Source organism: Rhinoraja longicauda, chromosome 13 (assembly GCF_053455715.1).
Source record: "Rhinoraja longicauda isolate Sanriku21f chromosome 13, sRhiLon1.1, whole genome shotgun sequence".
In the NCBI taxonomy this organism is placed as follows: domain Eukaryota; kingdom Metazoa; phylum Chordata; class Chondrichthyes; order Rajiformes; family Arhynchobatidae; genus Rhinoraja; species Rhinoraja longicauda.
In genome coordinates, this window is record NC_135965.1 from 18,671,019 (window position 1) to 18,776,662 (window position 105,644).

The following is a 105,644-nucleotide window of genomic DNA, read 5'->3' on the forward strand; positions in this document are numbered from 1 at the left end:
TGCCCCTCGCCTGACCTTCCACCTGTGGTGCAGCGCAGTGGCAGAGGGTCAGATAAAGTGGCCTTGGCTGCCGAGCTGCCGCTGCAGGAGAGGTCTCCACCCAACGGTCGCCCGGGGCCGAGGTGAGTGGCTCCCTCTCCCCTTTCCTGTCCCCCTTGTTTATGAAAAGTTTGTGTTCATGTATGTTTTTGTTAGTTTATGAAAAGTTTTTGTGTGTTGTTTTCTCCCTCTCTCTTTCTTTCTCTCTCTCTTTCTTTCTCTCTCTCTCTCTCTCCTCCAAGGTTAGTTCTTCTGTTTGCCTTTATTTGCTTCAGTTTTATTTGTTTAAGTGTTAGTTATCAAGTCAATAAAGATATATAATAATTTTTATGTAGGGATTCCCTGAGACATGAAAAGTATTTCAAGGGTTCCCCAAGAGTAAAAATGGTGAGAAACGCTGCTTTATATACCCCTGACCGTGCGACCAGACACAGCTCGAAAACCATCTTTGTATTCACCGACAATACCACCATTGTTGGGCAGATGGTGGATCTCCATGAGTTGGAGAACGGGAAGGAGGTCAATAATCAGATTGAGAGGCGCTAGGGCAACAATCTTGCTCTCAACATTAAAATCCAGGGGAAAGTTTATTTTATTTTAGTTTATTTTGGTTTAACTTAGTTTAGTTTAATTTAGTTTAGAGATACAGCGTGACCCATATAATAGACACTAGGGGCAATTTTTACAGAGGCCAATTAACCTAGAAGCTTGCACGTCTTTGGAATGTGGGAGGAAACCGGAACACCTGGAGAAAACCCCCGCAGTCACAGGGAGAACTGTGCAAGCTCCATATAGACAACACCCATGGTCAGGATCGAAGCCGGTTCACTGGCACTGTAAGGCAGCAACTCTAATGCTGCACCACCTTGCCACCCTATGACAATAAAACACTCTTGACTCTTGACTTTTTCGCCCATATATACAAAATAGTCGGTTAAGCAAGCTAAATGATATAAATTACTTGTACATAATTAACATAATTACTTGTTGTGTTTCTTGCTCTTCAATGAAACTTTGCTGGGAGACTTTATAAAGAATTGAATGGAGACACAAGAGACTGCAGATACTGGAAAGATGAGCAAAATACAAACTGCTGGAGGGACTCAGGAGGTCAGGCAGTATCCATCGTTGTGCCCATTAAGTGTTATTTCACATTTCAACTGTTTGACAAATATAAAATATTGATCCTTTGAGCAGTGCAATTACCGAACAAGCTCCGAAGAATAAATAAAGAAAAATGGATAACCAGGTCTGATGACTATGTTGCAATCTTTATAGTGGATAAATTGCACCAGAAACTTAGAGATTACACTGATTACAGTTTTAAATCATTCCAATGTAACTGTTACTCCAGTAGTATGTATTTTGGAGTTCGTGGGAGCAAATTTAATCTTTTTATAACCGGTAATAACGCTTTAAGTGCAGTTGATGGATAGCACCGTGTATATTGCAGGAACCACTGAAAATGATGCAATCATTATGATTGCAATGTTAAAGAGGGAGTAGGATGGGCGATAGGTTTAGGTTGATTAATGTCATGTGTATCTAGGTTTTGCATTCTATCAATGTTGACCGTAATGTTGTATCCTTATTGTTTTGACGTGTTTATGCTTTATTCTTAACTGTTAACTGTATGTTTGTGTTGTCATTTGTGAGCGGAGCACCAAAGGCACATTTCTTGCATATGCATATTTTGCCAATAAACATATTCATTCATTCATTCATTCAAATCAAACCAGATAATACAGGTACACCACCGATTTTCCGGCACCTGATAGACAATAGACAATAGACAATAGACAATAGGTGCAGGAGTAGGCCATTCAGCCCTTCGAGCCAGCACCGCCATTCAATGCGATCATGGCTGATCACTCTCAATCAGTACCCCGTTCCTGCCTTCTCCCCATACCCCCTCACTCCGCTATCCTTAAGAGCTCTATCCAGCTCTCTCTTGAAAGCATCCAACGAACTGGCCTCCACTGCCTTCTGAGGCAGAGAATTCCACACCTTCACCACTCTCTGACTGAAAAAGTTCTTCCTCATCTCCGTTCTAAATGGCCTACCCCTTATCCTTAAACTGTGGCCCCTTGTTCTGGACTCCCCCAACATTGGGAACATGTTTCCTGCCTCTAATGTGTCCAATCCCCTAATTATCTTATATGTTTCAATAAGATCCCCCCTCATCCTTCTAAATTCCAGTGTATACAAGCCCAATCGCTCCAGCCTTTCAACATACGACAGTCCCGCCATTCCGGGAATTAACCTAGTGAACCTACACTGCACGCCCTCAATAGCATGAATATCCTTCCTCATGATGGACCGGCAGCTTCTTTAATCCGACAAAATTACGATCCGGTAACGATTCTTCACAGCTGCAGTGTACGTGAGCATACCTGTCACCCACAAGTCTTTGGAATGTCCGTGGAAACATTTTTCTCCTGTTTTACGAAATGTCTGATTGGGAGCATGTCTGAGCCTCAGGGCTGCAAGCAGGGCTGTAGACAGTCCAGGTCTCACTGGCATAGAGAAGAGTGGTGAGTACCACTGCACGGTAGACCTTCAGCTTGGTGGTAAGGCTGAGTCCTCTCCGCTCCCAAACATTCTCACGTAGTCGCCCAAAGGCAGCGCTGGCCTTGGCAATCCTGTTGTTGACCTCAACATCAATGTTCACCACTCGCGAGAGTGTACCATCCAGATAGGTAAAGCTGTCGACTGCCTATAGATTCTGCCCCTTCACCGTGATGTGTGGTTCCTGGTAGGGCTTTCCAGGCGCGGGCTGGTACATAACTTCAGACTTTTTGGTGCTAATGGAGAGACCAAAGTTGTCACAGGCCTGTGAGATGCAGTCCATTTCATGCTGCATCTTCTGCTCTGTGCTGGCGTTGAGGGCGCAGTCATCAGCAAACAAGAAATCTCTGATGTCACCTTTGTAACAGCTTGCAGGCGCCTGAGGTTGAACATCCTGCTGTCAGTCCTGTACCTGATGTGTATTCCATCCTGGCAGTCACGGTAGGCATCAGTCAGCATGGCAGAGAAGACCATGCTGAAGAGTGTAGGGGCAAGAACACAACCTTGCTTCACGCCGTTTGTCACTAGAAAGGCTTCCGACTCGTCTCCATCATCTAGCACTTTCACCATCATGCCGTCATGGAACTGCCGGACAATCGTGATGAACTTGCTGGGACAGCCAAACTTCCGCATTATCTTCCACAAGCCATCTCTGCTGACAGTGTCGAAGGCCTTTGTCAGATCGACGAAGGTCACGAACAGGTCGCTGTGCTGCTGTTGGCATTTTTCCTGGAGTTGGCGTGCAGCAAATATCATGTCGACAGTTCCACGACCAGCACGGAAACTGCACTGGCTTTCTGGAAGGATACCAGAAAGCTATACATAAATACAATCTAGACAAACTCAAGTACAATAGGTAGAGTGAAGGAGAGGATACAGAGTGCAGAATATAGTTCTCAGCATCGTCGCTTATCTGTTCCATAGACAAAGTCCAATGTCTGCGATGGGGTAGAGGTGAATCGAACAATGCCCTGGCTTCTGGAAGGACAGGTCAAAAGCCTGACAGCAGAGGGGAAGAAGCTGTTCCTGTCTCTGGCGGTGTGCACTTTCAAGCTTCTGTATCTTCTGCCCGATGGGAGCAGGGAGAAGAAAGAATGACCAGGGTGGGGCAAGTTTTTGATTATGTTGGCTGATTTTCCGAGGCAGCATGAAGTGTAATGAGCAACCTCGCAATGTTCAAATATGTTTTCTGCAGAAAGATCAAAATATTCTTACCTTTGGACTACTTTGGACTACAGTTTTTAAATTATACTTTTCATCTGTGCATCCTTTGGAGGGCAACGTTTCCACATCAACCAAAGATCAAAACTGGTGGCCAAGAATATAAGATAGCCAAGAGTAAGTTGGAAAGAATTCAATAGAAACCAAGGGTAGTTTGAATGGGACACTCACTCCCAAATTCCAAGAGAACCACCCAATCTCTATTCCCAAAATCACATCCTCTCACCCCCCTTCACTCTTAAACAAATCCAACAACCCCCCCCCCCCATCCACCCCACATCAACCCCCTCCCCCGCCCTCCCCCGCCAACCCCACATCTCCTCCCCCCACCCACCCACTCCATCCCCTCCGCCCCGTTTCTCTGTTTAAAAAAACTTGCCCTGCACATCTTCTTTAAACTCCCCCCATCTTACCTTAAAGTTATGCCCTCCAGTTTTGGACATTTCCACCCTGGGTAAAAGTTATCCATAGGGTAAGAGAGGCAAGGTTTAAAGGAGATGTGCCAGACAAGTATTTTACACAGAGGGTGGTAGGTGTCTGGAACGCACCCTGCCAGGGCCGGTGATGGAAGCAGATATGATAGCAGCATTTAAGAGGCTTTTCAACAAGCACATGGATATGCTGGCAATGGAGGGTCATGCATTATGTGAGGCAAATAAGAGCTGTACTGTTCTATGTTCTATGCAGTTATCATTCTCCATCGATGTCTGTGACACAGATTTAAAGGATCCCAATGTCAATACTGAATCAGGTACGGATACAAAATAAAATTAAGATAAACTTGCATTTTCTTTCATAACCTCTGAACCTCCCAAACTCCTGTGAAGCCAATTAAGCAGCCATGAAGTGCAGTCCCTCTTGTAAGCAGATGAGTTCAAGGCCTAATGTACAATTCTTCCTGAAGCGTTAGCCACCTCAAGTAGAAATCAGTGCTGAAATAACTCAGCAGGTCAGACAATTTTCAACAGAGTTAACATTTCAAGTCAATAACTTTGCCAACATCTGCAGTTTTGTTTTAGATTTATATTCATCTATTCGCCTTTCGAATAACTGCCTATTTCCAGAATGGTAATTTCCCCATTTCAGTTTTTTAACATTTCCGTACTTTTGTCTTTTTCTTCCGAATTAATCATGTGATTGATGAATTCACCGTTCACCTCCTTCATTATTTTTCCCGTCCATCGCTGCAGTGCGTCACATTTTCCAAATGCTTTGCAGCTACTCCAGAAAGCTACTGCAAGATACAAGAATGTGGTAAGAAACCGGAGCACCTGGAGAAAACCCAAGCTGTCACAGGGAGAACGTACTAACTCCGTGCAGACAGCACCCGTAGTCAGGGTTGAAGCCAGGTCACTGGGGCTGTAAGGCAGCACCTATACTGCTGCGCCATCGCGCCGCCCCATTTCTTTCACGAGATGTCACCTATCCATGTGAAGAAGGGTCCCGACCTGAAACGTCACCTATCCATGTTCTCTAGGGATGCTGCCTGACCCCCGCTGAGTTACTCCAGTGCTTTGTGTCTTTACTGATTGTACAGTATCTAATTCCACTTACTCCTCTGGCAGCAGGTATCCAGAAGCCTGCTCATTGCCTCAGATTCTAGGGAAATCAGGAATGGGCAATAAATGTTTATACTTAAGAGACTACAATTGCCTCCCATCCCTGATATCTGTTCACACTTCGAAATTCTTCACACCCTGTACGAAATACCTTAAGCCGAAGATGGAAAGTTAATCTTTTCGGTTAGTCGATGTTCGCAATCTGTTCCCTTTATTTGGTAAATATTGCCAGATGCTCTTTGTTGGCTAGTAACATAATAACCAGCCTAAACCCCTATTATGTATGAAACCAATTTTCTAGCATTTGGCCACTTACATCTCTCACTAAGGACTTGGCCTTGCTGTACAAGCTATCAATGATACCTAAGAACACCCAAATTAGTCTGATCAACTCCTGAATACTCTCCTTTATCACGTTTTGCAAACCAAAGCCAAAATGAGACCTTTGGCAACATGACAGACAGAAAATAAACTTCACGGTCTCGGAGAGAAACACTTTAGTTCTCAGACTTAGTATGGTTGACTGGAAACAGTTGTGCTATGATTGAGAAATTATCGCTAATAACACCGATTAGCTCCAATATAATTAAAGAGTCAAGAGTGTTTTAATGTCATATGTAACGACAACAGAACAATGAAATTCTTAGTGCAGTGCAGATGCTGGTTTAAACCGAAGATAGACACAAAATGCTGGAGTAACTCAGCGGGACAGGCAGCATCTCTGGAGAGAAGGAATGGGTGATGTTTCGGGTGGAGACCCTTCTTCAGAGTCTGAAGAAACATCACCCATTCCTTCTCTCCAGAGATGCTGCCCGTCAGCTGAGTTACTCCAGCATTTTGTGTCTATCTTCAATGAAATTCTTACTTGCAGCAGCATAATAGCCACATAAAAACAACACGCATGGATTATAGAAAATAAACTAAAATTCAATAAATGAATCATCACAATACTAGTGCAAGACAAAACCCCAAACTACTTAGTGCAACCAAAGACAGTCGAAAGAAGCTCTTGGTTGAAGTTAGTGTTGTGTGGTTTTCAAGAGCTTGGTGGTTGCTAGAAGAATCTATTCTGGAACCTGATAGTCATGGTTTTCGGACTCCTGCACCTTCTTCCCGATGGTAAGGAGTGAAATGAGAGCGAGGTCAGGGGAAATGTGGGTCTTTGATGATATTAGCATGCATTAAAACACATGAATTAGGAGGAGACGTAGACCATTTGGCCTTGCAGGCTTGGTTCACAAATCAAGCGAGGTTTTTATTGTCATATGTACCAAAACAGAACAATGAAATTCTTACTTACAGCAGCACAACAGGTTTCCAAACATAGTATTCAATAGACAATATAATAAACAAACATAAAAAGAAGTTCAATAAATAAAAAACTCAATACAAGTTGATAAGTCATAGAAGCAGAGTTAGGCATTTTGGCCCAACAAATCTACTCCGCCATTCAATCATGGCTGTGTAGGAAAGAATTGCAGATGCTGGTTTAAATCGAAGGTAGACATAAAATGTTGGAATATCTCAGCGGGACAGGCAGCATCTCTGGAGAGAAGGAATCATGGCTGATCTATCTTTCCCTCTCAACCCCATTCTCCTGCCTTCTCCCCATAACCTTTGACACTCCCGTACTATTCAAGGATCGGTCAATCTCTGCTTTAAAAATACCCAATGACAGCCTTCACAGCCATCTGCGGCAATGAATTTCACAGATTCACCACCCTCTGATGAAAGAAATTCCTGCTCATCTCCTTTCTAAATGTATGTCCTTTTATTCTAATCTAGCGCAAAAAAACAAAAAAAGAGCCCAGCTTGGCCTTGGGAGTTTATAGTTCAGAGTTTAGTTGGAGTTTGTAGTGTTCAATAGCCTGATCGTCATTGGGAAGAAGTTGACCCTGAAGCTGGACTTATAACCTCAACTTCAACTATACATTCTTCTTTACAGAAAATAAGCTTTCCCCTTTGCTTATCATTCTATTTACCTCTGCCTTAAAAATATTCAAAGACTCCATGTCCACCCATGAACAAGAGAACTTCAAAGACTCAAAACATTCTAAATGTAAAAATAATTACCTCATCTCTCTTTTAAATTAGCAATGCCTTTCAAACAATGACACCGAGCTCTACGTTCTCCCAGAAGATGAAGTATCTCCATAACTACCCTCTCAAGAAGTCTTAAGTACTTTAGTTTAGAGATACAACACGGAAACAGGCCCTTTGGCTCAGTGAGTCTGTACCGATCAGCGATCACCCCGCACACTAACACCATCCTACACACTCAGGACAATTTACAATTTTTACCAAAGCCAATTAATCTACAAACCTGCACATCTTTAGAGTGTTGTCGGAAACAGAGCACCCGGAAAAAACCCACGTGGTCTCCGGGTGCTCTGGTTTCCTCCTAAGAAGTGCAGGCTTGTAGGTTAATTGGCTTTGGTAAAATTGTAAATTGTCCCTAGTGTGTAGGATAGCGTTAGCGTGCGGGGTGATCACTGGTCAGTGCAGACTTAGTGGGCCAAAGGGCCTGTTTCCTCGCTCTGAAGTAAAGTCTAATCAAGAACCTGTCAATCTCTGCTTTAAAATTATCCAATGGCTTGGCCTCCACTGCTATCTGTGGCAATGAATTCCACAGATTCACCACCTTCTGGCTACAGAAATTCCTCCTCATCTCCATTCTAAAGGTACAGTACGTCCTTTTATTCTGAGGCTGTGCCCTGTGGACCTAAACTCTCCCACTACTGGAAACATCCTCTCCACATTCACTCTCTCCAGGTCTTTCTTTATTCAATGTAGCTATTTGCTTGACTGAAATTAATCTTTCTCATAATCTTAAGGAAGATGCTAACATAAAAATATCAATTCCCAGGACAGGTAAAATACATGTTAAAGTGATGGGGTGGAGGGGGGTGGGCTCACAAAAGGTGCTAAATTCACTTTTCTTTTCAGATATTGACTGGCATTGCAGAATTTTTGCCTTGAATTCACATTAACCTTTTTTGTGGCTGTTTTCATCCGTGCAAATTTATTACCAACTTAATTGTCGAGACCATATTGATCCCATAAATCAATTAGCTGACCTGTGTGGCTCTTTTTTAAAGCCTGAAAGCAGTTGAATTTTTAGTCCAAATCCATCAGTACAATTTATTTTGAGTAAATTTGTCATTTAACTGTTAGTGCATGCCTTATCAAACCATAAACCTGGATGTGGTACATAATATATTATATATTTAACTGTGGGGTTTATGTGTTATTACAAGAATACCAGTGTGAATCTGTTGTTCATTTTATTTGCTTTTAATATCATATTACATTTTAAGTTATTGTAACCATTAATGAAGACCCAAAATTGAATAGAGCTCGGAGAGTTATATAAATTGAAAGGGTACAGTATTATGAATCTACCATTATATCACCACAGAAAAATGAACAAGAGAGTAGAAAATATTATTATTCTTTTGAGACTAGCCAAATACTATAATTGGATGGTAAGGTAGAATAGCAGTGAAGTAGATCTCACTGTATGTACTTTATGCTGACCACACTTGCATTTAAAGCCGTCTCAGTCTTTTCCAATCCAATTTCCAATTCCAGTCACAGATCAAGAAAGCTAAACATTAAACATGAAAAAGAAAATATATCCAAGGTAAAATAAATTTAGCTTGCATTCATGACCAGCATATGACTAGGAATACTGGATACAGTACTCATTTTTAAGGAAGGAACTTAATGCATTGGATGTCGTTCAGAGGAAGTTTACTCGACTAACAGCTGGCTGCCACGAATAAAGTTTGGATGTTCTAGGCTTGTATCTGCTGGCTTGAGGATAGTGAAAGGGGACAAATGAAACATATAATTTAACACTTGGGGTGGCATAGTGGCTCAGCGGTCGAATTGCTGCCTTACAGCGCCAGAGACCCGGGTTCGATCTTGACTACGGGTGCTGTCCGTATGGAGTTTGTACGTTCTCCCTTTGACCGCCTGGGTTATCTTCGGGTGCTCTGATTTCCTCCCATATCCCAAAGACATACAAGCTTGTAGGTTAAGTAGCTACTGTAAATTGTAAATTGCTCCTAGTGTGTAGGGTAGTGCTTGTGTATTGGATGATCGATGGTCAACGCGGACTTGGTGTGCTGATGGGCCTGTTTGCACATTGTATCTCTAAAGTCTAAAAGTCTGAAAAAGATATCAAACATTTGATTACCTAATAATAATTGTAATAATATTGGTAAGAACTAATCTAATTAAATAGCCATTGAAAGCCGAGATTCTGCCGTATCTGGCTAAGTCTCAGAAAAAAATCACATCTGGTGCATATAAAAACCAGACCTTAAAAAAAATTACACTAATGCTTGCAAACATAGATCACCTAATGGATTTGTCTGAAATTCCTGTCTTTGTTATTTAAAGGGGAACTTTAACCCTTTTAAAATAAATAACACGGTGCAGTTTGAAGCCTTGAAGAATATCTCACGTACGATTCTAAAGGGCCTTGACAAGGGGGATGCTGAGAGCTTGTTTCTTTTGGCCTGAGAGACGAGACTCGAGGTATTGTCTCAGGATAAGGGATCAGATATTTAGAATGGAGGTCAGGAGGAATTTCATCACTCAGACTGTTGTGAATCTCTGGAATTCTAAGGCCCAGATTGTGGACACTCGGTCACTGGGTATATTCAAGGCTAAGATTGATGGCAGGGGGAGTAGGTGGCAGACTGGAGTTTAGTTTAGTTTAGAGATACAGTGCGGAAACACCATGCCCGTTCCGAGCAGCGATCCCCGTCCACTAGCACTATCCTAGACACGGGACAATTTACAGGAGTTAATTAGCCTACGTCTTTGGAGCATGGGAGGAAACCAGAATACCCGGAGAAAACCCACAAGGTTATAGGGAGAACGTACAAACTATGTACAAACAGCACCCGTAGTCAGGATCGAATCTGGTTCTTCTGGCGCTGTAAGACAGCACCTCTTCCGCTACCCTACCATGCCACCCCAAAAGGTTGGAAAGTGGAGTTTAGTTTAGTTTTGAGATACAGTATGGACGCCCTTTAGCCTACTGAGTCCATTCTGACCTTCGATCACCCGTTCACACTAGTTCTATTTTATCCCACTTTCTCATCCACTCCCTGCACACTCAGGGCAATTTACAGGGGCCAATTAACCTACAAACCCACATGTCTTTAGGATGTGTGAGGAAACCTGTGACCAAGCCGTCACAGTGAGAACGTGCAAACTCCACACAGACAGCAAATCAGTAATGGAATCACACAGATCAGAAGGGTGCAGATTGAATGTGGTTGAGATGCTCTTGGTCAGTCGTTCAGCTTGGGACACTATAAATGGTCTCTGTACTTCAGCCCTAGACTTTAGACTTTAGAGATACAATGTAGAAACAGGCCCTTCACACTAACACTATCCTATGCACGAGAGACAATTTACAATTTTACCAAAGCCAATGAACCTACCAACCTGTAGTGTGTGGGTGGGAATGTGGGAAGAATCCGGAGAACATGGACAAAGTCCACGCAGTCACAGGGAGAACATACAAACACTATACAGACATTTGAGGTCAGCTGAGGTCAGCTTTAGATAGTTCCTCTGTCTCTCTCTTTCCCCCCCTCCCCCTTCCCAGTTCTCCCACTGTCTTCCTGTCTCCACCTAAATCCTTTCTTTGTCCCGCCCCCCTGACATCAGTCTGATGAAGGGTCTCGACCCGAAACGTTACCCATTCCCTCTCTCCTAGATGCTGCCTGACCTGCTGAGTTACTCCAGCATTTTGTGATACCTTCGATTTGTACCAGCATCTGCAGTTATTTTCCTGCACCTGAGGTCAGGATCGAACCTGGGTCTCTGGCACTGTGAGGCAGCAACTCTACCGCTGCGCCGCTATGATCTCTGCCAAGCCATCAAGGATGCCAAGAGACAACACCGGGACAAACTTGAGTCCCAGTATAATCACTTGGCCCTACTCTATGTGGCAAGGTCTGAGTACAATAACTGGCTGAATAACGAGGTCAGTCAACATTAGTGGTGATAGTGCGGCTCTACCAGATGAATTGAATGCTTTCTATACTCTCTTTGAGCAGAAGGCCAACAGGGTGATGATACCCGTGCCTTCAGACTAAAGTGTGCCTCTTCCCAGGGTCACTGTTGCAGAGCTTAGATTGGCCTTCTTGAGAGTGAACCCAGGGAAATTAATGCCCATCCGGAGTTCCTGGCTGTGTCCTTTGTAGCTGCGCTGACCAGCTAGCGGGAGTATTCACAGAATCTTTCATCTCTCCCTACTCTGTTATGAGGTACACACCTGCTTCAAAAAGACGACCATCATGCCGGTGCCGAAGAAAAGCAAGATCTCATGCCTAAACGACTACCGGCCTTGACATCCACCATCATGAAATGTTTTGAGAAGCTAGTTATAGAAAGTCCAGTCTACCAAGCAACCTTGACACATTATAGTTTGCCTACCGCCACACCAGGTCCACGGACGATGCCATCGCCCTGGCCCTACACTCATCCCGGGAACACCTGGATAAGAGAGACACATACGTCAGACTCCTATTCAGAAACTACAACTCTGCCTCTAACACCAAGCTCATCACCAAACCTGCGGGACTTGGAGTCAGCACTCATCTCTGCAACTGGATCCTTGAACCCCTGACCAATAGACCCCAATCAGTGAGAATAGGGGACAAATCTTCCTCAACGGTAATCCTCAACACTGGTGCTCCGCAAAGATGCATTTTCATCCCTCTTCTTTTCTCCTTCTACACTCATGACTGTGCAGCTATGTACAAATGTAATTCAATTTATAAATTTGCAGACGACACCAACATTGTGGGCTGGGTATCATATAATGATGAGACGGAGCACAGGAAGGTGATTGAGAACCTCGTGACCTGGAGTCGAGACAACAACCTTTCTCTCAATTTTAGCAAGACAAAGGAGATAGTGTTTGACTTCAGGAAGCGAAGCGGTACACATAACCTGGTTTGCAGTGATGGTGCCGAAGTAGAGATGGTTGAAAGATTCAAATTCCTCAGAGTAAATATCACCAACAACTTCTCCTGGGCCACCCATATTGAAGCAATAGCCGAGAAAGCACACCAACACCGCTTCTTCCTTAGAAGGCTCAGGAAGTTCGGCATGTCCCCAACCACTCTCACCAACTACTACTGATCCGCTGTAGAAAGCATTTTATCGTGATGCATCATAGCATGATTTGGGAATAGCTCCATCCAAGTTTTGCAGAGAATTGTGCACACATCCCAAACCATCAAACAAACCAATTTCTTTTCCATTGACTCTATTTAGACCTCATGTTGCCTCGGCTAGGCCACCAGCATAATCAAGGACGAGTTGAACCCTGGCCACTCCCTCTTTCCCCCTCTCCCATTGGGCAAAAGTTATAGAAGTGTCAGTTATAGAAGATTCAGGGACAGTTTCTTCCCAGCAGTTATCAAGCAACTGAACCGTCCTAGCACAACTAGAGAGCAGTCCTGAACTACTATTTATCTTATTGGAGACCCTCAGACTATCTTTGATTAGATTTTACTAAACCTTATTCATGTTATTCCCTTGATCATGTATCTGTTCATTTTGAATGACTCGATTTCAATCATGTATTGTCTTTCCACTGACTGGTTAGCATCCAACAAAAGTTTTTCACTGTACCTTGGTGCGTGACAATAAACTAAATTCAAGTAGATGTCTCAAACTCGACGCATTGGACCTAGTGGGCTGTTCTGTACATTTTGTACCAATGAGGGGGATTGACAAGGGGGATACTGAGAGCTTGTTTTTTTTGGCCTGAGAAACGAGACTCGAGGTATTGTCTCAGGATAAAGGATCAGATATTTTGAATTGAGGTCAGGTGGAATTTCATCATCAGACTGTTGCGAATCTAAGGCCCAGAAGGTTGTGGGTATATTCCAGGCTAAGATTGATGGCAGAGGGAGTAGGTGGGAGAGTGAAGTTTAGTTTAGTTTGCAGAAGCCCATAAATTGCGGAAGCCCATAAGCCTGCCTCTTTGGAGAGGTCAAAGCCTCAGAATTAAAGGGCGCTCTTTTAGTAAGGAGGTGAGGAGGAACTTCTTTAGTCAGAGGGTTCTTAATCTGTGGAACCCATTGCCACAGATAGCTGTGGAGGCCAAGTCAGTGAATATTTTTAAGAGCGGGTGTCAAGGGTTATGGGGAGAAGGCAGGAACATAGGATTAGGAGGCAGAGACAGCAATGATTGAATGGCGGAGTGGACTCGATGGGCCGAATGGCCTAATTCTACTCTTATAACTTGTGAGACCAATTTCACCATTGAAACCTGGTACACGTGGAGCAGGGATTGACACAGTGATTGACGTGCGGGGGGGGCGAGGCGGGCAGGGGAGCATGCGCGATGACGTCAAGGGACGGCGTGTGGCGAGGTGGGACCAAGGAGCGTTCGCGGTGACGTCAGAGACGGGGCGGGACCAGGGAGCGTTCGCGGTGACGTCAGGGGGCGGCGCGAAGGCGGGGTTAGCGCCATACGCGGTGACGTCAGGGCGGCGTCGGGGACGCTCCCAGGGTGCCGCGCGGGAGGCTGCGAGCCATCTTGCAGTGAGGGGGGACAGAGGGCGGGAGGAGAGGCGAATTGAGTCGGTGGCCGCTTTTTCCCCCCCCACCCCCCCTTCTTTTGCTGAGCCGAGGAGACCGACAGGGACGGAGAGAGCGAGAGAACGGGGAGGGTGCCCACGTTCATAAATAACTAAGCGATCTACGTCCCTTCCTTCCCCCACCTCCCTCGCATCCCCGGTTTGTGCAGCAGAGGCGGCCGGGAGAGGAGAGGAGAGGAGAGGGGAGGGAGGGGGTCCGTAGTCCGAGTGTGGCCCAGGTCCCCTCTGAAGGCCCCGGCCCCGAGTAGGGAGCTTCTCTCCCTGTCCCCGATCCCCGGCGCTTTCGCACGGCGGACCATGGCATCGCTCGGCTGCTCCGGCTAGTCAAGGGAAAAGCCAGGCCCGGACCTCTCTCCCCAGGCAGCGGGGACCCGAGCTCCCCTGCCCGGGGTAGGAGGAGGAAGCAGAGCAGAGGAGGAGGAGGGAGGTGGTGGCTGGGGGAGCAAGGCAAGGCGGGCGACTCAGCTGCAGGCAAGAAGAGGTAGATCGAGTGAGGGTAGAGGCGACTTAATTCCCCCCTCCTTCCCTTGGGCAGGACTGTGCTCCCTCCCTCGGAGGGCAGAGTAGGACCAGGGGAGGGGATAGAGTTTCCAGCGGGGGGAGCCCTGGCCCCCGCAACACTGACTGCGATGGTGAGTCGCCGTGACTGACGAACGGACGGCCTTAAGTCCTCTTCACTGCAAGCAAAGTAGAGCCTGCAACCTCTCGCCCAGGTCGGAGCTGAAGCCAACAAGCAGCAGACATGGACTGTGGCGGCGTGTGAGAACAAGAAGGGGTATTTAAGCGCACACATACCCGCAGGACAACTGACAAACTATTGAAAGGTCTATTTGGCCGTTATTATTTTTGCCTCGCTTCACTTGGGATATTTCCACCGCGACGTGAACATGGTCTTTCTAACTGCCTTATAAAGGTCTTTTTTAAAACATCAGTTAAAGAAAAGACGACGAACTTTGAGGGGAGAACGAGGAGGTGAAGAGAGCGACCTTGCGGCACCTCTACGGATATTTAGTTCGCTCCAAGATGCCGGTTAAAAAGAAAAGCGGTTTCCAGATCACCAGCGTGACCACGGCTCAAGTGGCGGCCAACAGCATCACCGAGGACACTGAGAGCCTGGAAGACCCGGACGAGTCCCGCACCGAGGACATCTCCTCCGAGATCTTCGACGTGTCGTCCCGGACCACAGACTACGAGCACGCCGAAGTGTGCGACCGCAGCTCGTCCGACGAGACCCTCAACAACGTGGGCGAAGCGGACACCCCCGGGGCGCTCTCCCCTAACATTCCTCACGACCGTGAAGGCTTCGGAGGCCGGCTCCCCGGGACGGGGACGGGAGGTGGAGGTACAGTTACCCAGGTCCCCGGGAATGCACCGGGAGCCACGCTGCCCGCATCCGCATCGGTCAGCTGTACCTCCACCGGAGGGGTGGCCATGCAACCGGCGGTGGCCTGTACATCTCGTTTCAGGGTCATCAAGTTGGACCATGGCTCCGGCGAGCCTTTTCGCAGGGGCCGGTGGACTTGCACCGAGTTTTACGACCGAGATTCGGACGGCACGATGCTGGCGAGGTCGGCCGACACTATCAGGCACAACAGCAGCAGCAGCACAGCTTCGGAGCAACAGTGTGCCGACAGGGACAGTGGGTTAGGAGCCACGGCCAGCTCTGTTCAGTCCGTGCATGGCACTGACTCCCTGGCTGATACTTCCATCAACGCCACGGTAACGCAGTTAGCTCAGACGGATGTGATCAACCAAAGTTTCGTGAAGGGCCAGCAGTCCATCTGCGGGCTTACAGTGACTCAAGCTGCTTCCGGCACTCAAATCTATACTTCTGTGGGTGCTCAGCAACAGAAATCGCAGAGCAATTTGGGGCAGCACAATGTTCTGCAAACGGGGATTAATGGCATGGCCATTCATACAGCCAGTACATCCACCTCGCAGACTAATGTAGCTGCTAATGTTCATGCTTCGCAGAGTCAGCAGTTTCAGTTTTCTCCAATTCCACATTTACTGCCATCTCAGTCCGCTGTTCCAAACAGCCACATGGAATATATGCACCATTTGCCGGCCATGCAGGGTCTGGGAACCATACAGCAATCTTCACCAGGTACAGTAATTCAGAACACTGCAGCTATGAGCCTTCCTACTGGTCAAGTGACGAGTCAGGGTCCTTCGCCAGTGATACAGTCACCTGCCAGTGGAGTGCAGGTTATGGGTATGCCAGCCCAGAGCAATGACTTGGACGGTCAGAGTGGGCAAGGGAAGCAAAATACTCGGCCGGGTCCTACGAAAGGTCTGATCTTACAACAACAAACTTTGGGGTCATCGGGTGTGCAACAACATTTAACCCAACAGCATCAAGCTCTGGGTCCACTGTCTGGAATGGTCAGTCAGGTACCTGGCTTGTCCAGTGTGGCTGTTGGCATTCAAAATGTGCCTAGTACTGGTGTTTCAAGTGTGCCTGCTGTGGTGCCTAATGTATCTGCTACGTCTGTTACTATGCCAAGTGTTCCAACAACAGTGGTTCAATCCCAGCAAAGAACTCAGACACCAATGACTGGGAGTACTGGCCTAATACAATCTGGGCTTCCTCCTCTCATGCAAGGTTCAATCAACTTATCTTCGATCGTGTCACAGACCAACTTGTTTCACACACAGCAAGGTACAGGCCACCTGGAAGAGAGACGGAATTCCGAGCAGCTTGTGTCTCAGACTTCTCAGTCTGCTGAAAGCAAGTCCTCCATGAAGCCTCTTATTCCTGAAATTCTTGGTAACCCTTTGAATTTGCAAGTGGCCAGCCCAATGAACAGCCTCACAAATGCTGTGTTCTCAATACCAATACAAATCGATGGAGATGAAGACAGGTATGGTTGTATATTATTCACTGAATGTACACTTGTTCTTATTGGATCAATGTACTGTATTCTAATATTGAAATGGGGCGCCATTTATAAACATTTTTTTTTTAACCTGGTGTCAGTGCTGGGTTGTGGGTTTAAGAATAGACTGCTGGAGTAACTCAGCAGGTCAGACGGCATCTCTGGAGAAAAAGGATGGGTAACATTTCGGGTCGGGACCCTTCTTCAAACCTCCTGCATCCTTTTTCTCCAGAGATGCTGCCTGACCTGCTGAGTTACTCCATTACCTTTTGTGTCTATCTTTGGCATAAACCAGCATCTGCAGTTCCTTACTTCTGCTGTGGTTTTAAGAAAACCGGTTCTTCAATAGGTTATTCGGCAATACTTGATGTTACCCTGGACAGTATGCGTGGACGGATTATTTGACTCTAGTAGCCCTCAGCTGAGCTGAATTTTCCAGCACGGAATATTGAATAGCCCACAGAAGTGTGAATGCTTTGATTTTCCTTTGGGAAAGCTGAGGCAAATTTAGTAACATATTTACTGCCACCTGATTGACAGCAAACTCAAGCGTTCAAAGATAACTGTTCTGAAATGAACTAACAGCTTTTGTGCATGTGTTGATTGACGAGATGTCCAGGAAATTGATGATGACAATGAGTCTTGCCTAATGGCCCACCTTTTGGGACTGATATCAGATGGTCTACATGAGCAGGTGCTAGACTCTTCCAGAGCCAAGTCCAACTCCATGTATGGTTTGAAATTGCATGGCTCGTTCAGTAGACTTTAAAAAAAAAACCTTTCTTCATTTGTGGAGGGAATAAATCACCTCAAATGTTACTGTAATTTTGTAGATTGAAATATTTAAACTTTGATCCATTATAGAAGTATATATACTGTATTATAACCATGTTTATGGTTAGCGGTCCACTTGCATCAATCAGCCTTTGTTTCACAAAATGCTGGAGTAACTCGGCAGATCAGGCAGCATCTCAGGAGAGAGGGAATGGGTGATGTTTCGGGTCGATACCCTTCAGTCTGAAGAAGGGTCTCGACCCGAAACGTTACCCATTCCTTCTCTCCGGAGATGCTGCCTGACCTGCTGAGTTACTCCAGCATGTTGTGAAATAAATACCCTCGATTTGTACCAGCATCTGCAGTTATTTTCTTACTCAAAAAAGCCTTTGCATCTACGAGGCATACTTAAACAACTCAGCATGCAGCGATTTTTTTAACAATAACAATTTCAAATTAATTAGGCTGATTTCAAATATAGACTGAGCTGTAGCTTACTAATTGAGCAACTCACAATATGGCAATAATCTGATCTTATGTTCTATATATTATTCTTCATCGAAGTGTCACTATTGATTTTGGTTTAGTTTCTTGATTACCAATTAGAAATCAGGGCCTGTTAATTGTCATGGTTATGTTTTGCTGGAAAGCAAGATAATTTAATCCATGTTGTGCACTATTTTAATCCATGGTGTGTAATTATAAGTTTCATCTTGAGCATTTTTCTCCTTTGTATGGCAGGGGCAGGGACAAATGGCTTTAAAAATTGTTCATTATGGTATGGGAAACAATGTAGGCAGGAAACTTTTGATCTGATGCGGCAATCATTTATAAAGCTTGCAGTAATCAAGCACTCAAATCTGCAGTAAAAGGATGATATTCTTTGCAAGTTGTTTTATTCTTTGCCCATTGCTTAAATTCATTTTTATGATGTTAGAATATTTGTAACACCATTTCTTATGGGTTGGGTTTGAATAAAGACACATTTTCCTTCCTTAACCAGACACTGAGCTTCAGGCTTGGATATCCTTAAGATAATACAGTGCCCTCCATAATGTTTGGGACAAAGACCCATCATTTTTTAATTTGCCTCTGTACTCCACAATTTGAGATTTGTAATAGAAAAAATCTGATTTTAATAAAGGCCATTTTCATACATTTTGGTTTCACCATTTTCATACATTTTGGTTTCACCACCTATTTCAGGGCACCAGAATGTTTGGGATACAGCAATGCATATAAATGAAAGTAGTCATGTTTAGTATTTTGTTGCATATCCTTTGCATGCAATGACTGCTTGAAGTCTGCGATTCATGGACAAAACTAGTTGCTGGGTGTCTTCTCTGGTGATGCTCTGCCAGGCCTGTATTGTAGCCATCTTTAGCTTATGCTTGTTTTGGGGGCTAGTCCCCTTCAGTTTTCTCTTCAGCATGTGAAAGGCATGCCGGCCAATGAGTTTTGAGGCATTTGTTTGAACTTGAGCAGATAGGATGAGTCTGTACACATCAGTCTGAAGAAGGCTCTCGACCCGAAATGTCGCCCATTCCTTCTCTCCTGAGATGCTGCCTGACCTGCTGAGTTACTCCAGCATTTTGTGAATAAATACCTCAGAATTCATTATGCTACTACCATCAGCAGTTGTATCATCAATGAAGATAAGTGAGCCAGAACCTTTAACAGCCATACATGCCCAGGCCATAACACCCCCACCACCGTGTTTTACAGATCAGGTGGTGTGCTTTAGATCTTGGGAAGTTCCTTCTCTCCTCCGTACTTTGCTCTTGCCATCACTCTGATACAAGTTAATCTTCGTCTCATCTCTCCACAAGATGTTTTTCCAGGGCTATGGTTGCTCTTTTAAGTACTTCTTGGCAAACTGGAATCTAGCCATCCTATTTTTTTGCGGCTAACCAGTGGTTTGTATCCTGCTCTGCATTTCTGTTCGTGAAGTCTTCTGTGGACAGTGGTCATTGACAAATCCACACCTGACTCCCGAAGAGTGTTTCTGATCTGTTGGACAGGTGTTTTTTTTCTTCTCTTTATTATAGAGAGAATTCTTCTGTCATCAGCTGTGGAGGTCTTCCTTGGCCTGCCAGTCCCTTTGCGATTATAAGCTCACCAGTGCTACTTCTTAATGATGTTCCAAACAGTTGATATTGGTAAGCCTAATGTTTGGCTGGTGCCTCTAACAGTTTTATTCTTTCTTAGTCTCATGGCTTCATTGACTTTCATTGGCACAACTTTGGTTGATAAACAGAAATAAAAGTTTCCAAAGGTGATGAAAAGACTGGAGGAAAGTCTGGGTGCTGAGAGCTCTCTTATACCTGCCTTAAGGAGGCAATTAAATACACCTGAGCAATTACATCGGTGAAGCCTTGTGTCCCAAACATTATGGTGCCCTGAAATGGGGAGACTATGTAAAAACACAGCTGTAATTTCTGCATGGTGAAACCAAAATATATAAAAATGGCCTTTGTTAAAATCCGTCACTGTGCACTTTAACCACATGTGATTTTTTCTATTACAAATCCCATTGTGGAGTACAGAGGCAAATAAATAAATGATGGGTCTTTGTCCCAAACAATATGGAGGGCACTGTTTATGTACCAATACACCAAGTAGCCTCTAGATGCTCAAATTAAATTTCATACTGTTGGCATTTGGTAAAATAGAAAATGTAGTACTGCCCAGAAATACTATGTATGCTTTAAAAAATCAAAAGTGGCCATTTCCACAGCCAAACATGAGAAAAGCAAATGGAGTAAAATATTCCACATTGACATCCTTTAGCTTCACATTTAAAGCTAATCTTTAGTTTGGAATTTCCTTTTGACTCATTCATTTTGTAATGAGTATGTTCTCAATGCACAGCCAGCATGCTGTTGGGTTACCAGCTGTGGTTACCTACTTTTAGTGCCTCCAAATGAGGTGTTGGCTTTCAGCGCCACTGCTGTTTCTGCATGCAGAGAAATCTGACATAGTTTTAACAGACCTCCATAATTAACTAACTGGCTTAGGAGCAGTATTATTTCCAGAGAGAAATTGTACTTTGACCACCGAAGCTGATTCAAATCAGGATGAGCCAGTGAAGGGCAAACTTCAGTTGCATCAGATATGTCTGATGTGAGATAGTACTGGATATCAAATACCTATGAAAGTGAAAAGAATTGATAATCATTGGTCTGTGATCTTGTGACCTAGTTAAGCTACATATTGATATGGCTGTCTGCAAGCATTAAAAAAAAAAAATTGTGTAGATCTGGCACCTTAGCTTTTTTACCTGTACATATTGGAAGGAAATAATTAATGGTATTGTGCTTCATTGAGTGTATCTTGTGCCTTTTTAAATTTAGTAATTACTTTGTATTGTCTTCAAAGCTCTTCAGTGTTGGTTTAAAGCTGAAACAATGACTGATAATTGAAGAATTAACTAATTAATTAATTGTCTAGTAAGGTATTGTGTGCGATGGTTTGAAATGTCCCAGGTCTCAAGTCCTTTTCGTTTACTCAATTTTTGGAATGTGGGTGTTTCTGGCAAGTTATGCATTTATTGCCCATCCCTTTGAAACTGCTGCCGAGCCACTGCAGACCTCATAAAAGTGCTCCACAGTGTGCTACTTGAACATTTCCTGCGCTTAAACTGTGACGATGAAGAAATTATAAAGTTTCCATTGTCATTTTTTTGTGGAACTAAAAGACAAACGGTGGTAATGGTGGGCCCATGCACTTGCTGCCCATGTTTTCACTGTGGTGGAGGTTGAGATTTGGGTAACGTAGGCAGGTAAATGGAGTGTAAGAAAATAACTGCAGATGCTGGTACAAATCAAAGGTATTTATTCACAAAATGCTGGAGTAACTCAGCAGGTCAGGCAGCATCTCAGGAGAGAAGGAAAGGAACAAATTTGTAGTGCTGAATAGAATGGGAGCCGAATAAGCTTGTTGCTTATTTTTTTGAAGACTGGTTGTTAGTTATTCCTCTGGAATTCTTGGGTGTTCTTTGATAACACCAGTAATGGAGTACTTTCACAAGTCCATGTGACTTTTTGTCTCTGCTGTTAAATATCCAAACATGTTTGAGACTAATGGAAGTTTTGACCATTTAATATCTCACAGCACAGCCTAGTGTGAACTTTACAATATCATCAAAAGACGGTAAATAAGCAGGCAACCAAGTTGCATCAAAACTATCAACGCAGTCAGTTTACTGAACAGGCCACATTTTGTTTTTATTGATAGATTCCTTTCACATAAATTTGTTAAATGTATATGGTAAAGGTATGTTAATTTACTGAGAATGGGAAGGGGAAATTGAAGAACCTGATTTTTGTTTGATTAAGTTCATGTGTTGAGATTGCACGGACACTTCCTGTTTTCGGACAGGAATTTTTGGATAAAATACTGTGTTTCTGTTTTGTGAATACTGAAGGTCATGTGCTAAGTATCTCTAATGCAAGAGCCATTCATTGATGAATCCTGGCTAATATTTCCCTTGCTGTTACTTTTTCTGAAATGGAAACAACTTCATATCTTGGATGTGGTGCAAAGAAGTGTTTGTATTTTGTGGCTTGAGATGATATAATATACAAAAGAGGCTTTAAAATGTTTTAAATGTAATATTTTAATTCACTTGAACTAATTTACAGATGCTCTGAATGTATGCATTCTTTATTGGGTTTCTCTGAATCATTTTTTTCCAATTATGAAATGTATGGACCAATGGATGGATGCTATCAGCTGGCACATAACAGCAAATTGGAATAAGCACATGGTGCAGATTTTAGAGTTAATTAACCTTCGTCAACTCTGGGCTGCATTCCAGGATCACATTGCATGGTTGCAATTGTGAACTCTCACTGCAACAAATGTAGAGGGTTCTCGGAAATTGGCGACCTATTTATATCTTGCAGTTAGAAGTTACTAGGTGGTGCAGTTCCTATAAATTGCCACCAATAACGTACAAAATACACTAAAGCAAAAGCTTACAGTTTTTAAAGGTAGGGTGGCTTTCTTCCGTGATGAGTTGATTAAAGGCTTCCAGGCAGTATTTGAAAGAAAGAATGTAAACATTAATGTGTACTCGTAAAGAATCTGCATCTAATCTTGGATAGCAATCTTGTGAATAGCAGCATAGAATTGTGGTGATAAATTCATCGGGAAATCTTAGTACTGGTTCCAGCTTTCTCTTCCCACAGCTCAATTCCACTGTTGAGTTTTCTTCCCCCAGTTGCTGACTCATGCTTTGCTGCTTTTTTCCCCCCCAAGGTGCTCCCAGCTCTGATTCAGCTGTTCTATGTCACAAAAATGGTGAATGTCATCTGACTATTTTACAGGGGTCAGCATTGTTGCGCTTGAGCCTCTTTACAACATTCACCTAAATAGTGAAAGGCCTGAATAGAGTGGATGCGAAGAGTATGTTTCCATTAGTGGGAGAGTTTAGGACCAGAGGGCATAGCCTCAGAATAAAAGGGCGTACCTTTAGAAAGAAGACGAGGATGAATTAATTTAGAGGGTGGTGAATCTGTGGAATTCATTCCCACAGAATGTGGAGGCCAAGTCAACGGGTATTTTTACGTTGGAGATTGACAGATTCTTGATTAGTAAGGGTGACAACGGTAAAAGGAAGAAGGCAAGAGAATGGGGTTGAGAGGGAATGATAGATCAGCCATGTTTGAATGGCGGAATAGACTCAATGGGCCGAATAACCTACTTCTCCTATGACATGAGCTAATTGTTTTGACAAATGATTTCCAGACAACAGTTGTAGAATTGATTTGGCTCATATTAACTTGGGCACTGGAATGAGGTTGCCTTATGTAAATCTGAGCTTTTTTTTGCACTAGATAAGTTCTGGGTAGTATTTTAATGCATAACAAATATAGTGTAGAAATTAATGACATGCAGTCTTCTGTGATGGTGTGAATTTCCTTAAAATGTGTGTGGCTGTTTCAGTTACAAGGTCTTCAAAATCTATAATATACAAGTGAGCCTTTTTCAACAAATGATCCTGCAAATAATTATGGCGATCCTTTGGAAATGTGCAGTTGCAGTAAAATGTGTGTCTGCTCTCTATATTGTATAAGGTCTATATTTTGCTCTCTAGCTGTCTGAAATATTTTTACTTGCACTATTTCCAGTTGTTGCTAGAAAATCGTTTGTAATAGCCTTTTCCCTGTACACGAAGCTTTGGTATTCCACGAGGATCTTTCTATGACATCCTCCAATTTGCATGCAGCTCCTCAGCAACATTACTTCCATCTTGTCACCATCTTCTGCCTTGACCTTCACTTGCTATCTCCAAAATGTCTCTTTGCTTGTCTAAAATCTAATACCAAGTGAACAGAAATTACTACCAATGAAAACTGGAAAGACCAAAGCCATCTTGTTTTGGTCAATTTCCCAGCTGACATCATGGAAAATATTCACACTTCACTGAACAATACTTTAAACAATCTCTGTGATGGCTCACATTTCCATATCATCGTTAAGACTGACTTCATAGCATCAATTAACATCTGTTTCAATGCATCCGCTGTTGAAACCTTGAACTGTCCCTTTGTAACTGCCAGGGTTATTCAAAAGAGTTCTTATTTCGGGTCCCATTTTCATGGGACCTAAGTTTACAAAGGCATGAGACTGCAGACGTTGGAAACTATAGCAGAAAACAAACTGCTGGAGGAACTCAGCAGGCCAGACCTGAAGCATCGAGCAAAAAAACTAACTGCTTGGGGAAATGGTCCAGATAAAGGGTTTCAATCTAAATTGTAGAATGCCCATTTCCCTCCACGTATGCTTCCTGACCCACTACGTTTCTCCCAAATGGTTTTTTTTGCTTCCATTTTCAAGCGTTCTGCTTGAGACCAAAGCAAGAGGTGCCCATCTATCAGCCTGTGCTAGCTGATCTGCTTCTGCCTTCATTTGACAAATGCCTAATTTCTGAAGTTCTCATTTTTGTTTTCAAATCCCTTCTCTATAATCTCCATGAACTCTGTCACTCAAGGTACCCATGCTGCTGCATTTCTGGCTGCTTAAGTATTTTTTTTCTTTAAATTGTATCTCAGTAGCTGAAATTCCTTACCCAAGTACCTTTGCTGTTCTGCCTCTCCACTGTTTCAAGGTTCGCTTTGAAACCAACATTTTCAATTTGGCTTTTTTTCACCCTGATACCTCAAGTTTGATTGTATTTCTACAGATATATAGTAGGATTATTTGCTATGTAGAAGGGACTTTACAACTACAGATATAAATAAAATGATGTTTCTTCTTTGATTTCATCAGTTATTGACTTAAAAATGAAATTCTAAGTTCCAAAGCGATGTTCCATCTTTGCTTTCATCATAATTATTGACTTAAAAACATATTTTTCCTCAAAAGTTACACGGAATTCTAAGTTCCAATTCTGAGGGCCTTTGTTGGAAACCTTGGTATGAGACGACACGTTTTGCAAGGTTGCCCGTTTTCCCTCAAATTTAGTTTTAAGTGGGTACCAGGGTGTCACCTGTTTTTGTTACTTTTGTAACTAACTAATGCTAGTTTTGTCAGTACATTAGTGCTGCTGCCTCAAAGGCTGTTCTTCAGAACTGAGGACATGGCCACTTGGTGGTGAATTTGGAATATCAGCAGAAGGTAAAAACAATTTTGATCTGCACATTCGGCAGCTGTTCTTGAGACATTTGGTGCACAAGGTTGAAGATAAAAGACGACTTAAGCAGGGCAGCATGTGGAAGGGGAGACGATACAAAGGAATTGTACGGTTGGGGTTCAAGAGGTAGTGATTTTGAGAGCGTTGTAGAGCGCTTCACTGTTATTGATGACACCAATACATTTAATGGACTTGAGATCTTGTGGTGGACATCACTAGAGACAGCGGAAGTTGGCAAGTAAGAATAATTACAGAAAGGGTTGGAATGTATTTGAGAATTTTCATTGGATTAACCTATTGTACAATTTGATTTGTTGTAATTGATGCAAAGAACAACATGCACAACACCAAAAAGGATGATAAAAGCTTGGTTTTGTCTCTGATATTACCCTGCTTTGAACAGCAAATGCCTTGCAATGATTATTTTATCTTCTGGGCATTGCCAGGGAATTTGATATTTAAAATTTGACAATGAAGATTAAAGACTGCTTTCATGAACTGATTTGTAGCAAAAACTTATTTGCTCTGACTGCATCAAAGAATTGTGGAGCAATCTGAATTATTAATCTAAGCAAGTCTGTTCTGGAATAGGACATATTAATCTCAATTGTTTGTTAATGTTTGTACAATTGCTCGTCCATCTGAATGTAGTCGGCGTGTATTAGCTGCACTGTTGTATCTGGGAAAAAGTTGAAAAGCATTTGTGCAGATGCTTCCAAAGTGGAAATGGCACCCAGAAATTTCAATTATTGTGTTCTGCATATTTTGATGAACTACTCAAAGCTCAAGATGAGGGATGAAAAAGGGCAGGTAGACGTTTGCTAATTGATCAGTTTGATTGAAAACAATTCCTTGCATATAGCTGCTTCAAACTATATCCAAAATGGCATTGGAATATGTTTTTAAAAGTTGTTAAATAAATCCTCGGTTAATGTTATTTCATGCAGACATGAGGAATATGCTTCATTTTGCTGCAGAAGATATAGAACATAAAACACAATAGTATAGCATAAGAAAAGCCTATCAGCCCACAATATCTGTGCTAATGCAAAGACCATTTCTCGTCTCCCCTCACATAATCCATCTCTATGTTGTGAGTCAGTGTTACAAAATGTAGTAAGTTCAAACAATTGTATTACTCTTAAACTTAGTTGAATTTGAATTTGAAGTTAATATGAAGCCATATTTGATTTTGCTATGTATGTCATTTGTCAGGTTCATTTGTAATTATTTTTATTGCTCTGTTACCTGAAGCAATTCGGATATAGAACTTATTCCTCAGGCTAGAATTTCTAAGATCTTTTTTTCTTTGTACTTCACCAGATATATCAGTACTTAAACATTGTATTTTTTTGCTTGATGCCATTTTGCATTAGTTGCTTGCCTGTTCAATAGTCTGGATTCATAAACCAATCCACATTTGAAGTAGGATTTCCCAGTGATAGAATTTAGAATATTGGACTGTCACTGTTAGGGTAATTTAAATTTAAAATAATTGTCATACAGTCATTAGATATGTGAAACATACAATCTCAGTGTCTGAACAGTTGTCCAGGTAACCAGTTTGGTGCCTGGGTATGGTCTGGATTTCGTTGATCATTCATTTTAAAATCAGTACCACGTGTTGAACTATACCTGGTACTGCTGTGAGGTATTTGGCGTCAAGCTGTAAAAGGTGTTAAAATTCAAGTTGCCGGCACTGTAGTGATTTCGTCCCTTTCTGGGCCTGTTCTGTTCCTGCTCATTTATTGCATTTCTGCTCAGATATTGTGCAGTACCTAGAATGACAATTGGGTGAAAGATTAATTTGCTACTATAGTTAGTTTCTTAAAAGTATTTTCAGAATTACACAAGGTCACAGCAGCTTTTCAGTGTTAGGAGGCGATTTAAATGAGCTTTTACATTTTGGCTTGTTGAATTCAAAATTGGGGATCGTTAACTCAGAGCAAGTATGTAGTTTATTTTATTGAATGTTTAAATCATGGAGGTGTTTACTGAGCAGCCAACTTCATGTTTTATTTGCTCAGAGTCAAATAAGAAAGCTCTTCATGTGCAGAACAATAATTTAGTTAATTCTTTTGGAATTGTTATAAACACATTTTACTGGTTGGTTATCATTGCAAATAAGGTGTTAAACGTTTGTTGCAAAGTCTGATTTTGCTATTGAAGTTGATTTTTTTTTTTTTGCCTTCAGTTGAATATGGGCAGATTGTCTTTTGAAGTTGGATTTTAACACTCGTTTTTTTGGTAATTGATGGAACTATCTGGAGCGTAGAAGTTAAATAACTCTGCAAAGTTTCTCTAGGCTAGTGTATTTGCAAATCTTAAAGTAGAATTAAAGTTGAAGATAAATTATTACATCTGTGTTTTTATCCCTCACTGGTTGAATTTGGAAAAGATAAAAGTAGCAACTTGAATGGGAAAGAGGAAGAAATGACACAGCCCATCTGGCGCCAGGCTCAGAGTAAAAGTGAGTGCTTGGCAAGCAGTATAATTGCAATGCAATTTAAAGAATTCAGGGGTGTTGTGCTGTTATCTTGCATGTCACACTTGAGTGTAGTGTCTGACATGATTATCAGGATTCAAGGAGTGCATTTAAAGTCTAGATGTAGTGCTCTGGTGACAACTTGTATATTTTCTGGTGCCTTTGATGTAGCAACATCCCAAAATGCACCACATTAACATTATCAAAACATTTACACAGCCACTTAGAGGAATTGGGGAAAGGGCAAAAAGCATGGTGAAAAGAATAAGTTTTAAGCAGGATTTTAAGAAAGCAAAAGTCATATTAAAGTAGGTAATTGGCAGCTGAATACATGAATATGTCCAGTTGACCAATTACATTTAGTGATAGTCAAATGCCATTCGAAATGAGCATTCGAAACAGGAGCCAGTATAGAGTAACCCAAGTAGACTAATGAAATCTGAAGGGGATTTGGTACAAGTTAGGATACGGGCAGGTGAGTTTTGGATGTCCTCTGGTTTATGAAGGAAAACCCTTAAGCTCTTTAAAAAAATTGGATAATTTCATTCTTTGGTGGCCAATTGGTACCTTTAAAAAAAAATTTTAAAAACCCATTATATCTTTGATCAAATTGTGTAGGATAGCTAAATTTTATGACTCATAATTTCAAATAGTTTATGGAAAGAATTAATGCTTGAAATTCCAGTTTAAGGTGGTGAAGTCTATTTGGATGGAAGAATTTTTGTGGATGATTTAAGCCTTTCTTATCCACTGTTAGTTATCCAGTAAAAATTGTGAGATAATGCCTTACTTGGTTCAAGGTTTTCCCATGCTCTGCAGTACTCTCTGTGCCCTTCCTCCCTGTTGCTTCTGCAATGCAGCTTGAACTTGTATACTTTTTTTTTGCCTGTATTTTTGATGCTGCTTAAAACTGAAGCTTTGTTTTAATGAGGACTTTGTAGGTTGTCCAATCCAATGTAGTGTGAGGTAATTTCAATCTAAGATGTAATCCAATAAAGGAAAATTGTGAAGTATTTTCCCCGTCAATTATTACAAAATCTTAGGACATTTCAACATGCCCTTTTTGTTTTCAGTACGAATTTATGATTCTCCTATATGAAATCCACTGGAAATAAGTCTTACCAGTGTGGCAAAACCGGAAACGGTGGACATGAAACGTAATCCTGTCAATTAAATTGCCTCCGGATATTAATTAATCCTTGTTTTACACTCAGCCACTGTACATCTTTATACCACCCTTCTCCATTCTCAAATTAAGTAATCAGTAACCAAAATTGATAAATTATTCAGTGACTGTGCATTCCATTTTTAAAGACATTCAGCAAAAACATTTGAAATATGTAAGAACAACCATGCCAAGTAATATTCTTTCTTTCCACTGCACTACCAGATGGTACTTCCCAAGATGAGAAAATGGTGGCACAAATTTTTGAGTGACGTCCTGATTTGAGATGCAGAATGTTAGCTTGAAAGTCGCTGGTTTACTGGTCAGTTTTCCTGTCTTTTGGAAGAACCTTATTCAGTAGTTAAGATGAAAAATACTAAACATGGGTTAGAATTCTTCAGATGGCAATGTACATATACTGGATTACACTTTACTAATCATTATAGATTGATGCACCTATGGACGGAAAGGGAAGACTATAACATCTAAGATACATAAATGTTCTGGGTTTTTTTTCCTTGGTCCTGCTGAAGCTCCCTTTTGCATCTTTTAAAAATATCCCATTCTGCAGTATGGTTAAACCAAAGACCAATTTGTTTCTATGAAATGAGTGGTTATTTAAAATATCTAGGTATTTATATCTAGGTATTTAAACTTCAGCTGTCACCGGACCAATTGGTGGTTGAATCTCTCCACATAATGTCTTATTATACCTCTAAGTATTTTTCATGCATTGAATCAATACACAATAGGTGCAGGAGTAGGCCGTTTGGCCTTTTGAGCCAGCACCGCCATTCACTGTGATCATGACTGATCATCCATAATCTGTGCCTCGTTCCTGCCTTCTCCCCATATCCCTTGACTCTGCTATCTTTAAGAGCTCTATCTAACTCTCCTGAAAGCATCCAGAGATTCACATTGAGGTCCCAGAAAAACTTAAAAGTTTGCTTAGTTTTCATTTAGGGACCAATGTTGACCATTAGCACAGTTCATGCTCTATTGAAGAAATGGCAAAGGATCTCAGAGTCCAGTGAATAGGTGGCTGTTTTTTCCCAAACACCAGGATTTCCCTGGCCTACTAAAGTTGCAATGCAAAGAACCTCCTTGATTTCATTGCAGCATTTGATTAGGGTATTTCCTACATTTGTCACTATTCCATTGTGCGGCTTGAACAGGGGCATGGGCCCCAGTTCCTTTTCGTTTCTCCAATGTCCCACGGCATTGAAGTAAGCTTTCCCCCTCCACCTCTTCTATTTGGTGAAACAATCTAGTGGCAAAGATTAGACTTTCTACTGTTAAAGGCCACCCACTGTGTCTTTCGTATTTACTCCAGCACTTTGTGTCCTTTCATGTACATGTTTCCAGAGATGCTGTCTGATCCGTTGTAACTCCAACATGGTGTCCTTTTGTGTAGAGTCTGAAGAAGAGTCCCAGCCCAAAATGTCACTTATCAATGTTCTCCAGAGATGCTGCCTGACCCACTGAGTTACTCCAGCACTGTGTCCTTTTGTGCAGTCTGAAGAAGGATCCCCACCCGAAATGTCACTTATCAATGTTCTCCAGAGATGTTGCCTGACCGGCTGAGTTACATCAGCACTTTGCAGCCTCTGTGCCTTTCCACCTTTTTAAGAGCCAGTGTACTTTCATTCTGCCTATCTGACATTTAAGTCAAGCTAGAACTTCAACTAAACATTAGGCATCCAATATTATATCAATGTTTGTGTACAATATTCTGCATGAATCATTTCCTTTTAAAGTAACTTTTGCCTAATCGTGTTATAAATCAGATTTTAATGGTTCGACATCTTTCGTTTTTGCTCTGTGGGAAATTATGGTAGCTGACTAGCTTTACTACCAAATATGAACATGAATGTAACAAATACTGTTCTGCTAAAGCCAAGTTAAAACATGGGGCTTTTTAGATATTTTTATTTCCATCAGGATGATTATGGATGTGAATGCTTTAATGACCTTGGTGTCAAGCACAATTTTAGGATGGGGTGTAGAAGAGAAATGATACTTCATTGGTGTCATGAGATCAGTACTAAATTCCATGACAAAGGAGTGATAGAATGTTCTGTTTCATTTTCTCTTACAATTCCAAACAAAAGCTTTAGAGCTTGGAAGAATATGTGAGGCAGGACTAATGTAAATAAAGGCACAAGTCTTGGTGATTTAAAACTTGAGAATGCTCTGAGAATGTAGGCTTGAAAGTGAGGACATAAATACTGAAGCTTAAAGGAATATGAGAATTGAAGAAATTAAGGTTAATAAAATGGAATTAGAAAGGATAAACTTTTTTACCCCAGCGTGGAAATATCAAATATTAGTGGACATGGTTTAAAGCGAGAGGGTTCAAGTTTAAAGAAGATTTGCAAAGCAAGTTTCTTTTACACGCAATGTGCTACCAGGGAGGTGATAGAAGCATTCACGACTGTAACGTTTCAAAGGCTTTTAGATAGGGAGCATGAAGAGGCAGGGAATGGAGAGGTTTGGACCATGTGTAGGCAGATGAAATTAATTAGATTGGCTTCATGGTACAGAGATGGTAGGCTGAAGAACCTAATCCTGTGTCAATCTACGACTGTTAATTAGTTTTATCTGTCGTGCATAATCTGTTAATTTGTTAATCTGTCGTTTTCACACGTTACCCATCCACATATCTCTGGTCTTCCTCTCCCCTGACTCTGTCTGAAACAGGATCCCGATCCAAAACATCACACGTTCCTTCTCTCCAGAGATGTTGCCTGTCCTGTTGAGTTACTCCAGCATTTTGTGTCTATCTTCGGTGTAAACCAGCATCTGCACTTCCTTCCTACACTGTTAATTTGTTAATGTGTTTAACCAAATTGATATTGCTTTTAAATACATTGTAGTTTAGCATTAATTACAGCCGTAAAAGATGGTGTTGAAGATTTACAAAACTTTCTGGCCCCAGAAGTCAATAATTTCTTGCACCTCCCAGCAATCTTAGCGCAGTATTTACTTTTTAAATCCATGGGAAGGATGTGCATTTGTCATTCGGTTTAACCACCACTGTAGAAATTTCCCTGGGCACTTCCTCTTCTGAGCTCTTTGGTTAAAGGTTTTCAATTAAAATGTTGTTATGTTTATGTTGAAGGAGAGACTGAGAAGAAATGTGAAAAGATAAATGGCGTTTATCTTGGTTCTCTTGTAAGGAAGGGTTTCCAGATGAGGGTTATGCTTTGGATAAAAATGCCCAGTCTAGTCACCCTTACAAGGCTGGACTTGTATACACTTTATTATAAAGTGCAAGATTCTTGATTGAAGTGCAATATCCTCCAGGGTCTTAAAAGTTGTTTGAGGAGTCATCCTCTGTCCTTTTCAATCTTCCACTGAAATGTTGACCCTAATTTCAGTTCCTATTTCTTCCAAGTCACCACGCTAACAATATGATTAACAATATGTTTCTTATAAAAACATACACAAAATTCTTAAAGGATTGGACAGGCTAGATGCACGATAAATGTTCCCGTTGGTGGGTGTCCAGAACCAGGGGTCATAGTTTCAGAATAAGGGGTAGGCTATTTTGGACTGAGATGAGGAAAAAGTTCTTCACCCATAGAGTTGTGAATCTGTGGAATTCTCTGCCACAGAAGGCAGGTGGAGGCCAATTCACTGGATGTTTTCAAGAGAGTTAGATTTAGGTCTTGGGGCTAAAGGAATCAAGGGATGTGGGGAATAAGCAGGATTTTAGATGGTGGTGTTGGTTGAAGGGCTGAATGACCTACTCCTGCACCTATTTTTCTATGTTTCTATATTCATCTTTCTAATCAGATGTAGAAATTGCAATTAGCTTCAACTGTGACCCAATCTATTCACATAGCCTGTTGAAAATCCACAGGCAGATGAGCCATTTCAGTCAATTAGCCCTTTTTTTTTTTTTTGCTTCAACCCAAATCCTGTTGAGAATTTGGTGAGCTGTTTTCTTGAATCATTACAATCTTTATCGTGAAGGTATTCCTACAGCGACTTTGATTCAGTTTCAATCCTGAAACTCCCCAATCAATGAAGAAGCAATGCTATCTCCAAATCAGGGTGGTGTATGACTTCAAGGGGAGTCTGCAGGTGCTGGTTCCTTGTTCAGCTGCCCCAGCCATCATGGTGGAGACTGCATGTTTGAGAGGTGCTGTCAGAGTATTCTGAGTGAGAAACTGCAATTAATGTTGTAAATGGCACGTGCTGTATCCACTGCCCTGAATGATGGGTTAAGATGGTTGGTGGGGTCCCAGCCAAGAAGGTTGCTTTATCCTGGATGGTTTTGAGCTTGGGGGGAGTTGGTGCTGCATACATGTGTGCCAGTGGAAGAGTGTTCCATTGCACTCCAGATTTGTCTTTTTTAGATAATGGAAAAGCCTTGGAAGGGCTGCTTCATTTACTGAAGATTTGCAAATGTAATTGATGAAGGTGAAGTTGGCAGCAAGTCTCCATGGCTGTTCTTATAATGGAAGGTCATTGATCAAGCAGCTGAAGATAGTTGTGTCTGAGTTGTTGTCTGAGGAACACCTACAGTGATATCCTGGGGTTGTGTTATTTGACTTTCAACAACCATAACTATTTGGCTTTGTGCAAAGTTTGACTCCAGCCACCCAGTGTTTCCTTTTTGATCTTCATTGACTCCAGTTGTACTGGAGTGCTTTAATCCTACTCTTAGTCAAATGCTGCCTGGTGTCAAGGGCAGTCGCCCCTATTTTTCTTTAGAATTTTGCTTTTTGGTCCATGGTTGACCAAGACTGATGCAGCCTGGAGTTGTATGGTTCTGGTGGAACGCAACCTTGGCTTTAGTGAATAAATGCTGCTTGATAGGACTACATAGAGTGGCGTCACCCATCACTTTGGTGATGAGTGAGAGTACACTGGTTGGTAATTAGCCACTACCTCTCGCAACTCATTATATGTGTGTATGAATATATATATATATATATATATATATATCTGTATATCTGTAACAGAAATGTCACATGGTTTTGATGCCTATAGATCAAAGTTGAAATATCAATTTGGACGCCAAGTTCTGGAGTAATTCAACAAGTCAGGCAGCATGTCTGGAGAACATGGATTGATGATGTTTTGGGTAGAAACTCTTCAGCTATATCAGTTATTCTGCACAGCTACTGAGGACTGGTTGAATGTATCACTGCCTCCAGATAGGCTATGGATGTTTGTGCTTTAATTGTGTAAGTCACCAGATGAGTATGGCAACAAAGGACATTATAAACAGCAAAAGACATTATAATGATTAGTCTGTTTATAATAAATAGATTTATAATTAGTATTTATAACGACATTCGTCTGAAGAAGAGTCTTGACCCGAAACATCACCCATTCCTTCTCTCCAGAGATGCTGCCTGTCCCGCCCGCTAAGTTACTCCAGCATTTTGTGTCTACCAAAAGACATTATAAACTTTTCAGACAGTTTGATAATTGCTCGTTTCTGAGCTTCCCCCCAGTCTAGTTTCAGTAAAAACACTGAGTCAAGCACTTGCAAAGATTAAAGTTTATTCTAGCGAAATTATAAGCGTGTCGCAGATCATACACTGTACCTACTATCACCACCGCGGGTTCGATCCCTGCTTCTGTCTAGTCAAGCCCTCTAGGCCTCGCGTAGACAGAGACACTCCAGCAGTTCTCCTGAGGATCGACCACGAACCTTGTGATCACCGTCTTTTATATGCCCCGCGAACCTGAGGGCCAAACCACACGGGGTTGTCTTACACTTACCCAATAACAGATATCGATTAACCCCATACATAACAGACATCTCCCTAACCCAATAATACAACAGCTCAATACATTGTATTACATGGAAAGCTCTCGAAGGAAGCTAACAAGGACAAACATTGAAACATGTGCCCTGGAACCCACAACTTCCCCAAGGCTCAACAATTCGACCAATCATCAATTAACAGGATGACCGTCTTGAAACATTATATATATTGTTTCACAATACATTTGCAGCTACCAGGTGGCGCAGCGGTAGAGTTGCTGCCTTACAGCGAATGCAGCGCCGGAGACTCAGGTTCGATCCTGACTACGGGCGCCGTCTGTACGGAGTTTGTACGTTCTCCCCGTGGCCTGCGTGGGTTTTCATCATCATCATCATATATCTACAGCCGGAAACAGGCCTTTTCGGCCCTCCAAGTCCGTGCCGCCCAGTGATCCCCGTACATTAACACTATCCTACACCCACTAGGGACAATTTTTACATTTACCCAGCCAATTAACCTACATACCTGTACGTCTTTGGAGTGTGGGAGGAAACCGAAGATCTCGGAGAAAACCCACGCAGGTCACGGGGAGAACGTACAAACTCCTTACAGTGCAGCACCCGTAGTCAGGATCGAACCTGCGTCTCCGGCGCTGCATTCGCTGTAAAGCAGCAACTCTACCGCTGCGCTACCGTGCCGATTTCTCCGAGATCTTCGGTTTCCTCCCACGTCCAAAAACGTACAGGTATGTAGGTTAATTGGCTAGGCAAATGTAAAAATTGTCCCTAGTGTGTGTAGGATAGTATTAATGTGCGGGGATCGCTGGGCGGCGCGGACCCGGTGGGCCGAAAGGCCTGTTTCCGCGCTGCAACTCTAAATCTAAATCTAATAGGAATTATGCATTTAGGGTCAGTTTGCAAAATCATTATATAAGTTATCAATTTAAGGGAAACATGGAGAACACCTGGACCATTTACCATTCTGCATATCAGCCTGAGCCTAGACTAGCTGATGCCAATCGAAGCCTATAAAGTTCCGCTGACAAGGGCTAAGCAATACTGACAAATGCAGGGATTCTCCATTTTATAATGTCTTTAATTTAGCCAATATTAACAAGTTAACATTAGGAAAAAAATGTTTGACTTGTTAACTGGCAGTAAGAGAAATTTGTTGTCATCAGGCAGCCAATAACCCCTATTTTACTCGCATCGTGCTGCTATTGAGATTAATTTTGTACCTTCTTGGGTCTGTTAAAGGTCCCTAATCTGAAGCATCAATTTTTACTTTCTGCAGATAGTGCCTGACCTGTGTGCACAGCTTTTTCTATTTTCTGTTTTTGTGTCATTTTGGCTCCAGTTTTTGCTTCTACTCGTGTCCTGTTATTACTTTACCTGTTGCAAGTCATTATGTTAACCAAAAACAAAAAAACAAGCTCCTGGAGGATCTCGGTGGGTAAGCAGCATCTGTGAAGAGAAATCGAGACAATGTGTTTGATTGGTACACTTCCAAGTTCTGGTATTGACTGCCACTAAACAATTCTGATTTCTTTTTTGCAGTCATTCCCTTTGTTATACACATCTGACACCTTCCTCGATCTTCTCTCCTACTGAAAAATAGCTCCTCTCGTTCCCAGTTCTGATAAAAGATTACAGACGAAATATTGACTGTTTCACTCTCCATTGGCACTGCCTATCCTGGTTTTTGATTCAGATTTCCAGAATCTACTGATATCTATTTTCATTCTGATTTCCAACACAGATTAAATGCTTGTCACTGGATTTCATTAAATATCACTGCAGGTTTCAAGTATTAAAGTGTTAATGCAGCAGAATTTATAGGCGTGTTTAAAATGCCCCATTCTGCAAATTAATTTTAAAGCTTGCTGTGTTCACCCGTGATACATGTTCTCACAATCCTGCATTTGACACTGCACGTAGTAATGTACTTAGTGGGAAAAGCTTCAATCATGGCTTGTGCCTTGCTTTATGAGAGGATGCTGGCGAATTCATTCTCGAGATTAAAGCCTTTAGTCTTCATTTTAAAAATCTTTACAGAAGTTAATGTAAACACAACCCCACCTTAGTGTTGTGATTGAAATTTCTCTAATTTGCACAAAAATTTGAGACCGCATTATATTGTCAAGTCCCAGTATAAATTTCCGAAATGGGGACCTTGAATAAATTTGGTATTTATCAATGTTAGTTAGTTTATTCTGCTGAAGGTTGCTGGCTAAAGGTGTGAAATTTAGCACATCACATCAAATTCCAGAATATGTAACTTTTTGCTTTTCATCCATATATAAAATGGACATAAAAGCCTGGTCTCTTCTAAATTGGTTAGGGTCTCGACCCGAAAGGTCACCTATTCCTCCTCTCCAGAGATGCTGCCTGTCCCGCGGAATTACTCCAGCATTTTGTCTACCTTCGTTTTAAACCAGAATCTGCGGTTCTTTCTACTTGTGTACATTAAATAGTGGTTGAAGACACACTTATGCTGCTCTAGAGTGGAAGGAAAAAGATTTTTGTCTTCAGAAAAAAAGACCATTGAGCTCAGATTCAGTTTATAGAAATTGCAGTCTTGTCATTTCAAAAATTATTTTTATCCTGTAATTGTACTACTTTCCAAAACCTTAATCCACGTATGTTCCTTTGTGTGAGGGGCAGCTTGCTTTGTAACCTCATTCCTGGTGTCATGGATGAAACATATTCTGTGTGGTGTTGGTATAGTTAAGTGCATTTATGTGCAGAACTGATCCACCTTTTTAAAACATTCTTTTTGTGAATCAAACAGCAGCTTAGTGCTTACATTTGAAGCCGTTTATTATGCTTTTCAAAATCCCCCTCCTCACCCTCCAATAAATTTCTGGAATAGAAAAAGAGTGATTCATGCCCTGTTGAAAGATCTGGTTGTAGGCAAAGATGTACATTGCAAGTTTTGAAGAGTGAAAGCTCTTTGAAGATAGCAACAAATGGTTCTAATTACATGGGAACAGAAGGTTCATCCCCTCACGTCTGTTGTGCCATTCAAGTTCTGAGTTGCTAATCTTTGCCCAGCAAAAATACTGTTATGTTTCAAAGTCTGGAGCCATCAGAAAGTCAGATTGCTAATTTCTATTATTCCTTGGGAAAATAATATTGTTGCCTAGCTAAGACTCTGTGCCCCCTGTCCTGGGTTTCCTCTTAGTGACCTCTCTGAAGAAGGGTCTCGACCTGAAATGTCACCCATTCCTTCTCTCCAGAAATGCTGCCTGTCCCGCTGAGTTACTCCAGCTTTTTGTGTCCGTCCCAGGATATCTTCGGTTTAAACCAGCATCAGCGGTTCCTTCTTACACATTTCTGTGCAACCACTGGTGGATCAATTTTACATCTAAATACAACTTTATGAAGTATGATATGAAAGCCTAAACCTTTTTTGATCTGTTATCATTCTTCTGAAAAACGGGAAGTCATGACATGCAGTTAGGATTTAAAGTTTCATTTCAATTTTATTTGAAGCAAGGTGCCAATTCAGAGCCAAGCTTGGGTGGTTACTTAATCATAGAGCAGTATGAGTTTATGCAGTGTAGAATTGTGCCCCTAAAGATTCGTTGCATCATGACTGTAAAACTGTTCTTGCAGCTTGAGCGCACAGACAATCTGAAATTTCATTTGTGTTATAACTAGAGCCAGGATTTTGCCATAAATGCCATAAGTGCCTTTTCATGCCTTTTTTTGATGATTTCAGCAAGATAATGCTTTTTTTCATGATCGAGTGCCTAAATCAGCCTTTTTTTTGCCGTGTTAACATAACTTACAAGAAGATTTCCACCACCGGGGCGAAACCGGGGGCGCCACCTTCAGTCGTTCATTCGTGGGTAGTGGACGAGGCCCCAGTCTTTTGCAGTCATGCTGTAAGTGGGTGGAGAGGGGTGGATGGGGAAGAATCCAGTCTTTTCAAACTGAAGTTAGGCTGTGAGTAGGTGTGAAGTGTTGAGGGGGGAGGGGTACCAGGGTTAAGTTTCTGTTTATCAATCCTGCAGTAGAACGCGTTCGGTCGTTGGTCAGCTGATGATTGTCCAAAGAGTGGGGGTTTTTCCTCTTGTAGCTGGTGATTTCTTGCAAGCCCTTCTAAACTGAAGAAGGGTCATTAGCTGAAAATTTGCTCCTCAACTTCTCGGAGTACCTTTTCTTGGCAGCTCTGATTCCTCTTCTCAGCGTGTACTTGGTCTGCCTGTAGAAGTCTGCATCCCCACTCCTGTAGGATCTACCGCAGCAAGCGTCAAAATGCCTAAAGTCAAGTCAATGCCTTGTAAAAAAACTGAACAATTTGGTGAGAGTGTACAGGAGTTATATATTCTCTACAGACACTGTGCTGTTTTGTAAAGCATGTGAGAAAGCAGTGAATCATTCCACTGTGGAAATTGGAAAACAAATCTCTCGGAGGTTTTTTAGAGAAACACACAGATGAACATATACCGAGCGAGTCATCATTACGGAAAAATTATGTTGACAATAAGTTCGACATTGTTTTGCAGAAAATTAGAGATGAAGTTGCATGCAACAAAATATGGATTTCAATAGATGAGACAACCCATGCTGTGGGGAGATATGTTGCCAATGTGGTCATCGGTACATTGGAGGCAGGTCAACAATCAAAGGAGTATTTGTTGACATCGGAAGTATTGGAGAAGTCAAACAGCTCAACTATTGCTCAGTTGTTTACATCTTCACTTGCTGTACTTTGGCCAGAAGGTACAAGATTGTTCTTCTGTTTGTGACTGATGCAGCTCCGTACATGAAAAAAGTTGCCTGTGCTCTTAAAGTTTTATTCCCCAAAATGTTGCATTTGACATGTTTAGCTCACGGACTCCATAGAATTGCCAAGCACATACGTAGCTTGTTTCCAAATGTTGATCACCTAGTTTCCAATGTCAAGAAAATCTTCCTCAAAGCACTGTCACGTGTGCAGTTGTTCAAGGAAATTGCACCTGAGATTCTGCTACCTTCTCAGCACGTTTTGACTAGGTGGGGTACATGGCTCTCTGCTGTACTCTGCTATGCTGCAAATTTTGAAAAGATAAAAGAAATCGTCAACTGTTTTGAAGAAGAATCTGCTGCAGTCAGATCGTCAGTGGAATCATGCAGAAAAAGTCCCTCCAGTGTGATCTTGTGTTTATTGCTTCCAATTTTGCAAACTTCCCACAAGCTATCACTTCCTTTGAGAAACGTGATGAAACATTAGTGAATAATTTGCAGGTTTTCAACAAAGTAACTGACGATATTTGTAAAGTTCCTGGCGATGTAGGTAAAGACATACAAGGAAAATGTGAGAGAGTGATTTTAGGTAAGAAAGACCTTGGAGAAATACAGAACATAGCTAAAGTTCTCAAAGGTAGTTGTTATGCACAAGATATCGACATGAATATAGAGTCTGTAGCTTGTTTCAGGTATGCACCAGTGACCTCAGCTGGGGTAGAAAGAAGTTTTTCACAACTGAAGCATATTCTGTTTAACACCAGATAATTTGGGAAAAAATGCTAGTAATTATGTGCAACCAGGCAACTTTGGTCATTTAACGTAATATACCTTTATATTATCATTTTTAACCGAATTTTGGTGATGGAAATACATGCCTTTTCTGCCTTTATTGTCGATAAATGCCTTTTTCATGCCTTTTTGGTAATTATATTATGCCTATTTGCCTGCCTATTTCAGAGATTTTTAGTGCTTAAACATCCTGGCTCTAGTTATAACCCACAACTCTAATGTACTTGTGAATTTTGGCAGGCAGTGGGGTTATTGCATTTGCTGTGTGCCAAACTTTCTATTCCTGATGTGCAAATTGCATTTTTAAAGCTTGCTGTTTATAACAACTGATCTAATAAACAGAGTTTTGACTCAATGCAAAGAATACTATAAGAATTTGTTAAAATGAATAGTCTCCAAGGTCCCCTCCAGCTTGCCTTTCACTAGAGATATGGTTGGTCCTGGCCCTCTGTTCACTTACTCAAGCCACTGCCTTGAGAGATTTGGATTTGATTGATAGATACATCTCTTGATGCTCCTGAACACATCATCAGTGATGTAAGCTGGGGTCATTGGGTGTTTCGGGTCCTTCAACATCAGACACCCTCGCCCGGGCGACCCAGCCGTAGTTGATCAGACCACGACTTGTGTTCAGGTGATATTCGCTCCTCCCCATGAACCTCCTCTCCTGATCCAGAGCCATCTCGAGGCTTTCTCTGCTGCCTCTCTGGTGTTCTTGATGGCTCTTCTGCGCTCCGGTGATGCCCAGTGCACTCAAGGCCTTGTAGAGTGATTGCCCTGCAAAACCTCTACAGCCAACCTCGATAGGCATACACCTTGCCTTCCAGCCCTGTTCACGGCAGTCTATGACCAGCTCTTCGTATTTGGTCTTATTTCTCTTGTGGACCTCCTCCCACGGCACTATCAGTTCCAACAAGACTACGTTTTTGGTCGCCTCTGAGACCAGGAGGATGTCCGGCCTCAGGGTGGCTGTGGCGATGTGTCGTGGGAACTTCAGCTGTTTGACCAGGTCTACAGAAAGCTGCCAGTCCTGCGCAGTCGCCAGGATTCCCGACGGATTCTTGGCTGCTGTGGATTTCTGATTGAATCAATCATAGTTTTGAATATGCTTTGAATATCCACTGGTATACAGACCTGAACATTTAAAAGATTTGCAAGCTTCCTTCCTAACCCATAAATAGTTAACCACATAATCTCAGACTATCTCCCTAAAGTTTTTGAACCTAAGCCTGTGGAAATCATCTCTCAACAGCTAACCATTAATCACTTTTTTAATTTGGTGGTTGTGAAGACAAGGTTTTCTTTCTCAATCTCTCCACATGGAACACTCCCCTCATTGTATATTTTCCATAACATTTCATTTCTTTGCACAAAATTACCTCAAGAAATTAGGCACTGTACTCTATAAAACAAATTGGCACATGAGGGGAATTGTATCCATAAATAGTCCTTTAAATTATTGGTTGCTATACCCATCTATTGAACCTAAAATGATTTATTATTCCTTTCTACGTATTGTACTTGAGCATGGCTTCATTTGTATTGATGAAGAGTATTATCTGATCTGATAGCATGCAGACTTTTCACTGACTTGGTGTACATGACAATAGCCCTAAATCTGATTGTGGCACTATTCAAATTCATACACTATTTTGATGGCAGATGTTATCATTTGTATGTTTAACTAATAAGTAAACTTCCAAATGAGAGGAACAACATGGATTTTGCCTGGGTAGTCTACAACTTGAACACTGAATTTTCCAATTTTAGGTTTTCCCCTCCTCGTCCCTTCCAATCCTCCAGTCCTACCATTCCTGTCCCCTTTTCCATACCTCCTCCTGCCTCCAATCACCCTGATTCATTCTCTCTTCCCCCACCTGTTTCCATCTGCCTATGATGCCAACATTTCACCCACTGGATGTTTCCTTCCCTCATTAAGTTCTGATTCCATCTGCAGTTCACCTTTCTTAATGGTTCCTATTATCACCATCCTTGCATGCCAGATTCCAAGCACTGGTACCCATTGTGTTCCTGCCTATTGCCCACCTAGTTGCCTCCACCTCTGCCACTTCTCCCCTTATCTGGCTCCATCCATCATCTACCTGTATCTTGTCTCCCAACTGTACTCGGGTTCCTCGCGTTCCTATTACATCTTTCCCCTATCACAAACTGATGTCCTCTGGCTCTTGATTCCCCTATGTCCATTCAGCTTTAACTGCAATTATCATACTGCAGCTTTTGGTTCTTGATGTGGTGTCTATTAATAAACATTTTATGTACTGATCTTGCAAAAAGTAGATAAGTTGTTGAGGAAATGAGTCTACTTGTGTTGAATGGTTTCCTGGGGAAGTGGATTCATTAGTTTTACCTTTATGCCGAGAACTGAGAGGCACATTTTTCAAATCTCGATAACGAAGTGACAGATAAAATAGTTTCCTGTCTGCTGTTCAATCCGTGTACTTTTTTGGTGTGTGTATGAAGTATATCAACCAAAATGACCATATAAAGCCCTTATCCTGTTCAATTTTGACAGCTACTTGCTCTAGACCTGAACATGCTGAGTAGAATGTTTCCTGGCAAAGTCATGGAAGAAAAATGGCTCTGTCCATAATGAAAGTTGTAATGAGGAAAGGTTTTAAGAGTATTGCTTTTTCTAAAAAAAAACTTATTCTGTTGATGACGTGGTTTATGGTCAGTTCTAATTGTTCTTTGTTGCTTATTGAAATTAGTTAAATGATCTAGTTTCCCCTGTTTCTCTGAATATTGTAACATATAATTATGCTTTATGAATCAATTTGGTTCTTGTAGCAATTTGAATCTTGGTATTCACATGTTCCATGCTTGTTTTTGCAATCATTCTGGGTGTCGGCAGAAATGCTTGACGTGAGACACTGTCTATTTTGAAGTCACCTTATTTCACCACCAGGAAGAAAGCAGAAAAATGCTCAATTTAAATTTTGCCCCTTTCATCAAAAATATGCAAAAATAAAATGATCTACTTCGTCACCGTGTGGAATTGCTGCATTGTCCAGGTCTTGAGCAGTTATTTCATTAACTCTTGTTTAATAATTGACTGTGTCTATGCTCCTTTGTCCCCGTGTTTCTACATTTCTAGCAATGAGAAGGATGAATGCCAGCTTCCCTTTTGGATAGATATTCACTAACTATTTTGTCATTAGAATGGTCTTTATGCAAAAAAACAAAGTGCCGGAGCAACTCAGCAGGTCAGGCAACATTCCTGGAGAGCATGGACAAGTGACATTTCGGTTGGTTGTGGTGGGGGGTGAGGGCATGTGAGAAAGCTGGAAAAAGCTTGGCGAGTGATAGGTGGATACAGGTGAGGGGGTAGTTGATAGACAGTTCATTAGATGGAGATGAAAAGACACTGAGATGAGGATAGAACAGGTGTGAATTGTGAAGTCAGAGAAGGGAATGTAGGTGGAATGGGAGAAATGGGTGCATGTTTTGGTGGGGCACAGGGAAGATGGGGATATGGGAACCATTTTTCCCCAAATTAAATGCATTCCATAAATTGCTTCGCGTATGCCTCCAGGTTTTTTAAATGTTGAAATTCGCTATGTGAAAGCACTTAAGCACCACCGAATCCCAAAGTAATTTCTGTCAAGAAAAAAAATATCCAGAAATATTATGCTATACTATTTGAAATGTTTAAAATAAAACTTGTTTATTTGAAGATGGTGGGATGAATTATCGAGCTAATGATGGAAATTTATAATTAAGATTTTGGGAGCTTTCAACTGATTTTGTTCATGAGCTGATTTGTAAATCTTGTGCCTGCTGCAGATAGAATTGAGTTTAAAGAATGTTTGGATTTTCATTACAAAAATAGAAAATTGTGGCGTGTTGGTTGTTTGTGGCATTATTGTGGTCAAGAATAACAAGTATTTGCGTTAACAATGCAATGATGTGGCCTCACTAAGGACACCCATAGAGAAAGTGGAAAGATTGCAAAGTCAGATCAGTGGCTATGTTGGATGGTGATGAAGGTTGATATCATGGATTAATTGCTAGGTTGAAAGAAAGCAAGAGGGAGATGTGTGGCATGGTGATGTAGCAGTAGAACTACTGCCTTACAGTGCCAAAGACCCTGGTTCGATCCTGACTACGGGTGCTTCTTTGTACGTTCTTCCTGTGACCTGTGTGGGTTTCTCCGATTTCCTCCCACACTCCAAAGACGGTTTGTAGGTTAATTGCCATGGTATATATGTAAATTGTCACTAGTGTGTGTAGGATAGCATCAGTGTGTGGGAATCGGTGGTTGGTGTGGACTCGGTGAGCCGAAGGTCCTGTTTCCCCGCTGTATGTCTAAACTAAAATCAGAGAAATTTTGCTCATGCTCCAGGATCTTTAGCCTCGTGTTTCCAAGCAGCATTCCGTCTGTCCGCATCAAAATAGTTAACCCCCCTTCTGATACATTATACTTGCAATTGCCAAATTTTTGCCCACTTGACTACCTTGAATATATCCCTTTACAGACTCTTGTGTCCTGCTTTCCCATCTATCTGTTCAACAGTAAAATTTGCTGCAATATACTCAGCCTCTTATGTGACTAATAGACTAAATTTAGTCGCAGAAGTGAGACTTGTCCCACTAATAACAGCTTTCCAGTATGAAAATGACTCCTTTTTTGTGTTTGCTGTTATTAGCCCATCCTCTATCCATCTTCATATGCAAATGTCTGCCTTGTGACATCACCTAATAGGTGGCTACGTTTTAAAATTCCTCTTGATATGTCTAATGGTTCCCCTTTATTCACTTACCACCTCAAAGAATATGTTTATAAATGTTTCTTTCACAAAATGTTCCCCTCATGATGGGTGTTGATCATTGAGCTTAGATGGCTTTTTTGACTATGGAAACTGAGGAATGTGAGGACCGAACTAAATGAACTTGGGTGTAAGATCTGCTAGGATCTTAAAAATAGAACAAATTAGAAAGGATCTCTAGTCCACTTCAATCTTATGGTCTTAAATTTAGCACATTTACCAATCTCTAATGCTTCTAACTGTCCCTTTTAATTTGTATCAAATACCGGAAGACCACTTTGTAAATTGCTACATGATATTGGCACGATCAGATCAAATCTACCACCCATATTCAGGCCACTGTTGCCGATGCATGTTTGCAAAGTCGTATAGTTCCGTTTTTACTTTGGCACCTGGCACCATGATATCCTTCCACTGGAATCCAGCCTCAACATTGTAAAACAGCTTTGGATGTTGTTTCATACTTGAAAGAACTGTTGGAATAATTTGACCGAGCGAGGATAATCAGATATTTGGATGTTTCAAGGAAAAACAATTGGTGGCATGCCAAAGCCACCATCTTATTTAATCATGGTTTTTGAGGCTCTGGCCTAATTATAATGCATAACAATTCCTTTGAGTATTCTGTTCCTCATAATATTGGTGTGTTTCTATGCCAAAAAAATGAATTATCCAATAATTTGAATCAAGCAATGGGGATAACTTCATTGGATGTGCTCTAAAAGTAATTTACAAAATATCTAAATCAGTGAAAATGTGAAGCATAAGAACAAACAAACAAAGATGGAGTTTGGTTTGGTGTCATGGCTACTAGGGATAGTATGGATTCTTTTTGAGAGGGGGGGGGAGATCATACCTATCACAACAAAAATTCAGAGTAGCCATTTCTTTACCTCTCTCCGTTCCACTCTTCACAAAGAATGGAACCCATAGTGATGTTATTTCATACTGCTGCCACAAATCTTGAATATACAATAATCTTTCTCGTTTTTGTTCCAAAACGTTATGCCCAGCAAGGAATTGATTTGAATGATTATGTGCAGCATCTGGTTTGAGTAATTGTTATTTTGGTGTAATGCCATTGGTATTTTAAAATTCAGTGAAAATGTATTTAAGATACTGGCCTGAGATGTTTTCAGAAGATCAGCTATTTTAATCAATGTAGATCTTTCTGCCCCATTACTGTCAAAACAGAAACATAGAAAATAAGTGCAGGAGGAGGTCATTCGGCCCTTCGAGCCTGTCAAGGGGTCATGTTTTAAATTAAATTTGTTTTGCAAACCCTTTCCATGATCCAACATTTTCTTGTGAAGTTTCCCAACCAAATCTGCTAAGGATCATTAAGTTTTGGGTGTCTTTTTAATCAAAGGGAGATATAACTCAAGTTTTATTAAGCATGCTCTTTTTAATAAATAATAATAATAATAAGCATTTATTTTATATAGCGCCTTATCAGGTGCTCAAAGCGCTTTACATAAACAATCATAACATAAAAACAAACAGACAAACTATCCTAACGGAAAAGCGTCGAATAAACAACGCCAGCGTCCTCTCACGTCAGGGTCCGGCAGTAGACAACAAAAAGCACAGGACACACAGATACAATTTTTACACAAACAGCCATCACAGTGATTGCTCTAGGCACACCCTCACTGTGATGGAAGGCAAAGAAAAGTCTTATCTCCTCCTCATTCTTCTCCCGTGGTGCCACGAGGTGATCGAGGCTCCCAACTTTTTGAAGCCCCCACCGGGCGATGGAAAGTCCCAGGGCCGAGCCGAGCAGGCCAATGAAAGTCCTGAGCCCCCACTGGGCGATGGAAAGTCCCAGGGCCGAGCCGAGCAGGCCGATGAAAGTCCTGAGCTTCCACCGGGCGATGGAAAGTGCTGCGGCCAGGCCACGCAGGGCGATGAAGGGCCTGCGAGCGGGTCGATTTCTCACAAGTACTGAATTTCAGTTTATTCCAGAGCTAACTGAATGCTTTCCCATTGATGCTGTTCTCCACCATGATCCCATTGAGTGATATTATTGTTGGTACAAAGTAGGGACTGCCAGATTTAGGCAAGAATTGATTACCTCTATTGATATGACATTGAAATTGTTCCATTGAGAAATCTTTTAACTTGAGTTTGTCTTGAAGTAATGGGTACAGCATAGAATGGCTGCCTGACAGCACCAGAGACCAGGGTTCGATCCTGACTACGGGTGCTGTCTATATGGAGTTTGTACGTTCTTAGTTTGGTTTATTGTCACGTGTACCGAGGTACAGTGAAAAGCTTTTGCGTGCTATCCGTCAGGAGGAAGACAAAGCATGATTATAATAGAGCCATTTACAATGTATAGGTACATGATAAGGGAATAACGTTTAGTGCAAGGTAAAGCCAGCAAAGTCCGATCAAGGATAGTCTGAGGGTCACCAATCAGGTGCACTGTTTTCTGATTGTGGTAGCATGATTCAGTTGCCTGTGCCCTGTGTCAGTGTGTGTTCTCTCTGGGTGCTTCGGTTTCTTCCCACACTCGGGATGTGCAGGTTTGTAGGTCAATTGGCTTCTGTAAGTTGTAAATTGTCCTTGGTATGTAGGAAAGTGCTGGTGTATGGAATGATTGCTAGTCAGCATTGCCCGAAAGGCCTGTTTCTGCGCTGTATCTCTAAACTAAACTAAACAATGCTTGAATTGAGTTATTGTGTTGGAGAAAATTTCATAATTTAATAATGGCTCACCATAGTGAACAGTATTGTGCTGTTTTTACAAAATAATTGACTGTTTAAATATCCAATCAAAATAAGTATAAGACTTTGAAAATAGTAAAGAGCATCATAAGCAGCTTGGTATCTTTGGTTACAGGAAAATTATTGTAGTTTTCCTTAAAGTGTTTATCTTGCAGCATTGTTTTCAATTTATTTTCATTTTATTTTTCAGAAATACCATTTAAGTGTGAGAATACGATTTGGCATAAGACAAGTTTGACGTATGTCCATCATTGAATGGAATTATTGCCTGACTTCTTCTATGTATCTTACTATATTTGACTAACAATAATGTATCACTCGGAGAATTAACTATTATTGGAATGTCATTGGCTTTTCCGGATGTATTTCATTGCAAATCGTATACATTCAACTGTATAGGAGATGTTGATATTTCTAGGGTGAGAATGATTGCTTCATAAATGGCTCAGTCAATCCTAAGTGCAAAAGGGAGTCTCTGCTATTATATATTCGGTAAGCTGGGTTGTAACTAATAAGGTATTTTAACAGTGTAATAAAAGCAGAACTGTTACAATTTCACGTGAAACTGCAACTTCCCATTTTCAGACTTTACCACCGCACATCTCATCTTGCTATTTCCTTGTTGCTGGCCAAGCCTCTGCCTAGTTATCCACCATGATTTACAGAACTGTTTCAAGCTCATTATTAACTGAAATGGTGGGTTTTTGGTCTGGTAATTTTTAGAAACCAAATTCTAGCAATGTTGGGTCAGGAAAAGACACAAGTTATAGGGATTAGTTCTTTGTAACATAGTCAATACTTTTGTGCAGCCATACTAACGACGACTCTGGGTTTAGAAAGCCCCAATCAAAGGTGTTGTAATGAAGGCATTATTTTATTTCCATAATTCTGGTCATTGGATATGCAGAAAATATAGCTGTAGCAATATGTTAGCCTAGTCAAGTTTGCTTCAAATTTAGGTTTCGAAACCAGCATCTGAAATTCAGAAAATTGATTATAGCCATTCTTGAAATGGATGTGGAGAACGCATGACTGCATAAGCATTATTGTTATCCTAAAGTATGGCATTGAATCATGCAGCTAAGAGCTTCCAGATTGAGCATGATGCCAATATTTGGTGATAGGTTGCAACTTTCATTCCCCAAGTGAGATGGCATTGTACCAATTAGTTGTTTTAATAACTGATTTTCATAATTACATTAAAGTTTAAGCCAATGAATTAACAAATATACTCGTGTTGAAGATTGAATCACTAAGGAGCCATAACATGTTTTAAAATAAATACATTTAGAATTTAATCACAAATTTCTCACCCTGCACACGCCTTAACCAACTCCCCTTCTCCTCGAGCAGTTTGTTCGATTATTTCTTGTGGTGACACTTTCTGGCGACTACTTTCTGCTCTGACAAATATGCTTGTCGATTTAATTCTGGATAAGATTAATCTGATCTATATTCTGTTTATTCCAATGTTTTATTTACTACTCTTTTGTCTCCATCTTTGAATCTTGAAACATATAGGAATCCATCTGCTGCTTTCTATCGAGCTTTCCCTGTAAACAAGTCTCAGGATGCAAAGAACCTCTACGATAGGTATGACTGTATGTGAAAATGCATACAAGCAGTAGTATGCATGTATTCGCTTTGCACTGTTCTGGTTTCTCGTCAGCCATTTACAAAGAATAAGTGCAATTTATGTCACACATGCAGTCATTTCAAATATCCGAGGGGTATTGGTATACGCCAATAACCCTCAAAATACTAGAAATTTGACCCAACCTTGATTAGTTATCCATTCAGGCAAGGTAACTTCACATTGGGGGCACATTGCTCATTAAATAAGAGTTTCGGTAGGGGGAAAGGAGAAACATATGCTTCTACCCATGAGCGCTATGCTTCCGCATATGAAACTTAAATTAAGATCAATAATAAGGCAGGGTTAATTGAAGCGCAGGAAGTACAGCTTGCAATTTGAAAGCATGCAAGGATGATTTTCCTTGTAGAAAAATTGAAGAGTGATTGGACCTTTTAATGATGACTGTATTGATAAACTGGCAGACAGCTACATACCTGAGTGTTGCAGGGATACAAGCAGGAATTTTAATGCTGTAAGAACTTAAAAGGAAAATGTACATCAAAGACAGATGACATTTCTTATGTCCCAAACTAGAGCGACAATAAATGGTTGCTTGGTAGATACTTCACAGCATTCTTAATCAAATCCTGCATGCCAGATTCCCTGGAGATATCATCTGGATTTGCTGTTATCGACCAGGTAACTTCTGTGAGAACTAGCATGAAGAAAAGCCAGCATTTGGCCTATTTTTTAAAAAGAGACTATCACAATTACAAATTTATACCCTCTTCTACATTATTCTAGAACGTTTGGCGAGAAACATTCTTAATGGGTGTTACTTTCTCGTGAGCTAATCAGATGTTTGAGAAACCTGTTGAAAAGCTGCACTGCTAATTCTTACATTTGAGCTTCTCTCTTTGGCCTTGACCATTACAGCTTCTAAGGTGCACTGTGATAAATAACATTGATGATGTCTTTGTGTATGTTGCTTTCTTCACTGCCTGATAATGCTTGTGTGAGGCACAGAGTAGAGCACACGACTTGAAATTCCACTAAATAAATCTGCAGCACTGCAGTGTTTGTAAAGTCGAGCACATCTCTTTTCTTTAATAAGGTGGTCACTTTCCTGGGAAAAAATGATATTTCATTCCGTTTGTTTGTAAATGCTCCCGTCAGTTTTACCAAGTATAACTTCTGTGACATGTAAATGACTTGATCCATTTTATTTTGGGTCTTGTCTTGCTTCACTGCAGCTGGAGTAAATTAAACTGCTTGGATTCATTATTTTTCAAGATCTACTCCATGAATGAAAAATTTACTTCAACCAATGCCTCTTTATATAGAAACATGAGAAGTCAGCAAAAGAAGTCACAAGAGGATACTGCCATTAAAATGCTGTGAATATTGGCAATCTATTGTAACCAAATGCCGCAGCAGAAGATTCATGAATTGTAAATGCTAGCTGTTCCCTCCACAGATACTAGATAAATCAAGACTGGATTTATAGAATGTTGGAAGCAAATGATATTTCCCCTATTTCCTCCACTGATGCTGCCTGATCTGCTCATTAATGCGCCATTTCTGTTTTTGCCGCTGTTGTCTAATGCGAATAGATCTGGAGTGGCGGTGGTGGCAGATATAAGAATGGATTTTGGAGAGGCAAGGAATGTAGACATGTAGATCACATGTAGGCAGAGAAGGTTGTTTAACTTGGCATCTTGTTTGGCACAGATATTGTGGGCCATATGGCCTGTTCTGGTGCAAAATTGATCTTTGTCTATAAATAGAAGCAAGCATCAACCATTCGAACCCTGACATCTGCTCCACTATCCAATTGGTGAGGTGCCTGAGCATCCTCTCACTGTAGAAGCCCCACATGCTTTGATTCCCTTAAATAAAAATCTATCAATCTGTCTTGAATACCCTTCTGAGAGGAGAGTTCTAAAGATCAATCCCCCTTGATGAAGATTTTTCTTGGATTTTGTACTGAATGGCTGACGACATTTTAAAACATAGCACCCTTTCCCCAACCAAAGGAAGCATCAACTCTGCATCCAGCCTTTCAGCCACTTTAAGAATATTGCTAAGTCAAATCATAAGGGTTTGGCCGCATCTGAATTTTACATTTAAGTTATCACTTGAAGGGTACACACCAGATGAAGATACTCTATTTCAATAGAGAATTATGAAATATATTTGTATAATAATGTATATTAAATTTTCATACATTTTGTGCAGCAAAGCCACAGTTTCCGTGGTAGTGTCAAAAATGCAGGAAAGATATCCACAATGCCTCAAGGACAATGTTTATTGCATTAAAAAATATATACTATTTCGGAAATGTTTGGAGATCGCAATTTCAAAAAAATTGCATTTACTGGACGGCTTTTAGTTCTGCCAAGGCCTTCCAAAGTGATTTGTAAGTGTGGCCATTGTTATGATGGAGGAAACACTACAACCAAGTTTAATGCTGCAAGCTACCACAAACATTAACCTGACGACTTGTTTTACTAATGTTGATGCAAGGAAGTGCAGATGCTGGAATCGTGATCAAAACACAGTGCTAAGGTAACTCAGTGTCTGTCGAGGGAATGGTCAGGCAACAATTTGAGTTGGGATCCTTTAGTACGTTGCCTGTCTATTGCCTGTCTATTGCCTATACAAATGCTGCCTACCCCACTGAGTTCCTCCAGCACTTTGTGTTTCTGATGTTGATTGGATGATTAATATTAGAAAATAATATTGGAAAACTAATATTAGTTCACTCCTGATTTTGAGTATTTCCAAATGATCTTCTGTGCCCATCGAACAGACCAGGCATGGCCTTTGTTTAATGGCTCTTCAGAAAGATAGCATTCCTGTGGCACTACACTGGAAATGTCAGCCTAAACTTTTCTTGCATCTGGAGCGAAACTAGAACCCACCTCTTGGCATAGGGATTATACCTACTAAAATGCAATAGCTTTAAAGCTCTTTTTGATGGTGTGCTGAAATAGTCTGTTGCTGATAGAATGCCTTTTTTCATGCTTTTAATAATGTAAAATATTCTAAGGAATTAATGAGCAAACGTAAGCTGTGCAGTGATATTAGGACAACGACCAAAAATGTGGCCAAACAAGTGGGTTTCAATGATTTTGGAAGAAACATTAAGGGGTTGAGGGAACTCGGAACTTGCAGCTGAAAACGTGGACACCAGTTGTGGCGCAATTCAAATTGGGGATGGTCAAGATGTCAGAAATTGAAGCGTATAGATACCATGCTTAAGATGGTACTGCTGGAAGAGATCAGGATTTGGGAAGGGTGAGGTTGTAGATGGGTTTAAAATCATATGTTTATGCCTCTGCAACTATTTACATGATTATTTAGACTTGCGGCATGAATTTGGAAATTGTCCTTTCTAGCTCATTGAATGTTCTATTGAGCACATGAGAACTGCTTGACATGAGCCATTGATGTTGCTACTTTAGTTACCTTCCATGGCTAGCCTAATTTTTGACAACTTCCATTCCCTTATATTAAGTACACAATAGGATGTGAAAATAACTGTACTAAATGATTTGCTGTAATCTGAATCTACACTTTTTATCCCTGAATTTTCCTGACTTTTGGTTGGTGAGAGGAGAAAACCAGAATGTTTTCAATCCTGCATATGACAAATTGCAGTGCCTCTTTATTTCCATTAACAAGGACACAAAATGCAAATAGGGTGGTACATGCTTCCCAGAGAATTAGCTTTAAACAAAAGATTTGTGTAACTAAATAACTTCAAAGTGCAAAATAGTTTGTAATTTAAATATCTCAAATATGTATAATGCATTGTTTCAAGACGGGAATAATTTGATAAGGTAACAGTTCAGAGTAAAGAAACGTCAATTAATCCTGACCTTTATTTCATTGTGTTGTGTGCCACAAATCATGTGGGACTTTACATTACAACTCTCATATGACCTGTTTCTTCAACTATATAATTTCAATTCGTTTTAGTGGCTGTATCTTGTGGCATTTGCTAGTGCTCTTTTAAGTCAGGCTTTTAAAATTTGTAATTATAACCACTTGGATCAACCCAGTGAAGACACAAAATGCTGGAGTAACTCAGCTGGTCAGGCAGCATCTTGGGAGAGAAGGAATGGTGACGTTTCGGTCGAGACCCTTCTTCAGATCAACCCAGCTGTTTATGGAGTCACAAGGGACTGCAGATGTTGGAAACTTGATGCTGGTGGAACTCATGGGTTAGGCAGGATCTGGGAGGAAAATGAACAGATGACATTTCAGTCCAAAGAAGGTTCGACACGGTGGCGCAGCTTTACAGAACCAGTAATGCCGATGATGGGGGCTGTCTGTACAGAGTTTGTATAGTGCCCTTAATGTTTGGGACAAAGACCCATCGTTTCTTTATTTGCCTCTAAAAATCGCCAAACACCTGTCCGACAGATCAGAAACACTTTTCAGGAGTCAGGTGTGGATTTGTCAATGACCACTGTCTGCAGAAGACTTCATGATCAGAAATACTGAGGCTACACTGCAAGATGCCAATAGACAATAGGTGCAGGAGTAGGCCATTCGACCCTTCACGCCAGCACCGCCATTCACTGAGATCATGGCTGATCATCCACATTCAGTACCCCGTTCCTGCCTTCTCCCCATATCCCTTGACTCCGCTATCTTTATGAGTATCTAACTCTCTCTTGAAAGCATCCAGAGAATTGGCCTCCACTGTCTTCTGAGGCAGAGAATTCCACAGATTCACAACCCAATTGAGCATGCCTTTTATATGCTGAATTGAAAACCGACCAGCCCCCAAAACACACATAAGCTAAAGATGGCTGCAACACAGGCCTGGCAGAGCATCACCAGAGAAGACACCCAGCAACTGGTGATGTCCATGAATCGCAGACTTCAAGCAATCATTGCATGCAAAGGATATGCAACAAAATACTAAACATGACAACTTTCATTTACATGACATTGCTGTGTCCCAAACATTATGGTGCCCTGAAATGGGGGGGACTGTGTATAAACACTGCTGTAATTTCTCCATGCTGAAACCAAAATGTATAAAAATGGCCTTTATTAAAATCTGACAATGTGCACTTTAACCACATATGATTTTTTCTATTACAAATCTCAAATTGTGGAGTGCAGAGGTAAATAAATAAATGATGGGTCTTTGTCCCAAACATTATGGAGGGCACTGTATGTGCATGGAAAGGACTATATGGCCAAAATGGTCCAATCAGGTGTTTATATACTCGTGTCTCCCCTGTGTTTGTGCATCTAATCCATCAAGTTAATCTTTCCCCCTCGTACTAGCCCATCCTACCCTCAAGTGCATCTTTTCTTGCTTCCTTTGGTCATGAGTCCCATGTTTTCAGTGCACTGAAGAAATGTCTTCCCAATTACCTTTTGAATTATTTTGGTGGCTATCTTGTATCGATTGCTTCACATTGTGCTAATTTCCCGCAAGTGGAAACATCCTGTTCTAATTGTGTAGACCTCCTATTAGGTTACCCATAAGTCACTCTATCTCAAGTGAAAAGAGACAGTCAGTTGGATAAAAATGGAGTAGGAGCTGCAGGTTGCCCTCAAGTCTCCAGTCGTTCAGCAACAAGCATATTTAATTGTCAATTAAGACTACTGTACCTCCACTGATTTTAACCGTGCGAGTTCTATATCCACTACCTTAGATTGAAAGGGCATTTTATTAATTGGGTTAGATAGTTTTGTTGCTGATACCAGCTGCATCTATTCCAAAGACATAAAATGGCAAGCTTTTGATATTCCAGTTAAATATGGGTGGAGGTAAGATGTTTCATTGTATTGAACTGAAGAACCAAAACTTTCATGCTCTTGGAAATAACTTTGTGGAATTGTTTTAAAGATGCGCTGTTAAAATCTTATTTGCATTTCCCTTCTGATTCTTTGGGTTTTTTCAATTTTTTTTAAAAACGGGGTATGGAGAGTTCTCTGACCTTTGTCTTGTGGTTGTCTTATTTGAAAAGGACAAGGAAAATTTCTGGGTATTCTCCCACCTTTGAGGATAACTTGCATTTCTATTTTGTGATATTTTTTTTTCAGTTGGCTGAAGAGTGCAAGGTATGACAGACTGTCCCACAAGCCAGGCAGGAAATTCTTGACTGGGTGGGTAGGAGGGGCGGCGGCGCCTTCCATCGTTTGTGATGGGAGCTTGTATGCTTGAGATACATGGCTCAGTTTTCAAAGCTATCCAAATGTTGGTCCATTTTGTGTGCCTATGCACCACAAGGATTCCCACATTCGGTGCGGATATGTTTTTTCAAGATGGTTTGAGAACATCTATGAAACGTTTCTTCTGTCCACCTGGTAAAATTTTACTGTGAAGGAGCTCAGGATGTCTTTTTCTGGAGTTTTGCCTTGGGAATGTCAGTTACTTGGGCTGCCCATCAGAGCCAATTGAGAATATATGTAGGGAGACAAAGTGCTGGAGTAACTCAGCAGGTCGGACGGCATCTCTGAACAACATCGATGTTTGGAGTCGGAACCCTTCATTCTTGAGAATATTTAGAACCTTGATGCTGGGAGTGGTGGTCTGGGAGTGGATGCTAGCTTTGATTTGCTTATTCTGCCCATGATTTTGTGGAGACAACATTGATGCTATAGCACTGTTCGTAAGTTCGAGGAGCAGAATGGGGCCTTTTGACCCATTGAGTCTACTCCACCATTCAACTATGACTGATCTATTTTTCCCTCTCGCCACCATTCTGCTGCCTTCTCACCATAACCCTTGACACCCTTACTAATCAAGGATTAGAAACACTAGTGTTTTAATTGATTGCCGTAGACAGTCCATGATTCAGAAGTGTAGAGCAAAGCACTGCTGTCTGATAGAATCTGTGCCAGCATTGACACCTTGCTCTGATTATATTACTTAGATGGGCAAAGGCTGTGTTGGCACACTGAAATTACTTGTGAATTTCATCATTGATGTCTGCCGTCAAACTGTAATAGTATGGGAACAAACACTGAAATTGTGCCATCCTGGTGTTACAGGATGGAAATGTCACGGGATCTTTTTTGTCATATCCTCTCGTGTTTCAAGCAATGAATAATATAGCTATTGTTTCTAAGCCACCTGTTTCGATTTGTCCAGCCCTATTGCTCAGCCAAACCAGCTACTGCTTGTTGCACTTCTGAACAATAGAATGACTTTCCATTTCATTAACCTATCTGGCAGTTGCACGGATCCATTTACAAACAAAGTTCGCTTCAAAATGGTTTAATTAAAAGGACTTGCAGAATGCCTGTTCAAAGGAGAGGGAGAGCAGTGAGCAGAAGAGAACAGTGGTTGGATAGGGCTTTTTTCCTGAGTCTATTACTGATAGCAGGAATGTATTTGAAATGCTGCAAACAGAACTGAGGGAAAGGTCAGGATGTGGAATTTTTAGTATATAATGTTCAAAGTCCGGTATAACATTAGAATTGAAGGGCTAAGGAATTAGATCCTTGTGCAGATTTAAGGTTATCCATCTCATTTCACTTTTTTCAAAAATATACTTCACATAATTCTAAATGCAATTATCAACATTTGCAACTCATTTTTTAGTACAGTTCATGTACTTCAGTGTGACATCACATTTCCTTGCTTACATTTCTATGGCAGACATTCCATGGATTTTGCATAGCCTCCTTGCCCTATGGTGTGAACGTAAAGCCTTATGCTGTGGCTGTTCCTTGGAATTTTTGTGGTCCACACACATTCGAAGGAAATTAATTTGTAAATGCATACTTTCAGCATATATTTCATGGCATATTTGTCTGTTTATTCAAAACCGATATGTAAATTTACCAATGATTTTTCTCCGTGCTGTGGTGGAGTGGTGTTTCAACCAGCGCCACTCCAGTTGAAGGTAGACACAAAATGCTGGAGTAACTCAGCGGGGCAGGCAGCATCTCTGGAGAGAAGGAATGGGTGACGTTTCGGGTCGAGACCCTTCTTCAGACTGATGTCAGGGGACAGAGATAGAATGTAGTCGGAGGCAGTAAGACTGGTGGGAGAACTGGGAAGGGGAGGGGATGGAGAGAGAGGGAAAGCAAGGGCTATTTGAAGTTAAAGAAGTCAATGTTCATACTGCTGGAGGGTAAACTACTCAAGTGAAATATGAGGTGCTGTTCCTCCAATTTGCGCTGGACCTCACTGACAATGGAGGAGGCCCAGGACAGAAAGATCAGATTAGGTATGAGAGGGGGAGTTAAAGTGCTGAGCAACTGGGAGATCAGGTAGGTTAAGGCAGACTGAGCGGAGGTGTTCAGCGACACAATCGCCGAGCTTGCACTTGGTCTCGCCAATGTACATAAGTTGGCACCTGGAACAGTGGATACAGTAGATGTTGGAGGAGGTGCAAGTGAACCTCTCTGCCTCACCTGAAAAGACTGTCGGGGTCCTTGGATGGAGTCGGGGGGGCCGGGGGGGGGGGGGGGGGTGGGTGGGGGACGACGACAGGTGTTGCATCTCCTGCAGTTGCAGGGGAAAGTACCTGGGGAGGGGGTGGTTGTGGGTGGGAAGGGACGAGTTGACCAGGGAGTTGTGGAGGGAACGGTCTCTGCGGAAAGCAGAATGGGGTGGAGATGGGAAGATGTGACCAGTAGTGGTCCACTCCAGTTGACTTGCCTAAGTAATCATGTCTTTTCAAGCATCACCACCCATGACTGGGCCAACAACACTGGTATTGTCAGCAATTTCAACATAGTTTACTAGGCCGTTTCAGAGAACCTTTATATTGGCCGCAATACGAAAGATTTGGATTATACGATTGGGCGTAGTAACGAGTTCCACATTAAATTATGTCAATGAATCAAGTGAGCTTTTTATGACTATAATGGTCGGCATCACCAGTGGGAATTCTTTTTATTCCAGACTTAATTGGGTAAAATTAAATACTCCATTTGCAGCAGTGAGATTTAATTGTTTGTTAATCATTGCTCCAGACCTAGATTACTTTAGGGAAACCACTGTTGGCTCAGCCAATGTTAGACAGTAAAAATGCTTCCTAACATTAAGTGGTTAATTAAGTTGGATACATCAGCTTGTAATTAATGCAACTGATAAATTGAATCAAATGGTTTGGGGCGAGTTAAAGGGGATTAAATGGAGGTGGAAGGGACACACTCGCATGGGTCCCAAATGGCTCAAGACATCTGTTGACCCTTCATCAGAAATGGAAAAGTTAGGAAACATAGAAAGTAGGTGCAGGAATAGGCCATTCGGCCCTTCGAGTCAGCACCGCCATTCAATATAATTATGGCTGATCATCCAGAACCAGTACCCTGCTCCTGCTTTTTCTCCATATCCTTTAATTCCGTTAGCCCTAAGAGCTATATCTAATTCTCTATTGAATACATCCAGTGATTGGCTTCCACTGCCTTCTGTGGTAGATTCACAACTCTGGCTGAAAAGGGTTTTCCTCATCTCAGTCCTAAATGGCCTACCCCTTATTTTTAAACTGTGAACCCTGGTTCTGGATTCTCCCAACATTGGGAACATTTTTCCTGTAATATACCTGTCCAATCCCTTAAGAATTTTATGTATCTATAAGATCCCCTCCCATCCATCTAAATTCCAGTGAATATAAGCCCAGACAATCCATTCTTTCTTCATATGTCAGTCCTGCCATCCTGGGAATTAACCTGGTGAACCTACACTGCACTCCCTCAATAGCACGAATGTCCTTCCTCAAATTAGGAGACCAAAACTACACACAATGTTCCAAGGTGTGGTCTCACGAGGGCCCTGTACAACTGCAGCCGGACCTCCTTGCTCCTGTACTTAAATCCTCTCGCTATGAATGTCAACATGCCATTTGCTTTCTTCACTGCCTGCTGTACCTGCATGCTTACTTTCAGTGACTGATGTGCAAGGACATCTAGGTTTTGTTGTGCCTCCCTTTTTCCTAATCTGACACCATTCGGGTAATAATCTGCCTTGTTCTTGCCACCAAAGTGGATAACCTCCCATTCATCCACATTATACTGCATCTGCCCACCCACCCAACCTATCCAAGTCACCCTGCAGCCTCATAGCATCCTCCTCGCAGCTCACACTGCCACCCAGCCTTGTGTCATCTACAAACTTGGAGATGTCACATTTAATTCCTTTGCCTAAATCGTTAAAACAGTGAGCACAGTTTAAAGGAGATGTATGGGACAAGTTTTTTTTAATGGGTAAGTGGGCGCCTGGAATGTGTGGTCAGGGATGGCAGTGGAGGCAGAAATGGTGGTGATGTTTAAGAGACTTTTTTAGATAGGCACATGGATATGCAGGAAATGGTGGTGCAGGCAGATGAGTTTATCTCGACATGGACGTTGTGGGCCAAAGGGCCTGGTTCTGTGCTTTACTGTTTGATGTTTCTAAGTGCCTTTCATTAGTTAGGATGAGAAGTGCAGAGAACAAAGGGACCATCTGTTGTAGGATTAAACTAAGGCTGTCCTGTTAATGGTGTTTTTGGATCTGTTGAAAGATAAAGAGCAGAAATGTTGTAAAATGCAATTTTCTAAGACTAGTGAAATGTATACAAGAACAGTGTTTTATCCTGAGTTCTCACCACTATCGTGTTGTGTCTGTTGTACAAAGATAACATTCCAAGTCACGCTAGTTGGGTTAAATGGTTATTGTAAAGTGTGCCTCGTTTGGGTAGCTTGGTGGAAAGGACAGGATGGAATTGAGTAGCATGTGAGAATTTTTTTTACAGGGAAAGACATAAAATGCTGGAGTTACTCAACGGGTCAGGCAGCATCTCTGGAGAACATGGATGGTGATGTTTCGAGTCGGGACTTTTCAGACTAATTGTGGGGGAGAGGGGTAGAAAGCTGGAAGCGTGGAAGTGCAGGACCCAGAAGTATCCTAACCCGAAACGTCACTGATCCTTGTTCTCCAGAGATGCTGCTGACCCACTGAGTTTGGTTGGGAGATACAGCATGGAAACAGACTCTTCAGCCCACCAAGTCTGCACCGACCAGCCATCACCCGTACAGTAGTTCTATCCTACTCACTACGGCCAATTTACAGAGCCTAATTAATCTACAAACCCGCACGCATGGCTTTGGAATGTGGGAGGAAACCGGAGCACCCGGAGAAAACCCAGGCGGTCACATGGAGAACTACAAACTCTGTACAGACAGCACCCGTAGGGGATCGAACATGAATCTCTGGAAAATAAGACAGTAACTCCACCGCCGCCCCACGGTGCTGCCTGTGCCAAATTATCCCAGCATTTTGGTTTTCTGTGGTAAACCAGCATCTGCAACTGCAGTTTCTTTTGTTCTTGGAGGGAAGTTAGTGTGAAATGACATTGTTCTTTGAGCAAGCACAGACTTGAAGGGCCAAATTACTACCCATGTCACAAGGAAGTGGAAAGGTCTGTCATAACTTTTAATCTCAATATATAAGGTAAATTGTAATTTTATTAAATTGGCTGACCAATGTGTTGCATTGAATATTTCTGAGGCCTGTTTGTAAAACCTAAAATGTATTAATCTTTAAATGGGACTAAAATATTTGAAATCTTGTTGTGGGCACCAGTCTTGGCTTTATTTTGTTAACAGGAATAAGTCTCCCATGTGGTAATGTTGGTACATTGATTTTCTTGCAAGTATCACCTTAGTGCAATAATGGGACAAAATTGTACCCAGCCAGGTTACAACAGATGTAGTTACTGTAATTGAGAGTAAAAAAAGACCTGATACTGTTAAATGTGGTGGGGGTGCTTAGAACAGCAGGTCAGGTAGCATTCGTGGAGGGAAACAGGATTAGAGTTTCAAGGCCATGACCCTTCATCCAATTGGAAAAGTGAGAAAACATTTTTGCAGAGGGCGATAGGTGGAGGAAACAAAGCAGATGATAATTATTCTTCTCACTCAGACCTCTGCTTTTGACCTTGTACACTATCCCAATAAAACCAAAGTAAGCTCAAGGGACTGCATTTCACCTTCCATCTAGGCATGTTGCAGCCTATATTCTGTATTGAATTGTATATTCAATTCTGTATTGAATTAGATTATTTGAGATAACCAGTTTCTCCTGTTTGTGTCAGATGCTGCCTGTTCTGCGGAGTATTTACAGATTTCTAGCAGCTGCTGTGTACCAGAATGTTCCTTTTTGTTTTCTAATTCATTCATCTGCAACTTCAAAAGCACTGTCACTTGGACAGCCTTGGTTTCCACCCTAATACATGCATTCCCGTTGTCTCTCCACTTACCATCCTCTACAACCCAAAGCATTTATTTTCTCACTTTTCCAGTTCTGATTAAGGGACTTGGACTTAATATGTTAACTTTCTTTCTCCACAGATGCTGCTGTACTTGAGTATTTTGAGAACTTATTTTTATTTACGAATTGCTAATTCTCTACTTTAGATTTTTATCTACGTTGGGTCCGGGTAAAAGTTTAGAGGAAAAGCTGTTAAGGCAGTGCTTGAAAATTGACCCTCATTCTTGAAATTATTTGAGCATCCATGTAAGTGTTGGTTTTCACTGGAACATTGGTTGTGTATTCCCCTTTGAAATGGAGCTCTTGTTGTTAATTCCCTAACCACTCGTATATTTGTACCAAAATATGTCCAGTGCTAGATTGTGACACATTTTGGCTTTACATTCCCTCTGTTACCTGGCTATTAATAAGAATCTGGATTATATCTTTTTATTTCAGAGGTACAGTGTGGAAACAGGCCCTTCTGCCCACCGAGTCAGTGTCGACCAGTGATCCCCGTACACTAGTTCTATCCTACACACTAGGGACAATTTACCAAAGCCAATTAACATACAAACCTGTACATTTTTGGAGTGTGGGAGGAAACCGGATCACCCAGAGAAAGCCCATGTGGTCACAGGGAGAACATACAAACTCAGTGCAGACACCACCCATAGTCAGGATCGAACCCAGGTCTCTGGTGTTGTAAGGCAGCAATACTGCTGCGCCACTGTGCTGCTCTAATCTTAAATTGAAAAAAAACTTCAGTTGAGTGTTAGGACAAGGGTTAAAAGTGATCGGTGTTGTAAGTATGACTATTAAAGGGCTTGAAGGCAGGGAGGTTGGTTTGCCAGGTTTCTGTGAACTGACTCACTCTATACAGGCTCATTCTAGCCCTTCCTTTTCCTGTACTTTGTGAGTAAGGTATCCGGATTTCATTTAAATCATTTGGTGACTCACTGATTTTTGTGAATGTATCTGGAAGTGTATTCTCCAAGCCTATTGTGGGTGAATTCTACACGGGTTGGGTGTGTAGTTTTGAACGTGCGTTACCACTCATCGCTGCAGCATTCTTCAAGACTCCACGACTAATGAAATACTTTTAACATGAAGCATAGGATATTGAAATCTTGGGCAAAGTTGTCAATTTTCACGATGTGACGATGACCCGATCTGTTTTGGTGATTGCATTTGAGGCCAGGGCTTGCTGAAGGTCTTCTTGCCCTGACTGGTGCATTTAGATTTTTGCTGAACCCACAGGAACCTCCAATGTCAAATCTGAAAGATGGTTCCTTCATTATGGAGTGTACTGCAAAGTATTATTCTACATTATACTTATGCTCATGAATTGAGGCACAAACATGGAAGCCTCTCATTTGGAGATGAATTCCAACATTGACCAAGTTCAATTTAGTTTATTGTCACGTGTACCGAGGTGCAGTGACAAGCTTTTTGTTGTGTGCTAACCAATCGACTCCAATCTTTCACTCCAATTAGTTACTTCCACAGAAAGACAGTGCAGGAGTAACTCAGTGGGTCAGGCATAACGTAGAAACATTAGAAACAAGGAACTACAGATGCTGGTTTACAGAAAATAAATACAGTGCTCGAGTAACTCAGCGGGTCAGGCAGCATCTGTGGAAAACATGGATAGGTGATGTTTTGGGTTGGGATTCTTCAGGCTGCGAGTGAGGGGGGTGGGGGGGGGAGAGAGGAGAGAGCTGGAAAAGAGGAAGGACAGGACAAAGGCTGGCAGGTAATATGTTGAAATAGATGAGGGTGGGGTTTTGATAGCAGATGGTGATGAAGGCCAGTGATGAAAAGACAGATGCGTGACAAAAGGGCAAGCTGTGAATCGTGAAGCCAGTGAGAGGAATGTAGGTGGAAAGGGATGGAAGAAGAGGGAAGAAGTAGGTGAGAGTCTAGGTGGGGGAAAAGGGGAGTTAGGTAGAGAGGGACAGGCTTGTTGTTTCCCAAAATTGGACAGGCCAAGATCTGCAGTTCCTTGTACCCAGTTTCTTGTGTACAGGGTAAATATGTCGTGACCACGAGACAAGTTTAGCATGCAGAACTGCACATTTACAATTGTTATTCCTTCATAAGGAACAGTGAGCGGCACAGTGGCGCAGCAGTTGAGATACTGCCTTACAGCGCCAGAGACCCAGGTTTGATCCTGACTATGGAAGCTGTCTGTCCGGAGATTGTATATTCCCCTGTGACCATGTGGGTTTACTCCGGGTGCTCGGGTTTCCTCCCACACTCAAGATGCACAGGTTTGTAGGTTAATTGGCTTCAGTAAAATTGTAAATTGTCTCTAGTGTGTTGCATAGTGTTAGTGTATGGGGATAACTAGTCGACACAGACTTGGTGGCTGAAAATACATTTTACCGTACAATCAGTGGAAACTTCAACATGGATCTGGTCAAAAGTGATGAACCATCCATCATAGCTCACTTGCAGTTCTGCAACTCTTTACTGCTTTTAATGTTACTTCATTTAAAGCTAGAAATGTTACTAAATTAACAGTGACAACGTTGCTATGCTGACAAAGGTAGAGGTTTCACCCGACCAAGCAGTCAATTCACAGAAAGCTGATCTAATTTGTACTTTTGCACAGAATTCTAATTCTTAGAAAAGGAGAATACTGCTTCACTATTGACCGTTCACATCACGACCTTAAATTTTGCAAAGCACTTTACAACCAATTTAATATCAGTATTTTTTTTCAGTCAGTTTGCACACATCAAGGTCTTGCATGCATTAGTGTAATGGTCATAAAATCTCTCCATTCACTGATGGAGACAGAGGGCTGACTGAAATACCAAGAGGTTGGGGTGGCACAGGGGCACCACGGTAGAGTTGCTGCCTTACAGCTTCAGAGACCTGGTTCGATCCTGACTACGCATGCTATCTGTACAGAGTTTCTATGTCCTCCCAGTGACCACGTGGGGTTTTTTCCCGGTGCTCCGGTTTTCTCCCACATTCCAAAGACATGCAAGTTTGTAGATTAATTTACTTCTGTAAATTGTCCCCAGTGTGTAGGATAGAGCTAGTGTACAGCTGAGCATTGGACGGTGCAGACTCAATGAGCCGAAGGGCCTGTTTCCACACTGTATCTCTAAACTAAACTAAGGTTCTTTACATCAGGTAATAGGTTGAAATAGCTGTACTTGGAGTCTCGGCAAAGGAAGATTAACCAAATTCTGGATCGGCTAAAATCTAAACTTGGTGGTATTAGAAAGGCCTGCAGTACTGACTGTGGGTAAATCACCTGGTCCTAGTAGAATGCACCCTAGTTGCTGAGGAAGGTGGTTGCTGAACCTTTACTGTGATCTTCAAAATTGTATAGGTTCATGATGCTGCCTCAGGACTGGACCCATCAAAAAAATGAACAGAGGGAAATCAATTGATTGCAGACCTACAATGATGGGAAAATCTCCGGAAGCAGTCTTTGGACTGAATGATGCACCAGTTTAGCCACATCTGGAGTATTGTGTGCGATACTTTAGGAAAGATACGAAGGCTTTGGAGAGGGTGCAGATGAGATTTATTAAGAAGATTCCTGGAACAGGAGACAGAAGAAGTTGGATTGTTTCCTTCAGATCAAAGGAGATGTGGTAGAAGTATTCAAAATCGTGAAGGATGGTTTTGGAAAGAAACCATACCCGTGATCATGAGCTAAGGGGGGAGAGAATGAAGTAAGGGGGCCAGAGAATTAAAGTGAATGGCAAAAGAATCAGGAAGTGAAATTATGTTTACACCACACATGTTTAAAAGATCTTGAGTGCACTGCTGAGATGGCAGTGGAGGAAGCTTTATTTGGACAGTTCCAAAGGGAATCTGATAAATAAGTGACGGGGAGGAATTTGCAGGGCTCTAAGGGTGGGGGGCAAAGTTGACGAGGCTCTCTCGATTGTTCTCATTTAGTTGCTGTAGTCATTATGGGCTGATTGGCCTTCCATGCAGTTATCATTTTGAATATAATTGTGATATTGGCCAGATAAATTCTTAACGTAGTAACAAAGAACTTCTTGCATCCTCCTGAGGGGCAGATAGGACCTCCGAGCTTCAAATGAAGGACAGCCGCTACTGAAATCTCATTAGTTTATTATGTGCACTGAAGTAAAGTGAAAAGCTTTTGTTGTGTGCTAACCAGTCAGTGGAAAGACAATACATAATTACAGTCGAGCCATCCACCATGTACAGATACATGATAAAGGGAATAACATTCAGTGCATGGGGAAAGTCCAGTAAAGTCCGATTAAAGATAGTCCAAGGGTCTCCAATGAGCTGTCTGAATCTGGAGGTGTTCATTTTCACACTTCTGTACCTCTTGCCTGAGGGGAGAAGAGGGAATGACTGGGATAAGACTCGTTGATTATAATGGTGGCCTTGCTGAGGCAGCATGAAATGTTAATGGAGTTATTAGTGGAAGGAAGGTTGGTCTATGTGATGGTTTGGATGTCCACAATTCTCTGCAATTTTTCTTGCTGTCTTGGATGGAGCTGGTCCCAGCTCATATTGTGGTGCATCCTGATAAAATGCTTTCTACGGTGCTTTTGTAAAAGTTGGTGAGAGTTGCTGGGGATGTGCCAGACTTCCCGAGCCTACTAAGAAAGTAGAGGTATTGATGTGCTTTCTTGGCCGTTGCTTCAAAATGGGTGGTCCAGGACAGGTTGGTGGTGACCAACTTGAAGCTTTCAACCATCTCTACTTTGGTGCTGTCAGTACATGTGTATGTGTAACACTCCGCATCCATTTATTTACCAATTTACAGAGGTGTGGGAGTCTCTGGAAATGATTTTGACCCCACAATGCCCTAACTAAGCTACTTAATGGAAAATAAATCCTGTAATGTTATTGGTAATCATTCAATTTTTGTAACTGTTTGATGGTGTGAAGTGGTGGCCATTGTTATTTAAATAGTTGAAGTTGCCATGGCTAACAATGCTGAGGTGGGCACAGTGGCTGCCTCGGGTATTTTAAAAATATGATCAAATTGCAGTTGATTGCCATTTTTTTGCCAATTGCGATCTGCACTGTTCATGGCTGTGGATGGTCACTTCACATGCTTGGACAGGGTGACCTTTATGGAATAATGTTAGTACAACTTTGCTATTTGCAGTAATTTCTCAAAGGATGTTTGGCTATCCCAGGTGGCTCCAAATAGTCTATAGAGAACTGCAAATGGAAAAATACTTTGCTGCCTATTAAGGAGCGGAGAGAAATCTGCCGATGCACATTCCACCAGGAGTTCTGGCAGCACAACCTCTACTTGTGAAGCAGATTTTTGTAAGGCCAGGTCTACAACCACAACTTTTAGTGGTCAACTACTTCTCCAGGGGAAATAAAAAAGCTTTATTTGCTTTTGCAATTGATGCCAAACTTGGGGGTTGTTTTTGACAAGTGATGTAAATGCATCCATAAAACCTCTCGGCTTCTTCCCACTTTTTTGCTGGTACACTGAAACCCATAAATATTTGATGTATTTTTACATTCTGGGCCTTCCTGTTTCATGTTGTTTGTTGCAAAATTTGAATATTGTTGGCGTGATATTGAACTGTTAGGAGTTATAGTTTCTTTGCAAAATTTCAAAATGAGTATTTTTTTTAAAAACCACTTAATTGATTCCAGATTCATTATCTTGGCTGGAAGTGTTTGGGAGGGGTTGGTGGGGGGGCGGGGGAGGTGAGATGAGATGAAATGTAATGTTGCCCATGTCCAGGTGGCTTGTGTTCAATGGCTAAATTTAGAACATAGAGCAGTACAGCACAGGAATGGGCCTTTCGGCCCACAATGTTTGTGCTGAACATGATGCCAAGTTAAACTGATCTCATCTGCTTCTACATGATACATATAGCTATATCCCTTGCACTTCCATGTGCTTATCTAAAGGTCTCTTTAACGCCACTATCGTATCTGCCTCCTCCAGCCTGGCAGTGCAATCCAGGCCTCAACCACTATGTTAAAAAAAAAACTTGCCCTGCACATCTCTATATACTAAAACTCTGTTTGTTCCTGAGCTGCAGCCAAAACGGTACACGATAGGAGGGAGGGGGGAGAAGAGGGTGCTGCACCAATGCAGGAGAGGTTGGGCCCAACGGGTCCACTTGGTCTAGTCTCCATTAAACCTTTCCCTATCACCTTATAGCTGTGCCCTTTAGCGTTGGACATTTCCACCCTGGGGAAAAAGGTTCTGGTTGTGCATCCTATCTGTACTCAAAAGTTTTATATGCTTCTATCAAGTCTCCCCTCAACGTCTGATGTTCCAGAGAAAACAGTCCAGGACTATCCAACCTTTCCCTAAAGCTAAAAACCCTCACCCAGGCAGCATTCAAAATCGCGAGAGCAATAGATTGGATAAATGCACAGTCTCTTGCCCAGAGTAGGGGAATCGAGAACCAGAGGACATAGGATTGAGGTAAAGATTTTAAAGGGGTAACTTTTTTTTAATGCGTAGGGTGGTGGGTGTATGCAATGAGCTGCTGGAGAAGGTAGTTGAGGCAGGTACTGTTGCAACATTTAAGAAGCATTTAGACAAGTACATGGTTAGGACCGGATAGGTTTAAAAGGATATGTGCCAAACGCAGGCAGGTGGGACTAGTGTCGAGGGGGCATGTTGGTTGGTTGGTTGGTGTGGACAAGTTGAGCCGAAGGGCCTGTTTCCACGCTGTATAACTCTATGACATTCTGGTAAACCTGCTCTGCACCTTCTCCAAAGCCACCACATCTTTCCTGTAATGGGGCATCAGCACCTTGGGTAGATCCGTGAAGATAAATGTGCTTTTTGAAATGTGCCGGCAGGCTCCTGCCATGATTATCAAATTAATGAAGTGCAAATTTAAATATAAGTTACACGTAATTAATTGCAGCAATCTTAATTTATGTAATACCTTTGAAATTATTAAGCACATCTAAAATTATCCATTACAATTTGAATTGAGTTCTTGATGGCAGGAAATCTGTTGGTCGAAATTTACAATAGAATATGGAGTGGCTTCAAGTAAAGATAGAACTGCTGCCATTAATTGAAGAAATGCTAAGTGTTGAGGAAAAAATGGGAGCACCTGGAGGAAATTGGCAAGTCAGGCAGCATCTGTGGAGGAAACGTTTCGGGTCAGATCTTTGGTTAGGCTGCACTTAAATCTTGCGTCAAACTGCTTTCATTTAACTGCTGACACTGCAAATAGCAGCAAGTGGGACTTTGATGGACAGTACTTGGAGTATTGTGTTCAATTTGGTCATGCTGCTATCAGAAGATGCTATGAAGCTGGAACGGGTGCAGGGAAGATTTACGAACATGCTACCAGGACTTGAGGGCCCGAGCTATATGAAGAGAGTAGGCAGGCTAGGAGTTTATTCTTGGAACGTATGAGGCAGAGGGATGATCTTATAGAGGTGTATAAGATCATGAGAGAGGAATAGATAGGGTAAATGCACAATCTTTTACCCAGAGTTGGGGAATCAAGAACAGAGGACATAGGTTTAACGTGAGGTGATCTCATTGAGGTGTGTAAAATCATGAGGGGAGTGGATAGACCGAACAGTTTTTTCTAGGATGGGGAAATTAATAGTGGCAGGCATGGGTTTATGGTAAAAGGGGAAAATCTAATTGGAACTTAAGGAGCAACCTTATCACGGTGGTGGGTAAATGGAACAGGCTGCCAGATTAAGTAGTTGAGGCAAGTATTATATGATATAACATTTAAAAACATTTGGACAGGTACATGAATAGGAAGTATTTAGAGGGATATGGGGCAAACGCAAACAAATGAGTCTAGCTTTGATGGGGTACTTTGGTTGAGGTGGGCTGAAGGGTCTATTTCCATGCTACATAACTCTGACCCTGCTGTGGCTTTGCGTTGCGGAAATTCGTGGTAAGAGACATTTTCTAGGGATGCAAACCTATCCCCACCCTGGTAGCGGGGGTTACCTGCATTAATGGGTGCAGCCAGGTATACATAATATAACCACTAGAGGGCAATGCTGCTCATAACCCACCTGATGTCTTGCCAGAACTATGCAGGAGAGAGGTGGTTGACCACATTTGGGCTTTGCAGTATTCTGGAATACTTAATGATTGTTGTTATCATGACCGTGAATTAAAGTGCTTGGAATCTGCAGGTTTAAAGCGATGCACCAATTCAAAGACTGCAATTCCTTGCACAATTAGAATCTGTATTGCAGAAGGGAGAAGTCAAGAAAAGCAGATCTTGAAATTTGTACATTTTGTTCAGTTATGCAGCATTTTAAACAGCATGCATTATAACACCTATATTTGTGTCACTTTTAGGTTTGCGTTTGGTATGATTGGCAGTGTAGGTTATACACAAACAATTTTTAAATTGATTTATTGCAGCATGTCTCCTCATACAGACCCACATACATTTTCTGGTAGGAACCCACAGTTGTAATTATTTAAGTGGTGGAAGTAAAGCCTGCACTTCAGAAGCCAGGTGCATCATTTAATTAGAAACATCTGGATTTTTCATGCAGGTACAAACTAAACATGTTCAGTCTGAATTAAAAGTATATGGCAAAAAGCATTGAGTTATGTTGTTTTAAGTTAAATGGACATCTATGTGTGGAACCACGGATAGTGGGTAAGGTCCTTGATGTACATATCTCCTGTTTTTACTGTGGAGACATGAAAGAACTTTACATTTTTACAATTTACAATTTTACTTGAAAACAAGGGAACTCGGGGAAAGTTAATGAGCATATCTTGGGAATAGTCTGTAGAAGAGTGCTGGATGTCTTAAGATGTATGAAGTTAGATAAATCCCTGGGGCCTTATCAGATATATCAAAGTACACCGCAGGATGCGAGAGAAGAAATTGCAGGAGCGCTGGCTGAGGGAGATGCATCATCTCTTATCGTTATGCATCATCGTTAGCCACGGGTGAGGTGCCGGAAGACTGAAGGGTGGCTAAAATTGTGCCTCTATTTAAGAAGAGCTTCAAAGGGATTACAGACCAACGTCTGTGGTAGGTAAGTTATTAAAGGGGATTCTGAGGGGTAAGATGTACATGCATTTGGAAAAGACAGTTCAAGCCTCTTAATCTCTATAGCAATCTGGAAATTAACAAAATAGCAGCATCAGATTTTTTTTAAACCTTCCTCCACCTGCGCCCCAGTGTTTCATTGATCTTTTTATATATTTTTAGAATAGAAGGCTAGCGCGTACTGGTGAGGGAAATGCTGGTCTGGCAGTCTGTTCCTCCTGTTCCCACCCATCTCCCTACAGTCCAAAATCAATGTATTCTACCCCATTTTCCAATTAATTGTATTGTTGAAGTGCTAGTTCTGAGTAAATTGACAGAATTGTTTATGTGTGAAGGAAGGGGTGGTTGGGGGGTGTTACCAGGGGTTTGTGAGAGAGGAACTTCGAATTGGGTAATTATAGCAAAGTTAGAGGTCACTTTTCTGGAAGTGATTCAGATATTACTGAGCTTGCCACAGTCTGCAGTGCAGAAGAGTTGCTGCAGTGTGCATGTGATGAGATTTTTTTTTCTGTGTGAGTGCTGACAGTTTGTCATGTATCGATTCCAGGGTTGCTACTGGTACAAAGTCACTTTAAAAAAAAAATTATATTTAAGGTAGATGCATAATGTTGCTTCATGAATGGAGTAAATGGTTAGAATTCACAATTTTTTCAGATTTATCCAGGATTAATGTCGGACTCAAAATTACCTGATGAATCTTTAAGCTCAGAGTCAAAATCCCACGGTAATGACCCCAGCAACGTTTACTGACATTTATTTTAAAATTTGAGGAATATGTGTCATAGTGTAAAGTAACCAAAGTGAATTAATTTATTGGAGTATTTTTCATGGTTTGGTTTAGTTTAGAGATTCAGCGAGAAAACAGGCCCTTCGGCCCTCCAAGTTCGGGCCGAACATCGATCCCCCTACACTAACACTAGGACAATTAACAATCTTTACCGAAGCCAATTAACCTACATCTTTGGAATGTGGGAGGAAACCAGTGTGCTCGGGGAAACCCCACATGGTCACGGGGAGAAAGTACAAATTTGGTACAGACAGCACTCCTAGTCAGGATTGGACCCGTGTATCTGACACTAAGGCAAAAACTCTACCACTGCACCACTGTGTTGCCCCAAATGGTAAATTGTAATGACAAATTGATTTTCTTTGTACTTGATGATCCAGCGTTATATTTTGAGGTCTTGACTCTTGGCCATACATAATTCATTCTTCTACCTTGAATTGGTTAAAAGTTACCATTGCTTAATTATAGCTTTGTATCTTGGAAATAATTATCTAACAACATTATCATGGTAAAATACAGCAATTGAAACAGTAGCCACCAGTAATTATTAATGCACAGTTAATATATCCCCTGCCAGTAATTATTGTTGCCTTGGAATAGAAATGTTGGAAAGATCTCATTTAATGCCTGCTCGTTGTGCCCTCAAAGGAAGGATAAAATGGCATCTTGATTTGCTGCATTACAGGCAATGTGTTCCCAGCATTCTCATTTGGGAAGTAAATTTCTGGGGCTTGATGTTAATCGTTTAGTAGAGTCAAGGGATGCCAAGCCTTGCATCAATATCTATGTTGAATATGCAAGCTTCAAACACATTTGCACTCCAGTCTCCTCTCTCAATGCATGGGTCATGAGTTGTATAGACTTGTTTATAATTTGTTATTTAGAGTTTTAAATGTAATGAGCCATCCTAATGTGCTTGACAGCTATTCGGGGAAATAATTGAAATATTTGGTCAGGTGACTGAACACTAGATTAATGAGAAATTGATTTGCGATGCAAGGATTAGCTAAAAGAGGGAAGTAGAAAGCCAGCGATTTAGAAAAATTTGGAGCTTAAGTATCTAAACAGCTGAGGCGTGGCATTCAACATGTGATAAAGGAAGTGCAAATATGGATAAGCCTATGGATGGGGGAGTGGAAAATTTAAGGGTCCTACAAATGCAAGAGTAGGTGTCTTGGAGAGATTTGAACACCATACAAATTGAGATGCTAGTGGGCAATAACTAAACCAAAGCCTTTCTATTTGAGGTTGGGTGACTACATTTCTGTGACCTGTGTTGCAAATTCCATGATACCAGAACTGCAGTCACTAGTTCATAGTTTAGGGAATTGTTTTAATGCACTGTCTTGTAGATTTTGTGCATTTTTTGTATAATTTGGTTTGCGTTGGCTGATTCCATACGCCTGTGATGCTGCTGCAAGCCAGAATTTTGTTGTGTCTGTACCTTTCCACACTTGTGCATATGACAACCATGACATGAAATGTGAACCATTTCAGGTGGTGATCGAGTGAGGAAGGAAAGTTGTAATGGTTCGTTAGAGCTTCAGTGAGAAGGGGCTCGAGGTGAAGGTACAGGAGAGAAAACAAAATGGCCAGGGTGGCATGCATCCTTAATACTTCAATGGTTTAACGGTACTTTATTGTCACATGCACCTAGATACAGTGAACTTTATACTATAGTAAAATCATATTTTACACAAGCACAATCATAAGCATATACAAAAGTGCAACAATTGTGGTTGACTTCAGAGGCAGTGCAAAGTTGCTGGCACTATCTTCCAGCCCTTCTGATGAGATGCACTGTGCAGATGGACTGGATAGAAGGATGTGATGAGCCTGTGATGGACTAGGCTGCGTTTGCTCTGTGCGGGTTCAGGGGGTCCAGAGCCATTGGCTCCTATTAGAATAAGTATTTTCTGCAGCTCGTCTGTAGAAGTTTGGGAGAATGCTGGTGGACATGATGAATCCTCTCAGATGCTAAGGAAGAAAAAAAACACTGATGTGCCTTCCTGATCGTGGTATCAGTGTGAAAGGACCAGGTTAGGTTGCTCGTGATATGTGTGCCGAGGAAGGTGTGTGGGAAAGGTTTAATAGGAACCTAAGGGGTGACTTTTTTTACACGGCGGTGTTTATGTGGAACGAGCTGCCATGGGAAGTAGTTGAGGCATAACGTTTAAGAGACATTTGGACAATTAGATGGATAGGATAGGGTTAGAGGGTTATGGTCAAGCACATGCAGGTGGGACTAATGTAGATGGTGCATGTTGGTTGGTGTGGGCAATTGGGCCGTAGAGCCTGTTTCCACACTGTTTGACTGACTCTGAAAATGCTTTGACCTCTTTCCTGTGTGTCATCTCTTTGGCGAACTTAAAGATTGACTTTGTTATTATTAAATTAAAGATTGTCCTTTGGCCACACAGTCATGGGTTTACAGGAAACACTGCAAAGGATTGAGCACACAACTCTGAAAGTTTACCAATATTCAGGGTCGGGGTAGAGGAAATACGACCAATTCTAACCAACAGAGGTTTGCAGGTGAGGAAGTCGAAAAGCCAGTTGCAGATGATGCGCCAAGGGCGAGGTTCAATGATGAGCTTATTGGCATTGTGGTGTTGGAGGTCAATTTGTAGTCAATGAGTAGCATTCTGACATCGTTATTATTGATACAGGGCTGAATGTGGGTCACGGGAGATGGCATTCTCTGCAGCCATATTTTTCCTGTACAAAATTGCAAGGGTCTAGATTGCCTGGAAGACTGGTACAAGTCTGAGCTAATGCCAGTCTTTCAAATCTTGGAAAACTGAGCAGAAGGGAAGGATGTAGCAGAGGGGAAGGATATAGCAGAGACGGCTGATGGAAAGGTTTCCACATATGTCAACGGTCTGAGTGCACAAGACTGGAGAGTCGTACAAACCCGTATATTTTTTGTTGTGTTTTGTGTCTTGATGTGGAGAAAAATAGTTGAGTGTTATCTTTAACAAAACCTTTTCTGAAGGAATACTGAGATGCATTATCAGATGAGAGGAAGGCCCAACAATGCTTTATCTCTTGTAGTCAATTCTTATGAACTGATAAACCAGCTGACTTTTTTTCCAATAACTTCCTTTTGAGTCCAGGTAGATATGTGTGGTAAAGGAACAAGGAGCTCGGCTGTGCGGTTTAATTAGAGCCAGGTATTGGGTGTTGAAAATGAAACTCTTAGATCAGATCAATTGCTCCAGAATCCAAGGTCAAAGACTGAAAAACTGGAATTTAAAAAATGAATTTGGTGTTTTTCAGGAATAGAGGAAAGTAAATTGAGAGGATTTTCCTTAAAAAGTGGTTAAAAAGGCTTTCGGCACATTGGCCTTCATCAGAGTATTGAATATAGGATTTGGAAGGTCATATTGCAGTTATGCAAGACGTTGGTGAGGCTACTTTTAGAGTATTGTGTTCAGTTTCAGGCAACATATTATAGGAAAGATGTCAAGCTGGAAAAAATGCAGAGAAGATTTACAGGGATGTTGTCAGGACTTGAGAGCATGTGCCATAAGGAGAGGCGGCGGGTGAGGGGTGATGTTATAGAGGTGTACAAAAACATGAGAGGAATAGATCGGGTAAAAGCACAGAGACTCTTGTCAAGAGTAGAGGAATCAAGACCCAGAGGATATAGGTTTAAGGTGAGGGGGGGGGGGAGGAGATTTAATAGAAACCTGAGGGGTAACTTTATTTACACAAAAAGTGGTACGTGTACGGAACGAGAAGTCAGAGGAGGTAGTTGAGGCAGGGCCGATCACAATGTTTAAGAGACATTTAGACAGGTACATGGATAGGACAGGTTTAGGGGGATATGGACCATTTTCAGGCAGGTGGGACTAGTGTAGACAAGACACGTTGGTCGATGTGGGCAAGTTGGGCCGAAGGGCCTGTTTCCATGCTGTATGACTAGGAGAACTGGCTGGACAGCAATACAAAATGTGAGTGATGAATCCCTGAGTGAAGCAATGGAATTGAGATAAAAGGGTGGCCTTCAATATAGACAGTTTGAAGGGGAGGTCATTGAACGATGAATTTGGTGCACACTGCTTGAATTATTGAAATAGCTGAAATCAATGAGAATGGAATGTTACCTTGTGCAGCGGCTGAAATGGGACATCGTGGTAAGAATTTATATGGTGCATGGATGAGCAGCAGAGAATAAGAATTTAAAATGAGATGAGAGCTACGGAATAAGACTTGAATATTGAAAGAAGGTGCCAGAGGAGCATGGGAACAACACTGATTTAATGATAGCCTTGTGTCGTCTATAGCTTGAGGTGGACATATACCTTACCCTAGGCGCACCCTACAACTACACAGGAAGACTGAAATTAAAGGGGAGATGTACCTCGGATGTCCATGCAAAGCCAATACAAATGGAAATAAGCTCATGGTTGATTAGAGAATAGACATTCTGGACCAATATATGAAGAGGGGGTAGGAAAACAACTGCAGGTGCTGGTTCAAATAGAAGGTAGACACAAAATGCTGGAGTAACTCAGCGGGTCAGGCAGCATCTCAGGAGGGAAGGAATGGGTGACGTTTCGGGTCGAGACCCTTCTTCGGACTGATGGGTGGTGTGGGTGTTATCTGAATGAATGTATCCTTGGAGTCAGCAACCTTCTGGAATAAGCATCTGGAATGGGGCCATGTGCCTATTCTACACTACCTCTGAGTCAGGACTTACAGTATCATAGTGTATTGTATTGCATTGGTCAAATTGGAATATTATGGCTAACTATTTAATGCATCTTATTGTTTTACACTGGCAAAATGAAGATATGCCTATTTTTTTTGGAAGCTGAAAGTCAACTGAGCTGTAGTCAACAAGCTTAAATTAAAGTAGAATAGGAACTGCAGATGCTGAAATCTAAGGCTAAAAACCAAAGTTCCACAGCAACTCTGTGGGTCAGGCAGCATCTCTGGACCTGGGTAGGTGAGATTTCGGGTCAGATCCCTTCTTCAGACTGTCTGAAGAAGGGTTCCGGCCTGTTATGTTGCCTGTTCGTGTCTTCTAGAGATGCTGCCTGACCCACTGAGCCAAATCAACATTTGCAGTTCTTTGTCTACTTCAATTTAAGCTTGTTTTTCTTTTCTGCATTTTATTACCATTCCCTGATTATTCCAAAAATACAAGCGTGTAAATCAAGTTTTGGTATTAAAGGACCAAGCACATTATTTCAAAGACATGCAAATTAAACACACGTAAAATGCAAAGTGCCTGTATTTAGGATGTAGGTGGAAACTGGAGCATCTGGGGGAAATCCACACAGTCATAGGACTAATGTGCAAACCCCATGTGCACATCTCCACCACAAGTGCTGAGGTTGCCCAACTATCTGCAGAAAATACTGCGTCAAAGGTGGTTATGGAAAATAAGCGGTTGGTGTAAGCGTAACTTTGTGATTAGATAATAGATAGATAGAGTCTGAAGAAGGGCCCTGACCCAAAACGCCGCCTAGTGATGTTCTTCAGGGATGCTGCCCAAGGCGCTGAGTTACTCCATCATTTTTTGTCTTTCCGTGACTAGATCACTGCCTGACCAACAAGAACCAAACAACATACACAAGTCTTTCTAGTTACCAAGGGTGAGTGGAGGGTTGCAGGAAATGATGCTGGGGTTTCAACAACAGTATAAAGGTGCCGTTGGTGTGGTTGCTGAATTTGCTGATGACAAAAAAAGTAGAATAGTTAATTGTCAAGAGAATGTTATGAAGCTGCAAAGATAATTGAATAGGTTAAGTGAATTGGCAAAGATTTGACAGGAGTATAATGTGTGGGGGGGGGGGGGGGGGGGTTAGTGTCTAAAAAAGTTTTCTGGAAAAATAAAATTGTACCACTCTTGAAATTCAAAGGGATTAGGGTGTTTCAATGCAAGATTTGCAAAAGGATAATTCGGAGGCACATTAATTAGGCAAGCTAACTGTTAAGATTTGCTGCTTAAGGCATTGAATATAAAACCAGGGAGATGCGCTTCATTTTACAGGGCATTGTTGAAGCAGTTCTGGAATATAATTTTGCTCTATTTAAGAAACTATAGCGTATTGAAAGCAGCTCAGAGAAGATTTGCTAGACTAATTCCTGGAAGTGGTGGGTTGTCTTGTGAGGTCAAGTTTGACAGGCTAGGCTTGTACAAGCTGGAGTTTAAACAATAGAGGGGACCTAAAGGAAACGTGGAAGGTCCTGCAGGATTTTGATAGGATGGCTGTGGAAAGAATGTTTTGTATGTGGCAGAATCCAGCCTAGGATCACAATTTTAAAAATGTCCCTATGTAAGATGAGAATGAAGATATTTGCTTCCCGGTGGGTTGAGCCATAGAATCATACTGCGTGGAAATGGGCCCTTGGTCCAACTTGCCCTCGCTGACCAACATGTCCCATCTACACTAGTGCCACCTGCCTGCTTTTGGCCCATCGCTCTCTAAACCCTTTCCTATCTGTGTACATGTCTAAATGTTTCTTAAACACTGCAATAGTTCCTCCCTTAACTACCTCCTCCGGCAGCTTGTTCCCTACACCCAAGAGTCTCTAAAGCTCCTTCCGTGAGCAGTGGAAGCAAATTTTTGACTGTTATAGAGGCAGAGATAAGCACGGGATAAAAGGTTACTACCCTGTAGTTATGTCGCCCATTAGGTTTGTTAGTGGCTGGTGTGCCAGCTTGCTTCTGATGTTTTTCAAAACTTAGTAACATTTGTCTGCCAAATTCTTATTTATGGAGACGTTGGTTTTGTAACCACGATAAATTATTACTTGGCAATCAGTGATGGTTGTGGAGTCACCCAGAAAACTCGTGTACTTTTGACATAAAACTTCAGAAGATATGAAGTTTTTTTTTCACTCTAAATAGGTAATTGGAAACTTACTTGGAATAACCCAAACTTAACATTAAACAGGCAGTAAGTTTGACCTCTTTCCTGTAAAGGTAATGGATTTTTTTTGTGTGCAGGTATGTATCATTTCTCAAATGTTTTTAAACGTAGACAGCCAAGGGGCGGTGGTTAGGTTCCCTAGCAATCAGTGCCAATGCAAATGTCAATCATGATTTTTTTTGTCTCCACTTGCCCGTTGCTGATTGTGACTCTGCCTCTTTTGGTATGATACATCCTGTTGCTGAAGCCGGAAGGTTGCAGTAAGCATTAACAGACGACATTTGATGTCCTCGCTCAGTTAGTTGGAGTTTGTTCTTCAGAATTACCCATGCCTCTAAAAGTGACTTGTCGGAGACATTCGTGTCAAATTAAAAATCAAACTGTGCGGTAAGTGTTTGTTATTGTGGGGGATTAGAGCAGGATTACATTTGCTATGACCTACACATAAAGATCTCTTGTACTTGTGTCTTAGCAGTGTCAATCAACTGTTTGTTATCATTACAGCATTGCGCTTAATTTGATCAGTGAAATAGTTTGGTTTACACTGATATCAGATTTTTTTTAAAGCAATTAAATAACACTGGAAGTGAAAGCTACTTCATAACTGGGCACATAAACGATACTATAAAATGGCAGTTTAAAAAAATTGTCAAATTGTTTATTGTAATAGTCATACAGCGTGGAAACAGGTACTTCAGCCCAACTTCCCATGCCGACCAACATACCCCATGTACATTAGTGCCACCTGCCTGCGTTTGGCCCATATCCCTCTAAACGTATCCTATCCATGTACCTGTCTAAATGTTTCTTAAATGTGATAGTACGTATCTCAACTACCTCCTCCAGCACAACGTTCCATATACCTACCTCCCTTTGTGTGTAAAAAAAAAAACAGTCCCTCAGGTTCCTTTTAAATCTTTCCCTCCTCACCATGTTCTCTGGTTCGCGATTCCCCTACTCTGGGTAAAAGACTGCATTTACCCCATCTATTTCTCTCATGATCTTATGCACCTCTATAAGATCATCCCCTCATCCTCCTACGCACCAAGGACTAGAGTCCCAGCATACTCAACCTCTCCCCATAGCTCGGACCCTCTGGTCCTAGCAACTTCCCATAAATCTTTTCTGTACCCTTTCCAGCTTAACATCTTTCCTATAACAGGCTGACCAAAACCAAATGCAATACTCTAAATGTGCCCTCACCTTGTACAACTGTGGGTGGGAGGGGAGGGAGGAGAGAAATTGGTGCATGTCCAGGTGGGGCAGAGGGGGGATTGTTTATACAGGGCAGGGGGGGGAAGGATGTAGGTGTTTGGGAGTAGCGATATGTGTGTGTTTGAAGAGATGAGATGGAGGCAGTTAGCCAAGGGTTCCAGAGTGTTTGTGAAAGTTGACTGGCTCCAGGGGGATTGTGAATATTTGAATAAATCAGGTTATCTATAAATAAATGCACAACTTTACAGAAACCACTTTAATGCAGTTAATTATTTTCTGAGATGATAAATTAAACATTTTGCTCGGGCACCTGTATTTTATTTTATATTTTGCACTGCCACAGGTTTCAGGATGCCGGCGTGGCATCCACTCGCATCTACATTTGAACGAGGCGGCTGGGCTTCACCTGGACAATGACCTGTGGTTCTGGCTATTACAAATCTCTGTGCAGTTTAGTTTAGAGATACAGCATGGAAACAGGCCCTTTGGCCGATTCCCGTACACTAGCATTATCCTACACACTAGGGATAATCCTAATCTTGCAATGTGGTAGGAAACCAGAGCACCTGGAGAAAACCCAGGCGGTCAAGGGGAGAACTTACAAACTCTGTATAGACAGCACCTGTAGTCAGGATTGAACCCGGGTCTCTGGCGCTGTAAGGCAGCAACTCTATCACTGTGCCGCCTTATTGATTGACAAAACAAAAATCATCACAGACTGTGTCCTAAATGTTGTCACTGGACGTTTAGCTGACGAGTTGAATGTGTTGAATAGGATTTCGAGTGATTTCTGCACCTCTTTGCCCGAAAGGAAACAAGCAAGTTCAGTGCCTTCCAACTGTATTTGACAGATGCATTTTATTCTGGTACTGAGGATGAATGAACAACTTTGTGATTTCAATTTCATTTTCAATGCAAAAGAAAAATGAATTTCACAGCTGTTGGTCTGGTTGAATTATTTGCACATTATTTTAAACTATTCTGATTCACAAATTTCTATGGTCAAAATTTAAGTGAACTATTTGAACGGTACTTTTTATGTATTTTCAGTGCTTTTTGTGGTGATTTTTCTAGTCCCCAGGAATTGAAGTCACTGTCTCACTTCCTTTTTATTTTGTACTTTGGACATTCCTCCTTCAACATTACAGGCCAGCGACCTGCATCTATATTCCTCCCACTGCCTCAATTTGTGCGATACTGATCTCATTGCCTGCTGTCATTGGGGTTTTTAAAAAATATTTCCAGATGTGCGTATCACTGGCAAGGCCAACATTGTTTAACTGTCCCCATTCTTCCTGAAGGTGGTTTTGTGCCACCTTGAATTATTATCCTCATGTGGAAGGTACTTCCTCAGTGCCAATGGGAAAGCAAATTATGGATTTAGACAGTTACAATTAACTGATATACTTCCAAGTCAGGATGGTGTCAGGGTTGGAAGAGCACCTACATATTTATGAGGATGTTGCCAGGGCTTGAGGGCCTGAGCTATGGGAAGAGGTTGGGTAGGCTGACACTTTATTCCTTGGAGGCTACTAGGGTGATCTTACAGAGGTGTACAAGATCATGAAGGGAATGGAGAGGGTGAATGCACAGTCAGAATTTAAACCAGAGGGTTTACGGTGAGAGAGGAAAGATTTAATAGGAACTTGAGGGGCAACGTTTTCAGAGGGTGGTGAGTATATGGAGCGAGTTGCCAGAAGTAGGTATGACTTTTAAGATATTTAGTCAGGTACATAGATAGGAAAGTTTTACAGGGATATGGGGCAAAAGCAGATGTGGGTCTAGCTTAGATAGGCATCTCGGTTAGCAAGGCATGTTGGGCCGAAAGGCCTGTTTTTGTGCTGTATGACTCTGTGATCCTATGACCTGCATGTTCCCATTTGCTTTCTGCCCCTGCCCTTTGTGACTGAGGATACAGTTTTGAGAGTTGTATTTCGAGTGGCTGTGACAAGTAACTGCCTGTTAGCTGCAGCAGATCTTAATGGAGGGAACTACTGATTACTGAGTAGGATGGCAGTCAAGCAGGCTGCTTTCTTTTCTTAGCAACCTGTGTGGTGTTCAACGCTACAACAACAGGCAAGAGAATAGTATTTGTGATGTGGCTTAAGATGGTGGAATTTGTCCAATGGCATAAGTAGCGCTTGGCCTTCTATGTCATGAGGAAATATGATTTTAAATGAATGGGTCAATGGGCACATGAGAGAAATAGTTTACAGGGAAATAAGTAGGCACATGGGACAGATCACATGAAGCGATTGACCTGTGTAATGAAGAAATACGATTTCAAATTATCCTCACATCCCCAGCAAATATCTAATTATCCCCTGCAAAATGTTGTGGGGTACCAGGTGTGAGTGGTCTGCTCCAGGATGTCCATCCACTGAAAAACTCTTGTGGCAACATTATTTAAGCACCTGGTTCATTTTTGGTCATGTAAACCCAGTATATTAATCACTTAGGACTTGGCAATGGTATCGCTGTTGAATATCAAGTGTCTACACAGTTAGATTCTGTTGGTGGCAATGATCATTGAGTGGCATTTGAGTACCAATGTTACTTGCCACTTACCATTCCATGCCTGAATGTCTTGCTGCATGTCTGTATTGAATAATTCATTTGCTGAGGAGTTGCAAATGAAATTGAACAGCAGACTCATCAGTGAATATCCTCTCTTGCAACTGCAGATGGTTGGACAGAGACTAGGAGGCATGGATGATTGACTTCCAGAAACCACAACCATCTTCCTTTGGGAGATATGACTCTAACTATTGGAGTTATTTTCCCCTGGATGCTTATCACTAGACCTTTTGATGCCATTCTCTGTCAAACGTTCTAAAGGAAAGTCACGCTCAATTCCCTTTGGAATTTGCCTCTGGTCCATGTTTTCTAGCACTGTCACTGATACTGTTGTCGATTTGCTGATGATTGTGAGTAGACTAATTTGAGCGGCAACTAACAGGATCGCATTTGTCCTTTTTTATGCTCAACAGTGTGAGCAATCTTCCATATTGTTAGGTGGTTGCCAGTATTGTAACTGTTACAAGAGGTTGGTTAGAAGCAGGTCTTCAGCACATGTATTGTTTTCTAATCTTGTAACCTCTTGTCTAATTCTCATCTACGTGAAATGCATTGAATTGGCTACAGATTAATGTGATGGTGGGAATCTGAGGAAGCAGAGTCGGATCATTGGACAGCAGCAAAATATTTTTATGAATGTGGCTTACATGATGAATGTCTGCCACCTTTAAGGATGGAGTATTCTTGGAATCTTTGGCTGTTAATGTCTGCTGCCTTTCATGCCTCGCCTTTAAACTCATCGGTTATGTGATTTCTTAGCTCTTTAAATTGCCTGCTGATTTTGCTGTTTAGCAACTAGTCCTGTGTTGCAGCCTCGTACATGGCACTAATACGGGTGAGACATTGGCGCAGCTGGTAGATCTGCCTCACAGCGCCAGGGTCGTGGGCTCGATCCTCTTGCTGTATGTGGAGTTTGCACATTCTTGTGATCACATGGGTTTCCTTCCACATCTGAAGACTTGTGGGTTTGTAGGTTACTTGACCTCGGTAAATTGCCCCTCATGTCCAGGGAGTGGATTAGAAAGTGGGGCAATATGGAGCAACTAGTGAATAGGTGACCGATGGTCTGCATGGACCTAGTGGGCAGAAGAGACTGTTTCCATATTGTATCTTTAAAGTAAGTTAAGTAAGTGACCAATTATGCTCTTGAATCAAGGCTAATCTGCTGGTGTGATTTTAACAGCAGTCCCGATTATCCTCACTATGCAGATATGTATGATGGAATGCATTTCTGCTGCTTATTGTCAATAGAACCTCAGATGTCCAGACTTGCTCTGTTCGAGCTACCAGAGTCCATCCCAATTAACACAATTATGGTTCTGCCTAACACAATCGTGCAAGGATAGAACTGAGGTTGTCCAATGGTCACTTTTACCAGTGCTGTTATGGACGGGTAGCATGATCAAGTTGGTTTGTTGTAAATCGGCCACAGATCTCTTATCAGCTACGTTCTTCGAATGGGTGTTTAAAGATTCTGTGGGCAAACCTTGACCACCTACCATCAATGTTCTGGAAACCCAAGGAACTGCAAATGCTGGTTTACAAATGACACAGTGCTGGAGTAACACAGCAAGTCAGGCAGCATTTCTGGAGAACATGGATAGGCAACATTTTGTAGAGGGGGGAGAAAGCCTACCATAAACAGTCTGGAGAATGATCCTGACCCGAAACATCACCTATCCATGCATCATCTGAGATGCTGCCTGACCCACTGAGTCACTCCAGCACTTTGTGTCTCAGTATTGTCTCGACTAGTAAAATTAGTCATTGGATGATATGGCACAGTGTCATATAAATGTGAAGCTTTATCCACCTGTCTTTGAAAGTACCTATTGAATCTATTTCCCGTACAGTCCAGAATGAAATGGTGCAATGTTATTTCCTCATTACCCTAATTACTTTGCCCATCATCTGATAACCATTCTACGTAAAAAAAAAAAGGTGATGAGGAATATCTGCCTCTATAATCTCTTAAAATCGGATATCCGGTGTTGTGAGTCACAGCAGAGGTTAATTTTTCCAAAGCGTTGCTATCTTTGGGGCATGCTTGAACTTGGTCCTTTGGCTTTGTAATTATTCTCACGTCTAGGTTTTATATGGCAGGGCAGGATGTTAATAGGGTGTTGAGGGTGAGTACGAGTCAAAAATAGAGAGCAAAGACTCTGACACCAAAGCTTAGATTCTTACCGCTTCAGTTCTTTGTTTGAAATGATTTCCGTCAGAATGAGCAATATTAAAAGGAAGCCTGGAGACGCAAGAAACTACAGATGCTGGAATCCTGAGCAAAAATAAACTCTTGCAAGATTCGGCAGCATGAGAATTGAATGGAAGATACCTTTCACCTAGCCTCTGCATCCAGCATAGCATCTTTCATTTCCGCCAGGTCCAAAAGCATCCCAGTCTATTGCATTCTGCACTTACGATGTACATTCTTTACACCAGCGAGATCTAGCACAGTCCAGGCATCCATTTTGAAGAGCGTCTGTGCTCTATCCATGGTGGACATTTCGTGCTTCTGGTTGCAATCATTCTAACTCCTCTTCCCACACTGACCTGTCTGTCCTTGGCTTTAGCCACTGCCAGAGTATGGCCACATGCAAACTAGAAGAACAATACCTCCTATTTGTGGAACTTGCAACTTTGGTATAAACAATATTTTTCAATTTCAGGCAACCCACACCCAAAGTGTTCATTTCCCACTCCCACCAACCAGCACACTCCTGTTCTCATTTTCCAATCCCTTCTTTCATAAGACCATCAGACAAAGGAGCAGAATTAGGCCAATTGGCCCATTGAGTCTGCCCCGCCATTCGATCAGGGCTGATCTACTTTTCCCTCTCAACACATTCTCCTACCTTCTCCTCATAACCTTTGACGGCCTTACTAAACAAGAACCTATCAATCTCTGATTTTAAAATACCCAATGACTTGGCCTCTGCAGTCGTCTATGGCAATGCATTCCATGGATTCACCACCCTCTGGCTAAAGAAATTCCTCCTCATCTTCATTCTTTCCCTCGCTTGCCTGCTAGATTTCCCCAACTGGTTACCCTACCCCTGCCCTGCCCATCTGCCCATCACCCACACACCTATTTATCTGGGTTTCTTCCTTGTTTCATCTTCCCTATCCTCTCTCCTTTCTCTCCTTGTCCTATCTACCAATCATTCCTTCTGATCTGGGTTCTTACCAGCCTCTATCTTGCCTCTCTCTCTTTTCCCTCTACTCTGTCTTGATGCAGGTTCTCGACTTGAAACATAAACCATCCCTTTGATTCCATGGACGCCTCTCGACCTGCTGAGCTCCTTTGGCAGTTATTTTTTGTTTCAAACGGAGCTTGAGTGCATTTCCAGGGTCCTCGCCACCTCCACCCCTCAGTATATGTTGCAAAACAAGAGTAGCAGGAGCCTCAGCCTCAATAAACCATCCTTTCATGTGAGGCAGAGGTTCACTTGCACCATCTCCAACCTCGGCTACTGTATCCGTGTTCTCGGTGTGGGCTCCTATATCTCAACGAGATCAACTGCAGACTGGGCGATCGTCTTGTTGAACGTTTACACTCAGTCCACCTTGGCCTACGTGATCTGGTTCTCAAACATTTTTAACTCCCCTTCCCATTCCCATACTGACTTTACGCTCCTGGGCCTTCTCCACTATCAGAGTGAGGCCACACGCAAATTGGAGGAACAGCACCTCTTATTTCACTTGGGTGGCTTACAACCCAGCGGTATGAGTGTTGATTTCTCTAATTTCAAGTAATCCCTGGCTTTCCTCTCTTCCCCCCCCCCCCTCTCTTCCCCACCCTAGTTATCCTACTAGATCCTCTGTTTGCATCCTTGTGTCCCTTTGTTATCATCTCTTCCCCAGCCAACAATGGGCCATTATGGGCTTCACCCTCCCTGGGTCATGGTGTCATATTGTCATAGTGAGGCCCACCGCAAATTGGAGGAACAGCATCTCATATTTTGCTTGGGCAGCTTACACCCCAGTGGTATGAACATTGATTTCTCTAACTTCAGATAGTTCCTCTGTCCCTCTCTTTCCCCTCCCCCTTCCCAGTTCTCCAACTACATCCTATCTTTGTCCCGCCCCCTCCCCTGACATCAGTCTGAAGGGCCTCGACCCGAAACGTCACCCATTCCTTCTCTCCTGAGATGCTGCCTGACCCGCTGAGTTACTCCAGCATTTTGTGATACCTTGTGTCACCCTCCCTGGTCATCTGTTGCCAGCCCTGCTTTGTTCTGGCCTTTTCTTACCTCCACTTCCCTCCCCCCTACTTCAGTCCGAAGAAGAGTCCCAATCCAAAACATTGCCCATCCTTTTTCTCCAGAGATGCTGCTGGACCCGCTGAGTTACTCCCACCACTTTGTGTCTAACCTTAATAAACTTCCTCTTCCGAGTCGATGGCAAAGTCACAGAAACGGGCCTTATGCTAACTATCCTGATATGGGACGGAGGCTAAATCTAGATGTGGTACTTTCCTAGGTTTTATCTGTATTCCTTCATCTCGAAAAGAAAGAGTGAAGTGGAAGAAGCTGGAAGTTTGTGTCTTTAACTATATATTTTTTCTATTAAATTTTGTTTGTGCAAATGTACAGCTGGCAAAAACCTCAAACACTAAGCTCTAAGCCGATGGCAACTTTGCTTAACTTGGTGGATTTTAGATCTTGACAATACCAGCAATATTTCTTCCCAAATTTAAATGTTTACCCAGGTTTGTTTTAATACACATGAAAATCTGGAAGTTATTTTGAGGTAATAATATTGTGACATAACACTTTGCTTTGGTGTAGGTATAATACATGTTGCTGGCAAATAGTTCCTTGTATTTCTCTATCTTTCATTGGAAAGGTGAGAATATCAAATTTCCTATGAATTGTAAACAAATCACTGAAAATTTGCATTGCCATTAAAAAAGGCTACACTGCATATTTAAAAAAACACCTTTTTAAATATGATGAAGTTCTGAACAGTAATGGAAAGTTAAATCAAGTTTGTGCTCAGATTTGTCATGAGAAATGTAAAACCATAATAAATTTAGGGATTTGACCGGTGCACGGAAGTTTGAATAAAGTTGTTGGGAGAAATGTATTGAAACTGTTTTCTAAATCTAGGTCTCATTCTCGTGTTATACCAGCCTCTGATTTTGCAACATTGCAGTAAAGGTTTGGTGGTTAATTTGAAAGTTTCTGAAAACAGTGCAGTACACGTTGTAATCATGGTGTACTTTGTGTTACAGTGCTTCAGGAGCAAGTGTGGTAGCAATCGACAACAAAATAGAACAGGCCATGGTAAGTGAAATTATCCCTTTAATTTTTAGCTTGTTTCCTTTTCAAGTTAATAAAGTTCCCAAGAATTTTCTATTTCCAACATGTAAATTTGAGCAGCAAGTGTAAGCTTGCATTTTATTCTTTCCTTTTGATTTAAATAAGATTAGAATTTGTCAAAAAGTGGACCTCGTCAAACTGGAAAGACAAGGGACTGCAGATGCTGGAATCTTTAGCAAAACACAGTGCTGGCGGGTCAGGCAGCCTCTGTAGAGGGAATGATTAGACAGTGTTTCGAGTCGGGATCCTTCTGCACAATAGCAGGAGAGCAGCAAAACCCGAAAGGAGGGTGGGGGGCAGTGAATGAATGTCTATCGGAGAGAACCGCTTCAAAGTGGGCATACTTTGAGGAGATTTCCAACATAATCAAGGATCGTTTACATCCTGGTTATTCTTCTCCCCTCTCCCATTGGGCAGCCTGAAAACCCCCCTCTCGCTCTGGGCGCCTCGCTCTCGGTCTGAAGAAGGGTCTTACTCCCGAAGCGTCACCTATTCCTTTTCTCCAGACGTGCTGCCTGATTTGCTTAGTTACTCCAGCTTTTGTGTCTTATCAGCACTTTCAGGATCGGCTTCTACTGAATGAAGATAGACACAAAAAGATGAAGTAACTTAGCAGGACAGGCAGCTTCTCTGCAGAGAAGGAATGGATGACGTTTCGGAACAACCCGAAACCCGAAACATCACCCATTCCTTCTCTCCAGTTTAAACCTCATCTGCAGTTCCTTCCTGCACATTTCTACAGAAGGATCCTCATAGACCCAGGCTGTCATCCTGATCTCCCAACAGAAATCATTGCAGCCCTTGAACTTTTTTTTATCTGCCCTTTCTCTGTTGCTGCAACTCTAAGCTTTTTCTCTGTTGTTGTATTCCAGTAATTGTTGCAGTGCAATATTCTGCACTCCACTATATTTCTCTTTGCATTAGCTGTTGTACTTGTGTATGGCTTAATTGTACTTGTGTAGGGTATGATATGATTGGATAGCATCCAAAGTTTCTCAGGGACCTAGGACCCCCGTGGCCTCCCCGGGGCCGCTGCCAACCTCCGCGGCCTCCCCGGGGCCGCTGCCAACCTCCGCGGCCCCCTGGGGCTGCCGCTGCCGCTGATCTCCGCGGCCTCCCTGAGGCCACAACCGCCACTGCCACCCGCCTCACCGATTGCGCCGACCCTTGCTTCCTCCCCGGCCATCTGCTGACTGGGCCTAATAACACTTCATCCACTGACCCGGACTCCAGTCCCCCGCGGGCCTCCACCAGCGACTATGCCGACTCTCGTCACTCCACCTGCCGCAGCGTGCGCCTCACCTGAGTCCCAGGCTCAGCGCCGGGCCCACAGTCTCCAAGAGGCAGAGTCCAACACCACGTGGTCTGACTCTGCTGGGTCCTACTGCTCCCCCCCCTTCCTACAAGGAACCTCAGTAGGGGTTCCACTGGGTCTTCACCTTCCCCCTTTAGCCAGGTGGCCCCAACTACTCCCCACCCATACAATGGTCTTCATGCCCGCCTCCTCTCTGAAAACCAACCATCCCACCCCACCAGACACTACCTCGGCCTTTTGCTCGCCTGCCTTCTTCCAACCCCAATCCCCACACTTGCTGGGTGTTCACCATCCCCCCTGACCTCCCCCTTTCTGAGTATGAATGGTCTGTTCTCAGCAGAGGCCTCACCTTTGTTCTCCGCCCCCACCTCAACGAGTTCCGGGTTCGCCTCGACGTGGAGCTCTTCTTCCGTCGCCTCCGCCTCTGGGCCTTTTTCCATGGGAAGGAGTCCTCACCTCCCAGTGATGATCCCGTCTCCAGAGGAACCCCTCCTCTTGGACTCCCCTGGATGGCCACCAACCTTCATTAGACCTTTTCAGTTCTAACTGCCGGCTGGGACATCAACTGCCTAAAATTCTCAACTCCCCTGACTCACTCTAACCTTCCCCCCTCCTGAACGTATAGCCCTCCGCTCACTCTGCAGCAACCTCAACTTAGTTAACAAGCCTGCCGATAAGGGAGGTACTGTGGTAATCTGGCGTGCTGACCAGATGACAACTCTCAGACATCTCCTACTTATCCTTGCACCATGACCCCACAGACGAGCACCAGGCCTTCATCTCAAGCACCATTACTGATCTCATCACTTCCGACTCTGCCCTCTAAAACCTCCAACCTTAGTTCCCCAGCCCCGCACAGCCCAATTTTATCTTCTCCCTAAAATCCACAGAGAACTGTCCTGGCAGCCCCATTGTTTCTGCCTGTTCATGTCCCACCAAATTAATTTCCACCTACCTCTACCCCATCCTATCCCCCGGTCCAATCCCTCCCTATCTATGTCCAAGACACATCACATGTTCTCCGTCTGCTCAATAACTTCCGTTTTCCAGGCCCCCACTCCCTCATCTTTACTATGGATGTCCAGTCACTCTACACCTCCATCCCCCACCAGGAGGGTCTTAAAGCCCTCCGTTTCTTCCTCGACCGTAGAACCAGCCAATCTCCATCTACTAACACTCTCCTCCGCCTAGCAGAACCGGTTCTTACCCTCAACAACTTCTCATTTGACTCCTCCCACTTCCTCCAAATCCAAGGCTTGGCTATGGGCGCTTGCATGGGCCCAAGCTATGCCTGCTTCTTTGTAGGCTACGTCAAACAATCCCTGTTTCAAGCGTACACTGGCCCTATTCCCAAACTCTACCTCCGCTACATTGATGACTGGATTGGTGCTACCTCTTGTACCCATGCAGAACTCGCTGACTTCATCAATTTCACCACTGACTTCCATTCTGCTCTTAAATATACTTGGACCATCTCTGACATCTTCCTACCATTTCTGGATCTCACCATCTCCATCACAGGAGACAGACTAGTGACCGACATCTACTACAAACCTACTGACTCCCATAGCGATCTTGACTACACTTCCCACCCCGTTTCCTGCAAAAACTCTATCCCCTACTCCCAATTCCTCCGTCTACGCCGCACCTGTGCCCAGATGAGGTGTTCCATACCAGGGCATCGAAGATGTCCTCATTCTTTAGGAAACGGGGTTCCCCTCTTCCATTATAGATGAGGCTCTCACTAGGGCCTCCTCAATATCCCGCAGCACTGCTCTTGCTCCCCCTCCCCCTATCCATAACAAGGATAGAGTCCCCCTTGTCCTCACCTTCCACCCCATCAGCCGTCGTATATAACAAATTATTCTCCAACATTTCCGCCACCTCCAACGGGATCCCACTACGGGCCACATCTTCCCATCTCCACCACTCTCTGCTTTCCGCAGAGACTGTTCCCTCCGAAACTCCCTGGCCCACTCGTCCCTTCCCACCCAAAGCTCCCCAGGTACTTTTCCCTGCAATCGCAGGAGATGCAACACCTGTCCCTTTACCTCCCCCCTCGACTCCAGGTGAGGCAGAGGTTCACCTGCACCTCCTTCAACCTCATCTATTGTATCCGCTGTTCCAGATGTCAACTTCTCTACATCGGCGAGACCAAGTATAGGCGCGGCGATCGTTTCGCTGAACACCTCCGCTCAGTCCATCTTAACCAATCGTATCTCCCAGTGGCTCAGCACTTCAACTCCCCCTCCCATTCCCAATCTGACCTTTCTGTCCTGGGCCTCCTCCATTGTCAGAGTGAGGCCCAGCGCAAATTGGAGGAACAGCACCTCATATTTCGCTTGGGTAGTTTACACCCCAGCGGTATGAACATTGATTTCTCTAACTTCAGATAGTTCCTGCTTTTCCTCTCTATCCCCTTCCCAGTTCTTCTACTAGTCTTCCTGTTTCCGACTGCATTCTATCTTTGTCCCGCCCCCTCCCCTGACATCAGTCTGAAGAAGGGTCTTCACCAGAAACGTCACCATTCCTTCTCTCCAGAGATGCTGCCTGACCTGCTGAGTTACTCCAGCATTTTGTGTCTACCTTTTGATATAAAGTTTCTCACTCTCTTGGTGCATGTGGCACCAATATACCAAAACCAAATGCTGGTGTACCACTGCAGATATTTGGGGAAAAAAGGATTAAATTTAACAATAACAGATTTAAAATGTAACCTTGTAAATGAATAGCTCAACAGCACTGTGGCCAAGGTGGATGACTGGCATTGTTTTGTGATATTTGAGTCATGATTCCATGTTATTTGGTCTTTGCCTCAGGGAAGTTTCATGAGTAGTTTTGCTATTTCTCGACACTTGGATGTAAGAGTCTCTTCATTGTCTGGTTCTGCTGCAGTTGTACAGGGCATTGGTGAGACCACACCTGGAGTATTGCGTACAGTTTTGGTCTCCTAATCTGAGGAAAGACATTCTTGCCATAGAGGGAGTACAGAGAAGGTTCACCAGATTGATTCCTAGGATGGCAGGACTTTCATATGAAGAAAGACTGGATAGACTCGGCTTGTACTCGCTGGAATTTAGAAGATTGAGGGGGGATCTTATAGAAACTTACAAAATTCTTAAGGGGTTGGACAGGCTAGATGCAGGAAGATTGTTCCCGATGTTGGGGAAGTCCAGAACAAGGGGTCACAGTTTAAGGATAAGGGGGATGTCTTTTAGGACCGAGATGAGAACTTTTGGACCGACATGAGAGTGGTGAATCTGTAGAATTCTCTGCCACAGAAGGTAGTTGAGGCCAGTTCATTGGTTATATTTAAGAGGGAGTTAGATGTGGCCCTTGTGGCTAAAGGGATCAGGGGTATGGAGAGAAGGCAGGTACGGGATACTGAGTTGGATGATCAGCCATGATCATATTGAATGGTGGTGCAGGCTCGAAGGGCCGAATGGCCTACTCCTGCACCTATTTTCTATGTTTCTATGTTTACAAGTACTGGATGAAGAACAGGATTCCTCACAAGCAGTCTTTAAAATGGGTATATGTGAGAATATCTATCAACGTGGCTGTAGGTAACGCTCTAAGCCACATCAATATAATAAATGAGCTAACTTAGTTTCTGTCTGAAGTGAGACTGGACAGTGCAGTGTGGGAGATGGTGAGGTGTGGGAGAGGCTCTGCACCTCATAAATGCTCAAAGGTTACAGTTTGGGGCAGTTCAGTGGTAGAGCCGCTGCCTCGTGTCGCCAGAGGCACGAGTTCGATTCTGACTATGGGTGCTCTCCATATCCCTAAAGACGTGCGGGTTTGTAAATTAATTAACTTCTAAATTGCCTCTGGTGTGTAGGGGGTGGATGAGAAAGTGGGACAACAGAATTAGTGTGAATGGGTGATCATTGATTGTTGTGGGCAAAATGGCCTGTTTCCATGCTGCATCTTTCAATCCTTTTGGACGGGAGTCTCTCCCACACTTGTGAATTTGCGGAATTCCCTGCCACAGAAGGCAATGGAGGACAATTCACTGGATGAATTCAAAAGAGCGTTAGATAGAGCTCTAGGGAATCAAGGGATATGGGGAGAAGGCAGGCACAGGTTACTGATTGTGGATGATCAGCCATGATCACAATGAATGACGGTGCTGGCTCGAAGGGCCAAATGTCCGCCTCCTGCACCTATTTTCTATGTTTCTATGAGACCATTTTGAAATCATGACCTTTAATTCCTGCGGTAGATTTGTATGCATTTCTCATTGAGTTGGCATTATAGGAGAGAGAATAATCATGAATGTCCATTAATGCTCCCCCTCTCGGCAAGAAAATGGATTTCTTTCAAGTAAATTTTTTGATGCAAAGTTTCATTGAGCAACATCTTGATCTCACTTCGGCCTTGTTTCCACAGTATTGTGATAACAAACTTAGTAACCCTTTTTCTCTTTTCACGGAAGGATTTCATGCCAGTGTGAAATCTATTTCACTTAACGTGTGATTATCTGTGTTTTAATGCAGGATTTAGTGAAAAGTCATCTGATGTATGCTGTGAGAGAGGAAGTGGAAGTCTTAAAGGAGCAGATCAAAGAGCTGATAGAGAAGAACTGTATACTCGAACGAGAGAATTCCCTGTTAAAATCTCTAGCGAACAATGACCAGCTGACTCAGCTTCAAACGCAGGTGACCAACCTCAGTAGCACTTCCCAACCACAGCAGGCGGCAGCAGTAGTACAACCTCAACAAAGCACACAACAGACGCAGCCTCCTCCACAGCCTAACGTTCCTTCTGCATGAAACTCGCTCGCCTGCATAGGAAATCCTTCAGAGAGGAAAAAAATAAGAAAAATCCTGTCTCTGTGTGCCACTGGTGTTCTTACCACTCTCCATTGAACAGCAAATAGCCATGCTTAAATGTGTTTTTTGCTCCTTGGCCTTTTCAGTATTAGACAATCATCTGCAAGAGCTTTCTGCCCGAGATGTCCCAGTTGGCATCAGCAAGTGTGTGACTGCACAATCAGAGTTGGTTGAAGGATCTGAATCTTGTTGGAGGAAAGCGGATCTTCATCAGGTTAATGGACAAGAGGGTACCTCCATCTTTCTGGCTTACCAAGTTTTTATATATATAAAAATAATATATATAAAATGCATATTATAGGAATCTGTAGGCCACGAGCCTTTTCCTGTCTAACATTAAGATCCAATAAGCAGCTCTGTTCGAAAAGAGCCACTGTTCTCGTACCTTTTTTGCATACATGAATTTTCATTTACTGTTGTTTTTATTTATTACAGGGCTGCTATTTTCATATGTATATGAACAATGTCACAGAATCTTTTTTTTTGTAAGTTTGAAATTAAAAGATAAGATTACTGGTAAAAGCAAGCGATAGTTGGGATTGCATATATTAGTTTAAAAAATATATAGGCAATAATAAAATTTAAAAAAAATCCTGGCTTAAGAGTTCTAACACTAATGGCAGTTTTACCTTGGGGATTTTCTTCTGCAATAGTTGAATCCCAATTTGAATGTAAATTTTGTATAGAGTGTAAGTAATGTAAGGAAGAACATAGCAGACATGTACAAGTAGGCACTAGACATTGCGATTTAAGACCTTGAAAGAATATTTGGGCTTTTTTTTGATAAAGAAAAATGAACTGTGCTCACTTCTGTTACCTATTTTTCTTTGTGGGTTGGGTGGGGGGAGATTTGCCATGGTTGTTCTACATTTTTTTTTTCTCCTTTCCTCAGAAGTATGTTTGGGGGGGAATAAGCTGTGAAATTGTTCAACCTACTTTGTAACCAAAGAAGCAAAGCTGTATCTGAATTCATTTAATTTGTACGCTTATTCTGTACGTATTTTAATTTGTACTTTTTTTTTTGAGCTTTAACATGCATCCTTTATTTTCCTTTTCAATCTTCAGCATGTTCTGCATGACCCCTTTGTCAAACCAGTTTCTTACCTCATGTTTTTACTGAGCACTCTTACTGTAACAAGTTTAGTCTGTGAACAATGTCCAATGAAAACTATAAAACAGCTGGATTCAAGCTAGTGTTAAGTGCTAGTCAGAAAAAAATGGAGTGAGCCATCTTTTGTTTAAATGGTGTTTTGAATTTCATATGCATAAAGTTTTGTTACATTGCAGATTTTATTGTATTTAATAAATGCAACGTGCCGATTCAGATGTGCGATTTGTCCTGTGTGGTTAAATTAAAATGCAAAATTGTAGCAGTAGTTTAAAGGAAAATCTCTCTTCGTGTCTAACTTCAAATGCAAGGCCTGAAACTGATGATCACAAATCCACTGCTTAAAAAACTGTACAAGATTGCAAGCTGGTTCTTGGACATGGATAGAGTGTCTTTGGGGGTGGGAAGGTAGAGAGGAAATAAGAACAGAGATTAGGAGCACAAATAAACCCCTCAAGTCTGCTTTGCCCTTTAAGATCTTGGCTGAACTCAGTGTAACCCCCGCTCTTTATAACGATCAACCTGCAGTAACCTTGCAGCTCATCAAATATCTATGCACCTCTGCCTTAAAAAAAAATCAAATCTCTTTCCTCCACACTTCGAGGCAAAGAATTCTTCAATCAGCTGTTATATGCTTTGTGGTGATCAACCTACAATATGAATTCAGTTTCTCTTTCCACAGATGCTGACTGACCTGCTCGGTGTTCCCAGTATTTTCAGTTTTTAATAATAATAATCCTTTATTCGTCCCACAACGGGGAAATTTTCAGGGTTACAGCAACAAGGTGGATAGCAAAAATGGATAAGCATTCATTATAAATAAAATAAAGATAATTATCTTTATTTATTGGTCTACTGGGAGCAGTGCTGGTTATGCAGTCTGACGGCAGCAGGAAGGAAGGACCTTCAATATCTCTCCTTCACACACTTGGGGTGAAGGAGTCTGTCACTGAAGGAGCTGCTCAGTGCAGTGACAGTGTCCTGCATGGGGTGGGAGTCGTTGTCCAGCAGTGATGATAGCTTTGGCAGTTTGTGTCTAACAATTGGCTCACTACCACTGCCCCCTGATACCACCTCCTTGATTTCCTCCCTCCCAATTCCTAAATCAGACCTATTTCTGAAAAGTTGCTTGTACCTCTCTAATGAAAACTAGAGTTTAATTCATTTGCTTAATAGTTTGCCTTTATTAATTTATCAGACTCTTTCTACAGGAAGACTACCTGAATTGTAAATGGCCAAAAAATGTCGTCTTCATCTTCTGGTTAATTACAGACGAGCCTGGCTTAGTCCAAGTGATTGTTTTACATGGGGGAAAAGCTATTTATCCTGGGTCAGTACTGGACTCTGTAACCACACACTCATGCTGGGAAGTCTGCAGGGTAAGTGGGTTATCGTGCTCTTTGGAGTGGGAAGATTAGAAATGGCCGAAGTAGACCATTTGGCCCCTTATTCTTCTACCACCCATCAATAACATGGCTGATCATCTTGCTTCAATCCTTCCTGTGCTGACCTGGTATCTCTCGAGCCGCGTAATATGTAGCACCATAACCGATCTGTCTTGTGAACACCGACAGCTCTCTTGGGTAGAGAATGTCAAAGATTTCCTCTGTGTGTGAAGAAATTCGTCCTTATTGCCATCCTGAATGGTTGGCTCTCATTTGGAGGCAATGACCTCTGGTTCTGCACACCCAGCTTAATGAAATATTATCCTTGTAAGAACTTTTGATGTGTCAGCAAGATTACACATTCACTAAGGAAGTCCAGGCCCAAGGACCGACCTAGTGAATATTCATCGTACTCACTCTTTTACAGGCATTTTCCTTCCATCTTGATACCATTTTCACTCTTGCTAACTCGCTGGACCACTTTTTCTATTGGGTTTAGTGCCTGAAAGGGACACATTGCTGTCAATGTTGATACTCTATTGTCTCGTGTACCTGGGTACAGTGAAATTCTTGTTGTTTTGCATCGGTAAAACCATATTATAGATAAGCACAATCATTGATAAGTACAAAGATTCACCAAGACTTTAGTTTTGTACTCTACCCATACCCATAGCAGCCCTTGTGTTCAGAACTTTAGCAAAACAACTTTAAAATAGACAATAGCTGAATTTAAAAGCATTAGATTTAGATGGGATACCACAGTTCACCGAGATTGTACACAGAGTCGCCATGGTTCTGGCGCCCACATAGTTTCAAGGTTCTTAAGAGTGCAGTCCGATCTAGGCCTTAAAGGCCCGTTGTCCTGGCGGCACCGATCCTCTCCTCCGTCCGCTGCCATCTTGAAAACGGCCCTTTACCCAGCGTCCACTGCTGTCACCGTCTCCCTCCACCCTCCTTACCACTTCTGTCTTCAGGATCGAGCATGAGACAAGCCTCTGAGAACTCCAGGTGGGTTCCCGTTCTGCGGTAGACTATTCAGGCCTGCTATTAAGGTGTGGCCGTGGCTCACCAGGGGCTTCTACTGCCCCACACGGCTGGTCGCGAGCTTCAGGAACAATCTGTGAGCATTGATTGTTTAAATGATACCTTGTTCCCGTCACGTCATAATGTAATTTCCCAATTTATCATGCACACCTCGTGCCTTTTTGTAATTTGTTTTCTTTTGAATTAAGAGCCTGGTTTCAGATTGAACTAAACTACTTTTAATCATAGCATAAAATTCAATCACATTGTCCCTAACCACATGCAAAGATGTGTGGGTTTGTAGGTTAATTGGCCCCTTAACCACCAAATTATTCATTAAACCATTGGTCACCACTAGATCTAAAATATCCAGCTGGTTCCTCAAAAAAAAAGAGGAAATGACATTAAACTGTTGTATCCCATCTAAATGTAATGCTTTTAAATTTGGCTATTTGTAGCGGTAGAGTTGCTGCTTTACAGCGAATGCAGCGCCGGAGACTCAGGTTCGATCCTGACTACGGGTGCTGCACTGTAAGGAGTTTGTACGTTCTCCCCGTGACCTGCGTGGGTTTTCTCCGAGATCTTCGGTTTCCTCCCACACTCCAAAGATGTACAGGTATGTAGGTTAATTGGCTGGGTAAATGTAAAAATTGTCCCTAGTAGGTGTAGGATAGTGTTAATGTACGGGGATCGCTGGGCGGCACGGACTTGGAGGGCCGAAAAGGCCTGTTTCCGGCTGTATATATATGATATGATATGATATCACCTTTTATGGTGTGTAGAGTATAAAACTAATGCAGCTGCTTGATTTTCTGCTGTCGCATGCTTCCTGGTCTTCAATTAAGACTATTTTTGTTTTATTTTTTTCCCCTCATTTGATTCTACTTTTAGCTGTTTTTCTCAACAATCTTGAGATTCTTTTTTGTAAATAGGGAGAGGCTCGATGGTCCAATTCTATACTGCTATCATTCAGTCCGTCCTCACCTTCTCCATCATGGTCTGGTTTGGCTCAGCCACCAAGCATGACATCCGGAGGCTGCAACGGATCGTTTGCACAGCTGAGAACGTTATTGGCAGCAACCTTCTTCCCCCCCCCCCCCCCCATTGACGAACTGTACACTGCAAGGGCCAGGAAGAGAACGGGCAAGATCATCTCTGACCCCTCTCACCCTGGCCACAAACTCTTCGAAGCACTTCCCTCTGGAAGGCGACTCCGGACTGTCAAAGCAGCCACAGCCGGACACAAAAACAGCTTTATTTCCACGAGTGATAGTTCTACTCAATAACCAAAGTCTGTAGTCCATTTTTTTGCTCTGGTTTATTTTCACCCACATGTTTAGACCGTAATGTTGTATCCTTATTGTTTTTATAAGTTATCCTTATTGTTATCATGTGGTTATGCTTTATTCTTAACTGTATGTTTGCGTTGTCATTTGTGAGCGGAGCACCAAGGCACATTCCTTGTATGTGCATACTTGGCCAATAAACTTATTCATTCATTCATTTATTCATTTTTAATTGGATGCATCACATTAAACCTATGATTGAAATACTTTACATTTAAAACATTTGGCCCTCGGAGGTGTCAAAGGTTAAGATGGCAAATAACTGCTTTGTATCCAAATACAGTAACACCAGGCCATCTTCAAAATGAAAGTTATTTGTTTTGGAAATTAATCCACAGCATGTTGCTCCTTCATATCTCTTATCCAGCAATGCAACAGGCCCTTCAGCCCAACCTGCCCATTCCGATCAATCGTCCCAACTACACTGGCCCTACCTGGATGCATTTTGCATCCTTCCTATCTACGTACCTGTCCAAATCTCTCTTTAATGTTGTAATACCTGCCTCAACTACCTCGTCTGGCTGCTCATTCTACCCACCATCCTCTGTGTTAAGAAGTTGCCCCTCAGGTTCCTATTAAATCTTCCCCTCTCACCTCATCTGCTCTACTTTTCAATTCTATGTTTAATGCTTGCACACCTATGCTTACAGTCCTATCCAAAAATGCCTAAACTATATGTATTAAATCATACCTGCAAGCATTTTTATTTTCCTTATACCAAACATTCATGGTGATGTGGAATAGAAACTTAATGGCCATGCACCACCATTTGGGGAGATTAGAGCTGATTAGTCAGATCCAGATGAAGGGTCCTACCAGAAATGTCATCTGTCCACTCCCCTCCACTGATGCTGCTCAACCTGCAGAGTTTCTCGAGCAGCATGTTGCTCTGCAGTATTTTTCTTTGCCGCCATCCTGATGTTATATAATTATTTCTTCTAAAACCCTTTTTAAAATAAGCCCATTCTGAGCACCCCTCAATCGTTGGAATTGTGAAGCCTCATTGAATCCGCCTGATTACAGTGTTCCTTCTAGGTAGACTCGCATATATTACTGATGGTTTGGTCTTGTTATATATCACGAGCGAGTTCCTTGTACTCCTTTTTTCTGTTTAATGCCGGTATATATTTGCCTTAATAGCTTTCTGTACCAGCATCTTATTTTGGATTTGTACAGTAATAATTAAATCCTTCAGGATACAGGTAGTATAACAGCATTTAAAAGACATTTGGACAGGTACACTGATCTTTGTGCAAAGAGGCAGCATTACTCGATGGACAGACTGGCCTGAGCCAATGACTTTTCATATATTCATTCAAGGGATCTCGGCTGTGCAGCCTTTAATTGCTCATCTCTAATTGTCCTTGAAGGTGGTATGGAACAGCTGCTTCCCCTGTTATCGAATGCTCTTCCATAATCTAGAACCAGTCTGATTCACCTCTACCCAATTGCACAGTACCTTGTCCATGGAACTGGTGCATTGCAATGCTGAGAACTATATTCTGCTCTCTGTATCTTCCTTTGCTCTACCTATTCTACTTGAGTTTGCCTTGATTTTGTATTCCTGTTATGTGATCGGTTCGGAGAGCATGCAAAACAATGCTTTTCACTGTGCCTCAGTATATGTGATAATAAACCTAAATCTGTCAACCATCATCTGTCGCCATGTTAAATGACTTAACTTTTGTTTCTCAATTCATTGGGGTTGACGTTTGACCTGTTGTCTGGATAGTAACTGATTTCCTAACTAATGCGTGTTTAGAAACAGACTTCATTCTTTAATGTAGATCTTCACCTGCCCCTTATCTCTTGCTGCCCATCTCCACCCACATCCTGCCCTCATCCTTTAACCTGCTGCTCTGCATCTGACCTGGGTGTGCGAGTCACACTTGCGTTCCTGGGCATGCAGTGGCTTGAGAAATGCTTGGATCCAAGACGAGAGTGTACCTGAGGCAGCAATAGGAACAAGTTCCTGTTGCTGCCTCAGATTAGGAAAAAGGGAAGTGCCACAAGAGCTGGGTGTTCTTGTACACCAGTCACTGAAAGTAAACATACAGGTACAGCAGGCAGTGAAGAAAGTGAATGGCATGTTGCCCTTCATAAAGAGACGATTTGAGTATAGGAGTAAAGAGGTCTTTCTGCAGTTGTACAGGGCCCTGGTGAGACCACATCTGGAGTATTGTGTGCAGTTTTGGTCTCCCAATTTGAGGAAGGACATCCTTGCTATTGAGGCAGTGCAGCGTAGGTTCACAAGGTTAATTCCTGAGATGGCGGGACTGTCGTATGAGGAAAGATGGGAAAGGTTGGGCTTGTATTCACTGGAATTTAGAAGGATGAGAGGGGATCTTATAGAAACGTATAAAATTATAAAAGGACTGGACAAGCAAGGTGCAGGAAAAATGTTCCCAATGTTGGGGGAATCCAGAACCAGGGGCCACAGTTTAAGAATAAAGGGGAGCCCATTCAAAACTGAGATGAGGAAAAACTTTTGCACTCAGAGTTGTCAATTTGTGGAATTCTCTGCCACAGAAGGCCGTATAGGCCAATTCATTGGATGAATTTAAAAGAGAGTTAAATAGAACTTTAGCGGCTAGCGGAATCAAGGGATACGGGGAGAAGGCAGGCACAGTTACTGATTGTGGATGATCACAATGAATGGCGGTGCTGGCTCAAAGGGCCAAATGGCCGCCTCCTTTACTTATTTTCTATGTTTCTATGTATGTAAGTTGAGAGGCAACGGAGGTGACATCTGAAATCTTGCTCCCAGTGGCAAGGAACAGGGCCAGTCCACTGGGGACCAGGCAGTATAAAGATTGTCAGTGTGGCAATTAACAAGCCATTCTACTAATTCACCGACCTTCTCATGGAAAACAAAGGTAAGCAAGTCAATGCATTGTTCAATCCCAGGACCCCAAAGTACCTTTCTAAATATGTATTTTCATTATTCAGCATGAAAACACAGCATGTCTTTCTCCATGTTTTACAATACATCAATGCCAATCGTGGTTCCTGAAATAATTTGCCAAGTGTGCTAGAGGCTGTAACACAGGTTCTGGCCCCAGCACGACCTTCTCACAGTGCTTGCCTTAGCTGCACGTTGTGAGAAGCAAGCAAACAAGATTTATAAAAAGAAAGTAAAACAAAAACACTAGGCCAACACTGCAAGGGCAGTGCAGCTGCACAGCTGGTAGTGTGATCCTGGCCTCGGGTGCTGTCTGCGTGGAGATTGCACATTTTCCCCGTGATGGTGTGGGTTTCCTCCAGGTGCTCTAGTTTTCTCCCACATCCCAAGCTCATGCGGTTTTGTAAGTCAACTGGCCTCCGTAAATTGCCCCGAGCGTGTAAGGTATGGATGAGAGAGTGGAATAACATAGGACTAATGTTAATGGGTTTTCTGTGGTCGGTGTGGACTTGGTTTGCCAAAGCCTTGTTTCCATACTGCATCTCTAAACTAAATTCTGAACTTAAGCTGCCCAAGTGGAACATGAAATAACAATAATAACCAAAGATGGCCACAAAAACCGTAACCGCCCGTGCTCTGTCCAGTCCTTCTCCCATCTTTGTACAATAAATCTGAAGAGTCCTGACCCTAAATGACATCTATCCATGTTCTCCAGGGATGATGCCTGACCTGCTGTGTTATTCCTGCATTCTGTATCTATCTTCAGAATATGAATTGCTCTTCCAATCTGCATTTAGCGCCTCCTTATGAAGGAAGAGTGTTGTTTCCAATAAAATTCTGTTGATAAGCAGTCATTCTGTTAAATACAGGCGTTATATTCCATCCAGAAGCAAATATGGACCTTGACCACTACCACTGCAACAAAATGTAACATTTGAGATCACCATGTTGTTAAGGTAGTCACAAAATGCTGGAGTAACTCAGCGGGTCAGACAGCATCTCTGGAGAGAAGGAATGGGTGACATTTCGGGTCGAGACCCTTCTGCAGACTTCTTCTGAAGAAGGGTCTCGACCCAAAATGTCACCCATTCCTTCTCTCCAGAGATGCTGCCTGACCTGCTGAGTTACTCCAGCATTTTGTGACTACCTTCGATTTAAACCAGCATCTGCAGTTTTCTTTCATACACACCATGTTGTTCAGGTTCTGCCTCTCAAACTAAGTCAAACGTTATTGTAATATGTGCAATGTCCAGCAGATGGCAGAATGGACACATTCTACAAAACACAAACCAGTGCTTTTAAAATATCAGCTGCTGCTGATCTTCCCTGCTGAGAATTACATCTGTACATATGCATATTTGATAAGCTCACATTAATCAATTTCTACCAAGGCAGTGCAGTTTACTGAAGCCACTCTTAACAAGAAATCAAAGCACTAACAATTTATTCAGCACCAGAGACCCGGATCGATCCTGACTATGGGTGCTGTCTGTGTGGAGTTTGTACATTTTCCCTGTGACCTCGTGGGTTTTCTTCAGGTGCTCTGGTTTCTTCCCCCCAAAGATGTACATGTTTATAGGTTAATTGGCTTTGGCAACATTGGGAAATTATCCCCAGTGGGTAGAATAGTGGCTAGTGTACGAGGTGATTGCTGGTTGGTGCAAACTCAGCAAGTTTCCGTGCTGTCTCCTATCCATGTTCTCCAGAGATGCTGCTTGACCCACTAAGTTACTCCAGCACTTTGTATCCTATGGTGCATTAACCAGCACTGCAGTTCTTTGTTTCTATAAAACATACATGATAGATGTTGGAAACCTTAAATACAATGCTAGAACACCTAGCACATTAAGAAGTATGTGAGAAAAATTGTTAACATTTCAGTAGTGTAGATCAACCATGTTAGATCGCCTTTGCTATATCTATCACACTTATTATGCATGCTGCACATTCCACATGGGATCCAGTCCAGATCTTCATCCCTACCTGGACTATGTAAGCTGCCTTCCACCGTCTCACAGCAGACGATGCTGACTACGGAGATGATAGCTTGTAGTGTTTCCTCCGCTTGTGTTACAATAAAGATTAAGAGGTGTTACTGCTGTGTATGGGTCTGGTGTCAGAACTGTCTCCTGCACATGGCTCCACCCAACAGTTCCTCTCACAATACGGAGATCTCTTCAACAACCAGCTCGGCCAGCTTCCCATCAAGTGTACAATCACGACTGACCCAGAGGTCCTGCCGGTTGTCCGTCCCACCCACCGGATTCCCCATGCTACGCGGGATCGCGTACAAAATGAACTCAGCAGGATGGTGACTCTGGGTGTGATTGCCCCTGCTGCTGAGCCATCGGACTGGGTCTCAACCATGGTTGCAGCAACCAAAAAGAACAAGGGAAAGAAATATGGATTTGTAACAATCCCAGGGACTTGAACACTGCATTCAAACGACCACACTATCCTATGCGCACACTGGAAGATGTCGCAGCTCAGCTGGGCAAGGCAACAGTATTCTCTGTCCTCGATGCAAAGAGTTCCTTCTGGCAAATTCTGCTGGATCACAACTCTTCAAGAGAGAGCTGGATAGAGCTCTTAAGGATAGCGGAGTCAGGGGGTATGGGGAGAAGGCAGGAACGGGGTACTGATTGAGAATGATCAGCCATGATCACATTGAATGGCGGTGCTGGCTCGAAGGGCCGAATGGCCTCCTCCTGCCCCTATTGTCTATTGTCTTCCGAGCTAACCACCTTCAGTACACCTTTTGGACGTTACAAATTTCTGCGTATGCCATTCGGCATAAACTCGGCAAGCGAAGTATTCCAGCGCACCATGGAACAATTGTTCGCTGGCTACACCATGCTCAATTATTGTTGATGACATCCTCATTGCCGGACGAAATGTCCGAGAACATGTCGTCCAGTAAAGAGAGTTCTTGACCGCGCCAAAGAGATAAACCTCAAGTTTAACCCCCTCAAGTGAAAATCCCGGGTGAGTGAGGTGAACTACGTGGGCCATGTATTCACCAGTGAGGGTCTCAAACCCGGTCCGTCAAAGACTATTGCACTCAACGAGTTACCAGCACCCACTGATGTGAACGGCCTGCAGAGATTCCTTGGAATGAAACTACCTGGGGAAATTCATTCCGAATTTCAGCGAAATAACAGCCCCACTGTGCCAGCTGACCCACAAAAGAAGGGGCTCGACCCAAAACGTCACCCATTCCTTCTCTCCCGAGATGCTGCCTGGCCTGCTGAGTTACTCCAGCATTTTGTGAATAAATCGATTTGTACCAGCATCTGCAGTTATTTTCTTATACCACAAAGATACTGTATAGTCTTGGCATGAACAAAAACAGAGAGCGTTCGACACTCTTAAACAGCAGATGTCTTGTGCCCCCCCCTCTCACCTATTTTGATGTCAAGCTGCCTGTCACACTGACTTGCGATGCCTCCCAATATGGGCTAGGAGCAGTCTGCCTCCAAAACAACGGTGACGGCAACAGACCCGTTGCCTGTGCCTCTCGCACCATGACTGACACGGAACAACGCCACGCACAGATTGAAAAAGAGCTGCTAGCGGTCGTTTTCGCCTGCAAGAAGTTCAACGACTTCATCTTCGGAAAAACAGTCGCAATCAAGACCGACCATCAACCACTTATCAGCATTCTGAACAAACCGATACACGCTGCCCCAGCCCGTCTCCAGCTTATGATGTTACAACTACAGAGGTACGACATTTCTCTCATTTACAAACGTGGCAAAGACGTGCACCTGGTGGACACCCTGTCTCGAGCTCCACGTAAACCCTGCGAGAAACTTTCAGCGGATGAGGACAACTTCACTGTCATGATGGTCTCTTACGTTCCCTCATCCTGCTTGGAAGACTTGGCAGCCCAGACTGCTGCTGATGATACCTTACCATCACTCTCCTCTGTCATATGGCACGGGTGGCCGGACAAACAAAACAGACTGCCACCTACAATTCGGCATAGAAACATAGAAACTAGGTGCAGGAGTAGGCCATTCGGCCCTTCGAGCCTGCACCGCCATTCAATATGATCATGGCTGATCATTCAGCTCAGTAGCCTGTACCTGCCTTCTCTCCATACCCCCTGATCCCTTTAGCAAAAAGGGCCACATCTAACTCCCTCTTAAATATAGCCAATGAACTGGCCTCAACTACCTTCTGTGGCAGAGAATTCCACAGACTCACCACTCTCTGTGTGAAGAAATGTTTTCTCATCTCGGTCCTAAAAGACTTCCCCCTTATCCTTAAGCTGTGACCCCTGGTTCTGGACTCCCCCAACATCGGGAACAATCTTCCCGCATCTAGCCTCTCCAACCCCTTAAGAATTTTATATGTTTCTATAAGATCCCCCTCAGTCTTCTAAATTCCAGTGAGTAC

The 105,644-nt window shown here is 42.3% G+C and overlaps 1 protein-coding gene across 1 annotated transcript; it reads left to right on the top strand.

The window, feature by feature from the left end:
- The first annotated feature begins 13,946 nt into the window (after positions 1-13,946).
- tsc22d2 (TSC22 domain family 2) lies at positions 13,947-94,803 on the top strand. Its single transcript, XM_078410457.1, has 3 exons — positions 13,947-16,893; positions 87,242-87,293; positions 93,144-94,803. Exons 1-3 carry the CDS (start codon positions 15,053-15,055, stop codon positions 93,417-93,419), a joined length of 2,169 nt encoding a protein of 722 aa, XP_078266583.1. The 5' UTR covers positions 13,947-15,052; the 3' UTR covers positions 93,420-94,803.
- Positions 94,804-105,644: the final 10,841 nt, after the last annotated feature.

Bases quoted from the DNA above. Each gene is read 5' to 3' on its own strand.
- tsc22d2 (XM_078410457.1), top strand. From the start codon at position 15,053: ATGCCGGTTAAAAAGAAAAGCGGTTTCCAGATCACCAGCGTGACCACG. The intron at 16,894-87,241 runs GTATGGTTGTAT...TTTGTGTTACAG, and splicing joins ATCGATGGAGATGAAGACAG to TGCTTCAGGAGCAAGTGTGG. The intron at 87,294-93,143 runs GTAAGTGAAATT...GTTTTAATGCAG, and splicing joins ACAAAATAGAACAGGCCATG to GATTTAGTGAAAAGTCATCT.